Genomic DNA, 144,179 nt, shown 5'->3' with positions numbered 1-144,179 from the left:
CTTTTTAAAAATTCCTTTACGATACATAACTAATAATTGCTTCACCTCGATGAATCTGACATTTTTATGAGTGCACGCTGAAAAGCCATAAATTTTGAATTTTGAATACGTACAGACAACATACGACCTTGCTTGTAATTGTTTTTGCAAGTGTGAGCTTTTGGAACGAGCCGATGGCCAGTGGAGTAATCACACAAGCCAAAACAATAACATTTAAACTTACGCAAAATACTTTATGCAATGCCGTGACTCGTGACACATAGCAAAAATAGTAAACCTTAGAATCAAGCAGCTACCTAAATAAAAAATAATGCGGACGAATGTATGAATGCTGCCCAAGCTTAAGTGAGAGAGCTTATATCAACAGAAAAATTTTCCTCTTCAAAAAAAGTGGAAAGAAGAAAAATCATTCCCTCTTATACACTTCACTACTCTATAGCCGGGCGGGAGAATTCCACATTGTAAATTGTGGGTACAATGTCAACGACCATTCGAAATAATAATAATGGAAATACGTGATCAATGTGTAAACGGAAAGGCTCTCATATTATCCTGATTAAAAAAAATTCAGCTGTATTTGTGACACGGTTGGAAGATTTATTCTTACGTGTTCCAGATATTAATTTGCTTTTGTTAACTAAATTAATCGATAAACCAACATTCTTTATGTGATTCTCTAAATTCGGTAAAACAATAGTTTGGTAACGATTTTTTTTTTTAATTTGTGTAATCTATTAATAACCTGCCCCGTACGAAAGTTGACCGTTACATGACAGATTTCCCCTGGATATTTTAAGTTAATTTTACTATAAATTCTGTTGTGATAATCAACATTTGCATGGGTCAAACAATAATTCGGAAACAACCTTGTGATACTCGCAAACTCCATCGTGCGTTTCATGATCAATATCTTTATGTCCATGTCCATTCAATTTTATATTTCTCCACTCTTCCGATTCCAATTCTTTAAAGAAAAATGTAGTTTCAGAAATACTTGGTACAGAAAATTCAATGCATCTTCACGTTATGCAAAGTGTTACTCGTGAAAAAAAAATCCCGCTACCCTGCTTTTTCAGTTTTCAGTAATTTGTTGGACAATTCGAGATTACACACATCGGCAATATATACGGCGCCTCATTCCCACATGAAATCCTTTAAATATTTTGCAAAGGTGAAAGTGACCATTTTGCCAGCATTTTGTTTCTTACGATTTTCACGGTCAAGAGATGTCATTGTATTCTATATGTTTGATTGGAAAAGTGTACTTGTATAATGTTGAGAAGAGTGTAGATATAACACCAACCGCCAACGTCATCGGCTTATGTCAAAGTAAGTTGAACGTCGCGATGATACTTATAATATGTCAAACTAACCATATCATATAACACACAAAGTCTCCAGTTATGCCTTCCGTAATACTTTTATATTAGCCGGTGACGCATTTATGGCTTAGGGTATTTTTTTTAAACTGCTGATCTCAGAATAGTTTTGACATTGAGCGTCCTCGCAGTCGAGCATATAATTATTTGAAAGAAATCATTTTTGAAAACCTAAACGAAATTGAGGTTTGACATGTGCAAAATGTGTGCAGGCGGTTTTTCGTTTAGCTGAGAGTGCTTTTAAAACTATTCGCAAAAGGCGCCTGGCAAAAAATTTACTATTGGATTACCCATTACCACCAATCCAACGAGCAATCTACAAATTCCATCACTTAATTCAGTCGTTTGTTTCAAGTTATCAGGATTCTAGTTACGATATGCTTCAACGGGTAACTCACATAACAAGTTTAACTTTTAACGATAATGCTTCAGTAATTGATGATAGACTGATCCATACAATTCGACCAGCCGAGCATTTGAAAGAACTTGTCGATTATTGCGACTTTATTAGTTCCCCCACTAAAAGTGCGAACGAATTTTGGGTTTTTTGAAAGTTTTGAAAGTTTCTGTGACAGTAAATTCCAAGAAGCTGTGTAAAATACACCGACGTCTGAAAATATATGTATGCTGGTGAAAATGTGGAAAAACTTGTAATTCGTCAGAATCGCCGTTTATCGATGTCGATTTTCAAATTGACCGAATTTTTTTAACGAAATTTTCAGAATCGAACAATGAGTCAATAATTAGTCTGGAAAATACAGAGAGCGTGCAGTAATTATTTTTCGTTCATTTAATCGTCTGGTGAGAACTGTCAAATTTCACTGAGAGTTAACTTTTCCAAGGTTTTCCAACCTTGAACTTTTCTACCAATGTCAGTGATATGGGTGGAGTTGTGAGAACTGTCACTAATGTTTTAAGAGCCCATACAGTAATTCTTCGATAACATTCACTTTTGCATTTTTGATAGTTTTAACAATATTGCCGACATAGGTAGAGGAGAGCGATACATAGATAGTGAACTTTGACAGTTTTAACTGAACGAAAAACAATTACTGTTTGCTCTCTAAATGTAAGAAAATTTGAGAACGAAAGCGAATTGCAGAACGGCTTAATGAAACTTGTCATTATCCTCTTGACGATTCACCAGTGAACCTTATCGAATAATTGCTGTACGCGCTCACAGTTTGGTCATATCAATGAAACGTAAACTCGTAGCTCCGCATTTCCACTTCAGACAATTCTTATTTTCGCGTTTACTGAGGTATAACAAACTTTGCAAAATTTCTACAGCCAAAAGAAGACCTAGTCTGAAGCGGAAGGGCTGAGCTACGAGATCGAGAGACAGAAATTCTCTCTATCTCGTAGCTCAGCTCTTCCGAAGAATAACTCAAAATTGCAAAGTGAAACTAAAATAATTTTTCTTAAAAGGAGTGCGCATGCTTTTTGGAAACACCCCCTCTATGCCGCACACTTTTGCACGATATTCGGAAACTTCCTCCCCTCTTCAGGTGCGTGCGCACTATTTGAATAGCCCCTAAGCATTGCGAAGCAATTAACAGAAATTCGATTCAATCTTACACACAATTATCTACGCGTTGAAATCGGTGAATTGTTCAAAATTTTAAAGAATCTAAAACTGGTGACTATTAGTCGTTATAACTACCATGGTGATATGAGTGCAACAGATATAGTGGTTGTGGTCAAACACAATGTACCCGACATAACGTCCATGAAAGTAGAAGAAGTGACTTTTAAAAAAACAGATATTGAAAGCATTTCTCAGATTAAAAATCTCCAACACGTTGAATTGAGAGGGAGATTTCATAGTTCACAAACTGATTTAGTATCATTGGTGGCTTCATTACCGTCCCACGAAAAGTTGGTAATTTCATTTCATTATTAAAAAACGAGTTGAGTGGTTAGTTCAGTACAAACAAGATGATCAGGTGGAATAGGATGAAAAATAGAATAACAAAATTATATTGGACAATTTCGGTAAATAAATTCAAATATTTTAAAACTAAAGTTTTAATTTTGGAATTCCTGGATAGATCTGACGTCTGCAAATATGATCGATTTGAAACGCTGAATGCAGATGCCAGAAATCTGGATATTTTGTAACTGTACTTAAATCCAATCCTCTTTTACAGATTGAATATTACCCATTTTGAAGTCCACACAGTTTTTCAAATTGTTGTCTGTTTCCGTGCCTATGTGTGGCAGGCAGATACTACTTTTGACAAAACGTTTTCTTTATTCTCTTGAATTGACATTTTCCTAAAGATTCCCATATTTTCCTTAATTTTTTTTAGTTTGGGAAAATGCAGGAAAACATTTTAACAAAAAATATCACTTGTCCCATTAACAAGTACGGCATTATTACAAACGACAAATGTGTGTGTGTAATGCCAACACAAAATGAATATTTTGGATGATGCAGCGATAATTACTAATCCTATAATATAACATAAATTCCGTGTCAGTAACAAGCAATAATTCCAAAATTATAATTAATGACCACCGATAAGCTGGTGCGCTTTTCCGTTTAATGTCCATAAATACATCAATAAATTCGTCAGATAATATATGGCCGAATTCAGCATTAAATGCTAAACTATTAACAATTTCGATCATAAATTCCTGCCGTCAATAACTAAATCCTTCATGAATCCTATTCAACCGGATAATAAACAATTTATTTGCAACTATGTTAAACATACCTTTAAAGTGGTAGATTATCATCCCCAATTATATAGACTCCCTCACAATTTAATACTCATCAATTACAACATGCGGCCTAATAATGCAAATATACAAAAACATAAATATGTGTTGTTATACACGTCTATTGTATACCGTGTACATTTACTCTAGATTGTATGGGATCTCTCTGTACGTGTTATACACACACATCAATCATCAAGTCTGATAAATTGGTATCTTTTTAAAATCAACCCCATAATCATGATGTATATAACTTGCCGACAGATATTTTTTCGTTGCGAAATAATGATCGCTTCTTTACTTGTTGTCGTTACATGGATGGATTAACATTGATTTAAGTTGCTTATGCATAGTCAAAGTTTATGGGATTAAAATGTGACATGTTTGTGTATAAAGAAAATACAATTTACATTCTACACGGAAAAAAAAGAAATATTCAATACCAATTTAATGTAAAAAATTGGTATCGAATATATAAATATTTGTGGCGAATATATTAGATAAACATTTGTAGCAAATAATTAAATATATTCGTTACAAATATACAAATATTTGTCCGAAATATATTTAATTATTTGCCACAAATATTTTTTTAATAATTCGTCATAAATAATTAAATATATTTGTAACAAATATTTACATATATTTGTAACAAATATTTACATATTTGCTACAAATATTTATATATTTGTAACGAATATATTTTGAAATAATTTGTCACAAATAATTAAATATAATTGTGACAAGCAAATTACCTGAAATTTTGTGACAAATATAAATATATTTGTCACAACTATAAATATATTTCTAGCAAACAATTCTTTCCAAATCTTTTTTTTTTCGTGTATGTTTTCTCTCTTATGTTTATATTGAATAATGGGAACTGTATGTTTTTGAGTAAATTGAGGTATTTTTTGTACAAAATTATAGTTTTTGCGTTTTTTTTTCTTCCTGTAAAGAATAAGGTGGATGCTGTGTAATCATTAAAACAAAATTTATTTTAAACACTGCAGACTCAAGACACATATAATAGGGGTTTTATAAACGGAAAGTGGAGGACACACTGTGTTTGACAAAAACCGACAACTGCTTCCAGATACTATTTAATTAAATGTGCAATATATTCTAAAGACTTTCCTCTTTGCACTTCGTACCACTGCGTATGTGGAAATTCTTCTAAAAAGCAACAGTGATTTGACCAAGTTGTAAATGAATTTATTTTGAGACAACGAACTCTTGTCTTTGTGCTCTTTATCCTCTACCTTTTTAGAAACAGAAAAAATACTCACCTGGAAAATGGGTCCCATTTCGGTAGGCTTGAAGAAAAGGAGCTAAAATGTGACGCATCCTGCAATGGCTACATCATCTTCTATCGACAAGAATGACAAAAATAAACGATAATGTCTTGATAGTAAATTACGTATTGAAACAAATGAAGTAATAGATTCGTAATAACTTATTCACAATTCTTTGATCAAGAGAAGTAACAGATCCGATAGTACTATTGGTGATATTGGGCGACGTTTGCGAAATGTTACCATTCTTCTTGTAATGCACGAATGAAAAATCGCATTTATTGAGAAATTCGAAAACTGAAAAACTACACCAGCCCCTACCTCATTTATGTATCATCATTACTAAAATACGTTAGGCACAGTGTTAGCTTTACTTCTTGTCTAATGCCCATGTTCTTATCTTTAAATCAATTCAATCAAATGTACGTTGTTTTGTATAAGTTAATACAAAAGGTATATGCATACGACAAAAATCAACCCCAATTTTATTTCGAAAAAGAAATAAAGAGAAAAGGGAGAAATACTCTTATCGAAATAAAAAGTAGAAGAAAAAAATAAATATTCTCAAGTGGATCAAAACATTTGACATTTCCAAATACAAGCAGCAGTGGAAAATGAACGCGTCATTTTTATTTACCGATGAACGATTTATTTGTAATGAATTCGTAACGTTCCCCAATTTTCTTTTGTTATTTCAAATGTAATTAACGAAAAAAATTCAATTTGTGCTCTATCGTTTTTGGTACTATGCGACGTGAATCGCATTTACTTAAAATATTTACATACTAGCAATTACTAGTGTGCACTAAAATACCAACAGTTACTGGTGTGCACTAAATTAGTACTAACACAGCACTTCAGCACCAAGCTTTAACTCACTCGTATGTCAGATGTCGAAAGACTTTAATTTTTTATAATCTGGTCGGATTCGTCTGATACCTACCTGGTTTAAACTCAAAAATCTTCATTTTGGACTGTTAAATGGAAACTGCCTATGGTAAATGGAGAATGTTTTGTAAAATAATAAGAGTTTCGTAAATTGTATCCAATAAAAATCAATCGGTTCGGTTCCACTAAAGAATCGGCATTCACCTATTTTCATCTAGAATATAACACAAAATTATCATAGACTCACGTTCAAATCGTCTCTCAGATCGAAATAGTTGCAGTTCGGTGCTTAGCACCTCTGCTGTCATCTAAAACGTTTGTAATTTGTAGTCAACTAGTCAACACCTTTGGGTAATCGAACCAACATATGCAGAGTAACATTTCAACGTCTCACAAATAGAGAGTCTATGAAGTTCGCATACTTCATTTGGTTCTGTCCAATACGACCTGGACTTTCAGTTGCAATTTGTCCAATAGTTATTTTGTTGGTCACTTGGACAAAAGAGAGAATTGTTCAGAATAATCTGAATGTTTTTTTCATGATAGTTGGTAGAGTCAACGACGTTCTTAAAGTCATGTAATCAATGCTTTGTACCGCTCTATTATTTTAGTTCGAAATATAACGTACAAACGAAAACACCGGTCTTTTTACTCGTGAAATAAATTTAGCCCATGTTTACCCTAGACATTTGGGGGCTCAACCGGGATATCGTAATAGTATCGCGTTATAGTTGTGCGAGAAATCGACTGTTTTTTTTCATTATCGGAGTGTCGGTCAGTGAATTATTAAATTGCAAAAGTGAGAACAATCGCGCGTAAAGACAATGAAACTTTTGTAATTTCACAAAATTGTGTGCATAAACGAAAGTCGCTCGGTTTTGTTTTGATGCGTGTTTTATGGTTGAGAGAAACGTTTTTTGACGAAAGTTTAGTTGAAGAAGGCCTAACATAAGACAATTTCTTGTTTTCATTGACAATAAAAAACGTGCAAAAATAGACAATGGCGTTGGCCACTAAAAGATCTGTGCTTAAATCGTCGATAATAAAGATTTCTAAGATCGCTAACGAAGTACCAGATGGCGCTGATGTATTTGAGCTTGAAAGCGCGTTTGACAGGTTAAACGAGTTGTTTACAAAATTCGAAGACGTTCACATGTCGATATTAGAAATAACTGGAAAGGAAAATTTAGATTTCGAAATTATCGAATACTCAGACACTGAGGCATTGGTGCTCGCTTCGAAAGCAAAGCTGAAACGAGCAATTAAGGCACTTCAACCTCAACAAGAGCCGCAACCTCCACCGCAAGGAGACAATTTAAATCAAAACAGAAATGATTTTTCTGGTCTAAGAGTTCCACGCATGGAAGTACCTGAATTTACCGGAAGTTATTTGGAGTGGCCGTCATTTCGAGATTTATTCTTATCGCTGGTTGGTAATAATCCTAAAGTACCGAACGTTCAGAAGTTATCGTACTTAAAGACGATTGTTGTCGGTGAGACTTCGAAGTTGATAAAGAACATCAAAATAACGAACGACAATTACCAAGCCGCATGGGATCTTCTAGAAGGTCGCTTCGAAAACGACAGATTAGTAGTTCATGAGCTTCTGGAGAACATTTATTCAATTCCGAACGCTACTGGTAGCGCCGATGGCATCAAGTTGATTTTAGATACAACAATGGAATCGATCCGTGAGTTAAATAATTTGAATCGTCCGACGGCCGAATACAGCGATTGGCTGGTGTTCCTCATTGTGAAAAAGTTGGATTCTTTATCCTTGGAAAAGTGGAACGAGCTAATAGGCGATGAACGAGCGGTAATTGAGTGGACAAAATTAGAAGAATTTTTGAATACTCGCTTCAGGATACTAGAAGGAGGTGAACCAGACTCAAAACGAACACCATCCCATCAGAATTTAGCAAGGACATCGTGTCACGTATCAGAGAGTCACGCGAAGTCAGACAAGCGTGTTGAAAAGGCAAATGTCAAATGCTATTATTGCAAGGGAGGCCACAGAGCGAAGTCCTGTTTTACATTCAAGAAGAAGAATCCTCAAGAGCGACGAAAGATGGTAGAATCAGCAAATCTATGTGTGAATTGTCTTAGTCCAAGTCATAAGTTGAATGAATGTGCATCGACGCGCACCTGTTTCAAATGTGGGCTTCTTCATCATTCGCTTTTACATTTGGAGTCTGTCCCAAGGAGAGAATCAACGGTTAAAAAAGCGAATCATTCCTCGACTCAAGCATTGGAATCATCGTCAAGTTCATCATCATCAGCATCGATTGCAAACCATCTCGTGGATCACATCATTGACACAAACAAAGACATTTTACTGGCGACAGCTGTCATTGTTGTTAATCTTGGTTCCGGAAAAAAGGTATTTTTGAAAGCTTTACTTGATCAAGGTTCACAAATGTCCTTGATATCAACGTTCGCTGCAAAGAGACTTAAGTTACAAGCAGAGGTGTATCAAGGAATTCCATTGACTGCGGCAGGCGGTGAAAAAATTGAAACAAGACGAGGAATCGCTGAATTTAGTTTTGGCTCAAGGATCAACGATTCGCAATTTCAGACAACAGCGCTGCTAGTAGACACTGTTACTCGATATCAGCATTCAAATTACGGCGCTTTTCCCGAAGCTTGCAGGCTTTTCCCAAAAATCGAATTGGCCGATCCCGAGTATGAAGATTCGAGTAGAATTGATGTTTTATTGGCTGGAGATGTGTACAGTCAAGTTGTGTTGGACGGTGTGAAAAAATTCTGTGGCATTTTGGTACAAAATACGAGTTTGGGCTGGATTTTGTCTGGTCAGTACAACGCAGAGAATCGCTTGATGCCAAGCATCAATATTCATCAAATGAGTTTTCCTTTGGAGCAATTACTACGCTCATTTTGGGAAATTGAAGAGATTCAACCCGATGAAAGGAGTTTAATGTCGGTTGACGAATTGGCCTGTGAAAAATTTTATGAAGAGTCGCATCACCGAAAAAGCACTGGTCGTTATGTTGTTCGGCTGCCATTCAAGTTGGTCAAAGAAAGCAAAGAACTGGGTTACTCAAGAGGACTAGCAGTTTCCAGTCAAATTCGTATGGAGAATCGTTTCGAGAAAAATCCAGTGCTGAAAGAGAAATATCACAAGTTTATGGATGAGTCAGTCAGATTGGGACACATGGAGTTGGTATCAGAAACCGATTTACAAAAGTCAACAAGCGAGTGTTTTTACATGCCTCATCACGCAGTGCTACGCGAAAGTTCAACGACCTCTCTACGAGTGGTGTTCAATGCGTCTCAAAAGTCGTCCACTGGTGTATCGCTTAATGAATTGTTGCACACTGGTCCCAAATTGCAGTCTAATTTATTCGATATTCTTGTCCGTTACAGAAAGCATAAAGTTTGTTACATGGCCGACGTAGAGAAAATGTATCGCCGAATCTTTGTGCATAAGAAGGACAGGGATTATCAGCGCATTGTATGGCGTAAAGATGTCAATCAGCCACTAAAAACTTATCGTATGCGTGTCGTAACAGATGGTATGTCATCATCGCCGTTTTTGGCAATTCGAACAGTTCGACAACTGGCGGAAGACGAAAAAGAGAACTTTCCGTTAGCGTATGAGCCGATAATGACGGATTTATTCATGGACGATTTGGTATCCGGTAGCAAGGATATTTCATCTGGTATAAAGCAAATTCGAGACATAAACAACATCTTTAAGTCTGGTGGTATGCATATGAGGAAATGGTCGTCGAATTTCGATGATGTTTTGACAGAAATATCGCCTGAGGATCGTCAAAGCTCTCCAATCGAGTTCAGTCAGGATGAAATTGTCAAAGTTCTTGGGATTCAATGGTCACCGTCGACAGATACTTTCGGATTCAAGGTTCGACTGCCACCAGTCGAGAGTACAACAACAAAGCGTAAATTTCTGTCACATGCTAGCAAACTGTTTGATCCGTTGGGATTTATGGCACCTTGTACCGTAATCCCTAAAATATTGTTTCAGAGACTTTGGGAAACAAAGCTGAAATGGGATGACTTGCTTCCAGATGACATAAGAAAGCGTTGGGTCAAATTTCATGGCGAACTACCACTGTTGGAGTCAATCCAAATCCCTCGATTTTTTGGATTATCGGATGACATTGGATCTGGTGCATTTGAGCTTCATGGGTTTTCCGATGCGTCAGGTCTCGCCTATTCTGGTGTCGTTTATACACGAGTTCAGCATCCAGATGGTACAATACAGGTGCAATTGTTGGCTGCAAAAACGAAGGTGGCTCCGGTGAAAAGAATCACGATTCATTGTGGAGAACTCTGTGGCGCACTATTGGTGAGTCGTTTGTTAAAGAAAGTTTTGCTTTCGTTAAAGGTTGCCGATGTTTCGGTTTATGGATGGACTGACTCTGAAGTTGTCTTGGGTTGGTTAAAGAAAAGTCCTGGAACTTGGCAGCAGTTTGTCGGTAACAGAACGGCTCAAATATTGGATATCGTACCATTCCACCAATGGGGATACGTTGAATCGAGTCAAAATCCTGCTGACTGTGCGTCGAGAGGTATTATGCCAAGTCAATTGGTGTCGCATCCGTTGTGGTGGAAAGGACCAAGTTGGCTTAGTGAAGCCAAGTCTCAATGGCCATCCACAGTTAACCCACTGCAATTGTCAACTACTGATATCATGAAGAAGAAGTCAATCATGAATTTGGTTGCAGTAGATCCGAGAAATCAATTATTGGAACGATATTCATCATTGCGACGACTTGTGCGTATAACAGCGTGGTGTATGCGATTCGTTACGAACATACGACAAAGGATTTCCGACAGATCTGGAGGGTGTCAATCATCAGCGCAGCCAGTCTGGGGGCTGCGGAAACAAAACCTGCATCATGGGGGACTGAGGAAATGCATGTCCAGACACCCGAACACAGATCTGAATTCGGTTCAATTCCTAACTGCTGTTGAGTTGCGAAATGCACTCAAGATTTGGATCCGAGTGGTTCAAGAATCTGCTTTTGGTGCAGAATTGAAGAGATTACGAGCAAACAAGCCCGTTCGCCGTGGGAAGCTAAGGAAGTTAAATCCAAAATACGATCATCAAGAAGGTGTCATCAGAGTCGGAGGCCGCTTAACAAATGCTCACATTTCATACGACCAAAAGTTCCCGATTGTTTTGCCGAATGATGGTTCTTTGACTCAGTTACTTATTGCCGACGCTCATATCCATACATTGCATGGTAACGTTCAGCTGATGTTACAATATTTGAGGCAACATTACTGGATTTTTGATTCGCGACGAATCGTTCGGTCATTTATTAAGAATCGATGCAAAACGTGTCTGAAGTGGTCAAGCACGAAGCAAAAACAACAAATGGCTCCATTACCGCGTCCGAGAGTTCAAGCGTCGATATCTTTCACTTTTACTGGAGTGGATTTCGCTGGTCCCGTTTACATTGATCGCTGGTCCCGTGTTATCGAGGTGCATCCAGGAGGCGACAATTTGGTTCGGGCGGTTACAGTTCGCTTGAAATGCAAACATCATACTCTAACTAGACCGATTCATAAGCTCTGCAGGTTGCCGTTTTTGCGCTCCGATGAATTGGATGTCGGACTTTAGTTTTGAATTTTTTGAGTCAATTTTTTCGTTTCTTTCATTTTATCTTCCGAGCCAATTTCATTTCATTTTGAATTTTTTGTGTTAGTTTATTTTGAAGACGATTTTAAATGTCTTGGCCGGGAGTATGTTCAGAATAATCTGAATGTTTTTTTCATGATAGTTGGTAGAGTCAACGACGTTCTTAAAGTCATGTAATCAATGCTTTGTACCGCTCTATTATTTTAGTTCGAAATATAACGTACAAACGAAAACACCGGTCTTTTTACTCGTGAAATAAATTTAGCCCATGTTTACCCTAGACAGAATTTTCATAGCAACTAAGAACTATGTGCACCGAGTCAATGAAATTACAACATAATATGAGTGTAGTGTGTGTGTGCGACGAGTGACCAACGGATCAATGTATAGTTCGTACTAACAATGTAACTGATCTAGCTCTAGTTAAGTATATCAAAGTTATTTTAGGGACTGCGTGTAGGCTCTAATGGATCATTTCGTTTAATAGCTAAAAATTTTTGGACATCGAACTGCTAACTCACTGCTAATTTACCAGTCATGTAGAACTTTCCATAATTGTAATGTCTCATAAGCATTATGACACAGTGCTCTATTTGTGTACGAGTGGAAATCAGCATATTCGAACTTTGCAAAGCCTTTGAGTAATTCTCCAGAAGTGGTGCACCCGTCGAAACTGTGTCAATATAAATTCCATTAGATGTACATACCTATCAACGTCACATTCTCATTTTATTTTAGCATAATTTCCGTATTGTACAACTGGCAATAAATAGCAAAGTTTATAACAATACTACAAAGTAACAATACGATTTGCACTCGAATTAATGATTTCATCTATAGATTAGTCACTCGAAAATACGGTGAACTATTTATGCAAGCAACTTTTTGCAAGGATAAATTTGTCAAAGGTATAATCGGAACAAATACAAGGACGATACAATATTTTATTGATGTCATGAAGTTTCGACGACAGTAACATTTATTCAGCTGAGAAATACATAGCTCGGGTAAAAAATGTAAACTCGTGTTTTCCTGTGATAAATGGTGGTAATGGTGGTATTATTTGAAAGCCCCTATTGAACAGCACAAGTTAAAAATATATCGACACCAATTACACACAAAATAGACTGTTACGGCTCTGGCAAAGTTTCCAAAATGAAAAGTCTCGTTTTCGTAAGTTTATTGAATTCAGCTACGCCTCTGACTCTGACAGACCGAATTTACACGAAAACTATACTTTTCGTCCCTAGTTATGGAATAGTATGTTACATGCTGCATGCGTCGAAAACCGTACTTTTCATGTTTCAAGCACTTCAAGCAACTAGAAGAATAATTCAAAAATTACACTTCAGTTCTATGTTGGTGTCTCGTTTTCGCTTATGTGATAAAATAGAGTACACATCCGGCAAGCCTCGACCTTTTCGTGACAAGTGTGTAATATATATATATAGGGATAAAAAGATGAAAAGTCTCGTTTTCGTGTGAATTTTCCCAAACACGATCACGAAAACGAGACTTTTATTTATTTTTATCCAGAATGTAATGGATTTTAAATGCTGAGGGCGTCGAAAGAAGAGCTTGAAATATGAAAAGTACGGTTTTCGACACATGTAGCATGTAAAAGGCGAATGTCTTTTGTCAAACTCAACAATAATCTTTTACGTAACAAGGTTGAATAGATGAAAATTAGAGTTTTCGTGTGGTTTTTGTTGATCCGAGGCGAATTGTATTCAATTTACTTTATGCAACTCAGCATCATAATGTTCAAAAACTGCGAACTTTAGATGTCTCTGTTCCACAAATCGTTGTATGAATATCGGTGCAAAGTACTTTACTAAGCTCACAATGTTTATAATGACGCTCGATCTGGCGGCTCGTATCATAATTACACATCTAGAGCGTAATAAAGTACTTTCACACCGAAACCTAGGGCAAACAAAAGTATTTACAGTTTTTACACCGAATTCGAAGTCTATACTCTCAAACTAAATTGTCGTCATCCTGTAAAAAGGCAAAAACGGAAATAATAATTTATATGTCTCTGTGTGGTTAAGAAAGACTAACATTATGCATCAGCTCAGAGAGGGAGTTTGGGATTATCAACGACACATAATAAATGATATGCACTTATGTCCAAATGTCTATTTTGACGAGTTGGATTATGATCCGCGCCTTCGGCTAAGTATCACAATCACCACCAACTCGTTCAAATAAACACTTGGACACAGGTACATAATATTTAATGTCCTCGTAATATTTAAAAGGTATGTACATACAACGGTAACCATCTTGCCGAGTTAATCAATGAAACAAGAGGCTATTATTTTGTTATTATTTTGATTGGTGTTTATATTCGGACTATATAAAAAACGCCACCTCTATACGCAACGTCTATTAATCTTTTAAATGTATATGCCGTCAACACTGAACATATTTCAACGCCATCTGAATGTCACAACAGTGTGTTAGTTTGACAATTTCATTCCTAGCGCCAGTACAGCCAGTATGACAAATCGAACGCTACAAACTGTTCTAAAAACGGCTGCACGAGTTTGTACAAGAACAACGAACCTCTAGTAAATTTGGCGTATTTTTTCAAATTTGCATTGTTGACTAACAAAATCAAATGCATATTCGAAATAAATAATACAAGAAGTATTTAGGCAAAAACTGTTCATGTCCATTTGAATCAACCTTATCAAAGCACTGCTCCTAACACGAACACTCATTTTTTTAACGTCGAAAAGCCTAAATTGTCAAGAGAAAATAATAGTACATTTTCTACCTTGGTGTATATTTCGAGAATAACTTCGTATGTACAATTGTATATAACGAGCGCCAGCGAGTGTATATACAATTGTACATAAGAAGTGATTCGAGAAATATACACCAAGGTAGAACAATGTTTTATCTCCTGCAAGCTGATATTTCATACATTAGCGAAATAACCACAAAAATTTGGATTTAAAATTAATTAATTAAGCATGTTGTTTTAAAACGCATTCACAACAAAAAAAACATCATACAGAGAATCCTTTATTTACTTACTCACACACATATACTATTATACTATCCACCTCAACATTTCATTCAAATCACATCATTCCGACTACTCTGATTATTTGATCGATGTAGAAGTGACTAACGAACCACTACCGACACCAATTGCATCGCGATTTTTTTTTCTTTCAAATATGTAGATGGAAAGTAAATTTACCCTAGGAGGGTTATGTGTGAATTATCCAATCGTACAGGCTGTGGTTATGTATGTGTTTGTGTTTATATGCAGAAACGCGTAATGTATGAAATATCAGCTTACAGGAGATAAAGTTAATTTTCATACCTAGGACCAAGAAAGTGCGACTCAGTCGGATATGACAAATATTATTCGTTGAACGGACTCATAGTATTTTACATGATTAGGTATAAAAAGATGAAAAGTAGAGTTTTCGTGTGAATTTTGTTGATTCCGATTTATGGAATGGATTTTTCATGTTGAGGGCGTTGAAAGTAGTGCTTGAAACATGAAAAGTGCGGTTTTCGACGCATGTAGCATCCAAAAGTCGTTGTTCAGGCCAACACACACTAGCATCTAGTAAACTTTGGGGTTTGACGATTCTCGTCGCCGTGACGATGTGGTGAACCTTTTTTATATGTAAAATCTTCAGAAGTGGTGTGTTCCCGCGTATCTAATAAAATAGCGATCTGCGTGACCTCCCTAAAGTTTACAGCCTTGATTTAAACAATAGAAATATCGTATTCCCGATGACATTAGATGCTAGTGTGTGCTGCCCTTAGCGTATTCGATTAACTTCTCACACGCTAAAAAAGACGAAATAGTTACGAAATATATACTATTTTACCATAAACCAGAGCAGCCGGATCTGCTATTGTTTTATGGCTGTGCTTTGTAGAGGCAAAACGAGCAGCTTTTATGGATGATATGCTGGTGGCACGAATTAAGACATTTTTTTTGTATGTAATGGATAGTGTCAGTATAATCGAGAGCAAGTGTTGAATCCAGAGGCAAAAGGCTGCAGCCGATTGCATAAATTCTGCTCTGGTCACTCTACTAATTCTACAATACTGGTGGGATATTCTCCCAAACACATATTGAATTCGTTTGCGTCAAGTCTCAGATAGTGGTAAAGTGAATTGGATTCATTTGGATTCTTTACAAACTTACTTATCAGGTGCAACAACATTAGTCACAAAAAAATATGACGAAGGCAACATTACAAAAATGAATTCACTTGCAAGTCGGGATACGTAATTTCTCCAATCCGCTGAGGGTTTGCATCACCTTCAGTGTTTTTATACTTTGGCTGGAACTGCGTTGTCTAGTATTGAGTTTTGGCATGTGTTGAAATCTAACAAATTGAATTTGAATTGGTGGTCAATGTTATGAAAGTTATATTCACCCGAAACTAGGTTCCGTGAGTTTGCGTGGATTTGCCAGTGAACTTTGATGAAGTTGCGGTTCTCATACAAAAAATCACCTACTGTGACGATTCTAGTCGCCGTGACGATGGGGTGAACAAAGCTGTAAATTCTGAGATAACTTCAATACATTGATATTACATGGGTTCCCTATATTATATCAAAATGCTTCAATCTTCAAATTCTATACTTTCAATTTGACTTGAGATTTAAAAAATTGCGCTTCACTCAGCCAATTTAGAATTGCATATTCAAACAACAGATGTCGCTGTGCTCTCTATATCTCAACACTTTTCTGACATTTCTGGTTCATACCAAAAACCATATGATTTGTGATTTTCACACACAACCATTTAATAAATATACTTCTGCAAGAACAATAAACTCGTATTTTGACTGCTGTACGCAGCAACGAAAAAAATTTACAAAAATTAAAATGTTGAATTTTCCATAAATCGGGTAAAATTTTCAATCAAATTCGATGGAAATGTTGAGAGAATGTTGAATACTTTGTGATTTTGTGCTACTTATTTAGGTGCCAATAATAAAAATACGAATTCGAAGTGTTCGTGTAAAAAATTTCAAAACAAAGCAAAATAGTGTGAAGTGACACAGAAATAAATAATAAAAAAAAAATTGTTATAAAAACCATTATGCCTCTACCCTGGTTGCTACCGACGTGGACAGAACTGAAGAAAAAAGTTTTAAGATATTTGCTTAATCGATATTTGGGACAATTTCTGGAGGAAAAATTGACGCTCGATCAGCTAAATGTAGACTTTTTTAAGGGCACGGGTACCGTTGAAGATGTGACCTTACAATCGCAGGTATGTTGAACTCCTACTATAATCTTGTATGAACTAACTTCCGTATTCGCATAAAAGTCCAAAAAAAAACAACTATATTTAAATCGCTAATACTAATAATTAGTGTGCGTGTGGTCGATGATAGTAGCAATGTTTAATGAATCATATCACCAATACCTAACCAAGTAAACTTTACAGAATTATTTTGATACGCAAAAAGTGAATTGCCTTTCTGATCACCTATTTTTTTATATATTGAGAATAACAAACACACGACGGCTCTCGCCACTTCGCCAATATTTAAGTCGACGATTACAGTTAAAAAAAAAAAACATTTTCGAATAGAAAATCGTTTGAAAATTCTTGTTGTTTTTTTTTCTCCTCGTCGTTCGGATTGTTTACAACGCACAAACGATGACGATGATTTTATTGTATTGTCAAGTTGTATTTCCACGTACAACCTGTCGGTTCTGGACGGTATCAGGTCGAATCTGATCGAAATCCTGACTAGTCGCTTAATTAAAAGCAATTTAATTCGGATTTAATTTTAAATTAAACTTTAAGATACGCGCATTATTATTGCGTTTGTAAATTTTGTCCATTTATTTTGTGTAAGTGATCAAAATTTTACATCACAAACATGAAAGCGCGTGTTTTAAAGTTTTTTTAATGTAAAAAACCGAAATTAATCTAAATTAATAGAACTTGTAACTGGGATCCGTTAATTTTGGATAAAATTAATCCGACACCGTTCGTACAAACAGTACCAGTCGTCGTCGTCGCCGCTCTTCATGTTCAATATCATCAAATCGTCGATGTGATGTGTGGTGGAGATTTTTCAGGTTTATATTTATCGTCGTGACGTAATTTTTCGTGTTTAGTTTTGTCATCATGAAATTTGTTCGCTTCGGAATTGAGCATCGGCGATAACTTTTCGACTTGAATTGGATATCGCAGTTGAATGTCACGAAGTTCGAACTCTTTTTTTTCGATTTGCAATTTCCGTGTCCGTGAGCAACAAGAATCGCGCGAAGATTTTTTTTGTCTGATTTTGTTAGTTTGTGAGTTGCCCCCCTGTTTGGATGATATATAGGCTGGCAAGATTGACGATGAGATACGACCACGAGAGTGATCAGACAACAAAGAAACACAATTTATGCATGTGCAATAGTTTGTAAATGCATTTTTCAATACCAATCCGAATAACATTTTTTTTCGTAATTAAAATTAGCATTTTGTCCTATTTCTAAACCCTTATGCTTTATTTGCTTTTCGAAGACAGGCGAATTTATGTACGATATATTTAGGCACAGAAATTCTGAATTTACTGTTGTTCATATTTATCCTTTCATTGTCGTAAATGGAGAAAAATCTGCGACAGGCATTTCGAGTAAATATCCAATACTTCGACTATGCCAACGTTATGTATTTAATTATACATGGTGTGAGTGTATGGAAACGTTTTTTTTGTGTACAAACAATTTACCTCTGTTTACAAATGTGACACATTTCTGTTTGAGATTTCATTTCTATTCTAAACGGTTCGTCAGGTATAGAGAATTTTATTACTTATCCTCTTACTCATTTGGAGGGTTTCAACAGTTTTCGGCATATACAGCACACCTACAGCATCAAACTTGCAACCGAAGTATCTTTCATCGGATTGCTGAAGAAACCGCACACAGAGATTAGAGATTGGAAGGATGGGAATTTTAGTTCTAAAAATGATAATTTTCCGAGAGTTAACACCAGCTCAATCAAATGCCTTAAGGCAAATGAATCATTGATGAATAGATTCGGCAACTTCCTTGTTAGTCTTATGAAATTCTGGACTTTACTCTCACATAATGACAAATCTTGACGATTTCTTAACCAAAAGAAAAAGCAAAAGGTCAGAGGGACTATAAGAAACGAAAAAAAAAATTCTTCGTACGATTAAAGCGTCAAATCTTCGCCTTTTTCCCTTTTAGTATCATAAATCGTATATGGAGAGAAAGATAGTTGACCAGAATATTGTAATTGTGTGAGTGTACCGAAATGGTTTAATTTTCCTTTCTTAAGAGGTCCCTCTAGTACATAGGATTTTATTCTATTGTTCTTGGTTCATTTATCTTAAGTCTGTCTAAGACTGTCTAAGTAAAAATGTGCAAATAGAATACTTTTCGTTCTAAATCCCATTCGTCTAACTTACATTGTTGCCAATGATGTAACAAACGTTAAACGTTTGACAACTGAAAAATTGATGTGGAATGAATTGGAACAGAAAATGTAAAAAAGTAAGAAAACTATTTTGTGGCATTTAAGTCCCAAAGACATCTGTTTATCCAATTTATAAAATGTCGACGGTTTCACAAATTGTAGTTATAATGATCTCATTCATGTATCTCGTCTACCCAGCATACCATAAGCTTTACCTTTACTTTTCTCTCTATTGTGTGCCTCAATGAAATGTTTTATTCACATATCTAACAACAGCTGTTCGTTGTTATTACGATGCTACTCTCTATTTCCCTTCTGCAAAAATTTCGTTTTCCATTACATAGAAGAAATTTAGATTTTCGAAAAAAATGCGTTAACAGACCTGTACACCGTACCGGGGCTAATTTAGTTGACAATAACTATGAAACTATTAATGTTGATCTTTCCGGACACATATTCACGAAAAGATCTCCTCACATTTGAGATCTCATAGATTCGTTTCCTAAAAGATGCCAATAACATCCAGCTAGTAGGGCTAGTACCCAAATAATCATTTACTTTTCCATCTGACATGGTCTCCATATTTGTTCGCATAAATATATTCTGCTCAGCCCATTTGTTGTAGTTTCTTTAAGTGTAAATGTACAAAGGACGAATAAATCCTTACGCTGGAGTCTGACATAAATATTTTTAAAAAAAATCGTTTTCTTGGCCTTTTTTTGCCAATATATTGGTATTAGGTTGAATTGTAGAAATTTATTGCTGTTATATGTTTTGTTTAACTTATCATGTGTGTATAGGTGGCTTATAGTTCTACAGTACGTACAAAACAAAAACAGCGACGACGCACACAAGTTTTTTTTTTCAAAATTTCATCTGGCGTACTGGTAATACTGTGACGAATATGCTTCTGCTGTCCTATACCGATTTGAGTGTAACAACGCAGTAGATTTTAACCAGTAATTGTGAACATTTTCTTTCGTTTACCTGAAGCATCAAATATGCAAATTGGGTTAGTTAAATATGTTGTTTATCTACGTAAATCCGTTCAAACGTACGTTTTCGCTGTAATTAAAAAATATTGCTGACGGCATTATTCGTTTGAAACTGTGTCTAAAGAATGTGGTTCATATGCACCCATTTCCTAATAGCAGCTACAACACACTCTCCAACACTACGGTAACAGAAAAGCGTTGAGTTAAGAAGAAGAGAAAAAAAACTGCACAAAAGGTATCGTCTTATGTAAATGCATGTAGATGCTGCATAAAATTTGCTAGAATATTGAACCATTGAACGTCGATACCTATCGCACTGATTTAATAATCGGACCCTTTCCTCAAATCTTTTCCATTCGTTCATTTTCATTGTTTTAATCAATTTGCTGATCCACGTCCTCATAGTGTGTTAAGTATCAACAGCACGTTTATCTCATAAACACTTGAAATTTTGGCCCTAGCTACTAAACATGATTTTCGTTATGCCAAGATGTTTCGTAAACGAGAAAAATTACCGCGTCCGATGATGCTGGTTAAAAATTCGTTGCACAACTTTTTTTTTCTATTTTTACATCCCAATGCTTGAGTTTCGTTTTTTTTTTCATTTTAGGTGAACTTTACATGAAACAATTTTTTTTTTCAAACCACACACACTCTTTTCAGCCTCGAAACGTGTTGGGTTTGAATTGTTTGTTAATCTGTTGCGGACGGCTATCATCTCTTATCGGTAACGACTTCAGACTTCAGAATAAACGACAAGCTTTGACTGATGAGGTCTTATATCGCAGAAATCATGTTCTAAAAATGAAGTAATAGATTTTGAAATCAAACTATCGAAAATAATTAGATCAAAATTTGATTTAATTTCCATAATGAAGTAATATACTATATATTAAAACTGCGGATGTACTTGCCGTCTGTGAAAAACAAAAAAAGTTTGGGTGTTCAAAATTGAATCAACTGAACCTTGAACCCATTAAAAAAATCGATCCGTTTTCCCTAAGTATTTTTGTGGTAAGAACACGACTGTGACTCTGTTATGTATATACTGTGAACGCGAAACGTCTACTTTGTGTCTATCCGTTAGCTTAACAAATAGTTGCGGTGACATAGTGTCTTCATTTTTTTCTCCAAAATATATGTCCAAACCTACCTATGACTGTTCCTAACTTTAAATCCCTGATCGGTCTAAAGTATTTTATTAATTAAACAGTAAATTAGAGTATACCTTCAACACAAAAATTTTCTATCCATTTCGTTGTGCATGTCTACATCTACACAACGGAATTCCAAATTCGCTTAGTTACAAAAAAAACGTTTTCGGTTCAAAATCATAGTCAAAAGATTCTAATCTCGAATTGTAACCTAATTTTTTCCATAATTCTATTTACGAGTTGATGTGCGCTTATCATTGTCAGACAAAACTTTTTTTTGCGATAACGCGCTACATTTGAAGAGTATAAAATTCAATTTCTTTTCTGTTAACTATGTGTTACACGGGACCAATTAAATGATTAGCTACTGCGATAATGCAAGGCGGAAGTTTTGCTTTGCCATTCCTGCCGATATGTTGCAATTACAGTATGTACGTTTGTGCATGGTAAATGGGAGCTAGTGACTCGATGAGCAACTAGAAAAGTAACTACTGAAATAGACGTACTAACCAGTCACGGGGGTTTCGCCTCCAGTAATTCCTCTAAATATTCGTACAATTTGAGTGCTAATTTTCTAAATATTCTAAACAAATTCAAACTAACTGATATATTATGAACTACCGAAATTATGAACGGCAATATGTGCTACCAGCTGCTTTCTTCCATTATACTCATGATTTATTTTACAGATGATGCACATGTGTTATACAATGTTGTTGAAGTCAATAGATTTTATTCTTCTCTTCAATTTTAATCCTTTTCAGTTCATTTTGTTGTTGAACGCAGGATGTGACTATCGTTCCCATTCATTTTTTTTTATACGGAAAATGGGAAAACTTAAAAATATTTTGAATCGATTATTAACACACTATACTATCCACTGTATACATGCCAGTCACGTCACATATATATACCGATAGGAAAGACGGTTATTATTTAAGTTCATTTCAGTTTATTTATCTGTTAAACAGTTGAACCATAAACTTATTTAGCATCCGAAAAACAACCAGCAACAACGTGCTCACAAATTCAAAATATTTGAGAAATATCGTGATTGGTCATATCAACAACACAATAAATTGTGAAAACATTGTACACATTAAACCAAGTCGAGTCGAATATTATAATATATACGATTGCAAGTTATATATGAGCCACCTATTAAAGCAATACCATTCATAATTTTCAGCTAAATTATTCGCGCTGAGGCTGAACGAATTGATCATGTTAAAAGTTCTCGCCGTTTTTTTGTTTTTATTTTCTTACTACTTAGTATATTACTACGGACAGTTATAGCGTTGGTGGTTATTGATATTATTTCAATATATTTTTGTGCATTTTTACAATCTTTTGTTTTATTCATGAATTAGGCACACCTTGGTCTGTGAACTTTTTATGATAAATTATTTCTTATCAATAATTTACCAGGATGTATAATAATAGCAGAACTGCCTGCATGTCTTCGTTTTTATAATATTTCCCATTTCTTTGTATTTTGCCGACACGTTGGATATTACAAATAAAATGTATTCGCATGTCAATATTGTGATGAATGGGTTTGGATGAAAAATGATTTTTACTCGCTGCCACACGCCAGAAACTCCTTTTGCGTCAATAACAGATCTTTGCGAGTAAAATATGCTCCGTAATGGTTTGAAGGTTTTTTGTTTGACATCTGCAAAGACATCCCTCGCCTTCGACTCGAGATGCAAGCATCACTCTTGTCATCATAAAAATCTCCAGACCAGTACGTACAGTCAAAGGCAGTCAATTTTCAGCATAAATTGGCTTCAGCTGTTTTTCAGCTGATCCACACATACAATCAAAACGGTTTATACTTGTTTATACGGTTGAAGCTGCTACACGCACGCGCATGATAGTGGTAAAACCGTATAAAGACGTATAAACGGTGCTGATTGTTTGTATGGATCAGCTGAAAAACAGCTGAAGCTAATTTATGCTGAAAATTGACTGCCTTCGACTGTAATTTATTCTCTGCAGGCCTCGCTTCTGAATCAGTCCGCAATTTATAGTGAACTTGTTACAGAATGGTAGCATCAAGTTGTGAAAATTCTTTTTTTTTGCGCACTAGTAAAAATCGACAAAACAACAAAATAATAAGTTTGACTTAAATTTATAACATCGACTTTCGAATTTTCCGTCATTATTTCGGCCACATTTACTCACTTTCCCACTTTGGTATAATTTTTCTCCACACTCCGCTATTCTGACAGCATTTTAATAATTAATCTCCAACTTTTATCACTTTTAACGTTAAAATTACTTTAAATCGTCCTTGAATTGTTAGAGGAATTTGACATTCCCCGACGTCTGTCGTCATGTTTTCACTTACAGAATAAAGAGCGATATCTTTATTCCATTTATGATAGCGCGGCATGTCTCGATTGTTCCCCTTATATGGAAATAATCGACTATTCTATCGGTCTGAAGCACTTTTCTTGTTGAGTAAATGTTTATCAATTTAATTTCGCCCATTGAAAATAAAACTACGATGATATGTGTGTATAGTATACTGTCGGTGTACGGTTATTACTTAATTTCCGTGTCGCAAGGGCGATGTAATAATTGCTTACTGAACATACGAAAAAAAATGTTTAAAAATTCTATGAAATTGCTTTTGAAATGCGAACGGAATCAAAGTTCATAAGTATGTGTCTAACGCACTGAAATCGACCTTGACAATGTAAACCATTGTTAGGAATACTTAATTACTCAATTGCTTACATTATCGACTTGATGATTCGTTTGTTTTACGATTTTATTTTAAAATTCAACGATGCGATTAGTATATTTGAAGTAAAATTGCGTTAGCCTGTGCTCAGTGGTGACACAATTAATCTTTTTCCTTATTACTCAAATGCTTTTCGCATTTTTACCGCACACAAACAAACTTGTGGAGACAGACACTGGGTATCTTTTTGCAAAATTCATCTGCAATACGTTTTTGGTGAAAATTAGATATTGACATAACACATCTCTTCGTACAGTTATTACGAATTCACATCACACTGTGAATAAACAGGAGGCTCGGTCAAGCCAATATTGTTCCGTAGCACTGTGATTATAATAACAATCCTTTCCATCTGTATGTGCAAATCCAGACGTGGGGATGGGAAACACTTTGTAGACAAAATAATATTTTAGAACATAATGTCCATGAGACAATTAATTGCCCTTCTGTAGCGCACATTTTTACATTCAAACAACCCAATTTCTTGTCGTATAAGGCTTCGTTGTACTTTGTCAGTGTACATATGATCAAGCAATATTATCTCTGTCTGGGTCTATAATTAGTATTTCTGTTGTGACGTCAAACATTGGACGTAAAAACTTCGCTTCGCTCCGTTCCATAAATTCGTATGGAGATTCTCTCTCCGGCGTTGTTAATGTGTATAAAATACGAAACGTTTCGACTCTGTACGTATCACCAAAGACGTAATAGACAAACCACATTTTCTTTATTCTGTGAACGATTATAAATATTGAATTAATCGAAATCATCATCACTTTGAAATTTATCAAATTATTATACGTAGTTGCAATTCGACAATAATAATAATAAACAGAAAAAAAATGTTTTCAATTGTAGGAGAAATAGAAATTTCTTTGTTTACAGGAAAGGAGTGGAAAAAATTGAAGAAAAAAAAAATAAATAAATTCCGCAGTTTAGTGTAATTGTTGTTTTTGTGCAACACAATGATTCATTTACTGGCATCGGTGAATATTTACACTTATTGCGAAGACGCAATAGGTTGTCTTTGCATGCATGCATGCATACATATATATAGTGACCCATATAGCTTCTTGGTGGACTTTAAGCACTTTAAGCAAACGAGCTAAGAATTAAAGAACGAAATTACTTACACAATTCTAAAAAAGGAACATCCATTTACGTTGAAAGATAAACATATTCATGAACGGTTTAAATTCATTGAGGCATCTACAATTCCGACAGTTTATTATTTCACATATCCGTAGAGTGGACTTTACCGTCTGTGTAAGCTGTCGCTTTTAATTATAAAATCGTATGTCCTCACAACAACAAAACCTTTAAATAATTGCTGATGTTAAAAATAATTGTCTTCATCAAAAATAGAATCAGGCAGCACTTCTTGAGGACAGTGCATTAAGCATTATCGATCCAAAAATATTGTTATATTTGGATCAATATGTGAGAGGATCTCTTAAGACTCTATTAGGGACAAATGAAACAGTACACACGCTGAGAGAACAATTTTTAGACCCTCATACTCCCGTTGCACGCAAAACTAGATAAAAAAAAGAAAATGTATAGAGCGCAAGCCTCCCTCTGATAAACCCTGCGTACTTTTTGAGTGACCTCTTATGTACAAACAATGATCTACTTGCTCGTTGTATCACAATCAAATACTGTTAAATATGTTGGACTCAAAGACAAGCAAAACATTGTTGAATATATCGAATTAACAATCTCGTCATCACAAACAGCATTCAAGCTAAAACAATATCAGTTAAATTCGTACATTCAATTCTACAAATCCCGTTTCTTAATGTACAAGCCATATGCAAATAGTAATTTAAAAAAAAATCGTTTTGTTGCTCTGAAAATCAAAAACCAATTTCATATTCTATTTGGGTATATTATTTTCGTGAACATTGACGTCACCTCAGGTCCGGATTAGTCGTATTATGTTGCAAAAGGCTCCTTCTCGGTGGAGAATTAATGTATTCGGAAGATTGAACTTTGATATTTTGCGAGAATGAAAATCCTGAGTGTGAACACATAAACCAATTCATAGTCAAACAAAACAAAAAAAAATATCAAATGTGCTCCATGAGTTGTATCGTTTATAATGCAAGCCAACTGTAAAGTGAAACATTCGACGATGTTGTTTTCTTTGACTCCGCTTGTTATATAAACCATTCTGTTTATGTGTGATATCATGCTCAACTCATCTGATAGTTTTGATACGAGCTGACTCTTATGGATTGTGAATGTTTAAACCAAAATTTTCGGGAATATATCACGCAAAAAGTTTTCTTTAGCACAATTGCGTGTTTCATAAATTGAAGAATGAGCTAAACGCTGGCAAAACGACAGACTTTGTTACATGTCTTAACCCGTTACTAGTAGGGATGGGAGACGTTCAAAATTATCGATAATCGATTAATCATATCGTTATCTATAATTTAATAATTATCGATAATTATCAAAATATCGATATTTCGATATTTATCTGAAAATTCATAATAATATACCGATATATCGATAAATATCAGATTTTCGGACTGAAATATCGATTATCGATATTTTTTTGATAATTTTCGATAAAAAAGTCGATAATTATCGATAATCGATAATTATCGAGAATCATTATCATTACCGCCCATGCCGAGTTACTAGTGCCCATGCCGTTACAAGTTTGATACTGCAACACGAGAAATTGTTCTTCACATATTGCAAATTATATCAAAACTGTGTCCTAGGCAAGTGACATTCAGGTGAATGAATTGTTATGAAATTGAGAAAAAAAAACAGAGATTTGGTTGTTGTTACGTCATCTTATGGTAAGCGTGAGTTTTACGTATTTTGGGCATATTTTCAGATTCGGATTGATCTGACCGTCTAATTGGTTGCGCAATGCGTATGCATAGTTTAGAATTACTGTATAATTAGGAGATATGTAGTGATAGAATCGGAGCTACATATGCTGGGAGAATATACTGTTAGAAGAGATTCGTACGGGTGTGCGTAGCGCGAAATGGTTTCTTTTCCTACTAATTTCTACGTTGTTTACATCGTATAGGCCATTGAACTATGAATTTATTCCGTCCAATTTATCTACATTAATTGCAACCAACAAGACAAACTATTATGTTTGCAAATTAAACTGAACGATTTCTTCACATCTGCGAAAATATATATTCTTGCCACATCCATCTGATATGTGCTTGGATAGTTACTATGATTGCTGGCTGGATTTACGGTTCGGTTTTCTGTGGTGTGTGAGTGTGTCTGTTTACGATTATTGCATTATTGCACTTAATTTCGCAAAATTAGATATTTTTTGGATTTGTGGGGTAGGGAAATAGGTTTGAAGCCGATATGGAAATACATACCGGTACATATGCAAGTATTCGTTTTTTACGTGGCCATTGACAAAATCTCTGCAATGCGAGGGTCTGTTGAGTTCCTTAAGATTTTATCTTTTCGGCAATAGGATTATAACGTGTACGGTTTGTACCTATTGAATGGTACCCAATGGGGTTACAAATATCTTTTTCTTCTGATTTTTTTGTTATTTTCCGATTTTCTCGATTTTTGGGTGAAACAGTTTTTTTAAAGGCTTCGGACTCCTGGGAATACCTTATAGTTCTTATCATAGATGTTAACTTAAAACGTAGACGTAACTCTTCGATTCAGAATATAATAGTGCATGGGGTCGATGACAAACATGGTGCTTTTATGTGACGTATTAATCCGAGTCGAGTCAGAAGTCATTTAATACACAAATAGCCATTTTCATCTTTTGCCAAATTGAAATGAAAGATATTTTGCTCAAAATAGATTTCGTCGTGCAACGTTCCGTAACACGGGTGAAAGCTAATTCTGGGAGCGTGTGATTATATCGATCGCCCTCACTCTGTTTATACCTTCTAACAAGTACTACAAAAAAGGCAAGTCGAGGTTAGAAGCTACAACAGGAGATTTGTGTGAAAAGAAACAGTCAAAAAATATCCAGAGCCAAGGCGATCTATTCGCTGTTCGCTGTTCGATTCCAACCTGCAAGCATTTCCGATTACTTCCAATTAATGCCTGAACTGATTCTTAATATTTACGCTCTCGGTGGAACCTTTAACAGGGAACAGAACCTCCGGATCTAGTCTATTCTTAGACATGCATTTTTGTTATTAATTCAAGGATAAACCAAACTTTTCGATGCACGTAGAATGTGTTGAATTATTTTCCTTCTTTTTTTGTGTAATGAATCGTTTAAATTGGTCTGTGGTAATCAATTTTCAAGTATATGTACACAGTTGACCTTTACTGTATATTTGCACAAATGGGTGTATATGTACAACAATGTGAAGTAGGTTATCTGCTTTATGAGTTATTTTTTTACTGAATTGTCGCACAGCCATTCATTACAGCTTATCGAATAATTATTTCCTACGGCCAATTACCTTCCTCACGTTGCATCTGTACCAAAAATACCTAAAATCATCTACAGTAGCATCCATATTGTGTTCGTACTGCAATTAATTAAACTGTTTTGGATTTGGATCGAAAATCTCGTCCATAACAAAATTACACTTCCTATACAATGTCGGTCGGGCTCTTTATCACAATTACTCTCAATAAGTCAATCAAATCAAATTCAATAAAAAAAATTCAATTTTTCGATATTTTTTTTTCAATTCGTTTTCCTTCATTTTCAGTCGCTGAACGAATTATGCGAAAGCCAAGGATGGAACATCGAAGTAGTTGGTGGCCATATTGGCAAGATATCGGTGAACGTGCCGTGGAATGCAATGATGCAGCAAGATAGTCAATTCGATGTATCAAATTTGTGCATCACTCTGCGACCGATTGCCCGTTCGAAAGATGGTACATCGGTGCTGGAATCGATGTGGTCGTCGATGAGCAGTTCCATGCAATTGGCACAGGACTATATCGATGAAGATGTGGAATTCGGAAGCAATATCCAGGAACCGAATGCTATGGAGGGATTGGAACGGGTCGCACAAACTATAGATAATGGTGGGTTGTTGCGTTGCCTTTGTGTATTTTGGTTCATTGGGTCACGGTCAAATTTATATTTGTTTTATGTTACAGTTTTAAATAGAATTAAAGCTAGACTGACAGACACCGAAATAAGACTGGAATACGTCACACCAGGTAGCCATAAGGGAGTTGTTCTCACAATAAAAATTAAAACGTAAGAAAATGAGCTCGACCGTGGTACAACTGACAATTTGAATTAATTTTGTTTGTCTCTTTCTTCGTTTTTAGTTTAGAATATAAAAATGAAGCTGGCAGCGATCAACCAGAAGTACCTGCTGCTGGGAAAGATAATGATGACAAGAACGTATTTACAATTTCCACATATTCAACAAGTCACGTTAAGATGGAAGGAATAACTTTCTATACGGAGGAGTTTCGAATAGAAAATTCAAATACGAAGGTGAGTTGTCGACAACATTTTTTCCAACAGAACGTCAGCCATAGGAAATTTTTAAAAAGCAAAACAGTTATCCACTTTGTTAAGTTAACACTAGACAAAAAACATCTGTTTTAGTCGAGGTTCAACCTCGATCTATTAGAGCGCGTTTACATCAAGGCGAATGATTATTTAAAATTTACTTGTAATTCTACTGAAACGAAAATGTGGAAATAGAAACAGCAATGTCTGAAAATCCAGTGCCCATCGGTTCGATACCACGGTCAGACATATGGACCTACAGTGCTTTTTCATAGCAAAATTAAATTTCGTTTCATTTCCACCCAAAGATCCTCTAACATCGATTCACTTTATCGCGGCATTCTTTTCACCATTCCACAAATATCCGTCGATCGATTGTTAATCAGTAGTAAAGAATGAGTCTATTTAACAACGCGGCAGGCCATTACTGATGAACTCGAAGCAATAGGCTGGCAGACAATCAATGTATCCAAAAATAAAAATAGTCCTGATGACCTTGGTTCAAACAAAAATCTTTTGAATGGGTAAGGGCTAAAAACATATCTGTCGAAAGGGAGGGACTGTCCTTAATGCACATAGTTTTCTCATCGAATGAGTTCCACGAAATTTTTGGCATTCCTCAATTTTTCAACAAAAATTACTTTTCCAGCGAAAAGAGAAACGAAAACCCCCTGGTATGAGCGAACAGGCCAGCGAACAGTTCTATAGCACAATATCAGAATTGCCAGAAGTTAAGCCAAACTATTCGAATGACGGAACTGGCAACGAATCAGAAAACCCAGAAAACCAATCGGAAGAAAGTGCAGATTGTGACGATGATAGTCAATCGTCGTATGTTATGATAACGGAACAGTTGATGCTTGGACAATTGACTGGTACCCAAGAATTGAGGATTCAGATGAAGGTATGAATGGATTTGACGGAAGCGATTGAAGCTGATTTAATTAAATATGAATTTCGTTCGGTTCAGCAAACTGAAAATGTTCCTGGACCAATGGTTCAACTTGAAGTGACGCTGGGGGCTCTAAATTTCTTTTTATCACCGAGACAACTTCAAATGCTGATATTATTCGGTGAAGTCTTCCTAAACGATGCACAAACAAGTTCGGCGGAAAACACTCAACGAATGCATGGTGATATGGCGGATGAGATTGACTTAAAACAAAATTTGCACAAACTGAATGTGATGGCCAGTGGAATTGGATTAAGACAGGGCTGGTCCAACGACCCATTGGCCGACAGTAACTTGTCGAACGTTTTGATGAACCACTTACCGATGCATCATCAAAATCCACACAGTCATCATCATCAGGGCAGCTCTAGCGGTTTGGCCGATTCTACATTCTCATCCAATACGTCAATGACCAGTTCGATGACATCGTCGATGACCGTGAGCACACAAAATACCGCCCATGCTCGGAAACGCGGTATGATTGATGCCGATCCCAACGCCGATATTTCGAAATTAAACATTCGAGTGTCGTCATGTCTAATTGTTCTGTTGCACGAGGATATTTTGGTTGAGTCGCTGGAAGGGTGTCCGCTAAGCGATCAAAGTGTACTTCGGATGAGAGAAATTGCTGACAAATATTTTGCCACAATAGCCACACTGGGTCCATCATACGGCGTAAATGATTTGCTGAATGCTGGCAAATTGATGGATACTGCATGTAGTAGCAATCATTTACGGTAAGTTATTTTGTGACTGCACCAACAACCACGGGTGATAGAACCGGTAAATACATTTTTGTTCAAATTTTAGACTTCTATTAACTCCGATAATCATCGGCGGAGAAGAACAACGAAATGCTAGCGGAAATCTACTTCGACTGACCGTATCGATACCACGCGCCGATTTTAGAGAAGTTCTTTCCGACGAATCCGTCCCACTAGTTGAATTCAATCGCGAAGATGTGAGTATTTTAGGTCCAACCGGAACATTGTAGAAAATTGTCAAAATAATTTTCATGTTTTTTGTTCGGCTAGATGGCACTAGGATTACCAGAAAGTCCAGAAGTTACGATTAACATAAGACAAATAACACATACCCTTCGAGGGTCTGGTGGCAAGCGTCTCGAAACGCCGAAAACGGAAATCAGGTAAAAATGAATAAATTCAATTGAAAATGCACCCTGCACACTAATGGTTTTCTCTCCCTCTCTCCGAACAGTTTTTCACTCGCTCCATGCACAACGGATATAGACATTTCAATCATCGATCGTCTACATACACTGTTTGATGCGTCACCATTTTCCGCGCCGACTGTCATCGGTAGTTGCAGTAACGGAACCAAAACTAGTAAATTAAATGTAAAAGTTGATTGTCAAACACTTGATGTACGATTAAGGTGATTGTCCAATGCGATTGAAAGCATTTCCATCCACAAACTGACGGATGTTCCCCCCCCATTTTTCTATTTTGCACAGATTTCCCGTCGCTGATCTTCGACCAATACACGATCCCGGACGCCTACCGTGGTGGAAACGAAACGTTCGACCCGATTTCCTGTTATTCAATTTCATTCAAATGAGATTTAGTTTCACGTTGCCGGCGACATATATCATGGAAACGAATGAATTGAATTTATTTTACTGCGTAAGTTGATATATCGTATCTATTCCATTCATACCAGGTTCAGAATTGAACTTACATTTGCCGATTAACGGCAATTTTGTCCTACTGTTTCAGTTGCTCTTTTACAATTCTGAATAATTTCCACTTCATCTTGTATCATACACGCGTCTATCGAATATTATCAAGGCTAACCCAGCCCACATCCGAATTAATTCAAATTTTAATAAAAAAGATTTCTTACATAGGAAAATGCTAGCAGTGAAAAGATACATATGGCAAGAGCGTCCTTGGTTGAAAAACCAGTTAGCAAATTTGCAGCACCAACGATAGAATATCCAAGGTAAGAATGAAGTTCATTTCTCTGGTTTTTGGTACTGGTTTGGTTCGGTTAGGTAACGTCTAATTAACGAAGGCGTTTTTGATTCATTTGGATCACTAATAGAGGTGTGCACCGCCGATTTTACGCCGGCGCGCCGCCGATTTTTTGCTAAATTTTCGGCGCGCCGCCGCCGAAAAATAATAGCTCACGCCGCCGCCGCCGCCGATTGTATTTTTGTCGCGCCGAAATTTTGTACGTGTACTGCTTTCAACCATTTTAATGGGCGGTAATATAAAGTTAAATTGAAATATCTATACCAAAGTGTGTGCTTGAGTACAAGGTTTGAGCAAATGTTTATCTCTCTTAATTTATAAGTCAGGTTTCTTTATGCTGCTCAGCTAATACACTTATTACTTATAAATTTAAGTTTATCTAAATCTCTTATTTGCGAAAACCTTCTACTACGAACTCACTCCTACATAGAAGATGGACAAAGACAACGGGAACGGTTATTGCATAAATCGAAAGATAATAGTAGTGAGTTTGCGTAAATGACATATAAATTATAAGTTGGAAATAACAAACCTGCAGAACATCTAGTATGATGATGTGACTTAAAATTTCCAACTTGTAAGTTGACTTATAGCTTATAGGTTATGAAGGATGGCTTACACGGTTTATCTTGCAAAAAAGCGGACGATGGATTCCAGGACATGATGAAGTTAATAAAATCTTTTCTCATGCTCAATCTGTTACAACCTCCGGGAATTTCTAGAGATGACGGTAAAAGACCGGACGTTGGGATTTTGTGCGATGTAACCATTAGATAAATTAGATAAATCAATCATCCAAAAAATCTGGATCAATTGCAGATAATGCTGAAAGATTCAAGCATAATCATTACATACGTTTAAAAGAAAAATTTTTATTTACACCTATTGCTCATGAATCACTAGGTTGCATGGGTCCCGAAACAAGTACATTAATTAAGAAATTTTGTTCATTAATGAGACAAGCTTCTGGCGAACAACGCTCCATGGATTACCAAATACAAAAGATTTCTATTGCAATTCAACGGAGAAACGCTAGTTGCATTTTGGGGACTTTGGGGCGTAACAGAGTTGATGATTTTTATTTATTGTAAATACTTGTTTTTGAAAAGATCGTTTTTTACTGGTTGCACTTTGCAGCCTTCTCGCTTATATGTCATTTACGCAAACTCACTAATCATTCGTGGATTCATTAAATCAGATGTTTTTAAAATAAAAGGTCAGTGATTGTACATTCAAAATATAAAAGGTGAGATATGTCTCGGTTGATTCCCCTTGTATAAGTTGTTGATACTTCAGATCGCAAGATTGTAAGAATTCAGTGTTCGTAAAAAGGATTGCGCACGCTTTTTCAAATGTTTTTGCATTATTTTCGAAAATTTAGATTTTTTGTAAATTTATCGGCGCGCCGATCGGCGCACCGCCGCCGACTATAAATTTCTCTCGGCGCGCCACCGCCGATCCCTTACCAGTCGGCGCACCGCCGCCGATTATTTTAAGATCGGCGCACACCTCTAATCACTAATTTTGTTAATCCGAAGTTAATTAATAAACACGAGACGCAAGTTCCGACGTCTAGAAATGTTACAAAATTCAGTGAAAATCGTAGGGTTAAGAGGGGTAAAGAAGGGTTTTTCTTGCGACATTGCTTTCATCTTGAGAATAGACTTTCTGTCTATGGCTTCTTTTATGTGCAACGTTCCTCTAACATGCTGACTTTTATTGGGATCTAATTTTGTGACGCTAACGGACATGCGGCTCAGTTTCATCTCTGCTGTTGTTAGATCTCTACCAAACGTTCCCTACATAGTACAGCATTTTGAACCATCGAATTATAAACGCACAATGTACAGAAACACCATGGTCTGTGACTCTGACATATGCGTAGTGGTTTTTAACGTCACAAATTCGCAACGGACTAAGTGCAACAGTCGAGGTCACCCACAGCGCGCGGCTGAAAATGAAATTGATAAGAAAACGAGCCATCAGAACAGTCGGAGTGTTTGCTGCGACTGAGCCCCGTACAAACCCGTATATCTATTGCGTACGTGACCCTAGTGCGTCTGTCACCCTACTTTGACCGTAAGCCTATTGCGCCGGTTAATGTAGTTAAAGTAAAATTATTATGGAATGTGTACAACTTAGAAATTGCGCATAGCGCAATTACGAAGCCCCGTACGACGTTCCTTTCAAATTGAGTATAAATACACATAGGGCCCTAGTCAGAGGACCCAAATTTTATTTTTTTTTTCAACTACATTCTATTCGGCCTTCGATTACCTTCTAAATTAAACAAAAATTACGACAGACGGATGAAATTTACTCGAGTTGTATGTAAAATACACATAGGGCCCTAGTACCGGCCTTAGTCCGAGGACCCAAATTTAATTTTTTTTCAACAACATTCTATTCGGCCTTTGATTACCTTCCAAATGAAACAAAAATTACGAAAGACGGATGAAATTTACTCGAGTTATATGTAAAATACACATAGGGCCCTAGTAGCGGCCTTAGGCCAAGGACCCAAATTTAATTTTTTTTCAACAACATTCTATTCGGCCTTCGATTATCTTCCAAATCAAACAAAAAATACGAAAAACGAATGAAATTTACTCGAGTTCTATGTAAAATACACATAGGGCCCTAGTAGCATTTCACTTCTAAGGCCCTAACTCACGGTCCACTCATCCGATTTTAAAAAACTTTTTTTTCCTGGATTGGTATTGACAAAACCTATCATTTGCATCGTTTGTTTTGCCATAAATATCACCAAAAGACCTTAAATCACTTAGGTGGCCCTAACTCACGAAGGGCCGACCCGAATATGTCCATCTTCGAACTTAGCCTCACTATTTCGACTATCTTTCAGGGAAATTTTGAAATCGGATTTGATTTACTCAAGATATTGACGTGACGGACAGACGTACAGACGGACAGAAGGACAGACGGACAGACAAAATTTTTATTGCGGATTCGTCATCTATGAACAAATGCAAACACTTTGCCCTTACCGTCTGCTTCGAATTCCATCAATTACACACGGCATCGTAATCCTATAAGCCCCTTTGTACTTCGTACGGGGCTAAAAACAATGTCCAAATCTATTGTCATCGGTAAGTCAAGATTAGGATCGAACAAGAAAATTGTCCAGTTCACGTTATCCCTAAAAGACTTAGAGACGCCGTTTCGTCCCACTGGTTTCACTAACTTCAGCTCATGTCGTACTGCTGTTGTATAGATTTTCCTGAACTGTCTCGCCATTTAAGCCAAGTCACGCTGATTCTATGGTTTACGTTTTCGTCGCTACTTCCAGTCTTGTTGATTATCGAGCCAAGATATTTGACGCTGGTGCATTTCTAGTCTTCACTCAAACCTTCGATACCGTACTAACGTAACGACAAGTAGTGGACCTACAGAGTGGTTATTCAAACTCCAGCCCTAGATATGTGCTACACTAACAATTATTTATCGAACATTACAAATACTGTTTCTTCGGCCACAGTCTCTCTATGAACAATTAAAAGTCAAAAACTGATACAGTTAGAGGCAGTCAAATTTCAGTAAGAATATGCCTCAGCTGTTTTTCAACTGATTCAACTGACAAGCGATTAAAACTGTTTATACGACTTTATACGGGTTTACCGCTACCACCACTATGACTACAACAAGTATCAACAGTTTCGATTGTATGTGTGGATCATCTGAAAAACAGCTGTAGCAAATTCATTGTGAAATTTCCCTACCTCTGACTGTAATTGACAAAAAATAATTTGTCGAAGAAAGGTGAAAAAAACTCAGGTGTAGACGTTCGATACGGTTGCAGGGCTGAATTTTAATTCTTAAATATTCTAAAAATTCTCGAAAAAAAATTTTTAAAAATTTAATTTAAGAATTTGAAGAATTTAATTCAATAAAACTCTTATAATTCCTAAGAATTTCTAAAAAAAAATCCGAATAATAAGCCCTGGGTTCAGTTGAAATATTCAATGAAGACAACGAAATGCATCCATGCATCCACGTTCAATATACATACATGCCTACGTACTCGTACACTAACAGAATATATATCAAATTGTTGATTGAGCAATACAGCTAATAACTACGGTACATCATAGCCATTCGATAAATTGTAATGCACCGTCTAATCGTATTCATGAGGTGGAATAGCTTATTTGTGGTGATATATGAAGATTGAAAACAAATTCTTTTCAATAAAATGTTGGTGATAAACTGCCCAACATTTCTCATAAAAACTTGTTGTTCTTCATCTGAATCTTTCGAAAAAAAATTGGGTTATCTGGCGAATGTACATTGAGTGTTTCTTTATTTTTTTTTTATTGCTTGAAATTACCCTGGGTCAATTCCTCAGAGTATTTATTGACGATCTGAGTCGAAAAAATGTATAATTTCTTAGACTTTGGTTTCTTCTGGGGAAACAGTATCGATAGATTAGTTGGTTTCGGTGGCAAAGTTTTGTTATTACAAGAAAATCTTTCCTGTTTCTGTTTCTAACATTCTGATTCGTTGAAACACAATTTTGCCAATTCGATCTATCTCTTTTTATCCGTTCAAAGCACCTAATGTATGACCTCCCTTTCGCAGAATATCAGTGGAATTGCCGTCAGTATGTCCCCAACCCGAATCAACGCAGTACCGCAGTAGTGATGATAGCGATGGTGACAATATCGGTATCGCGAAACCGAAGGAACAGACTCCGTTCAGTTCAAAGCGGGTGTGCCGTGAAAGTGACACACCCCATGCGAAACAAGCGTCGGAAGAAACGGAAACGTTGCTGATACCGGGCGATAAAACCGAAATGGACACCTTCTGCGAAGATGCTATGAAATCGTCAAAGATACAAATCAAAGTTTCCCTGCCGGTGATCAGTTTGCAATTAAAGTGAGTCGAAATATCGATGTTGTTCGGGGTGAATTTCGAAAATTTCAATTTCTTTTCGTTTAGATCGAAACATCTGTACGAAGTTCTATACAATCGAATCAATTCGGATCTGCTGCTGTGGGAACCGAGTGCACCGAGAAATCCGAAACCAACGCCCATTCAACCCGTCGTAAATCCGCTACTCAATGCTGGAATGATGGACTCGATCTACGAGCCGTCGTTCTCAATGTGTAAGAGTGGCATCGATTTCGAATCGAGTTCTGCTACCAATTCAGAATCGGAAGTGGATTCGGACAGTCTCATCTATCATTCGGTCTACGAGAATAAACGGCTGAAACGATCCGTATCGAAACCAGTGACTGCCGATCAGACGAATGCCGTTTCGTTTCAGTTGTCCATTAACCAAGGAATTGTGACAATGTACTCGCCAGTAAGAGATTCTCAGAGTCATGTGATACCAGGTCAATTGGGAGAATTTGTGATAAAATGCAATTCGGCTGTGGTGTTCTCTGTAAGTGGCAAGCGATTTTTTTTCTTTTTTCGATTGATTTTCATTCCACGATGTTTGATCAATTTAGACGAATGGATATCACGGAAATGAGAATCTTGGTTATGTGTGCCTTCAAGTCAAATCAGCTGAAATTTATCATTTTGGTCTGATACCAGTGCCATCATCGAATCCACCGTTGCGATCAATAAATTGTGTCTTACCATCGCACTTGTACGGTACGCTCTATCCGTCACCGAAAGGAATTTCCAACTGTACGTCCAAAGGAGCTACAAACAGAGAAATGATTGGTCTGGCCTTACAACTGAAAAGTATCCCAGATCAGCGGATTAAGGTAAGCTATTTCTTCGACAAAATCGTTGCAGTTAAGCCATACCCGCCATTACAATCTTTTCTGTCCATTTCATTAGAAAATCAAAGTAGCAGCTGGTATTCAGAAGACAACGCTACGACATTTCACTGCTCTGCAAGAACATACGTGGTTGATGCAATTGATCGATATGTTTGACGTGACAGATGATCCGGTACTAGGTTATCAACCGATGGGAGTTGTTACCGAAATGCATTTACATCTGTGGGACACTGTAATTGACTATCGACCGTTACATTTTAGTCATCGGTCCATAATTACCGTCGGAACATTTATTTTGAGCAGCAACATAACAACCGCCAGTTCGGGTCTTACGTTGCGCTTCATTGCAGAAGATGGTACCATGTGCCTTGCACCGCAGAAGCGACCAGATGCGCAGACGGAAAACAAAAATAAAGGCAACACTGTCATCTCCGTGCTGCCGGCATCGGAATTGGTTTGTGTGCTGGATTTGGAATTGTTTGAAATTTCGTTGCGATTGAACGACAAAGCAACTGTCTCGTTTCCAAAACTCGATTTACGGACGACTGTCAATGGGGTTTACTTGCGTACGTGCTCCGACTCCGCTGAAATACTGGGACAGTTCATTACCTATTTGGCGAATGAGGGTGATCTCGTTGGACCAACTGACCAAAGTGATGAGAATGAAATGCCTAGCGATGAAGAATTGTTGTCAACGAAAGCCACAACACGGCCCCGACAGGAAATATCGGCTACGCAACATGAACGAATCAAAACGCTTATGGAAGAAGCAATGCAAGAAAGTATTCAGTTAGTTCCAGATACTCCCGATGACGCCGACGATGACGATCAGGATTCGATTTTCTACTTCCCAGATGAAACGGTACAATATCCAAAGTCGGATCGCGACAATGATTCACATAGTAAATCCAGTACTCCAACGTTGCGACGTAGTGTATCATTAAGTGAATCACAGCGATCATTCGATATGGAGGGTTCGGCCAATCGAGGTGCATGTCATGCGCAAAGTGAAGATTCGGTTAGCGTGAGTTCAGAGATGAAAGAATTGGATTTTGACAATTCGATGCTGGGTCTCAAAACTGCAATGGAAACTGAGGTCACAGAGGCATTGCCGCAGGTCGCCACTGAATTGGGTAATATCAGTCGCCCGCAACCGATAAAAACTGCCCCGCGCCGTGTTAGCTCCGATACAGAAGATGGATTTTGTATCATCGCACATGAAGAGAAACCTCGATGTCGCTACGAAGAAGTGGAAACAACGGCTGATTCGATTCAAATCGTTGACAGTCATTTCAATCCGCCAGGAAAGACGGATCTGCTGAAGGCGCCCGAAAATTTCCCAATGGCCGTTGTGCGATACACCGTCTGTGAAATGACTGTAACGTGGCAGCTGTTTGGGGGTCATGACTTTCCGACACCGACCGACAAACAAACACAATTACCACTGAAGTCACAGACTACGATAAAGTCACGACAAAAGATGTCCGAGGCGTACAAAATGGGAGTTTCGTACTCGAAGGGTTCGCCGAGTGTGTCGTTCTGCAGTGGTACTAGTAGCAGTGGATCACATCGTAAGTTGACTTGGAAAGAACGAGGCGGCGTCAATCGTCGACATGACGTTTTAATGGAATTTTACATCAATAAAGTGAGATTTTCGTACGAAAGATATCCATCGAATACCAAGCAGGCATCTCGACAAGTACTGCTGGTAACCGACTTGGAAATTCGTGACCGACTGGCCATTTCACAGTATAACAAATTTTTATACCACAAACGGGTCAGTACACAATCAAAGAAAAATGTCAAGCCAATGCTGGTAGTGAATGCCACAAACCTACGGCCGGATCGTTCGTTGACTCGGCAAGAATGTGATTTAATGGTTTCGGTGCTGCCGCTGAATTTGCATATCGATCAAGATTCGCTAATATTCTTGGTCGATTTCTTCAGTGCCATTGGGAGCACAAGCGGAACTGACGACGTCAAAAATCTACCAGCAAGGAGACACAGTTCACCGTCACATGAACAGCCTGTTATGATGGTCGATGTTCCCATGCCGATATTGCAGGAACATCAAATACGCCAAATGGTTTCGCAGAATCTGTTGTCTTTGATGGACGAAGGTGAAGTCGAACCGGAAACAGCTGAAACTGCGACATACGTCGATGACAATTCACCAATATTCTTCCGTAAGATTTGTTTCCATGAAGTTGCAATCAACTTCGATTACAAAGGGAAACGAGTTCAACTTTCGCACGGCCCGCTAACTGGTTTGATCATGGGCTTGGGACAGTTACAATGTTCTGAGATCCGTTTGAAATCGATAGTTTACAAGTAAGTAAAGCAAATCGAACTCAGGAGACTCATAGAGTACGGTTGTTAATACGGTCAAATATGTTTATAGGAAAGGAATACTTGGCATCCCCAAACTGATAAAACTGTTCCAAGACGAATGGCTTGACGATATCAAAAATAATCAACTTGCGTCGGTGCTAAAAGGCATCGGCCCAATGAATACATTTGTAGATTTGAGTAAGTGTTTACCGCAAAGCGGAAGAGATGATGATTCGTTCTTGACTAATTCCAATTTTGTCTCACAGTTCAAGGCATACTCGATCTGTTCTGGATGCCGTTTGAACAATACAAAAAGGATGGACGCATTATTCGTGGTATTCAATTGGGTGCTAAGAGCTTTACCGCCAGAACGGCCTTAGCAGCTTTGGAAATTACTACCAGGTTGATTCAATTGCTTCAGGTTAGTTGAAAACGTTTCACACAATACCCATTCATTGGCGACCCAACAAAGTACTTTTTTTTTGAGCCCAAATCCAATCTTTGTACAAAATTTAGATAACCGCTGAGACTGCCTATGACATGGTTTCACCGGGACCATCCGTTCGTAGATTGAGGGCCAAGCGCAATCGAAAACGATTGCATCCACCACAAGACATACGTGAAGGAGTTAGCAATGCGTTGATTATTGTGAAAGAGGTAAATTATGCGGTTACCGGTTTCTCGTTACAACCACGCAACATTTAAAATTTAAAAAATTTCGGACAAATCGCTAATTGTTTCGGACTGTTACAGGGCTTCGGTGATACTGCTCATACGATCGTTGAAGTGGCGGCATTGGAACACGACCAAAAAGGGTATACTGGTGCGGTTGGAGCGGTTATACGGCAAATTCCACCGACTGTCGTGAGACCTATTGTTTTGGCTACACAAGCAACGACAAATGTACTGGGCGGTGTTCGCAATCAATTGGTACCAGATGCACGCCGCGATGCAAAGGAAAAGTGGAAGGACGATGAGGATTAGTTTTGAATGAGATAGAAGAGAACAGTCTTTCGACCTTTGTAGCTCTTCAGTTTCTTTTTTGTGTTTTTATTTTTATTTTCTACTTCTCGCCTAATTCGTGTGTGCAAAATATTATTTTTTAAGTGATTTGAAGAGAGAACGAGCGATCGAGCGAGAAAGATTGAGTGTGAAAGATAGATAGATAGATAGATACATAGGTAAGGACGAGCGCAAATCATATCGAGACCAAGTTTTTTTTTATATCAAAATCGTTTCATGTTTTTTTTTTACATTGTAATTATTTTCAAATAGGATCGTAGTAGAGATTAATAAATGAAAACAATGAATTTTAACTAAATAAACTAGCGATTTTCAATCACCCATACAGTCAACTCAATCGTGTGCACTTGAAACAGTCTGGATACACTAAACGTACACTTTACAAAACAACTGTTCGTTCGACCGAGAACTATAACGAAGTGTAAAATGAATTCAATTGACACAACAAGCGGTAGGTAATTATGTGGTTAGCCAAGTGGACACTCGACAATTCTATCTTGTCATAGTAGCTTATGTCCTCGTTTTTATATCGCCAAGTGTGACGGTTGTAGTTCGAGTCGGCAAAGTACGGAATCAAACAAGGCAAATATCGAAAAGTTAAGGAATTTAATTTCTAAAATTTCCAAATATCAAAGTCATTAAAAACAACTGAAACAACTGTACAAACGACAGTTACACTGAAATATGTTGTCTTTTTAGATAAAATGACGGAAAGTGATTGAAAAATTTAGGAATCTTAGGGATGTTAATTTTCTCAAAAGAGACTCTGCAGCGAAGTAAAGACTCGTTTTTCTGGAGTGTGGTATTTGCTTTCCATCACGACAACAAATGGATATTTGAATTGGAAAAATGTGGATGAAGTAGATGACAATAAACCCCAGTTGAGATCGTAGCACGATAAACTCCGTGCGAACCCGTAAAGAAGGTGTACCGCAATTAATGTGTTTCGTATTAACTGTAATAGTATCTTTCCAAAAACTTCACGATGCAAAAACGTCGTAGAAATTGTGATTTGTATGACGGCATACTTCTCACTTTAAAGAGTTTTGGTCGGGATAGTAGTCATTGTAGGTGTTCTAAAAATTTATAAACTCCACCTAGAAACTCCACCCACCGTGATATTTTACATTAAAACTTATTCTTTCCAAGAAATCTAAAAAGGTTGACATAGAAACCAGCCCGAAAAATTTTGCCAAAATGAATTTCCATAATTTTGTTTAGACCCTGATGATGAACTCAACCAAACGTTCGAAATATAGCTACAATTGAAAGTTAAAATTTATCGAAGTTTTACTGTTGCCACATACAATCAAAACTCAAAACAAACCAAAATTTAGAAACAACTGTGGGAACAGGCTGATTAGGTCGAAAATTATCCAAATTCATAAAAAAAACTGATGGAAGTTGCGAAGTGCTGGTGAAATCTCCTCAAATCTCAAAACTTAGAACCACCATGGAAGCAGGTTGATTATTTTGAAAACAATGCGAATTCATTAAAAATCCTAAAGCAAGATAAGAAGTGCTAGATCTACTCGAACCCTCAAATCTAGGAACAACCATGGGAGCAGGTTTGAAAACAATCTAAATTCTAATCGAATCCCAAAATCTCCACAGAATACTTCAGTGAAGTTCACATTATATGCTCAATAGTTTGCACGACAAAGATACTGAAGCCATTGCTATAATGACTGCAGTTTATGTCATTTTTAAGATAAATTGATGTGATTTTAGTCAAACGTCTGCAGATTTACTGCTCTACTTTACGTATTTTATTATGCACATTACGTGTAATTATAAGGCCAAATAAATGTAAAAATGCCAACCAGAATTATATATCGATGATGGACTTTCGTTCCTCATAAACTGTGCTTACCTGTGGCACATAAATATTCAAAAGTTTTTCTGGCATCGTGCAATTGAAAAAGAAAAATTAAAATAAAATACGAGGAACAAGTTTTCGTAAATCTGTTGGATGTATGTAGGTAAGTGGTGTTTTCTCATCAGTATATGTAATTATCAAGCCTGTTGCTATTTCCGATTTGAGTAATTTCAAACAAACTGATACTAAATCTTGTATACTAGTTGCAACATAACTGCCACTGCTATAATAACAGTTCATTTATCAGAAATATGTCCTCTAACTTCCGATAATGTATACCCTTTAAATCTAATTGCTTTACCTAATAAATATTAAAAGAAAAATTGATTGACCTCAAATCGTCAGATTTTCGAAGCGAAACGAAATCATAATGCTTTGGTGGCCTGTTAGTGAACGTTAAACATTATGAAGAGGACTCTGTGTAACTTTATTTGTTATAACCGTTTCATTCAAAAGTGATAACCAAACCAACCGTATACATATACGTATTCATATGTACTACCGATGACTTAAATGAATTCCGCCACATCTAGTACAGTGTTCGTTTCAAACGTCACGGAACGCGTGTTCTGTTCTTTGTATAGCAATATCTATATACTGCACGGTGACAGCCGAACGTTCATAGAATATAGGCGGATTAGTTTTCTTAAAAGTTTGAATGTACAATTAAGTATAGTTTCCACTTAAAAAGAGCACTCCGTTTAGTCTCCGTTTACATGACAGTTGTAAAATATAACAAAGGAACTGTCACGTAAACGGAGTAAAAAATTGAAATAAGTTCAATTTCCACTCCGTTTGCGTGACAGTTCTTTTGTTCTATTTTACAACTGTCATGTAAACGGAGGCTAAACGGAGTGCTCTTTTTAAGTGGAAACTATACTTTAATGTCGACCAAATCATACAATCACACTGTTTTTGGGCTTATACGGTTTTACCATTTCCACGCTCGTCAACATGACTTTGAAATCCTTCTAAAGATGTGTAAGCAATGTGTTTGTATGAGTGCTTCAGCTGGTAAACAAGTTGACTCAAACTTTTCATTTATTGGCTTTGTATGTACATAGTTAGTAGAACGAGACCAATTTAATATTTTTGCCAGACATCAGAGCGAAGTGCAATGTGGTGCTCTGTGGTGCTCTGTTATTTCTTTCATCTATGTATGAGGATGTCCCTCCTCGATGAAGTGTCTGTTGTGGTCGGTCAACGCACTCAAACGTAAGTGGTACTCTAAATGGAGAACTGAAACTGGACAGTGTATCAAACAAATTTTTGCGCTTTAAAAACCATGGGAAAAGTTTTCATACAAAATAGTACTATATTTGGAAGCTGTCATTTTAAGCACGTTTGCTTGAAGTGCATTGGGTCGGTCGAGAAATTCTGGAATTTTATCCCAAGACATGAAAAAAGGTTTAGTGGTATAGCTGTTTGATTTTTGACTGTTTTTGACGACTTTTCGTCCTGAATTTTTTCTTCTCTAACGTCTAGTCGTTATTATGCTTTAACAAAGAACTTAATTTTCTTATCTTATTGGCGCCGCGGCAATATACTGCCGGCTGTACGAACTTATTCAACCGGTTCAACGTGAACGATTATGAAGTGGTGTTATGTTTATATTTTTTTTCCTCTCCTAAAACTATATATGCTTGTCAAATCGTGCTCAAAAGCAAAGGTTGTCCGTGCAGATATATTTTCTTAGTTTCGTTCATAAAACCGTTGTTTGTTGACGTAAACATATCGACAACGAATTCAGTCGGTAAATAAATGTTATTTTTATAAAATTTTACATTTGAATTTCTATTAATAAACGATTTGCTCAAAAGTTTAATTGACTGATGTGTGTACGTACCTATCTACTGTGTACACCGAAAAATGTAAATAGTTCGAATAAATTTGCTATTGTGATAGGCCGTGAAACGTTCATGCAAAATATTCGACAAATTCGGTTTTAAGAGTGGAAATTTATATCGCTGTTACAATTTAATGTGATTCCAATCCAATTAAGTGCCGATAAGAATGTGTGTCTTGACCACGCACTAATTTTTGAGTAAAAATTCTTTGAATGCACAGACAAATCTTAAATGCAGGAAATGTATTTTGGTTTCTGTCGGTTCAAATGCGTTAGGTTAATTAGTAGATTAGCAGTGAGTGGTTTTTGTTTTTCTGTTTCGGATGGTGGTAATCGTCCGACCGTAAATTTTAAACAACACACACACTTTGATCTTCTCATTTTCACCAGAACGAAAAACAGTGAAAGTGAATTCTCGTCATTTGAGGCACTGTATGTGAGAGAGTGGCAATTAAAGTATCTGATGAGTCACAATGTGCAATCAGAACGTTCTCTGTAGCATGACAGATTTGGACTTGAATTTAGTTTCTTGAATGTCACATCGTTTCTCTATGAATTAATGGACATAATTTGTTCCGGTCAATACTTTACGTTCAAAGTTCAAGTACCATTCCTAACATTCTTCAGTAAGGAACACTCAAAATCTCAAATAATGGAAATGATAATCCTGACGAGCAATTTGTTGATACAAGGCCGAGGGCAAGGTCGTCAAATCATTCAAGAGCCAAATTTCTATTATTGGGTCAGTCGAGATGAAGTTTACATTTTCCTATATCCCGGACGAAAAGTTGTTAACTGAAGTAGACTGACCCCATATGTCTCTATTCGATAAGGAAACAACAAATTGTTAGACATTTTCTGATCTATAGAAGTGTACTTGCACTTCACGACAATATGAAGCTGTAGCGTAGCTTCTTTGCGGTGTATTGAGAAAACAATTATTGGTTTAACTAATGACGTTACTGCCCTTGTCTTCTACTCGGGATACAAACTTTCCACCCGTCACAGAACATTAGTCCAGAGTAATTCAAAGCCGTTTTTCTTTTCTTCTATTTTTAGAGACGATAGAGACGATTGTTTTTGATAAAATTTTTGTTTTGCAAAACTCAAAAAATTAATTGAAAATGAGTCTCGAGTCCATCAAATACAGTACCGGAAATTTGGAAATATTGGACCAACTTCTGTTGCCCGTCCAATCGAAATATGTGGCCGTAAAAGGGGTCGAGGATGGATGGAAAGTCATCAATAAAATGCAGGTGTGTAAATGAAATTGCGTTGCATTCTAAAAACCAAAAAATTTAGGTCCGAATATGCCACAAAAATTCTACTCGAAAAATTATATATCAGAAAACCATTTCATTATCTCTTCTCCGAAGAAATCAAATGGATAGGAATGTGGTTGTAGGTTTTTTTCATATATTATAATATCCGAGTTGTGTTCAACAAAGATAAATGGCTGTTTACAATTGGTTTTAGAGAGGAAAAATTACATTAATTTTAAACCACAACTTTGTTAACAATTCTATTGATAAGGAGAAACTTATCATCTCTTTTCGTAAAGCAGAAATTATTGTCACGGTTGTTAAGTTAAAAATATTACACACTGAAATGACAGTGGTGTAGTCGGCATTAGAAAGAGGAAAAAAACAACAACAACAACAAAAACTCTTTATCTGTATACAGATTATTTGAAGATGTTCAGGCCTTTTTAACATACTCAACGTGTATTGCACGTGTTTTGGTATATTGCTTGGATGTTTATTTTTGGATTCGGCTGAAGTAAATTTGTGATAACGAAAATTCGCAATTAACTGGCGCGAAAGTGGTGGGCGCTATCGTTTTGATTATGATCAGGTAGAACGGTCAGGGACTAATTTTAATTTAAAACCGGAAATGGTCCAGATCGTGAGCGTGAGAGAAAGTTTTCTTCTTTTTCACTAATTGTGAATCACAGGTCAGGTTTTAGAATGTGCAAAAATGTGTGTACAAATCAACAGATTAATACATAAGTTCATTACGTAACTGCTTGTAAATTTGCTGTTTAGGCAAGTGGTGATTTTCGCGATGAGTCAAAGAAGAGCGGAGGAATCACAAAGGCCAAAATAATATCTTACATGCCAACGAAGTAGAGTTCGCCTTGCTTTTAGATACCATGTAAAAAAATGTCTTAGCAATTCAACCACATCGATCCATGATATTTATCACTCCATTCATTCCACACAATCTTTCAATCTGATTTTCCTGGTTACACGAAACAATAAAAGAGAAATTCAAAAAATAGGCCCTGACCAAGTTTAGTTAATTTGTCAAAAAAAAAATCTCCCAACATAATCAGTTCAACTCAATGGTATAAAAAACAACTAAAAAGGCAGTAAAAGCAACGAAGGGGACTGTTTAGAATTTTCCTTTGCTAGGGAGGGAAAATGGACTTTCCCTCCTTCGTAAAGGAAAACGTCATACTACACGCGGGAAATAATTTGATAAGCCCTTGGACACTTTTACACTGGATACGAAATATCAAATTCCTTCCCTTTTATAGTAATATACTATAATTCCATTAAAATAGGCCCTGCCCTGACCCATGTACCAGATGACATTATTCGTTCATCGATTAATGAAAATTGCCATGAAAAAATGTCCATGTCCTCTTCTCTACACCACGTTCCCATTGTATGACATTTGGAGGTGTATGGGATCGGGTGATGCCAACGAAAATCAGACAACAACCAGCAATAAAAAAACAAACTTCAAATTTCGATACAATTCAGCGTATATTTTAGGTACGTGGTGCACCTGCGATAGCCATTGTTGGATGTCTGTCATTGGCAGTTGAAATTTACCCGGAGACATTTGATTCAAAGAAGTCACTGCGACAAGAAATCGAAGGAAAATTAAACTACTTGGTATCGGCAAGGCCAACAGCTGTAAATATGAAAATAGCAGCGGATGAATTAATGGCCTTAGCTAATAATTTATCGAAAAATGATGAGATTAGCGTCGATGAGATGAAGCAAAAGTAAATTTCATTTTTTGTGTGTTGGCACGCATTTCGGTTTGACCGCTGTGGTGGATAACGGTTTTCTGTTTGATATACTTTTTTTAGATTTTTACAATCGACAGAAGATATGCTACAGAAAGACATTGCCGATAATATGATGATTGGTACCAATGGTGCAAATGCAATTTTGGCTGATGTCACAGGTGATGGTCCAATTAGATTACTTACACATTGCAATACGGGATCACTGGCAACGGCTGGGTAATGAATTTTGTGTTAATTTTCTGTCGTTAAAAAAGTTTTCATTTGATGACCATTGACCATTATAATACGCCGTCCTATCTAGAGACTCAAACGAAATTCTATTATTGATTCATTTCTGACGTTCGGTGCATTAGTACTACTCTAAGGGTTTGAAATATTGAATTCCAGTTTTTGAATGCTATGTTGTCCGTTCAAACTACCACACTCAAATTTATAAAAGGTGAACGATAAAAATGATTGATGTTCAAGCCTCGAAAGAGTGGCAGAACAATTTGGGCACATCTTTACGTTTTCCTTCCGGGTGCGAGAGGTCATCGGGCAGACCAACAATACATACGGACAACTAAATCCTGGTTTCATTGAAGTCAGTGAACTTTAATATTGGGTGGCCAAGAATTGAGATGTGTCTAACCTTGCGTGTACATTGAATCTGCTACTTCTTTGGATGTGTTTCACAAGAAGAAGAAAATTATTTGACCAAATCGGCTAAGCATTTATCCTGAATAGGAGAACAAAACAGAGCTCTCTTGTCGTGTCTAGAGGTTAACTGATTTTTTTTTGTACTACTTTTTTGTAACTTTTTGTAAAATCAGGAGCGCGTGCAACCTTCTTATGAATAGCACACATTTCCGAAAATTTGAATCGCAAAATAAAATACTCAATTCCTTCAACGACTCTAATTCATCTAAAAATGAAATCAATTTCACCAAACACTCACCGCACACACGCTTCAAAAAAAAAAAACGAACGAACGACCGACCGGATCATTTTTAATTACCGCAAAATATTATCTCACTTTCAAAACTCATAAATCACTCACATTAACAATATCATCGCAAAGTTTGAAAATTTTGGATACTTTTCAAGTATTTGAAAGCGATTTAGTTTTTACTAATTTTCTCATCTGTTGATGTTACCAAGATACTATTATACAGTACTCATGTACATTCACGGTGCATTATTATTATTGTTGTCGCATTTCGCTGAAATAATGAAACAATTTTAGATTCTGTGTACATCACTGATATGTTGTCTTACATAATTCAAATTAATAAGATTCAATTTGCATTCATGACATTTTCATAATTAATTGGTTTGTCAACAATATATTTTGCCGCGATGCATTCTCAATCTACACTCAGTGTGTAGTGTATTGGGTTGGGTATACATGATAACTGTGTGATGTTCGAAATTAATGGGATTGTATTAACGGGATGATATCTTACGTAGATCGATTCAACTGTTTCGCAACTTAATTAAGATTGATTGGTGTACTTGAAAAATTTTAAACAACAAAAAATTTGCGCCCATTTTTGATTTGAAGCGTAAAGAACGAAAGAAAAAGAACGAATTAATTATTGGCGCATGGTATTCGAATTCATTTCGCGGTGCATAATCTACAATGTCCATCAATGTTTAAAGAAAATAATGTTGATCTGCAAATAGCATCAAAATAGACGCAAAGTATTAAATCTTATTAATTGAAATGTTTTATTTGGGATCGTTTGCGTTTGAAAACTTTCAAAAAACTAATTCCGAGTTAGATCGAAATCGTTATTCAAGGCTTTGCACACTTTTGTTGGTATTACACCACAAAGAAATCATTGAATTTCCCAGAAATATTAGAGAATCGTAAGGCTTAAGGACTTATTTTATGGTCAAGACATTCTTTGAATCCACTTATCACCATGAAGCCACTATGGTGCATTTTTGACAATTGATAAAGACAAACGATAGGACGGTGTTCATTTTTCGTTAGTTGGTCAAAAATGTACTGTCATTGCTGCCTTTGAAGTCACTGTCATTTTTTAAACGTATCTGGGCTGATGTAATTTTTGGGTTTTTAGCACTAGCACCATCAGCACCTCTCGAGGGCAACTCTATGCTTACGATTCCTTATAAATTTGGGAATAAATCTCGGCCGATGTATAGACGACATTATTTGTTTTTAAAAGCCCGAACTGAGACTACCGCAAACTTTGAATTCAAATTTATTTTAATTTGATTATCAATTGGTCATCATCCATACAATTCTTTTATTTTCCAGATTTTTCACGTTACCCATCTTCTTAGATCCTTTTTCAATACAATCAGGATTTCAAGTAACACTGCACTCTCTCCAACCCTTGGAGACGAATAGTTGTAAAGGCAATAGACAATAATTTGTCCAAAAAAATCTCCGAGTGGTCTCCGAGTAAAATCTAATGTTCACTTGTTTCCGGTCAGTGCTAGGATGCTATGCAAGATTTCTGACACCTTTAGACTTTTGAGAAAAATAATGTCATCTGCTTCAACACAGTGTTGCTAGAAAAGATAGTTGTCTTATAATGGCGGCTGAGTGTGTAACCTTACATTCAAGCGTAAAATTCATGATTGATTCCAAATGATTCCGAACTCGTAGACCTCTTTTGAACGTCCGCAATACCGAGAACTTTTCGCTTATTGTCACTGTCGAGAAGCGAAACCAATTTTACCCGACTATGACTTGACTAATAGTCAACGACTATGCTCATAATCTTTCCATTTACTATGACAAGTTCTCGTTATTTATCTCCAATATGAGTAAAAATAGTTTTATAAACGCTTTAGCTACGAATGTTAACTAATTTCATAAAATTAATTACAGATATGGTACGGCTCTGGGAGTAGTTCGTAAAGTTCATGAACTAAAACGTCTCGGTAAGCTAGCTTAGAACACTAGTTGTAATAAAAAATCTAGAAAATTACACAAATTTCTCCTTTTCAAGAGCACATTTACTGTACCGAAACGCGACCATATAATCAAGGTGCTCGATTGACAGCATACGAACTGGTTCATGACAAACTTCCAGCAACTCTAGTGCTAGATAGTATGGTTGCAGCGTTGCTTCGATCGAGAAACATTGCTGCTGTGGTTGTTGGTGCAGACAGAGTAGCAGCCAATGGTGACACGGCGAACAAAATTGGAACATATCAAATAGCCGTTATAGCTCGCCATCATAACGTTCCATTTTATATTGCGGCACCATTGACGTCAATTGATCTAACTATAGCCAGCGGAGACCATATTATTATAGAAAAGCGACCGGATCGCGAAATGACACATGTCGGTGAACATAGAATTGCCGCACCAGGTGATATATCATGCGAAATGTACATTGGAAATTCGTTTAATTGTTGAATTGATTTTAATCGTGAACAGGGATCGGTTGTTGGAATCCAGCTTTCGACGTAACGCCAGCTGAATTGATTACTGGTATCATTACGGAAAAGGGTGTTTTCAAACCAGCTGAATTGTGCGATCGTGTGAAGGAAATCATTGCTTCGACGAATACATGAAGGCTTATGGTCTGTGTAACATCGAGTAAATTGTAAAATCAAAAATTGTAAAGGGAAAAAGTAATTCAAAATTTCTAGAGAAATGAACTCGTTCTGTAGATTTTGAAATTTCATTAAAAATAATTTATATTTTTGCACAAAGAAAAAATCGAAGGAGAGAAAATTTTATTTTATCGATGCGAGATGGTTAAATAAGTAAGGCTCTTATCGATCTTCTGGTCTCCTCAGTTCTGCTGTGACTGTCGCTTCATGAATCTTACATCTTAACAGAATAAACAACAAGTGAATGAAGAGACTAACGTCGCCTTAAGTCGTTATCTAAACTTAGCGATACGATAAGATTTCAAGACGTCACAACGGAAATCGGATTTATTTTCGGGAGAACTTTTTTAAATGTGCCGTGCCTAGAATGGTGTTGGTTCCTAGAAGCCAAAACAAATTTGAAAAAAAAAAAAACATTCTCGACACTGGGGAGATAGTCGAAAACCGAAAAAATGCACGATTCATCTTTAAACAGAAGTATAGTTCTTGCTAGTGTGTAGTGTAGTACTGGTACTTACCTTAATTCCAAAAAAGTGATCCAGTAGCTGTAATTTGCTGCATCAAAAATAATTTTTGATTGAATCGTTTCAGTGGAAGGGAGTGGAGAAATTGGAAGCAGGGAAGCTTTCGTTGCAGATGAATCGCTAAAAGTTCATCGAAATAGTCAAATTTATACCATTAAATTTTCAGCTGCTCATATCTCATTGTGGATGAATTTGAAACCCAATAACATCCGATTTGCCCAAAAGTACATGCAATTAATTTCTCATGACACACCCCATACGAAATTTCACGTTTCATGTAACTGGAGAAATTTTCATTAGACAAGGTCATGTTTTCGGCTTTTGACCCCTCAATGTTTTTTAACCTGTTAAGATCTACTCAGACTGCAAGTCGGCAAGTATAACGAACGCAATAGAGTAAGTATTTGGATTAATAATCGGTTCGCTGGATCAGTAGCTGTGTAGTAAACATTAGTGCTACTCGTTTGTAGAATTAAAGATGAAGTTTTCTGCATCGAAGTCACGTAAGCTTAATTTGATTTTCAGAATTGTTTCTTCTTCACTAAACCAAATAGTTTTGGCAACTTAACAAAACATTTTCAAATGAAGTAGACTTACTCAATCCATTGGATTTCATCGACTTTTATCTATCGTGCGTAGGAGTACCGTCTGCACAACTAATTCTTCCTTTTTACATAAAATCAAAGAAGAAAAGTTCGTTACTCTAAGGCTGCAAATTTGGCTTGCACAATGTTGAAGAGAAATTAATAGGTAGAATCGACCGAAAAGAACACCCAAAAAAATAATATTCAGCACAGCTGAACATTTTCTTTGAAGCGGGACAAGTACAAATGTGTAACATAGCAGTATAGACTTACAACTAAAATGCAATAATATTCAGCTGAGCATCATTCTCATCTATCTTGTACATAGTATAGCTAATAGACAATAGTACTGTTCAACTACCACGAAAAATGTACTGCTATACTGTACAAATTCGGTACAATTGTTAACATAGCAGTACAATGTACATCTTAGCTGCACTTAGTTGGTCAGTATATGCGGAACGTAATGTTCAGCTGTCTTGTAAAACAGTTCTACACAGTTACCACCCTAAAAAAATAATCCGTGAAGAACCGCATTGTTGTGAAAATCTAAGGGGAATAAATTTTTTTCTCCGCCAATAACGGATTTGTTCCACAGTTTTTCCGGCTCTTTTCAATCCCGAAAGTTTTGGATGTCCTCTCACATAACTCGGTGGTTCGCTGATGGTAAATTTTCAAAATCTATAAAATCGTCAATCAGCGGACGTCTCAGTTTCTATGGTGAACGAATAAAACTTGCTGTAGACGATAGAGCGTGAAAAACTATTTAACAAATCCGTTATTAGCGGAGAAAAAATGTTGATAGCGGAGATCGCCGTAGAATATGGGTTTGAAAATGCAGACCTCCGCCAATTGCAATAGTTTTGTATGACCGAGGTAACTGGAGATCAAATTTTTAACACTTTGAGGCGATAGAGAAAGGACCAGTCTAATGCCTGAAACTACGATTTTTTGGAATCTGCGGAATCTGCCCTTCAGTAAAGGTCACAATACGCACAAGAAAAAAATCATATTTTTTACACATATTCTGGGACCTTTTTCTAAAGCTACCATGTTTTACACATTTTCTGATTGTAATGATTCTTTGTCCAATCTTGTCTAGCACACAACGCGCCTTATGCATGTTAAGCCAATAAATCCACATCGAGTTGGAGCAATGTAGAAAATTTTGTTTTATTAACTGGTTACATCCATGGCTATTATAGCATTATAATAATGCTTCATTTTACAATAGTGTAGCTTATTTTGTGGGAACTTTCTAAAATTCCTATTTTTTACGTTGAAATTCCCATTTTTCTGGGAACTTATATAAATTTCATAGTTTTTGCACAATTTCTGGACTGTTTTTCATTTTTTTTTACATTTTCTGGTATATTTTTCTAAAATTCCTATTTTTGCACATTTTTTGGGACTTTTTCTAAAATAGGAATTTTTTGCACATTTTCTGTGAACTCAGTTCATTTTCAACGCACTTCAAGTTAAACTTGGCTGGAATACAGAAGAAACAAGGCATCAGAACAGTCGGAGCGTTTGCTGCGACTTAGCCCCGTACAACCCGTAATCCTATTTCGTCCGCAACCATAATACGTCCGTAGCCCAAATAAGCCCTAATAAACCCTAATACGCCTACAACCCTCTAATGCGTCTGTTACCAAAATGCAAGTCAAGTTGGGCATTGTCAAATTTACTGAAACTGTTCATTTTTAAAATTGCGCATAGCGCAATTACGAAAGCCCGTACGAAGTACCTCTCAAATAAAACCAACAATTTACGACATTATTTTAGAAACCCAAAATTTTTTGCCAACTTTCCATTGGGTATTCAATTACCTCTCAAATGAAACAAAAACTAGCAAAACCGGTTGAGATTTACTCGATTTATGTGCAAAAAGCACTTAGGGCCGAGTAGCGGCCTTAGTCCAAGGGCCCAATTTTGAAACTTTTTTGCCATCATTCTATTCGGCATTCAATTATCTCTCAAATGAAACAAAAACTAGCAAAATCGGTTGAGATTTACTCGATTTATGTGCAAAGAGCACTTAGGGCCGAGTAGCCGCCTTGGTGCAAGGGCCCAAATTTGAAACTTTTTTCGCCATCATTCTATTCGGCATTCAATTATCTCTCAAATGAAACAAAAACTAGCAAAATCGGATGAGATTTACTCGATTTATGTGCAAAAAACACTTAGGGCCGAGTAGCGGCCTTAGTCCAAGGGCCCAAATTTGAAACTTTTTTCGCCACGTTCTTTTCGGTATTCAATTACCTTCCATAAAAAACTAAATCTAGCAAAATCGGATGAGATTTACTCGATTTATGTGCAAAAAACACTTAGGGCCGAGTAGCGGCCTTAGTCCAAGGGCCCAAATTTGAAACTTTTTTCGCCACGTTCTTTTCGGTATTCAATTACCTTCCATAAAAAACTAAATCTAGCAAAATCGGATGAGATTTACTCGATATATGTGCAAAAAACACTTAGGGCCGAGTAACGACCTTTGAGCCCTTCCAACAAGCCCACGTTGCAACTTACCCAAAAACAATGTTCAGCAACTTTGTTCTACTCGTCAATACCTTTCATTTGATATATCACAAGCAGCTATTGCGTGCGTATTTCGGTAGATATCGTCGAAAGACTGAAAAACACCTATAGGGCCCTAGCTCTGGAGGGGCCGACCCTACCATGCCCATTTTCGAACTTGACCTTACTTTTGTCGATACCAATCGGGGAAAAAAAGAATTTTGAAAAAAGGTTGTGATTTACTCAAGCTAGAGGGGTCACGGACGGACGGACGGACGGACGGACGGACGGACGGACGGATGGACGGACGGACGGACGGACGGACATTTTTTTTATTGCGGATTCGTCATCTATGAACATAACCAAATGCTTTGCCCTTACTGTCTGCTTCCAATTCGACGTGTTACAAACGGCATATTAATCTTATAAGCCCCCAGTACTTCGTACGGGGCTAAAAATTGGATTAGGCCAATTTCACGTCGCTATGTGTACGAGCAGTTACTGTAACTCGTCTGGGCTTATGCACTTTAGGCCACCTAATTAGTTTGATTTGCCTATAGACAATAACTCAAACCGGAGCTTATTCTGCCTTATTTTGTCGTTATCGATAACAGATGGCCATTTCTAAAAAATGTGTATAGGGTTGAAGCAGTAAAAGTCGGTCCTATTTATTTATAGGCTGTTTATGTTGCAAAGCATTTTACATGCAAGTGTGGTGAACGTCTATTATGGTCAAAAATATTCGATTCAATTTTCATTCTGTTTGAATTCTCTTTAACAGTTTTAACGTAAACAATTTTTTTTCAATATCAAAAAGTAACAGAGAGGCTGTCAAAATAAATATTTACTTTAGTGGAAATTATCAAAGGACCACCTCCGCTTAAGTGTTACCAAAAAATCTTACATCGTCACGAAACAAAAAGTTAAAAGAAACCAAAAGCGAAATGAAATATTGAAATGTTACAGAAAAAAACTGATGGGTGCCTTACTATCTGAACTCTATGTAATATCTCAAGTGTTTGGAAGATCTCGACAGGTCGTAAAGGTGGACACCTTAAATTAGTCTGCAAAATGTAAACTTAACAAGTAGGTTCCCGACAGTGCCGTGAGTGTGGTCATTAGATAACCGAGGGGTAATAATTATTTTTTTCCCTGATTTTTCCTAGTTTTTCTTTATTTTTTCCCATATTATTCTTGATTTGCTGTGATTTTTTCAGATTTGTGTGTTGTTTCATCCTCATAAAGAACACCAGATCTCAGTCATACTTGACCTGAAGTCCGCTAATCGCTAATAATTCTGCAGAGATAGCATGAACTGAACATGCCTCCGAAACTCTTTGTAAGTTTTCTTTAAAAATTTTAATTTTCACGATGTGCTGGATCATCGGACAATCAGACCATCCAGGTTCAAGCGAAAGGCCATGCTGAAATATTTGTTTAACCGAATGAAATAAAAGATTTATGGATTATACCGGGATACGTTTATACAACGAGGTTTGGTAGATCTTTATAACAAAATATTAGATAAATTGCAGAGTTCTCGATGTTCGTCAAATTTAGTTAATTACGAAAGTCTTCTCAATTTTTGGAAAATCGTGAATTGTTCACAGAACTTAGTCTATAACCAATCCAAATTCAAAGTATCAAATTATTCATCATTTTGACTAATTCCGCCTGGGTAACAAGTTAAATGAAACGTTAAGAGTGATATCGCGAAATCTTCGAACAGCTTTGGGACAAGAGGTCACGGATATTATTAAGTTATAGCTCATTCGATTCGTTGAACTGTTGCGAGTAAAACGTAGTACTACGTTTGGTGAAATTTGTTTTGTTGCAGACGATCCAGGTCATGAAGTAAGGGTCTGCCAAAAGAGCTCCAAAATCATTTTCTTGCGATTAATCGAGGAAAAAATTTTTGAGAAAAAACTTTTTTAGCTAGCCTTGTAGGCCTTGAAGAGACGCACATTTTGAGTATACACACCACCAGGTCCATGTTATTCTGTCGGTGATATCAATGATGCTAGGTGAAAAAATAATGATTTTCCCGAGTCCCTGATCGCCTGCGACTTCTGGGGAAATCCACCCCCAATCCACGAAATTTTATCGCAACAAAATAAATTTCACCAAACGTAGTACTACGTTTTAATCGCAACAGTTCAGCGAATCGAATGAGCTATAAGTAAATAATATCCGTGACCTCTTGTCCCAAAATGTCTGATTTTGTTTGATCCGACTTTTTTCTCTGTGTACTTGAAACATTGGTAGAGTTTGATAAGTAAAAGGAATCAAGGTATTAAACATAAAAGAGTCCCGACGATTTTGTCTTTTTTCTTACATATTGCCACTCTCTCTAAACTTTATAAAATCGGAGTCAAACTTTTATTGTCCTCTCCTACGCCTTTCTTTGAATGGAGCGTCTGTTCTGAATAAAAATTTAATCACATAAATCGTGATCGAATGCTAATCATTCAGAAACGAAATTTTTGTCATACCATTCAAATGACATCATAAATCGTAAATTGCATTATAAAGCGGCTAATCGACAGATCAAAAAAAAAAACGGCGCATCAATCCACGCTTATATTAGTAAATATGAATTTTATTTAAGATAACATGCCATATCTGCTGTGTAGAGCTATATAGTCAATTTTCATTTTTTCCGTGTTTGTTCTACACACAGAAGCACACTAACGGAAAAAAAACGGCCTGTGCACTATGCATAAAATATATACTTCGATACACTGACACTATACATGAATGAATTGAAAACTAACGAAAGAACGAAAAAAAAAACTTCATGTTGATATACACTTGAGAAACAGGCGCATTACTTAACTTCAACATCAATGTATGCATATATCAAGTCGTCAGTTGAAATGAACCCTCCATGAATATATTTGAATATTTGTGTGACTCCTACGCTATGCGCATTGACTCGGGTATTAATAGTATTCGGTGAAATGACTACACATTGGATGACTGTTAACAGAGAGTAAAACACATTTAAATTCATTAGTTAGTTCAGACACTCGGTACGGCCAACATATCACCACACAAAATATAACATAAACGTAAAGTACACGAACAGAGCAAAAAAAAAACACAAAAACACCACCAAATACAATATACGATTTTTAGTCCATAATGTAAAAATGAATAGAATTTATTGTTTATAAGTTAATTGTAAAAGAGAAGAGAAGAAAAACAACGAAGGAAAAAATTATTATTTGTAAATGTTTACATTTTGTGTTGTGCATGTGATTATGTGTTTTTGAGAGTTTTTTTTCTGAGTTTTAGTTTGATGCGTAACTTGTGCCTTTAGTGTTAACGAAAAAAAAGTAAACTAAAAATAGTGTTCCAGTTCAAAGAGTTCTCATTTTCATGAAAAAGGTAAAATTGTAAACAAATCGTGAAAATTTAATAGAAATTAAAGAGCGACGAAATCCGCATAAACGGTAAATCGACAGCAACAAAAGACTGACAACATGTAAGTAACATTTTATTTATTTACAATTAAAAAAAAAATCAAAACAGCAACAAACAACATTGTCTGTCTGTTATCTGTTATCCACAACAATAAAAAATAAATGATGAATTCAGGCTTGTATGTTATTATAAAGAAAAATGTATGTTCAAACAAATGAAGTAAAAGATTTTACATCAAAAGACGAATCGGATTTATCCATTTTTATATTGGAACTCTTATTGCTTCTAAGATGTATGTTCAACGTTTCTAATCTTGTGCATAACACAGTGCATAACGTGTTGTGTTGATGAACAAATGGGCGAAGGTACAAATTTTTTGCCGCACAATCTTTTCTGAAAAGAAATTCCTCGAACTTTCTCATAATTTTAAGGACATTTTCCTTTAAATTTTCAAGTGAATTTTTTTGAATTCTCGGTTCTTCTTCAGAAAGAGAGTTTTTTTCTGCATTTTCTGAGAATTGTTTTCATTCAGATTCTTAAAATGTCTTTGATTTTCTATTTTATCTACGGTTCCTCCATGGTAAGCCAGAACGGTTTTTACTTTATACCACCATCCCAGTCCGCTGAATTATTTGAGTTTTTGAAGTTTCGGGTCATCTGTTTTTACATTGGTACGGCAAAATGGGTGATGTACTTTACCTATTGACGACATGTTAGGACTAATGAAGAAACAGATTTTTAATGTGTATAGGCATCCTGTACGTTGTATTTACATTGTCACATTGTCTGCGATGAGAATGTAAATGAAATTTACATGTTAGGCTTTTCGATGATTTACATGCTATGCGCGATCATTTACATGCTCTGGTCGGAAATTTTTCGATAATTTTGTTTATGTTTTCACTTCTCACAAACCACCAAATTGGAATTTACACAGGCAAAACTCTTTTTTGGTACACGTGCCATCGATACAATTAAGAAAACACTAAAATCACAATTAGGCGGTTCGCCTTCAGCTCACACGCCACAAACATCGCACACATGTATTACTCATTTACATAGGCTCTGCTGTAATCTACTATTAACTAGTAAATGAACGCTTATAATCCAAAGTAACGTTATGTCATCTGTCATCTGTCATCGAAAGCTACGGCCAATGTAAAGAAAAAGCTTTGTCTAATATGGTCTTATATACTAAAAGACATAAACGTAGATCAAAAGACCTGATGATTGTTGTGGTGAAATGTTTGCAGTTAACGAAAGAATAAATTGGTATCCATAAGAAACGTAATACTAAAATTTTGTCGCATTTTTTATTCCAATAAGATCGACATTTGACTTACTTAATCCGTAACTATGATCAGTTAGCGATCATCCTAAGTCATTTGTGTTACAATTACCTAAAGACGGAGTGTCGTGCGAAAGATAATATTTTGTAAATGATACCATCACCTTATGCCCATAATTAACTTTGATTAACACTTCAACTAGACCTTGATGACACTTTCGTGCATAGCTCGGCAAATTGGATACAGTGTGTATTTATAAAGGCTCAATTAGCGATATAAATCATGTCCATTAATTGTATGCTATCATATCATTTCAGTGTGATCATTAAATTTAATTGAACACAACAGAAAATCAGAATTAATGTTAAAATGCCAAAAATTTCTAATTCGCATTCTCGTTGCAGTTATAAATTTCAGCATTTTGTCTCCGAATCGAATTATTATTTATAATATAACACAGAGGAGAAAAAGAGTTTTGTTTCCATTAAAATATTTTCGTTCCGTTGCGAGGAGGCTCTTGTATAATGCGGTGATTTTTGTTTTTCGTTTCTTTTATTCTATTTCGTTTTTTGATTTCTGTTGAAATTACTATGAAATTGTTGTGATGGAAGTTCTATTTTCGAAATGGGAGAGAGACGCGAAACGAATAACACATTTTCCAAAAACCAAGAGGACTATTAAATTTTACGCATTGTATGCATATCGTACAGGCGTTTTGTGTATATTTTACAATATGTATGTGCTCGTTTTTATATGTTGCATTTTGTCTAATTTCGTGTGTTTATGCGAAAACATTCAACTGAAATGAAAAAGGAGAAAAGAAAAATTTACTTAATTAAAACGGAAATGTTTCATCAATAATAATAACAATGCTCAATGCACATGTTAAGCATTTACGAGAGAACGTTGGGTTCGGTTATAATACAAGAATGAAAGATCATAAAATTATGTTGGCTGTGGAGAAGATTTTTTTTTTAAATTTTACTTCATTTATAGACATGCAGGAAATGGAATTTAAATATCGTGGATGTTTTGACGAAAAGTTTTTTATTTCTATTTCGAAAATTTAGTAGGAAATGTTGTTTAATTATTAGTGTCGATTGCTATTAGTTAATTAGGCGTTATCATTCGTTAAGTTTTTCTTCTGTTTTTGAATATATTTTACTTTCACTTGTGTCATTTCTTTTTAATTGATTGAGGTTGAATAGATCTTTAGATCCTGACATTTCCTGATAACATCCCAGATAAAAGGGGTTGTCTTCAATTATGAAACAGACCATTTTAAATTTTTCTTTAATCTAAATAATCTAAAAATCTAACCTGCATCGAGGGACATCCTATGACACTAAATGAAATTCTTAAAAAAAAATCGGTTTTAAAGAAAAAGGAGGACCTCAGCTTTACAGCGATACCCATATTTAGTAGTTTGGAACGTAGCTGAGGTCCTCCACATTCATAATAAGTAATAATTTAATCAAATAATTGCATTAGTGAGGTCACAGAACTCATCAAAGTTCACCGAGGTTACTTTGATTTCGAGAAATTTTCCGGAAGTCATATTTTCGTCCGATAATCAGCAAATTTTATTAAATTAATATTTGCCCCAGGAGTATTTGACCTCAGCTTTCCAACGAACCCACACACGCCCGTGTCCTCGTCACCTTACGGAAATGAAATCCGGACTACGAAACCCCATTTTTCGACTTTTGGCCACTTACAACCAACCAGGTATGGAAGATCAAAAATATCTGAGACTGGTTTTGGGGCCTAGGCACCAAGGCCTGACTAGGCATATGTAAAAAAGTTCCGGAAAAAATAGTGCCGATTTCGGCCAGTCGAAATTCAAAAGAATCCCTCTATACAAACTTGCTCTGAACTATGAAGTTGCGTTTTATGTGGAAATTTTCAATTCTGAATTAGATATTGTTGTTGCGTTTGTTCTATCCCAATTTTTGTTCGTACAGATTACAAAGAAAATAAGACAACGATACATACAATTCTTATAAAAAACCAGCACCATTTTCGGACTCTTCTGTTTTCTTTCACAATGTCACAACCAATAATTTATAAACCGTCCATTCAATGCTTTTTAACAAACAACATGATCCACAAGTCTGTCATACCCTCTCGAGTTAAAATGAAAATTTCGAAAATCCATAATTCAATTATTATAGCAAGGCGTCTCCATAAACACAAATTACAGTTTTTTCTTCTTCCAGCCATCAAAGTGATTAATATCATCGCATCTCAAATTTTGTTTACAATTTTCTCGTTTTGTTTTCGCACACGGCTCCTGTTGAAAAACGTGTGCGCTAAACGACTGATTCAGAAAACTTATGATTTTATTAGCTTCGTAGAAGACTCAACAATATATACCGAGAGTAGTAAATCAATGAATAATCCCAGAAAGTCAGCGAATGAATAACAATTTAGCAATAACCATTAGCCATTAAATTTTATTTGGCAAGAATCTTGTTAGACATTTTAATGGTTATTTTCCGTTTCAAAATATTGACCGTACACATTGTCTGTCTTTTACTTTGCATACAAGCAGAAGGACTGAAATATAAACAGAAAAAAGAAGCCAAAAGCGTTGTACATTTTCCCTCCCGGATTTATAAATATATTTCGGTGATTTTGCAATTATTCCGAAAATTTATTGCATAAACTAAAAATATTTCGAATTTTATATTTTCGATTTCGGATTTATATCTGCAAAGTGAAATTTAAATAAATAAATATTTAGTCTTGAAAATCCCGTCTAAATTATGCGTTGTGTACACAAATGCATAATATATCTGAATGGGTTGCACTTCTCTGGGTTTGTTGAACTGATGGAAAAGCGATGGAAATCGAATTTGTTTCACAAATCACTCTATCAATAGAGATGAGTCAAAACAGAGCCATTATACATTTTCCTTGTTTTAAGAAGATAATTATCGTTAGACTCAATGGGAGTACATTGGAAACAATCACCCCGGAAAATACAATTTTGTTAATGGAAAGTGAATCTAATTTGAATGATTCGAATCGTTGCACTACAGGTCATGTCCAACTTAGGAGTTTAAATGGGCAGCTAACGTTTCCTGGTCAGTCTAAATATTATTAACTGGTGATCAAAATCAAAAATCATCGTTAAAACATCACGATATCGTTAAAACGATAATGATTTTCCTGGTGTTTGATTTTCCACTGCAACTACAATTGAGAGCATCATTGTTGATTTCGAGGAATAACCAAAATGTTTAATTACGAAAAGCATTTTTGAATCATCACATTTTTTGAAAAAGATTTTCTGGTTTTTGGTATGACATACATCAATGCATACGATTTTCCGAGAAATTGTTATTTTCTCAGTTATCGAGGATCAATAAAATCAGCACGAATGTATACATTACTGTTGATCTGTTTGGAAGCACTCACAAATGAACAAATGATAGGTTGCTCCAGTTTAAGTTTTTTCAATCAAATCTGATTCATTGTTTTGGTAATAATCATTTTTCAATAAATAATTTGAATAATTTTAACGTTCATAGGAAAAATATGATTGCATATGACCTCAAAAACACGTAGAATGTCGACAGATTAGTCACAATGGAGTCTACTACTGGGAAATTGACCTATGATACAACGATCGTTCTACTACCGTATCATTAAGTTTTGTTTATTTTCTGTTAAACCTTATTACTGCTGACTTTGAAGTTAATTTGAAGATCATTTGCGTAACAGCTACAAAAAATGCTCTTTAAGAATGTCTTGTATCGATGAAAAATCATTTGGAGGGTAACGACTCCCTAAACCTCGACGCAAGCACTGTTTTCACGATCTGTATAAATTAGAATTGGTCAAGGGTTTTCGAATGTTTAATTGGTTCACAGGATCGGAAGTTTGGGTTCAGGGACTGAGCTTGAGTTGCGCTCGACTCGGTCGTACAGTTAAAGTGGTGTCTTTTGTTGCTATCTCGGATAAATGTTATGCCACTTTTTTATTTTTAACGGTAATGATGACCGTAACGCGACGGTCCTGTTTTCGGTTCACTAATAAAATGGCAGCCAGGCGCATATTGCATTTTAGTAAAAATGAAATACAGTGACTAGCTAATGGTTTCTTAATTGGGTTTCCTACTCATACAAGAGCGTATGTGACCGAGTTAAAATAATGTTCTACGACGTTTTAATATGTCAAAATTACCGATACTTAACCATTTCTTATAAAAGCTGATTTTAGAATGTTAGTCACTGCTACTCGGTAAAATTGAGGGAAGTTATTGTTTATGTGTTAGGCGTATTTCAAGTGCTGTATTATAAATATATGTGAAACTAAGGAAGTACAAGATTTTGTATTCCACTGTTAAACACATTTTGAACAAAGGAAGTAAAAAATTTGATAAACATACAGGCAATGCAATATGCCCACCGTCTGTGAAAGGTAATTCTTCATAGGATACAGCCGCTGCTGTTTTGATTAAATTATAGCTTCTTTACGGTGGTTGGCTTGCCAGAGTGCACTAGACTGACAGGCAGATAGTAAAAACATTTCCGGTTGGTGTATTTTACCTGTGGACCGACTCGGAACATTATCTATATAGATTCGATCGACTTGATTTTTAGTGTTGGAAAGTGTTTTCATTATTTTATTTTTTTTTTATTTCGTATACTTCTAGTAAAAATAGACTTCTACCTCTTTCGAATGACCTCACATAAACTATTTTTAAAAATTCTTTTTTTTACAGAGAGAATGAAGTGTATTTTAATATTCAATTCAGTATATAAAGCGTTTATCATTATTTTAACAGTCAATTACACACATTGCCTCTACTACACCACACACTGTGTTCTGGTTTGTTATGCAAAATAGCGAATCGTTATTTTAGGCCAATCGCGGAGGTTATAATACTTTTGAATTTAGTTGCACTCAAATATATTCTTTTTGTTGTTGGCAACACGTCGTAATGTTAATGGTTTTGAACACACATAGCACATTTTCATTGTGATTTACATTAATTGGATTTGAGAAATTTTTATTTTCACTTTATCATTTTTCGATTGACCTTAAGTCTCGGTTGTTTTTTCTGATTCTTTTTCAATGTAGAGTTGTGTCTTTGAAACAAATATGGGAAACAGATGCGTGCGACAATATAAAATCGTTTTATTAAATAGATAAAACTAAATGTACAGACTGCATTTAAATTTTCAGGGTTGGCGGTTAGCTCGCGATGATGTAGAAGTGTTATAATGTCTGGATCGTGTTGAATTCTTGATACGATTCCAGTGTAGAGATTGTAATATTGCATTGACATAATTCAACAATTTCGATATCCATGCAATGATTAACGAGTTCAATTCAAGATGTCGCAGAAAGGGTAGAGGTTTGCCTACTCATAAAAAGATATGCGAGCAAAACTTGCAAGCTACCAATTTTCGGACATATTTCCATTGTACCATTGTGCGAAAATTTTATAGGATTGCAACGTTGAATTAAGGCTCGAAATATGTCTAGAAATTGCAAATGGGCTTAATGAAAATGTTTTAGTAAGAAAATTGAAATAATGCCTCGATCTGAAAGGATCTAAGTCAATTAATTGGAAGATCGATTCAACACACTTTCGTTTAGTCTTTATGATGAATTTACTAGAACGGTAGAAAACCAATCTACCGAGATTAGGACGGGAAGTAAGTGTGTCTATTGTGGTTCATTCAAAATAAGACATCTGTGCTTACTGAAAAAATTGATGCTTAAAATTTCGATAGTTTACATCCACATTTATAATCTACTCTGTAGAGACTGACACAATGTTTATAAAATTTCATTCTACTCCAAATGTGAACAGTAACCCCCATCTGACATCAGTTTTTATTTGAATTATTCGAAAATAGCAACAGTAAAACAGTAATTGTAAAGTTTTTATCAGCGTCTGCGAATCCGCCAGGTTGCGAGTCCTCTTTGTACTAAAAAATTAATCACTTCACCTACACGACTATAATAAATTTACCAATCTCAAGTTCAATTTAAGAATTGCTTGCAATATATTTAGCTCAGGTCATCAGATGTGATCTCATTTTTCAATTAAATAAGAAATATAAATGTACGCAAGTCTCTAATTAGAGGCGGCTGTATACAAAGTTCGTAACAAGTTTATATATCAAAATATGTAATTATCGCTATTGCAATTTTGGAAGGTAAACGGATTCATATGGACGCAATTTGAACCACCATAGAGCATACAGCGATTGTGCAGATACGAACAAATGGCGAAAAATATCCAAACGACAATCACCAAACTGAGATACTTCACCACGTCTGATGCACTCCATTTCCATCCGTCAGAGTCTTGTTTCCTCGCATCATCGGCTTCTTTAGCTAAATTGTTGTCGTCGAATTTGTTCGATTGTTGTGATAATTTGATTCGGTAATTATGCAAGTGTTGTCTTATTGTTTTTGCCGTATTTAATTTGATGGATTGATTAGTCGCTTTGATGTCTCTCAGGCACTCGTCCATAGTTTGCGGCACAGTTAAATAATTTGTTTTTAGTCGAAAAGATGACAGATTGTTTTTGATGAAACGGGACGAGGTTGCTTTTTTAAGTTTAGTGATAATTTAAACTGACTCAGCATTCATTTATCATCAAGATAGTTGAGAAATGGAGTCACTATATCGATAAAACATTGATCACATCAGAAATGATAAAACAAAATGTAAAAAAATCTCATAGCAACTAGCAAATATTGTGAAGTATCTTAATATTACAATTGAAGCAGCTACTTCTTTTGTGCAAAATCTTTTACTTCATTATTTTTAACAGATATTTTGCTATTTAAGAGAACCCGAACCAAACTATTATCGCTTATCTTTGCTTCTGGTTCTCGCCTATACTTTATTGTAATTTCTGAATGTCTGTCTAGTACTCCTTCCAGAACGTCTTTGGCAGCTCCGTCTATGAATTCCTTATTCGCTTCTTGAGTGTTGTGGATTGAATTGCACTCAAAGAACATGCCCTCCCTCATGTACCACTGACTTTATTGTTTACTTCAATCGTCAATAAATTTAAATTTCTATAGCGTTGAGATGGTTGAAATTCAAATCTTGGCCAAGGGAAAGACTTCTAAATGTCCTATGACTCCTAGACTATAAATTAAATCAAATAATTAACTCAACATGTGAAAGACGTAAATGCACGCTTCTTCCGAAACACAATAAACTGCATTTATTGACCTGCTGCACATACTTTGTATGTACAGTATACCAACCGAATGTTGGTTAGTTATTGTAAACAAAAGAAATTCTAATTTATGCTGAAAGTTTCTGTATTTGATTAAAAATGTTTATTTTCATTCTATTTCTCATTTCTAAAAAGTCGCGTACAATCAACAGTTGAAAAATAAAATTTCTTTTTTCCAGATAATCAAGAAGTCTGTGCACGGATCGAAATCTTTTCCGGCGGAAATAAAAATAAATTTAAGGAATATTTTGGAAATTATTCAAATAAAAAATGTCTGTGGGTAAGTGTTGTTTAGTTTTGAATTTTTTTTTATATATAAAATATCCAACATCATAACCACACTGGTATCGCACCGAACCATTCAGCAACCTTTTTTTGATGTAGTATAATACATAATGTGAGTAGCTAGATGTCGATAGTTGCATAAAGGTGCGTTGCCCAATCTTCAAAGAAAAGTGAGAGCCCAAAGCAATGAATTCAAAGAATGTTAAGTAGAAAAAATCGTAATGAATACAAGGTTTATTGATTATAATTAAATTTCGTACCGATGAAATGAATGAAGTCAATTATTATGAAGACCAAGCGATTTTAGGATAGATTGGTAGTTCAATATGAATGAAACAAAAGTCGTCCAACGAACACATCCTTATAGAAATTTAAAATGGAAGTGTTAGAGTCACAATAAGAGCATAAATCTTATTATTTCTAATGTCGCATAGTCTATTAGTCTGGTACAAAATCTTTTACTTCGATGGTTCAACAAGAGATACTTTACTGAAAAGCATACAATTGGGCGTTTTTTAAATGCTGGATTTTAGTTTACTTTTGATAACTTTTCATGTCTGACTAGATGACTAAACAATCCTGAGATACCTATGAGTTCTTCTTGAACTCCTCGATTATTTGGCTAATCTTTACGTTTTATTGACAGTAATCATGTACAATGATTAATTTAAAAAACAATACAAAGCTATCTGTTATAGACGCATAATGTACGTTTTATACTAATGAAGTAATAGATTTTACATTCATATCTTCATCATATACTTAAACAACGCACTTCTCACTTTTGCTTGAAAATCGTTGACTTAAAGTAACATATTCGATATTATACCAGCGATATGCTGTAAAAAATGAAAATTTTAACCATTTTCTACGTTAGAGAGTTGTTAAATTTCGACTAACAGTCTTTTTTAGCGTGTGAGAGGTTTCCAGACAGAGCCAAAGACGCTAAAAAAGACTTTTAGTCCGTGGAACGAATAATATTGTTCATATCAGACGGAGAAAGTAAATCCTCCTGTTTCAATAAATTTGAATCAACCGAAAAAATCAGTTGACACATTTTTTTTGGCCGACATTTACAATAAACATTCAATCAGACTCACACACCACATTGGTTGGAAATTACATTTGAGTCAAAAACACACTAGCTCCGTTAATATGATACTCAAACCCAAACAAAAATACAAGAAAACGAAGAAGAAAAAACACGAAAAATCATTTATTTTGAATTATATAAATGTTTCTGTAACGAAGAAAAATAACATCATCTCGTGTTTACCCTCCATAATACACACACATCACATCATAAAGTAATGAATGGAATTGATTTAATTTAATTTCAGTTAAACGTACGATCATTTTCCTCGTGCAACCTGTCTTCTATTTACCAAGAATATCAACTGACTCGTGCCCATATAGTTTCTAAGATAAATATTTTATAATAAGCGATAACATTTAAAACATCATTAGGTATGAAGAGCAGAATGTTTACGAAAAAAAAATAAGAAAAATAAAATCAAATCAAATACTTATAACAGAGAAGGGAAAGAATGACTGCCTTTTTTCAGACATCTGTTTAACAGATTCGGAATCACTTGAAAAAGGGGAATTATATGTAAAATCGACAGAAACACAACAAAGTTAAGTAATATCCTCTCGATATGGGTGTTGGTTTATTTTACATAATTTTTGTGTTGAGCATCAGATTATGAGGTTTTATTTCTTCAAGGACTAGCTGGCTAAGACTAACTTTTTTGTTTGAATTGACATTTCTTACATATTAAACAAAAATTTCATCTTCGACTGAGGTTTTCTCTACACACAACACATTGCGGACCAAGCGAAGTGTTTGCGCCAATACTGCGTTTGTTACAATGGTCGTTTTTTTTTCGTTCACATGAATTTATTCGTCTCATAATCTCTTGAGTGAGAATTAAGTTGGAATGAGAAAAATGCCAGATTATGAAAATGAGACGGCTAGCCATCTGTTAACAACACCGAAATTAATTGAAGAGTTGTTTTGACTGGTGTTTTCTTAAATATCCGATTGAAGTAAAAGATTTTGTTTCTAAAATAAAACTATCAGCGGAAGTAACAGATTTGATGATTATATCGCGAGAAGCTTACCACCAAGGGTTAAAAATGATCTCAGAGAATGTAAATAGGCATACAATCAGGGTCTATACGTTTCTTTTTATCTAAAAATTCGGTTTCTTTGCTCTTTGCATATACAACGAACAAAATTTATTGCCAAAGTGTTCCAATTGAGCTCAATAAACTGAATCATAAAAAAAACAAATATTCCTCGAAATCGTCACTCAGCCCCAATTTTGTCGAATTGATGTACCAAATGAAACATACACAATGCATCCGACAATGTACGTACCAGAGCAAGAGTACCACAAAATTTTGAATTGCTCAAGGGTGCCCTGAAAAATTGTCGAATGCAAACTGATAAAAGTGCGGAAGAAACTTCAAACCACGAAGACGAACCTCTTTGATTGAATTTCCCAAAATTTCGGCGACAACAATAAATGGTAAATTAGCAACTGCAGTACCAATGCCACTTAAAAATCCTGTGTAGTTCGGTGCAATGTCGATTAGTGATGGAAAATACGAGCCACAATAGCCAAGATCGCAAATGCTAATCGACACGCATAGTAAGACGAGAATGGTTATCTTATTATCGGGTATCAACGTTACAACCAAGAAAAACGCTGCCGGAATTAATGTGCCTATAATAATCGAAAATACAGGACTCTCCAACACCTTTAATGGTTAATTTGTATACCCAGAACATGAGTAACTTTTCGAAATTTTGTCAGCGACAGTTTCGTAAGTGAGTGCACTGGTTTAAAGGAAATGCCGATTGTAAATCGGGTTATCGTTGATAGAACTGCTGGTATGGCCGATATAAGTCCATTCTAGAATGAATTTTTTGTCTTTATATTAAATCACAATTTTAGGAGGTGCAAACTCCGCTTAACCACTTTATAGGTCTTAACAGGAAAGGACTCTAAAATCTAGTTTGTAGAAGCTTTGTAGATAAATTTCTTTCAATACCTCTGTTAATGCTCAGTAACATTACCTCTATAACATTAAGACCCAACGCTTCTTTGTTAAAGAATGGCAATGATGTCGATAGCGCTGCGTAACCGAAAACTTGACAAAAATGAGTGATGTAGTACGCATATACAGGAACGCTGGACAAAATGCTCTTGTATGGTATCGCTTTCTAAATTTACCAGTTTTCGAAAAGATAGATAATTTCCATGCTACATAAAGTGAAATGTTTGTGGTTACACCTTTTCATGTTGAGCACCTATTCCGGACAAAATGTATTCTTTTTCTCGTGCTGATATTCTTGGATGCTGATGTACAGTGTCAAACACGACAAAATAATATGCAACAGCAGAAGCCACCATTAGTACTCCTGGGTGTAAACAATTTCACATACAGTCGGAGACAGTGAAATTTCATTATGAATTTGCTTCAGCTGTTTTCCAGCTGATCCACATATATAACCAAAACTGTTTACACTTGTTTATATGATTGACGCTGCGCGTAGTAGTGATAAAACCTGATAAAGACGTATAAACCGTTTTGATTGTTTGTGTGGATCCGGATCAGCAGAAAAACAGATGAAGCAAGTTAGTAACAGATATCCGCCCACCTGTAAAGTAAAAGATATAGGACCATCCCATTGCTGGACTTAAATAGCAAAATAGGCTCGTGATGGGATTCACCAGTATTAGAGCAACGGTGTAGCCCATCGAGCTTAACGAAACCAATTTTGTTCTTTCATCTGAATGTGACCACGTAGAGAAAATCAATTGTATTGATGGCAACATGATTCCCTTTAGGGAACGATATCGACGTTAAAACGTGACGATAATTGATAGAAAACTTGTAGCACATTTACCAAAAATGTTCCTTGAAGAAATCGAACGGCATATAAATACCACGGACCAGCGTATGCTGACACGGGTATAAGAAAATTTAGAACAGCTGCCACTGCATTACCAACTATGAAACATGTTCTGGCGGATAAATATTGAGCCAACCACCCACCCAGCAGTAATGTCAATAGATATCCGTAGAAAAATGCCGACAGTATATGTCCAACGGTTTCTTTTTCCCAATCGAAACTGACTTCCGATGAGCTATTCGCCTGCAAAATTTCATCCACAATCAAATTCATTGGAAAAATAAACCTCTTAGTTGAAAGTCACGGTACTGACATCAGTTTTCTTCAGATTCATGCAAACAATAGCGAAATTGATACTTAATTTCACAAACATCAAATTCATTGTTGCACAAAATGCACATGCTGTGAATGCGAGGCGACATGATCTCCACAGTGGCGGTACAGCTTCGCCAAGATTAGTCGTCGGCGACGAGATCGTCGACATATTGAAAGAAAATTTGGAACAATACAAATGACGTCTACGACTAGAAGGTAACTAAGTGACTTGGCCGAAACATTATACAAATCTATTTTTGACCATGAAGCCATGATACGGGTATCGAATTCGAAAGAACCAAATTGACCAAACGACCCAAATTCTGACCGATTCTGACACCTAATTTTCGTTATAATGACCCATGAGAAAAGATGGACGATACTAGACGAAATCTGACACTGGGCATCCCTTTCCTAATCACTGAAAGCGAAAAGTTTTTAAAATGAGTCACAGACATAAAAATAACTATTCTATCTACTGCAGCCGGTTCAACGACTCCGGTGCATTAAAAAATGCAGATGACCACAATAAAAACGCAGTGATGAGACCTTTTATCATACACAACGACATACCGTTCCCGCCTAAACACAACGAAAGTTAAAAAAAATTTAAATCCAAAAGAACCGAAATCGTTTTCAATGAATACTTTCCTTCGCTCAAATACTTTTCTCGTTTCGAACAGAATTGTAATTACATTTTTTTTTTGAATTGAAATCGTATGAGATGTGTGTAAGTGGGATGCCGAAATTTTCTATTGTTATTCAATGAATCACTTTGCGTTCCCCACTTCTCAAATCTCGCATGGGACTTATACATTTTATATTCGTTAAACGGCATGAGAAAATATACAATACGACAACAACACTATCATTGAGGGAAATATAGCCGGTCGATTATGATTTTTGATAGATTAACAATTTATGTGAACGGTTAGCTTAAATGCTACAACATTTTATATCTTCTGATAGTGTAGAAGTAGAAACATTAAACTGTACAACGGACAAGCGTTAACGGGGCTCTCTTAAGAAGTTTATTATCTTTTAGTCGAGTTGTTATTCTTGTTAATATTTTTTTCCATCATTTAATTTTTTTCAAATCGATAAAATGAGTGTGTACATCCCATTACTAAGCAATTCAAGTATGCACATCCGTTCGGTTCAATGTTCAATCAACAATAACAATAATAATGATCTTCCAGATAATCCCTACTACTTCTTCAACGAGACGCCAACGAAAGTCGAACCACCCAGCAAAGGATTTTCATTTTTCCGACGACGTAGTTCGTCCAACAGCAGTACAAAATCGATTAAATCACCGAAATCCACATTCAATTCAACGTCACTCAATGCTGACGTTCTGGGACGCAAAGGTAGCTTAAAATCGCTGTTGCGGCCAAATATTAGCACCGGCATGACCAGTAACGCTCATCCGAAAGAACCATGTTTGAGTAATGGATTCAATACGGTTGGATATCGATGCAATCAAAATCAATATCGCAACAGACTGGGATCGTACAATGAATCGTCCAGTTATCATGAAAATGACGATGTGTTTGTGTCTCCAAGGTAGAACGATGTTCTTTGTTTGCAATTCTTTCTTTTGCTTGCAATTCTAACATTTCGTCCTTTGCATTTCCACAGTAGGAATAGCAGTCAATCGACCAGTGTCGATACAATAGATGGGCCAATGTCTTGCGGAATCAGAAGACATTCGATCGGAACATTTGTTGGACGGGATAGGAGATGCGGCTCAATTTCAGATGAAGTAAAGACAACAAAAAAATTAAATGAGAGCTTGACTAAAATTAGCAACATCCATTTCCAGGTACCAAAGACTTATGCACCGAAACCACCAGTACAAATGCAAAATAGTTTAAATTCGAAAATGGATCGTAAAGCGAGTGAGTAAAATTTTTCTTTTTCTTTTATTATCTCTGAAATGTCTTTTAAGTAACTTGATGCTGAAGAAATCAAGTCAATTGAGTCACTTCCTTCTTAGAAAATAATTTTCTAATGAAATTGGCTTTGTTTTGTATACATCAGAATAATATAAAGTACGTTGTACGGTTAAACAGTAAATGGATGAACCAACATTAGTGTTAATTCGGACTAGGTCCAAAAGTTATTCAAGATGTTGAAAGTGTGCTACATATTTACTTTGCACAAACAATGCGTTAAGTGATCACAATCATTGAATTATTGCGCATTGCTTATCAAAATGAGGGTGTGCTTATAATGTCATTGTACGCGCTTTAAAAGCAATTAACAGCGGTCAAATTACACTCATAGCAGGTTTTGTGACTTGAATAAATTTTTCTTTGAGTTCTTTTTTGAATTTGTTCGGAGTTTTTAATTTAAAACCTGTTACAGATGGCTGTCATCTGTTATCGACAACGACAACAAGAATAAACGACAAGCACTGACTTGAGCACTGAGGTCTTGTATAGCGAAAAGCATGTTCAAAACAAATGAAGTGAAGGATTTTTCTGAAATCAATTTCTTAAAATTTTCGATCACATGAAGTAATAGATCAGATAGTAAAACTATTAATATGCTTGCCGTCTGTGACAGGTTAAAAGATTAAAAGAAAGTCGCAGGAATTTTTTTATTTCTATTCAAAACGACAGGCTTAACATGGTATCAAATCTGTTACTTCTTTTGTTCAAGGTGTGGACTAGTGTTTGAGAAAAAGTATTGTACTTCATTAGCTTAATCATTCAGTTAGCTATTTATTGAGTGAGTGAAATAAAGAACATTGTGTAGTTTATCGTTGGTGAAGATAACAGATGACGAATTTCCAACATTATTCAAGTGTTGGAACATCGAATGAATAGAGCTCACAAAGCTCAATATGTTACCGTCTTCAATGCCATTTTATACATGAAAATTTTCGGATTAAAATGAATTTAATACTGCCAAACAGGATGTCCTATTAGACAAACAATCTGTTAGATCAAATATGTTTTCAGAAAACGTTTTCGTTTGAAGTTTTACTCCATGGCGTTTCGTTATTATAATGCCAACGTTTACCTAGTATGTTCATTACTGAGCGCATAAATTAAATGAGACTTTTTACGATCAACAGATAGAGACGCAGTTAAATGTACGCACAAAGCTTTTTCTCGCCAATTAAAAACCAGAAATGGAATGTTTTCTCTGCCATTTTTATTTGCTGAAATTTCCGTATTTATTTCGGAAAAAAGGCAGACCGCGTACGTGTAATAATTCTTAACTGTGATCAATAATGTTTTTAAAAGTATTTAAGATTTCCTTATACAATAAGAAATGGCTCCCAAGTCGTTACACCTTCCAGTTACTGCTATCTTAACATCATAATCACAATTGAAAAACAAAATGAAATTACAAATTTTAATATCAACACCCAACACGTGTCTACGTTCAAACAGATCGAAAAAAAAAGTTGGCCAAACAGTTGCCAGTTGACGCTATTTCAAATTTATTTACACTTTAGCAATGCACAAATCCGTGCACACATGCCATAAATAATCTTATAACAATTGATGATCAATCCATCCAATTGCATTTACATTTTATATTTAAATTATTTTATTTATAAACAATTTCAATTCTAAAATTAACGACTTCCATTGGAAGTGGCCAATAATTGTGTTTTGTTGTGTTTATGGTGTGTTATATATGTTTAGTAGCTAGTTAAAGCGATTACGTGTTTCGTTTTGGCGCCATTAACTGTGTACCTTAAATCAACGTGCTGAGCATCTAAATGATTTCGTCAGGACAGATTGCAAGTCTTTTACGCATCGTGCCAGAAAGATTATTTTTTATTAAAAAAAAAACAGCCGTTTCACAAACCTGTTAAGTTTCTTGGAACTGTCCACACGCTTAAGTTTTTAAACCTAAAAAGTATTAGACTGATCATGTTCTCGGGAGGAGCAAGGCGTACATCCATTCCACATCTTTTCCTTCTGTTGATATTTAGCTCTTGTTTCGGAAATTGATAACGAACCAAATAATTTACAGACAGCGAGTATATCAACAGTATAATCTAGTCCTCTTTGATCTAAGTTCTGTCAATCCAATAGTTACTTGTTGACCAAGGCTAGAAAATAGGAATTTTCACCAAGAGCGAATTCGCGCAAGGTGGAATTTCCTATTTCTCCCCGAGGTGAACACAACGTTTTTCATACTTGCGTTTTGCGAAAATCCTCATCTTTGTCCATTTTGATGAAAATGAAGTAAATACTGTGTTTTGGTATTCAGCCATTTGAGGTACGAAAACGATCATTTTTTCATCCGATATGTCTGCCATTTTAGGGGTGAAAATGATTATTTTCTCACCTAAAATGGCACCTTTCAGAATGACAACATTTTTATAATGCTTCATAGTGGACAAAATAAGGATTTTCACATCGCTAGCATGAAAAATCTTTTACTTCATTGGTTCGTAAAGATAGATTTTGCTACAAAAACAACACATTAGCAACAACGCATCGACCTTTCCTTACTCACTGTCGACAATAGATGATCTAACCCCTCTAAAAGTACTTTGTTCGTAAGATGTCAAGGATTCTACGGACGAAGGAGGTCGGTCTTACATTCCAAACAAAATTAATGTGTTTTGTATGAAGACAAAGAGGATATCATCAAATTTGTGTGATTTGATCTGTAATCTGTTCTTTCATAACAGTGATGACACTCACACGAGAACACATAATGTTTTATGGGCATGTGATCCAACATTACGATCTAGAGTGTCTCTATGTAATGCTCCAGTGAACTATTCGCTCAATCTGATTATTATGAGATTTTATAGGATCTATGGATGTCCTTCGCCCAATACTAAGCGTATGATCACAAAAAGTAAAAGTTCAGTTATTGTCCGAATATGTTTAAAGTATTTTGTTATTTAATAATTGCAAATATGAAATAAGAAATGCAAAACATGTATAACATTCGTACAAAACTGTGTTTCGTATCGTTCTCTGTTATGTTACATTTGCTGGTTAATATGCAAATTTTCGAATTTCAATTTCATCACTTTTTGTCTCTTGTCGACTAGACAATCCTTTCATTGTTCGTGTATCAAAATTTAATGTTTGCAATTTATTGGTTTGTTGTATACAGCACGTTGTGCTGATATATAATGAAAAGAAAGGCGGGAAAATTATATTCATAGGCTGCAACCATTATGTAAGCTTCTTGAGAGCAGAGCAGAATAATAATTTTTCATAAAGAATTATTTTCGATGTTCAATAAAAATTAAATTTTGATTTTTGGTCTCTCAAAGAGATTTTATTATCGAAATGACTTAATTAAATTAACTCAATGACAATGAAATACAAACTTGCATCACCGACGAAAATGTTGGATTAATCGCCGAGTTTTTGGAAATGTTTCTTTTTCTTAACATTCTAAGCATTTCGATTTCACCTGTTACAGACGGAAACATATGAAGTAAAAGATTTCTGAAATCAATCTGTGAAAATTTGATAATGAAGTAATAGCTAGAATAGTAAAACTGTTTGCAGTTTTGTGACTTCATGAGATTAAAAGTCAAAGTTTCACATTTTAGAAACTGCAAGTGTATCGTGATGTAATTATTAAATCTACTACTTCCATTGGTTCTCTGTTACCAGTGCTTCACACATTATCTTTTTTACTTTTTTGTTTAAGCCAATACTCTTGTATGTAAGAATAAGATGCAGACAACTCGTGTTTCACGTCATTTTTCGAGTCTCCAAGGATTCTAGGAAATTTCTTTAAAAAGCGTTAATTATAAAAAAGGAGCTAGGAGACAAAATCCACTATTTTTAATCGAAATGTTCAGAGCGAAAAGAAATCGGGATACTGGTTTGGTATTGTTAGTTATTCATTCAGGAAGTGTGTTGGACACATTTCTTGTATTTCTCATAAAAAAAAGGATACAATGTGCGCTCAATTGTACTAAAAATACTTTAAAATTTTGTTGTGCAGCCATTTTAAAGTGTTTTAGAAGTAAATTGGGGCAAATTTGGCAGTTGTTTGGGCAACTGTTAAACTGTGAGAAGTCAATTTAAAGAATGTCTTGGCCAAAAGGAGATTTACGATTATTTACTATTATCCACCCATCTGTCTGTTATGCATTTCCTAAAGGAAATCGTAGAAAATACGACCAAACAATTTTGGTGGCTTTTCGGTTTCACTTAGGTCGCGGAACAAGTCAGATACAGTCAAATATCAGTGATACAGAGAGTAACGTATTCAATGTTTACTCTCCGTACACGTAAACTTCAGTCCTGTCATGTTGGTTGAACATGCAGTAGAACTGTTTAGTGATTTATATTTAGGGAACTTCACTACTCCAACACCTTATGTCCTACGGAAAGCTAGTGTGATTGACTGTAAATAATACACAATTCCACCGTTGCCCTCGTATCTGTTAGGTGATTGAACTTATTTCGAATGACCGGAATTTTTCCTTATCAAGCCTTACTGTCACAGAGGGGTAATTAAATGAAGACAGAATCGGCCTAAAAATATCCGAAATTTGTCTCTGTGCTATGCAATGCACTGTTCTTTTCAATGTCTTCCTGAATGTATACAACACGCATACCTATTTTACAGAAGCGAAATGTCTAAGCCCAAAACAGACGAACAAATAATAAATACGAATTCAGTTAAGAGACAATATCATTAAAAAATGTCACGTACCAAATGTGTTTCCTTTTACAAATTTCTTTTTTTTATATTTGTACGTCTATTTCCTTTATCTCATACATTTTATTGGTTGTTCCTTCTTCATTATTTTTTTTTCTTCTGTTTCTTCTTCGTCTTCTTTATTATTTAATTATTTTATTCACTTTTGCCATCTAAAAAGTTTTTTTTTTATTTAACATAAATTATTCATTCAAATTTGTATGCATTTTATATACAAAAATGCTATCGGGGTGAGAGAGAAGGAGGAGTACAATGATATAATATTCGTCCGTACAAACACGGTAGATTTATACACTCATATTGTTCATTCATTCAGTGATTCAGGTAGTTTATTAATATGAAGAAAAAAAAACGAATGGTTTTGAAGTGCTCATATGATTGTAATAATAATAATCCCCTTGTGACGGGATTCACCCAGACAATTCATTTATTTTTATATAAATTTTGCCCAGTTAGCATTTTGAGTTATGTGTTTAATTTTACCATGTTTATGAACAATTATATACGACGAGAAACGTCTCTGAAATTTTAAAATTTATTGTGTCTTTGATTACATTTTCCATGCATATAAAATTTGATTTGGGTTATATCCTCCTATACACACCTACAAAAACAGCAACAACAATAGAAGCCAAGTGTGTACGAGGTGTATATACTCATCATATTGTTTTCTGTTAAATTAAATTCGTAACCGTAACCATTCAGCCTGAAATTGTGTGGATGAAAGCGCCATTGTGTATCGATGAGCGGTTGCGAAAAGAGGTGTCGAATTGGTGATTTGGTGATTTTTTTCGCTGTTGTTTTTGTTCTGCACATAAGTGCATTGTGTTTTCATTGTTTTTGTTGTGTTGATTAACTTGAGAAGGAAAAAGTGAATGAATATTGAGTGGACGATACTGGTTACACGGAACATTTATGAATGAATTTAAAGAAACAAAAATAAAATTTCGTTTAACATCATGGAACTAAGTAATTGGATTTATTATGATGATAACAACGATGATCAATCTGAAGATGATTTAGGTGCGTATGCAATTTAATGACAGAAGGAAAGAAAATAAATTTTAAATGTAAATTTACCATTTTAACCTGTCGCAGCAAATAATTTTCATTTTTTATCTTTTAACGGACAATTCTCCGGTCGAATTTCCAAATTGACTCACAAAATTAAATGCGACTTTTCACAAATGGACGTTGAAAAGTTCATGATTCTCCTCCAATCGCACGAAAAATTCTTCAATCGAAATTTTGTCGAATTTAATATTTTATATCGGTGGCATAGTTACACCGCATGCCATAAATCGAGGAACATCCGAATATCTTTGAAATTTCACTCACATTCAAATGGTGTCTTACATTTATTCAATGGAGAAATCCGTTTTTCAACGAGACCTTTTACTGATACCTTTCCATTGAATCACAATTTGTCATTGCAATACTAAGCCAAGGGTTCGATTATTTTGTCCAGCAGTTTTGAGCAAATCAATAACGTGTCAGAAAGGACAAAAGTTCGATGCGGGCCAGTCGTTAATAGATTTCATATAGCTTAAACAAAACTGAAAACCTTCAGTAATTTGTTTTGTCTGGATGCTATTCAAATGTGTACCTCTATGTAACCAATAAAAAAGGGTCCCTCTTTTCGCATTGTCGGAATATTAAAGTGACACAGCCATGGTGGCTAACATTTTTGAATGTTTAAAGTGCACAATGATGCATTTCGAAACTAAGAAAAATTCAAAATGTCTTTGTGAACCGATGTGTTATTCGATTCGACATGTTGTAACCATATGTTTGCCAAAAAAAAATATGTGTTTGTGTACAACAAGTGACAAGAGCGACAAGAATGACCTTATTTGAAACGAAATTTTAAATTTTTTGTTTTCAACTTTCCTAACACAACATGGTCTATGGTTTTTGTGGAGAATTTTAACGAGTTATTGATTCCTTTCAGTTGAGTGTATCAATTCACTACATGAACGATGTTACGACATTCTAACGAAATTTTTTACAAGAACAAATAATCACAGTCTTCAATGCAGTGCGTTGCGTTCTCTCATTGAAAACTAATTTCGTTCAAAATTTTGCTGCGACTTCGTGAATGTCGGATGTGCAAACATTATATAGAAAGAAATTTTCAGGAAATTTAACAAAAATCCACACCCTTCACACCCTTTAATTAATTAATGTAAAAACTTTAGAAGCAAAAGGATATAACTCTGCTAAAGATACTTCGATTAAAAGGAGTACCCGAGAACTCCTACTGAGCACATACTTTATAGGTCTCAAAAAGCTTTAACAATCCTATTGTAAAGATGTATTCAAGGCAAGGTATTCAAACTCTAAAACACATTTCTTTTTGATTCATACTCTGCTTAAATTCATCGAAAAAATATGATCATGGCCATGAATACCATGGATTAAAAAGCTAATTTCGTTCTTTAAAATAAAATCCACATGCTGCCTCGATTCAATGCAGTATTTTCAGATACATTAATACCGTACGATGATGGCTTATTGCCGTATTTATCTCGTTCATCTCAACTGTAACTGTATTTTGGGTAAGACAACAACAACTAAAAGATTCGTCAGATCCCCAGAAACCGTTCAGTATAATTACAATTTTGGTTCCAAATAAATAACTTCAGAAAATAGAAGTCGCTGATCCATCACAAGACGGAATTAACGATAAATGATGCCCCCGTCACAACAACAAATAAATTCAAATTCGGCAACACAAAGAGTAAAACACAAATTGTCTTTATCTCATCCTATTTAAAGTAAAAGAAATAGTTTATGGTGCTGTTATAATATGCGTCTGGCTGGATGCTTTCGGTATACGTTCTTTCGAATAACATTGCGTTTGTCGAATAGAATCAACTCTGAAGTTTACTTATAAGGTTTTAAACTAAGTTTAATAACGAAAATGAAGTCATATTTTAAACAGATAATGAAACTCAACTGGTGGTTTCCGGTTTCAGCTTCTCCTTCTTATAAAAATGCTTCTTTGCCATTTGATACGCTGTTTATTTCATTAAAACAAAATGTGTTTATGTGCTACGCAATGTACCTTGTTGAACATGATTACATTATATACGCATTATTAGTCTAATAAGAATAGTTTGTCGGCACACCAAAAAATAAACTGCAATTTGACATCGTATCTTCAGTCAGACTACTTCTTTAAGAGTAAATAACTCTTCGAAGATTTATTTATTGTTTCGAAGAGATTACTGAGTACTGAACATAAATCTAATTTTGAGATCGATAACAGATCGCTTTCGCCAAGAAATTTGAAGTTTTTGTTAAATTATTGTTTCACCTTAATTTGAAAACTGAATATTTTTTCTGAAGTTTTTGGTTCTACATAGAGACATTGAATGTTTCTATGTCATTGCCATATACTAACCATATACCAACCTTACACCAACACCTAACCAACAGCTATCGACGACAACGACACGTATAAGTGATGAGCTATATGCTATAGCTGGTGTTCCCTTTTAGATAAATGTATTTTAAAAATAGCACGACAGGGTAAATACTAGGCACGACCACTTGATTGGAATAGGGACCTGAATTATTTAGTAGCCTTATATTTTGCGAAGTAGAATTAAATCAATTGTGTCAGCGTTCATTTAAGTTCATTTTCATACAGTGTGTTAGGTCGTTTATTTGACATCCGAGATAAAATGAACCGCTACTGCCTGGATTTACTATGTCGTCCCCACTTGAACTGACTCTTTCAAAAGGACTATACCATCTGTTATTGACAAAACGACCTATACATAAACGCTGACTAAAGTGACCTTATTAGATAGTAAAGTGTATGGTAAAACTAATGAAGTAAAAGATTTTTTCTTCTATCTATCGCAAAAACTGTCATCAAAAGAATTAGCCTCGGAATTAGCAGAAAAGATTAAATGCTAGCCATCTGTGAAAGATTCGAATTTCATCCAACATTTTTCTCTGCGTAGAACTACGTATAGCATAAACATTAATTGATACCAATCACGAGCAACATTTTGTTTGTTGAATGTTCTTTGAAGTGAAATCAAATTCATTTTTCTGAAATCTGTTTACTATATTCCAAATAAAAATCGTATACCGAAACGAAAGGTATAAAAGTGATGCTGCTACTGCTGGTGTTATTATGTTTTTGTGTACCTTACATTTTGTTTTCTGTTGGTTTTATTTTAATGATCAACGATCACCAACTAAGCAATAAAAGAACATTGGCATCTTTCATATACATATGTAATTAAAAGTTCCTTGAAGCCTGACTCTCGGAACGATTTTGTTGACATACATGTACAAAGTCATTAAAACAAAAAAAAAATCAAAAATTTTTACTACTTCCAGTCAGACCCAGACACTATTTTCGTCTGCCATATGTGATGATTTTTAAGAGTTTATTTACTTCGTCTTTTATAAACCATTCATCATAATGTGAAAATGTAATTACTTTTAAAGGGAACCAGAGTTCCAGGAGAAAATGTTCGGTTGGTTTGAGTGATAAAAATAAACGGCAAACCTTTTACAAAAAAAAATGTTATTCGCTGGTAGAAAGCAATCAAATATTTCTGATGATATGTCGTTCAATCATTTTTATAGTTGGATGCTAATTGACATGAATATAAATAGCTGCACTTTAGGATTCGAACAAAAGATGGTGGTGGTCGATCTGGCGATTGAACTAATATCCATTTCAGGTGCTCCAGTCGCAATGTTTACAGTTCGTCTCCATCGGTGGACAGACTTAAAGAGATACTTCGACGAGCCATGCATCAGTTGACAAACTTTGATGCTCTTCTGTCAAAATTCTGTCTAAGAGACATGGCCCATTTCGAGTAGAATATGTTCCTCAATTCTGCAATGTTTATCTAAGTCTTCCTAAATTTTCCATATTTTCCCGAATTTCTCTACATTTTTACAAATTCAAAAAATTTTTTTAGAAAATTAAGGAAAAAACAAGAAAATTTATGAAAATGTGGGATAAATCAAGAAAATATGGGAACATGTTTCCCAAAAGCAGTCCCTGATTTTCTTACAACATTTAGAGTAAACATTTTTTTTAAAATGTAGAACATTTACTGCCCTTGACTTCGGTTTAGGTTCACTGACGCATTTTTCAAACTCAATCTGCAGCACCCACTGTGATTAATGACTATGAATTATGAGTCCACAACAAGAAACTATCAACACCTATCGATGACACACCCTGAACCGATCGAACGCAAATGACATTTTAACATTTCCGATTTCCATTTCCATTTTGCTGCACTTACCATTTTCTTATATGTTCTACCATTTCCTCCAATTATATACAATGTATTGCATTTGAGGTTTTTTTTTGTTTTTGTTTTCTTGATTATGTTTTTGTAAGCATAACGGTATAAATAGCATATCCGGAAAATTCTTACACTTGCGCTTCAAATGTAAATATAAAATAATATGCCACACTGAATGCTATATTTATAATAATATGGAACTGCACGCGATGTCAAAGACGCACGTGTTGTATATATAATACAACACCATACTGCAATATAATTGTATTAAGCGTAAAATTTAAAATGTTTGAAAACACAACATTTTCTTGTTATTGAACATTAAAACGTAAATAACGTGAAAAGGAAACCATTTTTCAGTTTTTACTATTGGATATTATAATGGTAGATCTCGGATAGAATGCGGTCTGGTAATTTTACTTCCACTTTTTTTACCTACATTTTTAAAGACAAACATATTTTTGCACCTAATTTATTGAACCAAACTGCGAGTGCACGACGCGACGATTTGTTTATTTATTGTTCCGTAAATAATATAGTTACAATTACTGGAAGATTGCTCATTTGTTATCGACAATGACAACTAAAATGAACGACACGTCGTGTTATATAGCAAAGTAAATTTCAAAACGAATGAAGTAAAAAATTTATCTGCTTAGAACGATAGTCTTGCATCTATCCCTCTAATGCAATTTTTTTATCGCGATTTATCTGTTCCCTGCAGCTTATGTACCTCTATCCAAAAATTTTTTTTCTTCGTTTTAGATTTTGTAAAACGCCATCGCCTCAAATCAAGTGATAGATAATAGCTGTCCTAATGACACGCTTGCTTTCTGCGAAAGGTTAAACACCGGTGAATCAATACGGGCTGTGAATTGTTGTGTTTTAAGTATGTGATGTGTGATGCATAATTAATAAAAAAACCTAACTGTTTTTAATATCATAACAATTGCATCGGTACACTTGTATAGCAATAAACCACCAAAACCGGAGTCAATGTATCATCGTTAAGAGACCAAACAGTGCATAAATGATTTTACACAAGGGACACACTGTCCGTTTTTTTGCCCTCTAATTCTGTAAATTCTATTTTATTGCAATAGGAGTGTGTTCATTCCATGCACCGTTGATTTTATATCGTACTTCAGTTATTTAAGTAAATCACCAAACCATTTCCACTCGGTCAATGTTTAATAACGAAAGAATTACACATTTGACAACCCCTTATTAAAATATTCACTAACTGTAACGTTGTTGGATATGAATTTTGCCTCGAAGGTTGCTATTAAAAGATGTAAAAAGAATTTTTGTTTATTTTTTTTACAAAACCATGTTCGGAACAGCATTTATGTATGTACGTAAAAAATAGAAATGCAGATCTTAGTCTCAAACGATGTGAAGTAATCGTATTGGTCTATTAGATGTGTGGTGTTCAATGTAAAAGGCTGGACTGGTTAACTCAGTTAAACCAAAAAACCGCACAAGTCAACTTGTCAAAACATTTGGGAAAACTAATGAAGTAATAGATTTGGATAGAATAACACTTGGTGATATTTTAAACAAAATATGTAACAGATTTAATGATTAGCGATGCTCTTGCGATTAAAATAGCTAATCATCTAAACAAATCACGAAAGAGAGATAAAATGATTCCATGTGCTCCAATTTCCAAACAATCTTAAATTTGTGAGATTTTTAAAATTTTCAATTGAAGTACAATATCCGAGATATTTGTTGATTCTTCTACGAAACTTTAGTCGTCGTAAGCAAAAAGCAAATAATTTTTTTGTGTTTGAGGTTGTAGTATTACATTTAAAGAGGTTAGAGGAAATAGTTGCACTAGTTGAGATTTCCAATATACAAAAGTGTGTTCAAACCGTAGATACGTGCGAGTCCCACTCCTTCTTATTCACGATGCACATTATAGTAGTAGGAAAACAATAATATTGCAATAAAAAAACGTGCTAGTAGCTCGTACTCTACACTGCCGAAGTAAATAAATACGATGCGTTTTAAGTAACCCAAAATTATAACAAAAAAAAAGAAAATCTCATAACTCTCAGTGTTGATTGTTTTGATTTTTTTTTATTATTATTAAAATGAAACCTCTATTTATAAACAAAACTCTCTCGTGCTATATTATACGCATATACTGCAGTTTATCATTCATTTTTATTATTTACACACATCGTTCTACTGTATATCATGTGTAAATGGCGTATAGAGACGGGATCTAATACTTCAAAACACACTCTCTGCTGCTAGAATACAATACCATAAAGTACAGGAATATCACACTGTACAAAAGTGTTGCCAAACAAAGTTTTATAATTTAAGAATATAAACGCGTCGTCAGTCAGTTAAATTTCGTTGGTGGTATGTGATCGATGGGTTTAATATCAAGTTAGTTTTTACTCAACGAAATAAATTTTTCTTTCTTCATTTTATCAATGTAGACAATACTTCGTGTCTGTTCTTTGATAGATTAATAAAACCGCGCGATATTTGTTTATTGTAAAATGAGTGGAAAAATAAAGAATTTTATTGAGATATCAATAGAGTTTGATTAATAAAATTACAATAAAAAAATCGTTAGGGTTATTGAATTGAATCATCATACATAAAAAATTTATTAAAACAGTGAGTGGAATTATGATGAATGGAAGAGAAGAGGCAATATAATCGTTGTTTATTAATTGATTGATTTTGATGGTTCGAAATATAAATATATGAAAGAAGAACGGGGAACTATATCGATAGAAATTACAAGATATTGAAACGTTAAGTTTACATTGACGAAACACCGTGAACTTATAACCGTGAAAAAAAAGTATTTGTGATTCAAAGTGCACCTGTCTGTAAACATAAATAAACGTAAAACTAAATGCCGAGCTAATTATAACTCTTTTCATCAACATATAAAGGTAAAAGCGCTGGGATTATAGTGTAGACATTTACTAATTGGGATGAAATGTTTGATGCAAGCATCGTTTCCTACTTACTGCACAAATTTATCCGTCCGTGGAGACATACAAGCTAAGGAAATTTAGAAGACACATGTGATGTCTTCACTATTCAGTTAATCTTGTTAGTTAAATTTAAAAGTTACCAGTTTATAATATGATGCAAGAAACTAGAGCAATGACAAATTAAAGTTACTTTAAACGTCCTCACTGTGTCTCTTTAAGTGGCTCGGAATTTTATTTATTAGACCAGATTTTTGTGCAGTAAACAATCAATTTTCTCGGGAGACTCAATCTTTTGTTTATCATCAAAATTATTCAGAAATTGTACAATTATATCGATCTTTTAACGGAGATGACTATCGATATAACTGTTATCGGCACCTTTGGCAACAAATAAGTGATGGGCTCTGGTTAGGGTTCACTATTATAGCAAATTTATTGTTAAACTAGTGAAGTAAAAGATGTTCCTATCAACACTAGAAAATAGCTTAAACAAATGAGGTAACAGATTCAATTATTACATCGGGATACGCTTGTTGTTTCTGAATGGTTTTCTGACCACGAAATACTTGGACTTAAGAGATTAGTTTTGAGGGCAGAGTGCCTAATTAGTGATTAGAAAAGTTAGCAAGTAGTTTACCTACCACTACTTGCTTATTTAAGAGACTCACAGAACACATAGAAACCTTTCATTGATAAACTTTTTCGAATAATGAAAAGGAAAAACTGAAAAAACAAACAAACAATAATCGTTCCTCTGTAAACGAAACTTTCAAAGTTGATAAGATGATCAGACAAATTCAACAATTTTACGTTCAAATGATATGCAATACAAACCAACGATGATCTTTATTTGCGAAAGATATGAGAATAAACTAAAAATTGCGACACATTTCAGTCCCATAACCCATACTGTCTGCATTTTGTCTGTTTTTTTATTTTTCGAATTCTATCCTCACTATCGCAAAGTGTGTTTAAGCAAACACCGAAACTCCATAAAATATAATATCAAATATGTGAAAAGTTCTCATACACAAAAGATTGTCCATACGAAATTCATTCGCATGTGGTGTATGTCATAAGTACTCGAAGAAGCAACATATAACTGAATACATATTCCTTAAGTGTAACCACATTTGCAAAATGAAACAAAACAAAGAAGAAGCAGTGGTGTAACAAAAAACTAAGTCGATCCAAATTCTAAGAAATCGATTTTTCATAAGAAAATAACTTACAAATTTTGATTTGTAAAAATTGGCACGCAATTTTCGGTAAACGATTTTTTTTCTTTACTTTAACACTCTTTCAACTGTGCGATGCTATTCGCTGAATTGGTTGTTCGGTGTTTTTATAATCTTATTTTATTATCAAGGTTTTTATTGCTGTAATTTTTATTGATTTCGTAGCACTCCAACGAAAATACGTGCAATTTCAAACTTTCAATAAATCGAATTTTAAATAAGCAAAATTTAAATCTCCGATTTTTTATATGTTATAGGTGACGCATACGGAATGGATGATATATTAATTGTAACATCGCGACAAAGTGAACCGGCAATACTTTGGGCAAATTTCTTAAAAACACGTTTCGATAAAATAACTAAACAGAGAGGCAGACAGCCGTTTAAGTGAGTATTTTAGCACGGCTAAGGAGTTGCATGAGTCGAATATTTAAATTAAAAACCAAATCACTTTTCGTTGTTCGTGTAACGAAAGCACTGCATTTCACCTCGTCGTTGTTTTAGCGAAAACGATCCAACGGAATAAGTGTGAAAGTCTCTCGAAAATTATAGCTCGGTCTGTGGTGTATAGAGCTTCACTTCGCCAGTTCGGTAAAATTGTCAAAGGAACAACTTATGCAATGTCACTCATTAGTTAAAACGAATATCCTTTACTTGTTAAACACAAGAACTGTTCATTTCGCTTAATGATTCGCTAAATATACACACAAAGAATATACACTCTTTAGTATGAGCTCTTCAAAGGCTATTTTTAGAAAATGGATTTGCTACATTTTCCAAATTTGGTAAGGTTTTCCAAGATTTGCTAAAATTTTGGAAAATCTTAGCAAATGTTGAGCAATTTTAGCAAGTTCAATAAGTCAATTTTCCAAAGATTGGCCCTAAAGCTCTTCGGCTCGAACCAGAATAAAAGTTCTGGTCACAATAAATTTGCGGCGTTTCGGTCTCTCCTACGTAAATTACTATTGCTCCGAAAAATGTTTTTTTTTTTGTTTTGGTCTTGTACGCACATTTTCATCACTGCACTCAATATGTTCAAGGTTGAGTGATTTAAGTAATTTTCAATATTTTTTTTTCTCTTTTCTATTGCTCATTAGTTTTCTTCACATCAAAATCGATGAAATACCAATAACATCAGACATTGCAAAAAGATGTCAATCAACCAAACTTCAAATCGTTATACTATGTTCATCGTTAATAGCACTTCCATCACATTTCCTAATGTCTCAATTATCGGTTCTATTGAAACCTGATATCGTGCTGGGAATACTACTTGAAGTGTCTGAGGACAAAATATTGGAAATTCATAAAAATGGTTAGTTTGCACTTGAAATGGCCGTCGATTTTGTTCGTTTGGTTTAATGTGAACTTTTTTTTTTGTTTTAAATCCACCAAATTAAGCAGCTCTGCCTTCATTCAAAAAATGGCGTCGATGTGTGGTCAAAAATCATGATCAATCGTTGGTGGGCAACGTGCTGGGCATTGCTACCGACATATTGGGTCGAGCATTGTGCCAACGGCCGCCTTGCTCGGAAACGAGTATCATGGCAAACAAGTCCTGCCCGAACGAAGCATTCACCGTGTTGCCGAGAAAGGTGAAACTCGGACAGAACAAAGTGGTTGCATTGTTGAATGAACCGTTGATGAAAGACGACTGGGTCAAGGTTAAGATCGATAAGTCTGGAGAGATGATTGAAATATTGAACTTTAAGAAGCGAAATCCGTACACGTTGCAGTTCTCTATACCAGGTGAGGTTTTGTTGAAATATTTTTTTTTTATTGTGAAAAACATTTGAAACTAACCAATGTAACTGACGAAGTTTGTATGTGTTAGGGCTCATTTACTTAGTGAACAATTTTTCACTTAGTTGTGTCCAATGGCAGAAGAGGACCGTAGTACTGCTTCTAGATCATAGACATGAGTTTTTGGACATCTGTACTGTCTAGACTGCCAGAACTATATTTTCCCGTGATGGTGTATGACCACTGTTCACATTATTTCGTTAAAATCAAAGTCAAGTTCTTATTGATGCCTGTTGCTTATCACATAAGAATTAAGCGAAGCATAACTGGCTATGAAAGTCGCAGTCCACTTAAATTATGATTTCTGGCCTTAAGGAAGTGAACCCACTGGAGCAATAGCTTAGATTTTCTCAGAGGATACCGACTACGTTAGGTTAACGCTAGTTCGTTTCCTGCTAATTACAAAAATGTTGCAATGTCACTTTAGAGAGTTTCGTAGCCCTGAATGAACGACTTCGTTGCAATCACGTTAAGCACTAAATTAACATTGAATTTTTTGAACACAGACTCTTGCATGGAAGTATCAACAATGATCGAAATTCGAATCATTAAGAATGAAAAAGAGCTTGGCAGCCGACCGGTGAAATGTGAAAGTCGTCTACGCGAACTGGAGTACATTCTCAAGGCCCAAGAATCGCCACTCGAATTTATGTGCCATTCGCTGGGCATCAACAACTCCGATCGAACTGCATTGGACGCGTACTTATCGCAAACATTTCAGAAGAACGTACCACCGAATTTCCATTTGCTGTCGACTACGGAACCGGTCAAAAATCCCATCTTTCGTGCGAATAAGGACAACAGTAAGTCGATGTGAAACTGTGTGTCGGAAAATAAAGTTTAATAAATTTTCATTGGATCGTTTACAGGCTCCGAGGAGTATCCAACATTGTTGCATTTCGCTGCCAAATGGGGCCTGGAACATTTATGCATGCAGTTAATGGAATGTCCAGGCGGTGAAACTGCTTGTGACATTAGAAATCATGCGGGAAAAACGCCACCTGAGTTAGCTGAAAGTTCGGGATTTATTGCATTAAGTGCAACTCTTCGTAGTTTTGTGGTATGATGACGAACGTTTCTTTTTTCTCATTCAGCAAAACTAAATTTTCTCCTCACTTTCCTCTTGTTAGCAAATGAACGAATTCACGACAATGTACCATTACTTCAAGGGCATAACCGATTCCAATACATCATCGACCCAAGTCATGATCGAGGAGAAATCGCTCGACGGAACAAAGCCTTCCAATTTGGAAAGGAAGGAAAGTTCGCCGCCAATATCAACTGAAGGCTACATGGAAATGAGTGGCAGCGACCAAGATTCAGGCGGTTCGACAAACGCAGTCTCAAATTTAAACTACATCAACGTCGACTACGCGAAAGATGACGAGGTCAACAAGAATCTGAATGATACCAAACTGACCAATGAGCTGGAGGTGCTGACCAACGAAATGAAAATACTGGAACCGGACTATTTCGAGTCCAATGAAACGAACAGGACCGATCAGTTCAGCCAGGAGTGCTCGAATCTGTTGGAGAATTGTCAATCATTGAATTCGTCGAACGAAAGTCAATCCGACTATTTGCTTCAGCCGTCAAACATTCCAGTGAATAATGGAAAAGTGGACAACGATTTCGGCGATTATCTTACACAACCGTCGAACAGGCCAGTGGAATTAAAGATTCTCTGCGAAAATGCCAACTATCAAATGCAACCGACAAACCGAAAAGTAATCAATCCATCCACACCGATCGATGTTGACCATCAGTCGCATTTAAAAATGAATTTCAAAAAGTCTAATAAATCGCTGGTTAAAAGCGATAGCAGCTCGAAGGCGAGTGCCGATGACGAATTGCTCGAGATTATGAACGATTTCAAGAATCACGTATTTACCATCCAGGAAGTGGAACAGTTGGTCATGTCCTGGAAAAATCGTAATGACGTCAAACAGAGTGACAAGGAGCGACAGGAGCAACTGGAGAAGATGCGCTGTGAGTACGAACGAATCCAGGCCCAAATGAAAGAGAAAATGAAACGACCGACGCCTTTCGATCGCGTCAAAAAATTCAAAAAATTATTCTTCCGCAACAAATCCAGCAGTTCGGACGATGGTAATGCTGATGCCGGCGACGATTCGAAAACACATCGACCGATGAGCAGTTTAAGTCTACAGAGCATTTCGAGTTCGTCGTCATCGGGCCGAATGAGTACGGGGAGCGCGTGCAGTGGTGCTAGCCTGGGAGATAGTGGAACTCATTCGGATCAAGAGGAACGCAGACCGGTGTTCTCCAATAATACCTGTCGAGTCGGCCTGCCGGGTAGTCTGATGGACAATTATCTGATTCCACCGACGCCAAGACCGGTCATAACGCCAGCTTCAACACCGACTATCGAAGACAGACCGCAGCCGATTTTTGGCGGCACCAAATTCGATTTGATGGAAAACTATTCAATGTTCCCATCGAATATACCGGTGCATCAACAGACAATGGACCATCATGTCCATCATGATTACATGAACTTTTCGGGACTAAATACCATTGAAGAGACCAAAGAAAATGAGGTTACCGTTCAGCCAATTAAAGTACAAAAACCGGAATCCGTATACGGATCCATTACGAAACGTCCATCCGACTTTTGTAGCACATTCAAGCCAAATTTCATCATCAATCCGACGGTGGTGATTAAGGGCGAAAATGTTAATTTCAATAAGCGCACCGATCGTACCGACGATATTGTGCTGAGTAAAGAGAATATCAATGAAATTTATAAAAATTTAAACGAATTAGACGCAAAGATACAGGAGAACAATAAGAAGATTGTACATGCAGTTAATGAGTGCCATTCTAGTTACGCAAACAGTAATTGTGACAATGGAAATGAACGTGTGCGTCACGAGTACATGAACGTGTAGAGTTTAGTTTCTATTTTCAATTTAATATTTTAAATATTTTATTTTGTCTTTTGAAATATTTTCATCAAAAATAATTAAGTTTATACACACACGAGACGAACCATAAGAACTATAAATGTACCAGTACCACGAGAACTTAAATTTATTTATTTCAATTTTTTATATTGCATTTTTATGTCTATTTTATATAAAATGAAATCGTAAAGTTTTTTCAAGATATTATACCAAAATAGAATCGAAACCAAAGATTTGCTGTTTTCTATTGTTCCGGAAATCAAACTAATGCAGTAGCTTGAGTAGCTTATACGTATGTTGAAAAACATAAAATCATATGCTAGAACCACTAATGTGACCGGTTAATAGTCCTGAGTTACACCCATAGTCAAAAACAAATGGATGATCTGGAGTACTCATAGATTGTCGATATTACTTATATGGTCGATCTACAGAAACATCGGACGACGGGATCTAAGGCTAGGAGTTAAGACCATATGAATGAATTGAATTCTAAGCCCGACTGCAGAAGATATACAAGAAAACTTCTGAATTTCCACTTCCTGCCCCAGTTACCTCTACATATTTAAGAAGGTACTTAGTAATAACACAGGAAACATGCTGTTGAATTCGCCAAAAATTAGTCAACTAGGTGCCAAACCATTTATCGACTGAAAAGATTAGCATTTTGTTTGAGAATAACACTTTCAGTGAGGAGGAAATTATTATTATTCGATGTTTATCTACCTGTAGGAACTTGGACTTAAGAACTTAAGAACTTAAGATCTTAAGATAAAGACAAGAAGCAAGAGTAGCACAGTGCTCATCAATATTTAGACAATAGCCATCGTAATCTACAACACATTTTAAATTATGTTTTTGAAACATTGCTCCAAGTAGCGAAAAAGGTGCTTGGACGTTTTAACAATCCAAGCCTGGAAGCAGGTGACCTTGGGTGCAAGAGCAGAACAAATTTTATTGGGTTCAAAAAATCTGAACGATTCCTGTTTTATTATGTTAACGATAAAAGTAAACTTCTCATTTATTCTATTATGAGTACATGAAGGCCCTTCATTGAATGGCTCGTACATCATTTTCGTCCTTACACAAACACTTGCATGTGACGAAATTAAACCATATTAAAGTCCATTTTTATTTACGTTTCGCTAAATTTGTACATGTGCCAATGTATGACTCACTTCCTTCGTACGGTGTATCTGCCTAGCCACCAATCGGATGATTGGGCCCATAACAATAAAAAAAAAAATTAAAAAAAACATTTTTCTTCCTGTAGTACCAAAACCGTCACATTCACTCACTAAATTTAGTACCGAAAGAGCAACATTCTCCCCTACTATTTTCTCTCAATTTTCATTCCCGCTTATGTCATTTTCGATCCTATCTTTATTCTTTCCCAAATGTGTCAAGTTGTTGTATGTACGCGAATGTAATGTTTTTAGTGTTTTGTGACAATGCATTCATAAGGATTGCTTTCAGCATTCATACAGACTGCTTTCGGCATTCATTCGGATGTCTTTCGGCATTCATTCGGATGTCTTTCGGCATTCCTACAGATTGCTTATTTTTCGACATTTGTGAGAATACATGCACACGGAACGGACTTCTTTAGGCATTCATACGGATTACTTTCGGCATTAATATGGAATGCTTTTGCACCGGTATGTTGTTCAGTTTTGTTGTTATGTTTTGTTCGGAATGTGACTTTGGTACTCCAGGAAGAAAAATAGTATACAAACCAACGATCAAAAAGGTGTGTTTTAGACCACGGTGGTGAAAACATCCTTAGTCTCCGCTCCGCTTCGCGTCGCTCCATCCCTGGACGTTTTCACCACCTGGGTCTAAAACACACCTTTTTGATCCTTGGTATGTAACATACTATTTGAATTGCGTTTGTATAAATGCACAGCATCGAAAGATGCGAATAATTATTTCACAGATCGGAAAAAATGGCGCTGTCAGAATCAGTGCAATGTTTTACATTTAGCTTGTATCGCATTGAATGAATGAATAGGTGTTATGTTTCGTGGTTGTTGGTGTTTGAAAGAAAGACAGAGAATATGCATAAAATTGCAATGTGCGTTGTAGCTGTCACCGGCGTTTTAGCTTTTACGCGTTTGAACAAATGCATGCGAAAATGACTGGAAAACACGCACATTTTTTTCATGCAAAATTTGCATTGCAAATGGCTGCAAACCTTAGAAAAATCTCAAAACTTCCTCATATTGGGCTCTGTAGCTCTAAATAGTTATTGATGACATCGAGTGCGAAGTCCTTTATTAGGCGCTGGAATGAAACTGCAGGCCGTGTGTCATAATACCGTTCGTGAGCCCAATAAAGTACTGCGCACCGAGATTATATTTTCGTCCCTGATGGGAATAATTGTTATTTGACCAAACCTTGAATCACCAAACCTAACAGCTCTAAAGACTACGGTTTCGGCCCGCTAGTCTCAATGATCATCACCGTTCTCCTCGAGAGGTGCCAAGGTGGCGCTGTCATTATTTGAACATGTCTGGTTTCCCATATAATTTTGTGGTTTCCTTTCGCTATCGCGATCACCATGCCACCTCTCGAGTATAACTCTATGGTTTTCCTCTATAATTCTCAGGCGAATCACACAGTGAAACAAACTCCTTAGGGGCTATCGTCAGGGACGTTAAAAAATGCAGATAATTAAGACCGTATGCGTTCGACGGTTTTTTTTCGGAGGGATACTAATTATAGCTGGAGACAAAATCAGCTGTTTTGCTGAGACATTTTCGCAAAAAACTCATTTGATGGTGGTAGTTCCACGTTAGGAGATCATTAGCTTATCATAAAATATCATGACATATCCCGGGATGCAATGAAATTTCGTCTTGAAATCTTCATCTATGGAACTTTATCTCATCTACTGAAAGACCGAATTTGGAAGAATCGAAGATGCTCAAAGTGTCTAGCAAATTTAGTGATACTTTGGTTTATTTTTTCAGTCACGGGACCGGAAATGGATTGCTTCAAATGTCTGTGCATTGTTTTGAAAACTGAAAATTTTCCTAATGAAGTGAGTTTGATTAGTGACGAAGTCACATTTTACGATAAGCTGAATATGCTAAAGTAGGACTCATGACTCCCGATGATATGTTATTGCGGAAATTATCTCAGTTGTTATGGTGACTGCATTTTTTTTAGTGAAATAGAGAAAAACATTTATGCGGCGTCAATTTGTTGGAAGTGTCAAACACGATTATACGGAACTTCTGACATCCGATAGAATTCTGCCACCGCCATTTTTTCCGATCTGTGAAATAATTATTCGCATCTTTCGATGCTGTGCATTTGTACAAACGCAATTCAAAAATGTTTTTTTTTGTTTTTTTTTTTTTATTGTTATGGGCCCAATCATCCGATTGGTGGCTAGGCAGATACTCCGTACGAAGCAAGTGAGTCATACATTTGCACATGTACAAATTTAGCGAAGCGTAAATGAAACTGAACTTTAATATGGTTTAATTTGGTCACATGATGCAAGTAATAAGAGTTTGTGCAAGCACGAAAATGGTGTTACGAGCCCTTCAGTAAAGGGCCTTCATGTACTCGTATTAGGATGTGTGAAGAGTTTACTTATCTTTACCACCGTAAAACAGGAATTACTTAGGTACTTTGAACCCAATAAAATTATTTCTCCAGTGTTCTTGAATCCACACTGACAAAAAAGTTTCGAAAAACTCACCTGTCGCACGTAACTTTGTCTCCAGAGGTAATCTACATTATCTGCCGCAGCTGTATTTTTTGTATGGGGCGCTACAGCTGTGGCAGCTATTGTAGATTACCTGGAGACAAAGTTACCTGCAACAACTGAGTTTTTCGAAACTTTTTTGTCAGTGCATGGTCAGCTATTTCCAGGCTGCGATGATTGACCGTAGTTACAAATTTCACGAATTTTTTCGTTACTTTGATCAATGTTTGATAAACACGATGTAAAATGTGTTGTAGACTACGATGCACAGTGTCTAAAATGTTGATGAGCATGATACTAATTTTAAGGTCCACGGTTGCAATTTACCCTTCACAACGTTCTTAATCATACAGTACCAGTGTGGAGTCGCGAGAGTTTCAACCATTTGAAAGATTTGTGACGAACTCCTCGCACTCTTGACTATTTCTATGTACTTTGGATGGTGACACAATACAAACAAATGCATGACTCTACTCAAAAATACCGCTCATGTAATATGTGAAATCAAATGTTTCTTCAAATCGGGCATATTCTTAGGACTAAAATCACATTGATGGCATTTCAGGTCGGCAGCCAATAATTTCTTGCAGATATCCGTTGCTGGTTTGAAAACTTTGCCATTCTGTCTTACTTCCCTGTGGACATCTGAAAAGAAAATCGACAATAAAAATCCATTTACGGCTGACACCTGTGTGTACTCGTCCCATCCATACCGTGAACGTTCCGAAAGAATTTCGTAGTGAAACTGTTCCAGTGAATTTTCGTCTTTAGGCAGGTTGAATTGAAATCCAGAGATATCACATGCAAATGAAGTCGTTGCATGCTCGGCTCGGCATGGTATCCAATTTTAAATAATTTCTCATCTTGACCAGTCACTTCGATAACATTTTTTGCTAGCAGTTCCATTTCGTCCATTAGTTTGAGGTGATTTTCGGATGAAGTTAACTGAAAAAAGTTTAACATTTGCAGTTCAACAGAGTAAAATGAATTCTTGACTTCCTTACATGATACACGTCTTCAATGTCTTCGTAAGGGAGTATTAGAAAGTGGTACTTTGCCTTCGGGAATTTGTCTTTAATTGCAACGGCTACTTCACTGGATATAACCCGATAGTTTGGATCTTTCATTGTCTCTATTAAGGCCAAAGACCAACTACCCTTGTTTTTGTTCATTTTGTTTACAAAATCACAAAACTACACTTACAATATTATCACTCTCAGTCTGTTTACTAACCGGCAACCGGCTAATTTATGCAGTGCTGCCAACGAAGTTTTTCTTTGAAAATTAACTGAGTGTAACTTTCCCTCAAATTAGTTCTACATTTTTATGAAATCATATTTAGACCGGAGGACATATAGTAGTGTTGTTGATAAGAATGAAATCTTGCGACTCTTTTTGTTAAAATACATTTTGATAAGCAAATTAATTAATTTGTCACGAATTGATTGTGAGATTAAGTATATAGGCTCTGTTGATGAGAAATCAAAGAAAATTTGTTTTCGATTAATTAAACGTTTAACCAGAGCTAATGTCACCTCATAATCAAATCGTGACAAAATTATTTCACATTCCATTTGGTTATTAATTGACAAAAATTAACATTTTGAAGTGTTTTTGGGAGATATTGAAGCATTTGATACCTTTGCAACGTTGCTACAGAAATTAATGACCTCACCGGTTTGGGTTACGAATAGATGTCATGTTTATCTACGGCCCACTGAAATAAAGGCAATTGGCGTAGCATCCTAGTATACAACCTTCTATAGATCATCTTCAAGCACGTTTGAAATGCCATCCACGTTAAAAATATCATACAAATGAATGAACGAAACATCTAGCGAAACTAAAGTGAGGTAACGTTCGAAAGTACGGTATCTTGAAGATGATCTACAAAACGCTGTCAACTCAATGTTGTTTACAAATTTGAGGTATTTGCTCCGGAACACAGCTCTCCTGATGATCTTAGAGATATATGCGATTCATCTGCGTGATCTCCCCAAAGTTTTCCCTTGGGTTGGCATTGCATTGGTATAGAGTGTTATGATGAAAGAGAAGAAAATATTTTGACAAGTATCCCAAGGCAAGTTAAAATAAACTGGTCTTCTGTCCTCTCGCTCTCAACGTACCACGTTGACAGAGAAGTAAATACTTTGACAAGTACCCCAAGGCAAGTTATAATAACTAGTCTTCGGTTTGCTCGCTTTGATTTTAACAGTCTATGGAATAACTGCAAGTCGATAACATATGACAAAGTAAACAGTAAATGTAGATTCCACTCCTTCGTGTCCTATACCATCTATCATCAGTTTTCACTGATGTAAAAAGTCAAAAGAATCGATAGTTACGGTCCTATTATGTGTAACTTTCATGACAGCTTTTTATGAAAAAATCAAATTTTTAAAAGTGTAAGTTTAAGCGGGCAACACTGATCTATGTATCTTGACACTTTTGACAGTCGCATTGTCACACATGTGTTCATATCGTTCATCTTCAACGTATATTTGTAAACACACAGTCGGAATAAGTGATTTTTAAGGTTTTTAAGCAACAACATTTCGAACGGTGAAAGAAAACCATTTTTTCTGTTAAATGTCCATTCAATTAGCCAAACTTTGTTCGATTATATTCGAACGGCATTTCGGTAAAAATGTTCAAATTGTCGGCGACTGTTTATTTGCTGCAATTCAATCGCGTTCCCTATCAATGATCGTCAAGAACACCGGTCTGCCTAGAAGTGATGTAGCACATGCACTGGCTATTCTAATCAAATTCCGATTGGTTAAATTCGATGCGTCGGCAAACGAGAGTTTTGCTGAATATTCGCTGAATCGGGATTCCATTCTACTGATACTACGATTTCCTCGGTAAGACATTTCGTTGAGTGTATCCATTCATGCAGAGCATACATCGTGACGGATGGATTGACATAAACTTGTTCAACCATTTCAGGTACGTACACTTGATACAAACCAAATTTGGGATGGTCGCTGCGGCTCTTGTTGAAGAATTGTTGCGTTCGGGCAGTCAAACTGCATCCAAACTCATAGCCCACTGCTTCGATAGTAAAACAAAAACCAGCCTCACAGAGCATCGCGATGCATTCAATGAGTTATGTCAGTCGATGTATGTGTTCCGGGCACCGGTTGTGGCAAACAAAGAACAGGAAAATGTGGGAGTACCAAGGCTACAGATCGACGAACACAATTTGTTTGCGACCGTGGATTTGGATTTGAATGAAATAACAAAACTGAAGGAAGACAGTACCGTGGTGACCAAGGATAAAGGTGAGGAGAATATGGTGTGAAGAGTGCGTCATTACAAAAACCTCGGTTTCAGATGTCTATTGGATGGTAAACACAGACAGATTTCATCAAGAGTTTCGCGACGAACTAATTCTGTCAGCTGTCGAGCGTAAAATTAATCCCAGTGCGAGCGAAGTGATGAAGCACATCTTACATCAAATGTATTTGAGAACGAAACCCTGGGAGCCGAGCTCGAATCCGATTCCGTTCGTGGAAATCCGACAATTGGTGGAAAAAGAATCGTCGAATTTGGAATTGATCAAATACTTGGACCAGTACGTGTCCATCATCAGTGAGTAATTTTTCGTCGGATTACGTTCCATTTGGATATGAACCAGTGACCAAAATGATAATCAAATTCCAGTGGACGATCAGTTAAAGTTTCTAGCCAAATATGGAGACATGGGTGGCGGACAGTATGTCGTTCAAATGAAATATGCTGTGGAGCAATTGACGTGGGTGTGCATAGAGAATATAATTACAGAGAAATTTGGATCGAAAGCTTCGAGAATATTCAGGTAACATTTTGTTCGATGATCTATGAGCGATTGGATAGCCGCTTTTGGCGTTACTTTGCACTCGTTTCAGAAATTAAATTATTGTAACATTGTATGGTCACCTGTCACCATTTTTGTTTGAATGACTCCAGCTCCAGACGGTGCTAAAAACTCATCTTTTACAATTTACAGAGTTGTCAGACTGCGAAAATTCAGCGAACAAGAAGACATCCAAAAGGAAGCGATGGTCCCATCGAAGGAAGCTAAACTGTTCACATACAAACTCTTAGAGGAACATTTTCTGCAGGTCAGATCATAGCCAAAAAATTTTTTTCCTCCTTTCGGATCTGACTCTCAATCTCAATTATCCAGACGAAAACAGTTCGAAAACCGGGCGGCGGTGGTACTGGTATGGCAAAATCATTTTTCCTTTTCTACGTCAGTCAAACGCAAATCGTGTCGATGCTGCTGGAAATTTGCTACAAGGCCCTATTCAATTCGATGACTCGGTCTGCGTACAATAAATCCGAAAATCGACGACTAATCGATAAGTCGCAACGACTCGATGGGATTGTTGAAGCGATGAAGGATAGAGGCGAATCGGAGGAATATATCGCTGAGGTATGTTGAAATTTGGCGGAGTGATGTCGTCAAATGGAATTGTTACCGACGTTTTGCACAATTCTTTTCATTCTAGATACACGAAACGTTGACACCGCCGGAGCGAGAAGTTTTACAGAAAGTGAAAACCCGAATCAAGAACTTAGACAGTGCCGAAATCGGGTTAGATGAAACTATTTTCCTGTTTCAATTGTATGAAAATTACAAAAATTAAAATGCCAATTGAATTAGCAAAAGTGTTGTTTCTGACTCAAACGACAAAGAATGCCACAAATCCTTATATCATTCGAAATCGCGAATGAGAGGGTTTTCGATGCTATTAATTTAGGAAATTTTTGTGCTTTTCAGACTCTGCTTCCCGTTAATTTAGGATGACCATGAAGTTCTGCTTGTAGTAAAGTTTCTACGTTGTTGTTGTTGAACTTAAACTGATATCATCAAGAGAATGTAATTTTGGTGGATTTCGTTTGTTTCTTTCGTTTTATTTGTTCCACACGTATTCCACCATTCCACCACGTAGAAGTAGCATTTGTCTTTACGTTTCTTCAATTACACACATACGTGTGAGTGAAACGACACTCTTTACGCTTCTTTCGTTGACAACATGTAGAACGATGTAGAACAATTAAAACTGTAGAATTCTAACCAATTACATACTTTAATTGAGTTGAGTTTACGACAAGAAATTCGGTTACGGCTTTTTGTTAACTCCCACTCACTTTTTCACCATTCGTTCCAATATCACTGTGGCTGAGGTAGTACGTGTGTTACTGTATAAATCATTGAATCTATTACTTCTTTTGCTCAAAGTATGGCCCAGTGTTTGAAACACAATCTTTTATTTCATTCGTTTCTCATTACATTTAACTTATATCCGACCACTTTGGTAGTTCATAATTGCTTATTGTCATTTCTGTCGATAACAGATGAGTACCAATCAGGGACTATTTTTGAGAAATTCTTTGAGAAATTTTGAGAAATTTGAGAAATTCTTGAGAAATTCTTGAGATATTCTTTGAGAAATCTTTGTGAAAAAGTTTTGAGAAATTTTTTATATTTTAACATAATAACATATTAACATAATAACCGAAAGTACTGCTTCCCAAAATTTACAGATGCCATAATAACTGAATATTTTCAGGAATTTTAATTCCGACGAAAGTTGGATAATTTAGGGGAAGCCGAGAGAACTCACAATGTTTTCAAAGGTTTTTCGGGAAGAGGAAGGTCGAAATCTCGTCCTTTTTTTCCGTACGTAATTCTATGAACTGTGGAATTGCAATTATGAAAAACCCTTCTCTGACTAGGCATTGTACAATACGTGAAAGTTAAAATGCAATCCTTTCAGTGTGTCATTCTCTACGGTGCACATCAGCTTTAATATCATCAGTCGTACCAAGACAGGAATTTGCATAATCGCACATAAAGTTAAGAAATTTAAAGTGAATCCCCTGGTCCAGGTGATTTATGCATAATAATCTAGTCATCATTCATTACATTGTTTGCCTGCAGCAGATCAACGTAAAAAATTTCCGGTGTTCAATATTTGAATAGAAAACTTTCTCAATGAATTTTACGAAACAGATGAATGAGAGCATGCACTGCACCTTCGATCCGTCTATTTTCTGACTACACAGACCCTTGACCTGTGGACTCTAATATTGCGTGTACAAGCAAGGTGCACACTCGTAATTAAATTTACAATTTTTGCACAGCATCCACGCTTGGTGCAACGTCGTACGCAATACACACGAGTACACATTCCTCACAGGTCACAGAAGGTCGTAAGTATTTACATAAGAAAATTCATTGAATTTACCGACACAGTTATCATTGTCACTAATGTTTAACAAGTCCCGTCGTCCATAATGTGGGTTTGATCTGTGGCTGAAAAATGTATTCAAGTTTTTACATTGAAACTAGGAAGCCAAAAAGCATGTCAATGCTTACTCATAAAATTGATGGCATTCAATGATGTTAGTTGTTTGACCACTTGAGTCAATTTTTTTTTTAATGGATTCCAGAGCCATTAGGGCAGCATAAATAATGGGATAAAGACGAATGACGAGTACAAAAAAGAAAATGAAAAAATGAAGTCACCTCTACTTCTGTAAGCAAATCTAATTCCTAGATCGTTCGTGTACGTGATAGTGAATCTAAAAATAATTGTTAAAAAACTAAGCTCAAGCTAAGCAAAACGACAGATTACAAGTACAATTGGAAACTGCCGTGAATTGATACAATATATCTTTCTGCATTATAGTACGACAATGATTTGATCGAAAGAAGTAATAGATTCGATACTTACGCTTGTAATATGTACTTACCGATTTTTGAAGGTCAACTTTGATTTAAAAAGAACGTCGTCATAGATTATTAGTTGTGAGAAAAACGTTCTAACTCGATGATAAAGGTTTTATAGGCGCACGATGTATTGGCACACTCGGTCTACATCCTCGAATGACAATGCACACATCTAGTGCCTAAGTAAGCAAGCATTCATCACTCGGTGAACTCTTACATCATATAGTAAGTGATAAAACGTTGAAAAGTAGAGTTTTCGTCGAGGTTGATCACTTGCATCATCTAGAAGTCAATGGTCACACAAGACAATGAATCCGCTGACCAAAGAATCAAATATATTCAACTGCATATTGTTACAGCACTGCTATTATCGTTTTATTTAACGGTCCAATAAAATATTAACTCACACTTTTCGTATGCACAATTCATTCACACTTCGTCGGTTGTATATATCATCTTACTTGTTGCCCTATTTTATCGAAATTTCTGACCGCAATTTGTTGACGATTTAGCTTAAATTTGTCTCATTTGCATTACAAAATATTTATAATGTTTCAAATGTCTCGAATTATTGTCCAAATTATCATCTAGTGACATTTTTACATCACCATTGCGGTAGATATGTTTTTGATTTTTTTTTTATTTAAGTGACACATTTTGCTTCAAATATGGTCAAACATACTTTTATGAAAAAGAAGAGAAAAAAAAATCGTATAAAGTGTAGGTATGGTATACACTACGTTATTCGGTGTGATATTACGTTAAAAATAAAAACAATAAAGACACAATTTCATTAACACTTTATTTTTCGATTGACGAAATTTTTCTGCTTAACCTTGCCTTGTGTGATTTTTAGCCAAAATATTAAGACTCATAAAAGTTTTTTTTTTTTGATTTACAATTTACCATAATTATAAACTATTGCGATATGGTGTAGAAAAAGACTCTCGTTTCTTTTTCATATTTTTTTATAATATTTTTAACAAAACATTTATTTACATAAATAAAACTAAAATTTAAATTGAACGATAAAATTTGCAAAAGTAATGATCTAAAGAACGTTGCAATTGTTCAAGTTAAGAGTAGAGATGCTACACATGCATAGCACACACAGAGAAAAATCTGCGATTAAATGCCGAATATAAGCGAAAACAGACAGGTTGCATTTCATCGATTTTCAATTAAAAAAAAAAAAAAAACTTAAATTTGGCCGAAGAAAACTAAACTTTGATTTTCGTGCCTAATTAAGAGGATTAGGTTCTGAGCTGAAATCGTTGCCTATATTTGTGGCTTTTCGTCGAATTTTGAGGATATCTTTTTTTTAATTCTTTAAAAATGTAAAACCGCAATAACGACCACAGTAGGCACACCACAACAATCGAATCTGATTTTTGTTGAAGGTTGAAACATTTGTAGTCGTTGTTACGGTTTTTAAATTTTTTAAAAACAATTTTTTTGTAAAAACATGTTAGCAAAAATAATTTAAAAAAACATAGCTAACGCCGAACCGTACGAAACACCTATTCGTATCAAAAGCCTTTACTGTGAAACTCTTCATTTCTTTTACTTCATTCTCTACTGAAAAGCTATTCGCCCTTTAAAATCACTTACATTATCTTTCTTTGCCTTGTTAGCATATACAAATTAATTGCCGGAGGCAATATAGACAGCCCCGTACGAAGTCAACTTTCATAAATTCCTATTTAAACAGCTATATACCGCTATATTTACCTATATTTCACTGTAAATAAACATTTCACAGATGAATATGCTATTATATAGCTCTATATGCCTGTATATAGCTCAATATAGGTGAATATAGATATATATAGATGTCCATATATGGAATGCCTGAAACACCCCACACACATAACAAATTATTTCCATGTTAACAGAAACACTCTAAGTACCATTTTTCCCAATATATATCACTTTTATTAAAATCCAATATGGCCACCGGCAGCCATTTTGTTAGGAGACCGGAAATTTTACCGACGCTTTACATTCGTTAATACCTTTCAAACAAAAAAAAATTCATGAAATTCGGTCAAAATTTACTCGAGATATTGACAAAATACTCCATGATCACTGTACGGCCGAGTAGCCAGATAAGAGCTCACTCCAAGAGACCTAGCTCACGCTCCGGAGAACATAATTTCAAAAACTTTCCCTGATTGGTACGGTCAATACCTATCTAATAAAGCTAAAACAGACGAAATATGTTGAAATGTGGCCGACCTACAAGCAAAAACTGCTTGCCGCCCTGTGCCTGTTTCACACCAAGGGGTCTAACTCACGAGTCGGTCATCCAATTTCCATAAACTTTTTTTTTGTCGATCGGTATTGTAAAAACCTTTTATTTGACGTATCAGTTACAAGTGTAACGTTTGAATGTCCGGAGATATCTTCGAAAAACCGTAAAGCACTTATTGGGCCACAGCTCGGGAAGGGTCGATCCAAAATCACTCATCTTCGAACTTAGCCTGTCTTTTGACATTACCAAACGGGAAAAAAAAGGTATTTTCAAAATCGGATGCGTTTTACTCAAGTTATCGTGCAGACGGACAGACGGACAGACGGACAGACGGACATTTTTTTTTTCACTGATTTGGCATCTCTAGACAACCACAATAGGTTTCCCCTTACTCAGGGAGTCCAATTCGACGTGTTACGGATGTATGCGTAAACGCATAAGACCCCAGTACTTCGTACGGGTCTAAAAAACGCCCAAATATAGGCATTTCAGGCATACATTACTTAAAAGATAGACATAGACAGACATCGACATAGATGCTTAACTAACATTGCAGCCTGCATTTGTGTGTTTCGTATTTTATTGACGATTTCTTTTCACCAGAATCCTTTTTGAAAAGTTTACAACCGCACTAACGACCATAATGTGTTGTCGCAATTCGACCAGTCGGAAGTTTACCGAAATTTTCTTAAACTGCTCAGTTTACTCGGAGTTGGTCTAATCAAATCTATTTTTTATTGAAGGTATTGAACATATTCGTGGTCGTTATTGCGCTCGTACACTTTTCAAAGAGGATTGTGGTGAGAAGCAAAAATAATCGAAAATACGATTTAAAAAAAAAACGCCCAAATGCATTCATGCCCCTTAAAGAGCAAAGAGTCCGCCGAAATATAATACTACAAAAAGCTTCGTAATTTCTATTGCTGATGGAATACGGCATGTTTTATGATTAGAGTCGTTGTGGTTTGTAAATGATTCCACACAAAATTTTATTAGCAAATAAAAATCTAGATTTTTTTATTTTAGTATTTCATTCTGGTTGCGAGTATGTTTATAACAAAAATTCAGAAAATAAAAATCTAGATTTTCATTTGTTCAACGAAATTCTTTCGGAAACAATTACCAACCACATCAACACCCAAATTAGAAAAATCGCCGAAATTCACTTTCCTCTTCGTGTACGACGAAAATAATGATCTGATGTGTTAGATCTGAACGAAAAATATAACTTTTATAAAGAAAACATCAAAAATAGATGTCAATGTCCAAATGTAGGCTATGTGATCCATATTTTAAAGCACTACATGTCGGTCTTAAAAATGAAAAAGCAAAATCACTCGACCTAGTCTTGAATCAACAAAACTGACGCATAAAATTGGATTCCAAGTTTTCATCGCTAGTTCTCCTAAAGAGGCTTGAATTAACTGCCGGATTTTTCTCTGTGCGTGAATGGGGTCTATGTGCAAACAAGTTGCATAAAAAGCATAAAAAGGAAACAATTATTATTATTATTATTGTGACAAAAATTTCATATAATTGCCCTCCCCATCAAGTGACATAAACCCATATTTTTTAAAGCTTTTCTATTTTATTTTTTACTGAGGTGAAATGTGTAATCCATACTTGGTGTACTACTGTTCAACTGTAGTAAAAGGTGTGTCCATATGCATTCAATTTTAACGTGCACCATTACCATTAATGTTCTTACGTAAAAAAAATCAACACAACTCTAATGTGCATGGATGCATATTAGCTGTTGCAGTAAAATGCATTGGAAATTACAGATCCTGATAAATAGGTGTACGCAATTGAAGAAAAATTTAACAACAGAAAGAAAGGAAGAAGTTTAGAAATTTTAACAAAGGGCTGTTAAAGCCAGTGAGGACCAAAATACATAAGCAACGGCTAAAGTTAAAATCTTGTTAAAACTAATGAAGTAAAAGATTCTACGTCAATCTGTTGATAGTACTAAAGAAGTAAAAGATTCGAAAATTATGTGGTTAAGTGGTACGAAAGTGGTTAGCTCCAGACCTATTAAAATTCACTCTTGTTGCAATGTACCAAAAATGTAACTGAAATTCCTATATATAAATCCAGTTACGTTAACAAAACTATGTCTCAAGTTTGTAGTCTTCATATTAATAGATATATGGAACAACTAATGCCAGGCAACAACAAAAATAACAATTCATCAAATATAGTTTGCAACAGCATTTTTCTATACACACGACTTCATGCATTAAGGTCGAATATCCGTAAATTGATTTTGATTTGAGTCGTGATTGTACCATTTACCATCAAATTTAAATCAATGCGATATTCGAACAAATGTGCTTGTTAAAGACGTTTCATATTTCATTTTCATTTTAAATGATTGCTTTTTCGGTATGTGAAATTCATTAGACCAGTTAAAGCGAATTTTACATTTTGAATGTGTTATAGCAACACAGATTCATACACGTTCCGTTCTGGCATTCTTTTGTTTAATAAATGACAAAAGTGTCGTTTCAGAATTCTTATTTTTGTGTTGGGTTAGGTCGTGTGAAATTACCACAGAGTATATTGACCTAGATAGATAGATAGACCTTCGGAAAAGTTGGAGAATTCTTGAATTTCTGTTAAAAGTTTCAACAATTCAATTGAACATTTAGAGCTATGTCGCATAGTCTATTCCATACGCCTTGCACGACTCTGTTTCTTTTTATGTAAAAAACACTGCAGGCTTTAAAACACATTTCGCTTTTTCGTGTGAATGTTTGATCCGAGACGAAGCTGAGGTCAATAAAAACACGAAAACGTGACCTTCCACTGTTATCCAGAGCTTTATAATGGATTTTACATGTTAAGGCCGTTCCGACCCGCCAGCACGTAATTTACGTAAAATCACTTTTATATAGGCTGCGGCAAAGATTTAACGTTCATCATAATATACCACCGAATTCAATTTCATTGTACGTGTTTAGGAATAGTAAATTATTGGTATACATTATATGCAATCATGTTCGTATAACCTAAAAACTAACTTTTTAATCACAAACTAAAACATCAAACAACTTAAAGACTAAAATTTTTGTTTTTGTTCTAACAATATCAGTCATAAAGGTACAGAAGAAAAGGTATTCCTCCTCGTGATATGTACACAGTACAAATACCGTGCTTGTGTGTATCCAGTTCTACGGCATCAATTTTCCGTTGTATTGCGCGTATACACTGTCCCAGAATGTCATGCGATTTTGTTCTGGATTATACTTACATTCCATACTGCCTTCGATGTCCAAATATGGGACGGCAGACATAGCATCTTTTGCTGCAAGTGGTGTCCAATCAATGGCTAGCGTACTGTCGTCTCGACCTAGTGGCGTCGGGTTTCTGAACGGTAAGGCCAAAGAAAACATTTTTTTTTAAATAAAAATCATTTGTAAGTAAAAAAAGACTGCTCACATAAGATAAGTAAGTAAATGGACTAAATTTAAGAGTTGACTCTACAAATCCGCCTTCATGGTCGTATCTATGTGCTGGTGTGGTTGAACTCCACTAACACTACATCTTTACTTAGATTTCAAAAAAGCTTTCTATCCCATTTGGATTTACCGAAAAACATTACAATTCCTTCTGAGCCATCATTAAGAATTCGGGTACCAAACTTGAACTCTAAATTCATTGCAGTTTTAGTTGAAAATACTTAGATTATCGTTACCATCGCCATCGCATCGAATTCATAAAAATGGTTTCGCTTGTTAACTTGATTGATTCGAAAATGGGGCAAATCATGCACAGCTCATTCGTCTTGTTTCGATCTAGACAATAGATCAAAGGCGGTTTGTTTGGTCGTCAGCGTCAGCAGATTTCTCTTGCACAAATCGACAGCAGTGAACACATTCAAGATCTTTCCAGGTCCTGACCTGACCTGCTTAGAGATTAACGCTCCAATACATTCCCTACTGTATAACCGATATTCATAAACATAAAGCCACGAACACTGAATACAAATCGTACCATCTTGGCTCTGTGGTTGATATTTCTACAGTGCAATTGAGTTAGTTTTGCATGAACTAGACTTGGTCTGATAGGAACTGAATAATTTAAGGTAGGACTCCACAAGAAACTATTGGAAGTGCGCGAGTGGGAAACCACTCTTTTGTGATTAACATGGTTAATCAGTTAATCTGATTAACCACCATATTTCACGATTAATTGTAGTTTTGCGACGATTCACCGGTAAAATGCTGGTTAATAACTGATTCGTCATCATGTTAAATCACGTCAATAAAAAAGAGTGGTTTCCCCCTCGGAAGCCCTTCACCCAATCAGTCAGTATGGCCAGTTCCGGCCTGACGTACAGCAAAACTAGAACAAACCAAATGGTTTAATTTTTCGTTGCTCCAGATTTAATTGTTTGAAATGGAAATTGCAGGTCGTTCAATAATTATGCATCTCACATAACACAAAAAATTATTGCACAAAAATTGTAAGAATTAAGTAAAGGAATTCGAACGAAAAAAAAAAACTGTAATTCCACAATGTATATGGTGCAAATTATTCATAACTTATTTGCTTTCATCAAATCGTGGTATATTACTAATATTATGCACATAATCAACAAGAAAACTAATCTTAAGCCGTAAAAAATCACATATTATACCTAGATCTGTAAAAGCTATAAGCGAGAAGTGAAGAGAAAAAAACGTTAACTAAAACATCAATAGCAATATTATGCATTCGATTTTAATGTTGTATTGCAACATATCCTCTCGCTATGAATAATTAATTATATTTTTAGTTTTTGGTTTCTTCGGCAACTCACTCTTTAAAATACTTTTAATCTCTACATCCGACTACGAAAAAAAAATAAGTTCAAAACAATCTTCTGTATCATTGACCCGGTACCGTAAAGTGTGTAATTATGAGAACCTTGAAATTGAAATGTTTAATTAATTATACCATCGTGTATTGTGCGGTGCATGGAAAAACGATTATTTTTTTTCTTCTCTTTGGTTTACAAATCTTGCAGATCTGATGGCTCTCCCTCGTCTTTTGTTTGAACAATCTCATAGTTTCCATGATAATCAAACGATGTTTATGAGCCCAATCAGTCTAATTATTTTGTAAACTTTTTATTTATTGCAAAACAATTCATCAGTTACTCGATTGCTGAATAGTTGTTTTTTTTTTAATTTTTTATGAAGTCGTTGAAGTGCGGATTGAATTAACAGAATTACTGCATGAAGATTTCATTCGAATTGGCAATAAAAATTATTTTAAACAGATACCAATTTGAGGTGTAATTTAGGTATCAATCGATCTTTAACGGAAAGGTTAATTGAACCTGTCGATGGCCAGTAGTTTGTTTTTTACAAATAGCTCGTCAAATGCTCAAAGTTCTACTTTACGTATTAATCAGTGGGAAAGTGAAGAGCTTCTCCGTTAAGGATCATTTAATTTTCATCGAGGCTAGTGGTTATTAGTAGCCAATCTTTTCTAGGTAGTTGCCAAATCTCAACTTAAAAAAAGCAGTTGAACCATTTCTTACTTGCGTACATAGGTTGAGTCATCTCTTAATATGTGTGATTGTTCCTATGCAACTTTCTGATTGAAATTATCCGAAACAAAACATGCAAAAAAAATTAATTGATATTAATTGGATTGCACTACGAACTGATCTTATTGCCGACACATTTGCTGAAAAAGTATCACAGAAACTAATCACGCTCAAATATTGTTGTCACACATAATGGATTCCGTTCCATCAACAAGTACCATGGATGAATTGATTAGTTTAAAAAAATAATCTTTAATCGTGTAAATTTCAACTGAGCGTGACAGGTTTTGGAATTTCTTCCAATGGCTGTTGAAAACTATCACAGATATAAGTTTTTATGAAGTAATATGAAGGCAGGGTGCATTTTGATCTTACATTTAGTTAAGACAAAAATTGAAATTTATTTTCCAATTTATTTTAATTAATAACTCAAAAAATGTTTTTCCCAAAACTATTTTTAAGGATTAGAATCAAAGCATTAGTTTAGTCGATAAGGGATTTGTCCTATGGAAACGTTTACCGAGCGGGTTGGGAGGAGTTGGGAGAAGAACTAAAAAATCTCTAGGAAAATTGGAAAATCGCTGAAAATTTTTCAGGCCAAAATAAACTTTGGACTTTTACCTTTCATTTGAGCTATAACAAGGTATCCTATCCTACGTACCACTCAGTCGGAGAAATCACTCTGCACTTGAACTTTAAAGAGGCGAGGCGGAGCCGAGAGCGGCCGAAAATTTTGTCTCTTCTTCTAGATCCTATTTTTTCAATTCCCCCAACAATCTCCAATCACTCGATTTGCCCAACCCGCTCGGTTCTGTCCTAACCGACTCGACTACATCAAGATTGATACATGAAGACCATGGGACTATGATATGCGGCCTTATTATCATCATAAAGGAAACAAGCGCCAAACTTTGGCTAATGTGATCTTATAAAGGCAAATGTTAGAACTAACGAAGTATAAGAATGCTGTGAAGTTATGCAATTACTTTGGAACCCGATTCAAATCATTACTTTCTTCATCATCTCTAACTTCTTTAATTTGCACCAATTTACTTCCCACCGCAAAACGATTACGTTTTTCTGGTAGCTGCAAATATAATTTGAGCTAATTACGATAAATTTATTATTTGAAAATTTAATAACTTATGTCTGTCTGCAACCTTGTCAATAGAATCAAATGCGAAAAAAAAATATTTTCTCCGATTCGTATTTGACCTGCATTTACCCAACAGCTCGAAATATCAAAAATAATTTTTTTTTCGTATAAATACAAACGTCGGTTCTGAAGCAACACTCTATTTGAATACCTATAATAATATCGACCTTGATCATAGATGGATGGATGTCGATCGTTTGCTAAAGAGTCAACCTTTTTATGCTTATGCACACAATTTTTTTATGTCAATTCTCACATTTTTTTTTGTCATATTCATAGAAAGATAGCAAACTTCATAAGGTTTTTTTTTCATTTGAAAAATACAAACAAATATTGCATTATCTGAACTTAGGTAAACGGTTGTGGTGAAGTGCTTGACGGCGTAAGGTCAACTCAAATATGCACGAAAGACAATACAAAATCCAAGTAGCTGCGCAAGTCCCGTACTGCCGCGTTAAGTCATTGCAGCGAAAATAAAATTCCTTTTAACACTAAAGGATACTATTGCAGACATTAGGCTTTCCATTAGGCAATTTCAATATTAGACCGAGAGCATAAATGATGGCTGTCTCGTCGGTCCACGGATTGAGACTAGTGTAATTTTGTTACATTAAAAGTTTCGTTTTACGACTTTTGTCTTTGATTGATCAACATTCAAAGTTTTATTTGAAAGTATAGCGTGCCTGACGATTCTGAATGGGAAATCCTGACTTGAAGGCTCACAAAAGCACTTGTAAAACTAACGGACTATTTGTTGTGGCTTCAACTCTTTTCCTTCAGACGATTTAAGAGTTGGGCTGCTAGGCTTCAACAGCCCACTACAGTGAGTGGTTCATCGATAGGAAATTATCTCTACAAAACTCATTCTTTAAGTAGGAGCGGGTGTACTCATGCAGATTTTGTCTAGTTGAATAAGGGACTATTACAAAACAACCTTAAATAAACGGCTAAGGTAATCTGTTATCAACATCAACGACAGAACTAAACGATCACCTCGAGTAGAAGACTTTGCGATAATTTAAACGAAAGAAGTAATTTAATAGTTAGGGATACGCTTACCGTTTCTAACAAGAATAAGGTAACAAAACATTCCCATTGAGAATAATGCGATACAATTTATCCACCGTACCCTCCGAAGTGCATTTACAATGTTTCAAAGCCAACGACAATCGTATAAGACTCGTACTTTGTACGAGCCCAATAATAATCGTAAGTGTTGGCACATTCAGCGTGGTTTTTTTCGACTTTAAAATATAAGATAAGATATGGGTGCTTAAACATAAGGCATGTTCTTTTGTAACATTTTCGTGCATGGTGTTTTTTCAATACAAAACAAAGATATTGCAAACATTGGAAATGATTTGAAAACTGTTTCTTAATGATAAATGAGGATGAATCTTCATATTAAGACAAAAAAATCTAAATTTTTATGCAAAATCTGCCAAGTACAACAAAATCAATCGTCGTTCCGAACGTTTCTAAAGTGAGAAAAATTGTATGCAGTCATCGACGGCAAAGGTGTTTTCTTATAGTTTCATAATTAAATTTGAACCATTACTTAATTTAAAAATAAGAAGAAGGGCAAAACTTCATTTTAATCACAGATTAAGTTAAGTTTGATTGAAAAATTAATATAAAATAATTAAAAATATCACCGTTCCGAACGTTTCCTTAGTAAAAAAATCCAAAACATCATACCGATAGGCAAACATTTTTCGAACAAACCGCTACTAAAGTGCATTAAATTGGTATACAAATAGCGCTTTGCGCGCTATTTTACATTGAAAACAAAAGATTAATGACGCCAAATACCGGTAGCAACCAAAAATCCGCTACAAATTTCTGTAAAATACCGGTAAATGTATATTTTTAACACTAGTACGACAGTCCCTGTGTGTTAGTACAAATTGTGAATTCTCACTGAGCGTGGAAACTGCCATAAAACTTTCAAAGTTAAAGAAAACATTAACGCACCAGCTAAATGTTTTATGATGAGGTCGTTATACCTTCGTCTGAAATTAAATCATAATTTCAAGTCATAATTTCAAAACATTAAAATGCGACAATGAACCATGAAAAAACTGGTTACACATTTTACTTTTCCGTTAATATTTTTTGTGCTGCAGACAGAAGGTGTAGATTAACGGCAACTATCCGATACCCAATAGACCGCGTACAAACAGGTAGTTTACGTTGTAGAAAAATAGAAAGTGTTCATTGATATTTTCAAGAGCAATCCATTGACAGGCAAACAGATCCAATGAATTTTTGTTGGCGCATACAGAGAAAAATGATTTTGTCGACATTGTTGTTTCTTGGGCACATTTTAGCTTAATGATCCCGTCGAGTGGATCGTGGCTAGACCGTTTAATTCCCATAAAATAGATCCTGGATCTAAGATTTAGAGCAATACTTTGCACGATCATTATATGTCCGGATTGGGATCTATCTACCATTTATATATGTCCGGTACCAGGGCTGACAAATGAAATCATGAATTCAATACTTATTAGGACTGCTAGTGTCCCACCCACTCTATCCTAGTAGGACAATGCTCGTAATGCTACAACATCATTTCCACAATAAGCAGTAGGTGCAACACTGACGGAAATAAAACTCGATTGTTGGCCAGAGGTCAATATACCAACGGAGCAGGTTGTGAATGGTGCGTAGAAACTAACTGTATTTATTGTATATTATACACACTGTCGAATGCAGCAGCAGCATGATTTTCAATTTTAACGGGACATTTCATGGTCAATTACGACCTAACTCAATTTCATGAAATTTTGAACGAAATTTGAATGAAATAGGAAAATCACTCACCCATATTTGGCGAAATTGGTCCACATCGACACCATTCGTTTCTTCACTTGAATTTCAGGCGATGACGGCTCCAAACTGAGATTAAAGAAACCGAAATGGAACAGGTAGCCCAATTCGTCACCGTGGCAGACACCAGGTCTCGATATGCCCATGAGTCGTTTGTACAGGCCCAATGTACCGTCGAAACCGAATCGGTAGAGGAAGGTTGTTACATTTCCAACGGAGTGCAGTCTTGCCCCATCCACAATGCCTCTGATAAACATTGTGTCGGTCAGTAGCTGTAATGGGAGAAGATTAGAAAAATACTAATCAGCGGATCAGTGTCGTCTTGATCTTACATTTATCATCTCTTCAATTGTGTCTTCAGACACTGTTCGTGGACCTATATAAAATTCTCTCATGCGACTGGAGAGTGCATGGGCTTCCTGAGAGTCTCTGCCGCCAGTTACATTCAAATCAATTGGTATCAAACGTATAAAATCCTTGTCAATTATTTCCAATAATTTCGGATCACGCTGCAGTCCTACAAAAACCAATTGAAATGAAAATCGTTCTAGATGCAGTCACCTGTTTCATAACAATTACTTCTCAAAAATAGCATTGCCTCGTGTGAATTAAATCCGGTTATGTACGGAACTTTGTAATAATTTCCTCGTTTCAGTATCTGCAATGGGTGTTCGGTCAAAAATGGTTCATCTCGTAATACGTTTTCAGATCCACTCCAATCATCTTTGTCCCATGGATCTTCAATAGCCGGCACAAATGGAAGTCCGATATTTTTACGTGAATCCTCCGGAGTCAGAGTTCTTGCTGCGTAGTCAACTAGTTTTCTCGCAGGAATTTTACGTAGAAATGCTATACATACAGTGATCATATTTGAGGCTTTCATTTTGATTAAATTATGTAGTCGTTCGTACCCAACAAATGTTCGGTGCTGTTGGTTTCGAATCCCAACACTCTACCCAGCCGAAATGCACGCTCTTTCGGGTTTTCTGCCAATGCCCATGGATTCAACGCAGATCCACTTTCCGATATGGCTCGATGAAATAATCCAGCCGCTAACGGGGACAGCATCAAGAAGTGAACCGAGGCAGCTCCAGCTGACTCTCCGAATAACTGCATATTATTGTTTAAATTTTAGTATGTGTCGGTTGAGCTTAGACGAAAGAAGTTACTCGTCACTAGCTTATAGTACGTCGAACGAGCGTACCGAGAGAGCCTACATGATGCAGGGGCATCGGAGAATCTGGCACACGCGGTCATAGTATGCGCCCTTTTACTACATGTAACGAAAAGTCATGACTGTGCCAGATTTGTATGGTGTGCCAGATTACCCCACGCCTCGACGGTTACATAGAGCTGAACTCACTTGTTTCTAAACTACAGAATGAAGCGTGTGAAGACCAACGATAAGGTCAGGAATGAAAATTTTGTCTGGATGAAAAGATTCACACTTAATAAAACAATAGAATTTGAGGAGTGAAACCTCAAAACTACAATCATCATGTAGATTCTCGTAATCTGTAAAAGTAATCTGAAGATTAAATATGGATACAGCCTCTCATAATTTCGTCTCATTGCATATTTACTGTCTTATTTCTAACCAGGAATAGTGGGACATTTTTCCGAATTTTCCTACATTTTTCTCCGAATTTTCCTACATTTTTCTCCGAAAACTAGAATCTTGAAACCTCAATTTGTTGAAATGAGCAAGCAACATCATCGTAACACTAAAATTTTATGTATTTGCAAGCACCTCAGTGTCGTTGAACTCTGTGGTGAATTAAAATTTTTGATTTTACGGTGGTAAATTCAAATTTGACGCCTAATCCTAAACGTTTTATGGGGAAAAATTTTCAATTTAACTCGATGAATAAATTGTCTTAGTCAATTGTCAATTAAAAAGTAGAATTTTCATACCGTCACTTGTTGTGGATCTCCGCCAAACGCAGCTATATTTTCCTGAACCCATTTTAATGCAAGAACTTGATCCTGAAAAACGACATTCCGTTATAATTATACCATTCATAAACTAAATCTATTGATTCAAAGCAATTCATGCGCTTGAACTCAATTTTTTTTAAGTGAGAACTTGATCCTGAAAATTTATATCACTTTCGACTTATGCACGCACTCTGTTATTATTGTTTTCACATATGATCTGTGTGTCCTTGACCAAGTGTCTTGATATCAAAAAATTAACAAAAAAGTTTTTTTTTTGTATTAATTCATGTTCGGTCATAAAAACAATAAATGTTGATATAAGCAAGTGTTTTGTAATAGACATTCAATTCGTAGTTTGTTTTCATTAACACACAAACCGAACTAAACAAATTCACATGGTGATGGTGATGGTAGAATGTATAATACAAAAAAAAGAAGAAATTGTGAAACGGAAAGACACCGTGTAAACTGACCGCTCACATAACGCTAAACGTTTCAACAATAAATAAAATATTTTTTAATTACAAACCGGCCGACCGATTTTGGACCTTGATAAATGAGTTCATATTTGTAAAGAATCAATCTGTAGGTTAAAGAGCATGTCCACTTCAAATGTGTTTTAATAAGAATAAAAAAAATTGAAGAACAGTTGAAGAAGCTATCGAAAAAGTCGTAAAATTATTTTGCAATTTCTTACAATAATTAAATTGTTGAGTTAGTGAATGCATTTGGCACGAAAAGCGTACGTTGCCACATCTCTAATCAAATTGATATTGCTACTAGCTTAGACAAAATTAGGACATCATTCCTTCATCATTCACTAATGTGATAAATTTTCAACCCACTCCATCTATAGACGGACATCATAACGAACATCTTAAAACAATGTTATTGTTATTTCATACAAAGGCATCGTGCCATGCTGGAAAATAATTTTTAATGTCCATGTAGTAATGACTCATTTTCGGGGGATGCAGTGAGTAAAAAAACATTTAAAATGGCACAACATAAACTTTGTTCCCACCGTCGGTCGTTTGGTTTACAATTCTGAAATCTAATAATTCATTTCGATTGGATATGTTACATTGCGTTAAACTCAATATTCACCGAGGACAGAGTGGACAACTGAATGTAATTTAGGAAATGAGTAGGAATATTTACTTACCTTTAGTCCTGCATTTCCCGACGCATCGCCGCCAACACTTAGAAATCCTAGTGGCCCTAATCGATAGTTTAGAGTTACCAATACAACATCTTCCGCAACTAAAAAGTCCGGACCGTAAAGAAATGCATTTCCACTGCCGAACGAAAAGCCACCACCATGTAGCCATACCATTACGGGTAATCGGGGATGGCTATAGAAGAAGATTGATTATGCTTCATTTTTCAACAACCATCGAGTACTGCGATTTCTCGTTACCTTTCTTTATTCGGCAGTTGTTTCGTATAGACATTTAGGAACAAACAATCTTCGTTGCCTTTATACGTATCCAGTAACATATTCTGATGCGGACACGAATTACCTTCACGGATCGCATTTCGCACCCCTTTCCAAGGTTGTTCCCTTACAGCTGATCGAAATCTTAAAATGTTCGAATTATTATGGACGGCAGTTCTGTGATTTTGGAAAATTAATTCACCTTCGGGCTCCGACCGGAGCTTCGCCGTATCGTACGCCCTTAAAGCTGTAGTAAAATCCTGGTATTCCAGATTTGAAGGATTGAACTCTGCCACGAAGTCCGCCATTTGGTGTTATGAGAATAACCCGTCCTTCTTGCTGAAATTGGATAATATCTCATTGAACATCAACTGATACAGATTGGATTTTCCTAGGCATTATTTCTACTACATAATGAGCGTCAATTTTTACGGTTTGGAATGAGCCGGTACCCTTTCAAAACTGAAAAGCTGTAAAGGCTGTTGGTTCTAGCATAGAATTGAATTGAATTTATTTCAACGTGACCTTGACTAAAACTATTTTTCATAGATGTTAGTATGAAATGGAGAAGTTTCTAAGAAACATATTTCTTGCAGAGCCCTCCAACTTTCATTGGCTGCTTTATTTCTACATATATTTCGTTACGAAAACAATAATTGTAAGTAAATCAACTGAGTCACTATCACTTCAGAAGTCACTTTCTCCACGCTCATTACATTACTTTTTAATACATGTCCTGGTGCAAGCATTCTTTCATAACACGCAAAAACGTCTGTGATGCGTTTGCTTTTTTTATGATTCATTCATTTATATTATACGCTAAAATAATGTACCGACATACAGGAAAAGTAAAAGAGATGTTATTTAAGTTAAATGCGATAAACAGAAAAAAAAATGTATAACAGCGAGTCAATACAAAGACGATACACAAATATTGGTTACGTTTTATTTATTTTTGCATTAACTTTATCAAAGGTTAAATAGAGAAAAAGTTTTCTTGCCGATTCGACTTCATAATTTGTAATCGATTCTTAATGCCAACCGGTTCTACTTGCTATTACCATAAACACAAATTTAATTCGAAATCTAGTGACTCTTCTTCGCTACCACAGTCCCATCTAAGAAACATTATTAATTATCCCATCCCATGGTGATGTTTGGAAGAAGTGTGATTAACAGCATCACATGTTGTTCATATTTTCATTTTACCACTACATAGTACAGTCGACAACAGCTACAAAAATAAGCGAAAAACACTGGTTAGTCAGGGCATACTGTCTAGAAATTTTTCTCAAAATTTTTCTTTACTAAATTTCCAATTTTCTAACAAATTTTCTCAAAACTCTCAAAACAAATTTTTAACGAAATTTAAGAAGAGCAAGAGAAATTTCTCAAATATTTTTTATCAAAAATAGGCACAAAGAATCTAGACTTAGTGAATTCCCTTCCCATGGTATCATTTACTTTTGTCTGTGATCATAGGTACAAGTGGTTGAAGTATGCGACGAACCGAATCAATGCTGTAAACTTCATTCCCTTTCTACACTCACTCATATGATATTCTAAAAGTCCTTTGCCAATCGCAACGTTAAAAATAGCGAACATTTTACCCAAAAGTTTTTACAGCCTTGGAACCGAATGTAGTAATTTGTAATTTATGTTCTCGCGTTCGACTCGAAGAAAACATAAATTAATAATGCTGTAATAAGCTTGCAGCTAAGCAGAGTTGAATGTAATACTTTGTAATACTGTGAACAAAAGAAATCGTGCTTCGTCAATAACATTTGGTTTTATGATGTCTTCCTATCCTGTCTAAAAGAATTTGGCTGAGAATTTATTGTTGCGCGTTCGAAAGTACATGGAGTCATTCAAGTTTGGTGAATAATTGTAAGTGAAGTTTGAAAATTTTTTGCTTGTTGCTCGAGTGTTGACTGAATTTTTGCTGCTGTGTTTTGCTACGCTAGGGGTTTCTTCGAAGTAGCTTTCTGTTTATGTCCAAAATATCCATCGAATGATGGTAAAATGTTTTCATTGTAAACTTTCGAACACCAACCAGTTCATTTGAAAGTTTTACTGCTGTCTTGTGGAAACAACTGATGATGGCTAGATCACGCTAACCTCAGACTGCCACTGAGTCCCGAGGTCGAAACAGCTCTGTTTTCTTCGTTAAATTCACTCAACGTGAACCATGAGTGGGTAGGGAAGAGCAAAAGCTCTGTTTGTTGTTTTGTTTATCCGTGAATTTAGCTCCTTATTTATAGACATTTTAGATGGGGATATTTTCAGTGATTCCAAACGTCCTGTTAAAGGACGCAACGATTGATCTGCACAGGATCCACTCCAACATTGCAATGCAACCGATCGTGCATACATGCACAGCGTTGAAGCAGACGAGATTAACTCTGAGTTAATAAATAAAAGAGACAAATTATTTTCGATGATACACATAATGATTGAGTTGTTATTTTCACAACTAGAGATACAACTACCAGAGGATAAATTTTTGATGATAAGTTCACAGAAATCTAAAATAAAGGTAAATTAAATTAAAATGATCGATTCTGAAGATTTTCAGTGTATCGTGACTTAAAAATTCGCGAAAAGTTGAACTGCTTTTATGTACATTTGTAGGCTTTATTCAGTGTAAATGCTCAAAAGGTCCGCTTGCAAATGCAAAGAAAACAGTTCAAATTCACGATACACTGAACATTCTCAGAATCGATCATTTTACTTTGTTTCACCTTTGTGTTAACTGTGACAGTGGCCTTACGTAGCAACTGCCAAGGCTGTAAACGTATTTTGTATGAATTGAAAATAGTTGGATCAAATCAAGTACTAGACTCGATATTTCGAATTATTGGTGTCTTCAAAAGGTTTACGAATTAAAATTTAAAAAATTAATTTTACTTGTCTGTAAGTAACTAAACCAACGAAACATAAAATTGGAGCCCTATTTACTTTAAAAAATTTGGTTCAGAACTTTCACCGCAATCAAAAGGGCAAAAAAAAAGTTTAGAGTATGCGCAAAGCATTTGACGCGAGGTGTAGCCGACTCGGGTAATTGACTACACACTCTGAAAGGAATTGCCCTCCGGCAAATAATTGTGATTGATGGAAATACGAGAAATTGATGAAATTATAAGGAATTGACCGGAATTGGCTGGAAATCCGTTAAATTGTAAGGAATTGAAAGTAAATAAGGATAAGTATGATGATTGGAAATTCCTGGTACTTTTTTCCGATCATCATACTTATCTGTATTTAGTCTAATTTACATTCAATTCTCTTACAATGTATTAATGTATTTCCAGTCAATTACTTATAATTCCATCAATTTCACGTATTTCCAGTCAATTCCGGTCAATTCCTAATAATTCCATTAATTTCACGTATTTCCAGTCAATTCCGGCCAATTCCTTATAACTCCATCAATTTCTTGTATTTCCATCAATTACAATTATTTACCGGAGTAGCTGTTACAAATTTTAGTTTCGCCGAAAGCGTTTCAAAATAATCGGTTCATTACAAAACGCTCCTTTAACTTTGACTTTGGTCTTGACAACTATATTTATAGTGAGTCACCAACTATTTCCTACAAAAAAATATGTCGCAATGGAATTGAATAATAACGGAAAATCTCGTAGAATTATTTCGAAAATTCGTCGAATTAAAAAAAAAAAATGGAATTATATGAATTGATATGGCGAATCCGGCAAGTATAGGTGTTAATCCGGTGATTAAAGTAATAAAAGGAATTGAAAGCAATTAAAAGGAATTAGTAATTGATTTGCCACCATTTCGGCCAGTCGGTTACCCCTCGATTTGACGTTTAAATAAAAACTCATGACACTTTTGTCATTTGTATTATTTAGTATTTGATAAAGAACGGAAATCGTCATACCTCTGTAAGCTCTGAACCGTATTTTTTCAACGTGAATAGGGCTAGTGCCCAGTAGATATAAAACTGAGGCGTAGAGACATTTACAGTGATTTTGAAATTCAATAATATCTTGTCTTTAAGGTCCATGATTTCTCATGTACCAGAGTCACTGGTCTTCCGTTTTCCATTTTAGTCCTACCATAGTAAACGTATGAACCGCTCAACTTTAGGTTCTGCAATTAAAAGTAATGAAGTGGAAGATCGAAATGTTTCGAATATGATTGAATGTATATCAGGAGAAATCGATGGCGCATAATTTCAACCGCACACACCTCTCACACAAATTAAATGTAATGAAATGATAACAAGTTCAGCGAGGATGTATTAACATTTAAATAATTAATTAATTGGCTGGCAAACAAATCGTTTTCCAATTATTTTCATATAATTAATCATCAATCAAATGCTGTTGCTGCTGCAGCACAAAAATTTAAATACATCGAAATAGAAAACCGAAAATAGCATGTAATTTATTAAAGTTCCCCCGATGTATCATTAAAATGGTAATATGGAAAGTGTTCATGTGTGCATAATTTTAATAAATTAAATCATCAAAATATACATTTATAAATATAATATTACGTTGGCTACATTTATACAGTATACAGTTGGATGGTACACACATACAGCAGAATGTCTATTATGTGAATGCGAAACCATTTTAACTATTATTATCGAACCGATCGATGGTAATGACGATGATTTACAATATAATTTTCACGTTCAATGGAAGTAGAAATGGGTAAATAAAACGTTGAAGAAGAAGAAAAAAATCCAAATGAAAGTAAAACTTGCTTCGCTTTTGATCTTTGCATTGTGTGGTTAAAGTCAAGCGATGCGATGTCTTTTAGTTTTAAATATATATACAATCGTATAGGTATCATTTTGAATGTTACTGGTATTTTGTGGCAAAATTGTTGTTGGAATGTTGTGATTGGTGTAAGAAAAGTGATGCGCTCGGAGATGATATATGACACATAAGTAATATTTAGTTGACTGACCCCCGATGATTCGTAATATATAAGTTTCGTAAGACTTTAATCTATTGATTCCTATCAATGAAATAGAATAGAAAACTACGAGCAGAACAGAGCGATATTTCTTGGAACAGTAGAATGCGGTTAATCTATTGTCGAAGTTGAAACGAGTGTTCGATAGTTGAATTAATATCTACAAAATGTTGAATCGTAATTTAATAGTAAGGTCGCTTCTTGTTAACTCGATTTCCAGTTTATTTGACTATCCTCTCTCATCGTCCACAATTTCTCCTATACTTGCAAAAACCGAGCAAAATGTTGACCCTATTTATAAACCAAAACTATTCACTAATGCAACTACAGTAAGAAACGAATTTAATGCAGTCTGTTATTAGAAATATTGCGCAAATCTTCATGAGTTGACTTATAAATTCAAAATTATATGTCACACAGTATCAGGGCCTATTTTAAGGAATTTAATTTCCAAAAATGTCCAAAATTTCACAAATTTCACAAAAATTCCGAAAAAGTAGTAAAAGTAGTAATTCCGAAGTAATCAGTTAAGCTCAAAGACATGAAAAACAACTAAAAAGGCAGTAAAAACAACATTTACGATGCAATCTGTTGTGTTTTTAGATGAAATGACGAAAAGTGATGGAAAAATTTGAGAATTTTTGGAAATTTAATTTCCTTAAAATAGGCCCTGCACAGTATACCTTCTTTCGCGAAAAGACATATAGCTTGCAGCATAATGTATTTGCGTAATCCTTCAATTAGGTACTTGGGCGATAAAATCGATAATAAAAATCGCTACGAACGAAGGAAAAATTATTGCCTGCCATTCATTGCTGTATCGATATTCCGAGTAGGTAATGATATGACGTTCGAAACGAAAATGTAAGCACAACACTTCGGTATACTGTACATTTTTATCAATGTTTAACCTAGTCGAAATATATTTGAAACGAGCCTCGAATACGTTGTTGAAAATGACGACAACCGGATGAAGTTATTTTTGGATGGTTAAGGTGTAGAGTAGTTGAATTTTTAATTAATTAATCTGCAGTCGTCATGTAATTCTTTCGGATGCAAGTTTGTCATAATTAGTTTTTGGAGTGTTTGCTTCGCGCAATACAAATAATTTAAAAATTAAATTCCAGTTAATTTTCTTTAAAAAATAATGAACTAATGTTCATACACAATTACTTCTAATTAACTATTAAGTCTAGCGTTCATTACACTGACGAAACAGTAATTATGCATTGGAAAAATTTGTTAAAAGATGCATAAAATTGCTTGTGTTGAAAAAAAAACATCAGTATCAAAATTGTAATATTTTGGTCAACGTGGATATAGTATATTGTGCGCTGTGATACATAAAGTAGATCTTTGTGACACACTAAGTCCTAAATTTTCCATATCGGTTCCGTACTGTTGGTATTTTCTTTTGTTGCTCTAAGTAATGTTCAGGAATGATATAGCCTATAACGTCGACAATTATTGACAAATATTTTTTCTGGCGATAAACCCTCCGATATCCTCAACTAGAACTTGAATGGACGATTTTCAACATTCACATATTTTTCAACTCAAATTACATTGTTAACGACTTTAGTAGCTTGCCACACAAAACCACATAATTTGACCTCTCGAAAAGGGCTAATCAACTATTTTAACAACAACACAAATAAGCGATGACCTCTACAAACTAATGAAGTGATAGATCTAGTATCAAACAAACCGCAATAATTTCAACAAAAATAAACTCAGATTGGTTTATTATAATCACGATTCGCTTGACATGCTGGGACATGAATAAAGTAGCGAAAAGTTACGTTATCACCACAAATGATGATTAACTTCATGTATCAAGCACGAGTTCGAAAACCTTAGATCGATTTTCATCCTAATCACGAAGAAATAAAATTCTAGGACTACATCATGAACTATTCTCGTTTAAGGAGAATTGCATTGCTGCAAGTGAGACAAATAGTTTCGTCTCGCTCGTACCAACTTAATTTTAAATTACTTAAAACGGGAATAGCTCGTGCACCTGACGTCCTAGAATTGTAATTCTTCATGATTTTCAACTAGGACGAGTATCTACGTACATATAGGACAAAGTATTAATATCATGAACCGATAAATAACATGTGCAAAGAATTTAACCGTTTCTCACAGCTTTGGTTCCAGGACATAAGATGCCGCGTGAACCATTCAAAGAGACTGTAAAGATGTTGAAGATTCCAATCAAATTGAACGATAAGACCAAGATATCATGATTTACACTAATTTAATCTTGCAATTATACAATTTGAACCAATGGTTCTCTCTCTAATCCGTATCGATTAGTCTAACCTGGTCTCACGACTTCGAAATGTTAAGTTCCAAGTCTCATCGACTTGTGCAAAACCGAGCCTATCTAGTCGATTTGCTCTCGCTAATCCGTTCTTTTCCAGGTGGCTCGTTGACGATAAACGCATTTTCTTGGTCCTTATTCCTTGGTCACACGAATCAGAACTACCTGCTGCTTTTAAACGTCATGCTCTTTTTCGTGTTATATACATCTTGTCCTTTTTATCTTGTAATGTAAACAATTGAAAATGTAAGTAGTCAGGGGCCTTGTTGCCATTGATAAAATGAATAAATAAAAATAGGTTTTCGGATTCATAACTCACACATGATAAGTGCTGAGTGGTTTCTACAAATTTCATTTCATTTCCATCTAATACGTTACAAATCCAATCCAATCCAAATATTTTTGGTCGTATTTACAACTGGTCAACCCAGATTTGATACTCGAGATTTATTGATGACAGAGAAAATATTCTGAATGCATTTTTTAACCTTTTAGAAACTGTAGACGTATCACACGATTTCATCATTAAATCTATTACTTATTTTGTTAAAATTATTGTCAAACGATTGGTACCAATTCTTTTACTTCACTTGTTTTATCGCTATATGAGAGAACGATAGCTACAGGTCTTCATTTATTTACATCGTTGTTCCCTTGACTGAAAGTCATGGGTCTTACGAATGATAAACACTCTAAAATGTTTGTCACACAATGTTCACTACTATGACTGAAAATACATGGAATGTATGACCAAAAACCTTAAATACAGAAAATGTTTGTCACACTTTGTTCATTCCTTGATGTCCCGATAACTTGAGTAATTCTAAACGGATTTCCAAAAACTTTTTTTTAATCAATGAGGAATTAAATCCCTCAGGTTATGTTATGAACTATAAGAGACGGGTGATCTTAGAGATATTTCCAAAAGAATTTTTGTCTCGTCGCTTGATAGCACGATAGCTTGAGTAATCCTCAACATATTTAAAAAAAATATTATTCGACTAAGAATGAAATTTGTGAGGGTAACCAGATCATCATCTGTCTATATAGTCTACTTATCATACGGAGTAATTTTCGACAGCTTTCCAAAAACGTTTGTACTGAAATTACTCGGACTAAGTTCGTTATTGGAAATACTGGAGTAATAATCTGTGATTTATTCCGAAAAAACTTGCTGTCTATGCTAGAAAAAAAAGGAGTGTGAACTTTGCGGTCATAGCGAAGCGAGAGCCGTAATCACACGAGTTGCATACCTTATTCATAAGCAAATAGGGCCAATTTTCAGTAGAATATCGAAAATATTTGACGTTTCATTTGAAACATTCAGCTACGCTGATTCGATTGACAACTTTGTCGAATGAAAATATTCCCTTACAATTATTTGCTAAAAAAGTCTTATAATCTAGAAAATTTCAACGAGTGTGCCAGAGCGAAGCGAGGGCCGTATTCACACGAGTTTTAATTTATTCAAGAGTTTAGCAAGAAATAAGTCCTCATTACAGCGTCTTTTAGCAGACACAGTAATATCGAAGCATCTTTGGTTTGAAAATGTAGAAATAAGCAAGGTTCAGTACCTTGAAAATAAGCTCCCTTTGTTTATTCTGAGATTTGATTTTGATCAAGATCAGGATCAATCTACGATATTTTTGTAACAATTACAAAAATCTATTGAGAAATTATCACCCATAAGGTGGGGCCTAGTAGATAACAGATTTTGTAAGTGCATAAAGGTGTTCTCCTAATTTCTCCTCGATCTCCCGTGTTCTTACAAAGAAAGATCCTGTTCCTTAGTGTGAAAGCAACAAACAAATGATCAACCAACATTTGCATATTGGCAATATATCGACTAACTATCAAAAAATTAAAAGATTTTCCAGCAGCTTACCCGCACTCGTTCAACCACATCCTGCACAACTTCCATTGCTCTCGCTGGCAATGTGCGAACAATGGAATTTGGATTCGACGTTAGTCTCTTCCATGCTTTGGTTTCCTATAAAATGAAAAGAAAATTTTTGTTAGGAAGTAAAATGCACTCTTTTCTCTGCGTAATTGTAAATATATAATATGTACATCACAAACGGTATCGTTACACCACCATCCATCATTTGTGTCATTGGATAATGCCGCATTGTTGTCATTTCCAATTACATGATATCGGAAACAAATCCAAAAAATCGTTACAGCCACGCATAGAAATATGCATATTCGAAAAGTAATTGGAAAATAATTGAAATTCATTTGTATTTATGGCCAGAAGCAGGTAGCTTATTGTGCAAATATACGTTTAACGGTTAATAATAAATTGAAATGCACTCGGATCATAACATCAACGTTGTAATAAATATGCTTTTTTACTCGAAAACAAAAACAACATTTCAAGTTTGAAGGAAAAAAAATAACAACCAGCAACCGCACGAAAAACGGAAGTATAGCCTCGCAAAAAACAATAGTTTGCTGTGTGCATGCTTAATATTCATGATTTTAATGCGCAATCGATGTGCAATGTTGTATCGTTTATCTATTGATAGATTTACAACAAATAATTTCGAATTGAAACCTCATTTTTTTTGATGATTTAATCATTACCCTTATCCAATTCAGAGAGTCCAAGTCTTATCTATCGCGGAAATTGCTGTAATTGCATGCAAAAAATGCGATTGTTTGTTTTCTAATTAACATATTAATTCATGACTGTAACCTAGCCATACACGATCGTATTGTAGGCAGTAGATTGTGGTAGATTTAGATCGAAGTCGGAGCTTCGCATCAAAAGTGATAGAGAGTTTAAATGACCAAAAATAGAATCGGTCTGCTGCCTTATAATTTCCAATTAGTAATGTACGAAAGGTAAATTGAAATGGTCGTGCCACAGCAGAGTACAGTGAACCAGGGAGGAGCGCTTGATTTCACTAGGGACCTTCATAGTCTAGTAGCCTTTGTGTTTTGCAAATCTTTTTTTTTTCAATTTATGTCAGTGTTCATTTGAGTTCATTTTCATACAGTGTATTAAGTCCCCTTTAGGTCCCTGCCATGGTCGTGCCAGACAAGTACAAAATTCGAAAATTTATTTGTCTGGCATGGCTCACCTTGTTAAAATAGTCTTTTACATAGCAGGGGATAAAAAGTTGAAAGGTAGAGTTTTCGTGGGAATGATCCGAGGCGAAACCGATGTCAATAACTACACGAAAACGAGACTTTTCTACTTTTATCCCGAGTTTTGTAATGGATTTTTCTGTATACGTGAGCGTGTATTGGTGAGCTATGATATGAATCGGTCGGTAGGGAAAGTAAACGGTAGAGAAGGAAAGTAACGGTTGGGAAGGAATGCACCAACACACTCTCACTATTACAGAAAAATATCTTTCAAAATACCCCAATACACACTCGATGTGTGTTTTCGCTTGGGCTTCGCCCGCGCGTGCACAGACATCTTGTATGTATTGGGTATGTTGAAATATACTATTGCATGCTTTTGAAACCTAAACCTTTATTTGTTTTCTCTAGGTGTGTAATATGCCACTTTCGACCCTAAGACCATCAAAAGCATATAGAAATTATTTTTTCGCAACAAGTGCCGAAACGTGGAACTTTTCATTGCCTTTATTGCAATGCGACCTGCGTCCTCGACAATCTATCTAGTGCCTACAAAAGCATGTATCACTCGGTTGTATAAATACAGTTACCCAATTATATTATGACTACGGTTGTGGGATTCATTCCTTTTACATCCTACACACTTCCCACATTCAATTGAACCAACGAATTCAATTTCATTTTTGATTTTGTCGATTGGCACCATTGACAGACAAGTGGTTAGTTCTCATTATCTGCTTGTGGTGGCACCATATACTTTGCGTGTCCAAGCAGTTAAAGAAGTACTAGGTAGCGTCAATCAAAATTCTGAAAGAACAGTTTAGATCAAATCTGATTATTGATCGCAAAGGCAGTAAGCAATTTAGAAGGTTTTTTTTGTGCATTATATGTATTTTACATGCTACATGCGACATGTTTTCGACGGTACTTTTCGTGTTTCACGCACTAATTTCGACTTCCAAAGCATGCGAAAACCACTCGGGATAAAAAGATGAAATGTCTCGTTTTCTCGTGTTTATTGACCTCGGCTACGCCTCGGATCAACAAAATTCACACGAAAATTCTACTTTTCATCTTTTTATCCCTAGTCATGTAAAATGCTTTTCTGATCTTTCAAACATGAGAAGCAAGTTCGTGTGAAATGGGAGAAATGTAAAACGCTAATGAAATACATGTATAGAATGAATGGAATGAATTGGATGAAAAAAACCAACAAAAGCGGTAAAAACGTATGTTGATTGTTGAGTTTAAATTGGACAAAATAGCAAAATTCTAATCATAAGATGTTGTGCAACAAAATAGCGATCGGCTGTACATACCTCTACCGTTTTTGATATCAGCCTTCTTGGTACATAACATATGCAAGATTCTTTTCATAACATTTTCATTGTTCATTTGTCAACAGATTGCGAAGTGACATTTCAGTTATTTTTAAGCTTTTCGTGACATCGCAAAAACTGCAGGTTATTTCATTATCTTTGGGAACACGGGTTCTCCAATTCAAATGAGTGATAGATCGTTGGATTCGTCTTTCAATTCTAGAGAAGTCGCGTCTTTAATTTTTTCGATTAATTTTGTTTGTTTTCGGTGCAAAGTGTTCAAAAGTGAAGGCTTGTCAGAGGTCTCGTGACTTCTCTAGAATTCAAAGACGAATCCGACGACCTATCACTCATTTCAATTGGGGAACCCGTGTTCCCAAAGATAATGAAATAACCTGCAGTTTTTGCGATATCACGAAAAGCTTAAAAATAACTTAAATGTCACTTCGCAATCTGTTGACAAATGAACAATGAAAATGTTATGAAAAGAATCTTGCATATGTTATGTACCAAGAAGGCGGATATCAAAAACGGTGGAGGTACAGCCGATCGTCATTTTGTTGCACAACATCTTATGATTAGAATTTTGCTATTTTGTCCAATTTAAACTCAACAATCAACATACGTTTTTACCGCTTTTGTTGGTTTTTTTCATCCAATTCATTCCATTCATTCTATACATGTATTTCATTAGCGTTTTACATTTCTCCCATTTCACACGAACTTGCTTCTCATGTTTGAAAGATCAGAAAAGCATTAGCATTTTACATGACTAGGGATAAAAAGATGAAAAGTAGAATTTTCGTGTGAATTTTGTTGATCCGAGGCGTAGCCGAGGTCAATAAACACGAGAAAACGAGACATTTCATCTTTTTATCCCGAGTGGTTTTCGCATGCTTTGGAAGTCGAAATTAGTGCGTGAAACACGAAAAGTACCGTTTTCGACGCATGTAGCATGTAAAATACATATAATGCACAAAAAAACCTTCTAAATTGCTTACTGCCTTTGCGATCAAATCAGATTTGATCTAAACTGTTCTTTCAGAATTTTGATTGACGCTACCTAGTACTTCTTTAACTGCTTGGACACGCAAAGTATATGGTGCCACCACAAGCAGATAATGAGAACTAACCACTTGTCTGTCAATGGTGCCAATCGACAAAATCAAAAATGAAATTGAATTCGTTGGTTCAATTGAATGTGGGAAGTGTGTAGGATGTAAAAGGAATGAATCCTACAATCCCATAGTCATAATATAATTGAGTACCTGTAACTATTTTAAAATGTGTTCGTCATTTAAGACAAATTATCTTAATTGTGACATCAATTTAAATTTTCTACGATGTGTGGATATCCTAGCCTTTCAGGTCTCACAAATAACAGTCGTACAACAAATGTTTTCGTATTGGGTAGTGTGGTAATGTGGCATTCGTTAGAAAGCTTGACCTTATGACCAATGAAATTTGTACAAGATCCAGACTGGCCATACTGTGAATTCGGGCCATTCTCGAAGAACCTTTTGGATTTTTTGTACCAAAAACTTACTTTTTTGAGCATTTTTATAAATGAGTTGGAGCCAGTACGACCCTGCTACATATTGTAAAGTCTATTGCCGTGAAATTTTTACATATACATCGTAGAAATCGAACATATTGATACTACATGAAAGCCCATATACAAATTAACATACTTCACCATGTTATATGAGATAAAGCTGAGTAAACAGTTCATGAAAAACGCTTGGAAAATAGACCCAAGCAAAATGATTGAAAAATGTTGACAGAAAATGTATGAGCCACAAGTCAAAATCATTTCATGCACAATGTAAACGCTAATTTTCAGGTGTTTTGCATAGTCTTGCATGAGCTGTATGCTAGCTAACCATAATTGACATCTATAGGCATTGGTAGATGGTTCAATCTTTTGCTCTGTCTGTAAGTTCATCAGTTACATGATTTACAGCCTATCACGAGGAGATAACAAGCAATTAGAGTAAAGATTCTCTTATTTGTTACGCAAAAGATGTCATTGAAATAGAATTGAATGATGAATGCTATAAACTAGGACATCAAAAAACGGTGTAATTTTAAAACATTTTTAGGTCATATTTAAAAATGGTACAGTCGACGTCAACGAAATTTAGACATGAATTTACTTCAGCTTTGTTTTTCATCTGGTCCACTCATACTAACAAATGTGCTTAGAAACACGACAGAGTAAAGTTAACCAGGCATGAGAGCTGATTTGACAATGGACCTGTATAATCTAGTAACCCTATATTTTTTGCGAATAATATTTTTCAATTTATGTCAGTGTTCATTTTCATACAGTGTATTGGGTCCCTTATCTGACGTTTCGAAAATGAACCGCTTCTGCCTGGTTTATTTTACTCTGCCATGTTATAAATCTTTATACGGATAAAATAGTTGCCTATACGAGAGTGTAGTAGTAGTAAATCGTACATATGATCAGTTTTGTTTATAGCAGCCTTCACGTCTAATTTTCACTTTTTCACTAATTTTCATCGACTGTGCTAAAAATCAGTTTAAACGTTTTTTGAATTTAAAAAAGAATGAAATAAGAAATCGCTTATTTAAATTGTCGTTCCGTCGATGCAAACATCTACACAGTATAAAGCGTTCCACGTAAATTACCCGGAAAACGCCGATGTAAGTTTGCTATTGTCTTTCGACTAATATTTACATTCCATGCAGCTAATTCACTGGCTAATTAATTTTCATTTAATTCAGTATTTATTATGGTCAGAGATTGCAAATGAATCGTTTTTACATTTATTCAAGCAAAAGAATAAACAATAAAGAGCGCACTACCAATGGGCTACGTCCTCAAGAAGAACATCGATGGTAAAATCATGCCGAACATTTATATAGACATTCAAAACGAGTTCAATGTTATGCCAATAAAAAAAGTAAAAAATTAATAATAAAAATGCAAACAAACCTTAATTGTATTTGATAGTCGTCCAGCACTTGAGGCTAATCCCCCAACGGTAGCTGGGGCCAACGCAAATTCGTAAGTTAGACCACAAAACGAACTTAAGATTAACACTATGGTAATTTTGTTCATATTTCTAATTCGTTGGTCACTTTTATAACCCACACAGTTTCTTGGTTAATCACACGACTTTTTGTTGACGATGCATTCGCAGATGTGTGTATGCACACGGGTTATAACTGGAATTTTTATGCTAACAGCAGTTTTGGTGCAATCTACGGAGTCTGAGTGAAATGTTATTGGCTGATTGTTAGTGGCTACATAACCAAGGACTAGCAACCAAGGTTTTAACCTGTCACAGACGACAAGCATATTAACAGATTTACTATTCAAACTATTACTTCATTTTATCGAAGATTTTAAGAGATCGATTTCAGAAATCTTTTACTTCATTTGTTTTGAACATGCTTTGTCTATATACGACCTCATCAGTTATAGCTTGTCGTTTATTCTTCTTGTCGTTGTCGATAACAGATGACAGCCGTCTGTAACAGATTAAACGGTTTTTAGGAGCAAAAATTAAAAAAAAAACGAAATATTTTGACAGAGGTTTGACGAGTGGCCTATGTGTCAATTGCTAGAGGACAATTCGTTTCATTTTTACTGAGCAATGAAAGCTAGGGTTCCTTGTTTTAATTGTAAGTGTACAACAATATGTCATTGCGTCAATCAAATCTTAAATTTTAGTCAAATCTCTAAACGCCTTATGATTTAATCCAGTTAAGAGGTAAAAATGATTTAGTAAAATGTTTGTAAGTTTTGCAAGATGACAAAGAATTCAATTATTCATTGCATCGTAAACAACAGCAGTGGAAAATGTTGCCTTTAACAGTTTTTCCGACTCTACAAACACTATAAAGCATTCAAGACAGCCGTAGACTATGACTTTGAGTGACTATGAATGATAAATCGGAAGAGAAATGAACTTTCGTTTTTTTACATGTGGTTCAGTGATTCTATCATTAAATTTCTCAGAAAAATGTTCAACTAAGATGCCTCCGGCTAGTCTTACGATTATTTGTTTGTTACGAATGACCATATAAAGATTAGGTATTTTATCATCTCATACCGGTTTAAAGATCCAGGGTTCTACAATGTCGATATCGATGCTTGTGTAATTTTAATAAATTTAGTCTTCCTGTATTGTGTAATGTTCTTGTTGTTAGGTCAAAATTATTGTAAAAAAGGTAGACGACCTGCATTTTACCAATTTTGAAGAGAATTATGTGGTGCCCAGGTTTTTTGGCGATCTGATATTGATGCACCTACGTGTGCTCTGTACGATAGCTAGCTGAAAACGCTTGTTGTGCGTGATAAAGGATCTGGCGAGGGAAGTTTTTTTTCACTCTGATGATGGAATTCGTTTTTACTCTGTATTCCCGCCAAATATTTGAATTTGTTAAGAATTTCAGATACAGAAAGTGTATGAACGTTTTTCGAAGCTAAGCCTTAAAATTCTTCTTATGAAAATGTTGAGTGAATTGCCGATTGGCAGAAGCGGTAATAGTAGGTAACAGTGTATGAGGGAACAATCTTGAGATTAGAGCAAACTCACAAGTGTGTTGTTAAACTTTCTTCCACAGATGACCAGTGTGTCATCTAACATAAATTTATTTTTTTACTTTTATTGATCTAAATGTTTTTAGCAGGTCGATAAAAAATCTTTTACTTCATTAGTTTTATCATTCATTTTTCTGAAGACTAAATTGTCTAGAGTTTATTTTTGTGGAAAAGGATTGGGATCCATCAATCCTACGTTAATTCTTTTTTAAGATGAAGATTATTAGAATAGATATCAATTTTCCCAAAGATAGAACCAATCCGGTGGAATAGCAAGGGACCACTGAATTCGAACACGTTAATTGATTGAGAAATTCGATTGACAATATTATCATTTCAATCGATCTCATAACCACCAACGAGAGTACAAAGGAACAAAACGAATGCATTTTATGAATATTAACACAACAAAACTATAATCTTCATTTCATTTATATATTACTGAACTCCTTATGTAAAAGCAAAAGTGAAACGGTTTTTTATTATAAAATTAACACACGATGCAAACATTCTTTCACTGTTTACAATTTTATTTCCTCTTCTCATTTAAACCATATAGATTCAAAGTCGCTCCGTTGTGCGTAAAGTGAAAAAGAAAAAGAAAAAGAAGTTCTTCTTCAAATTAAATAATTTGATATTTACGCGTGCCTTGCAACTGATACGGTTTGTGGAAGACAAAACACTCCAGCAACACAAATTATATTTTGCACTCTTGACAATGATCACTAAATTTCACGTGTGTTTTTTTTTTCTCGATTCAATTTTACTATACTGATTCAATCGGTGCTCACTTCCAACTGAAAATTTATTCAAAATTCATGATGCAGCACTCGTGGTAAATGAATGGGTATAAAAGTTACTGTTTTAAGTTTTTCCCACCATATAATTTCCTTCTATCGGATGAGTGATAAAATGTTTTTTTTTTTCTTGAAAAGAGTGATGGTAAGCACAGTGTGTATGCGACCGATATGTTTTGTTTTTGTACCTTTATGCATTATACGAAACGTTACTAATAAATTTTTGCGATTTTTCGTAGTTTAATGCCAACAGTGCGCATAGCATAAAATCAAAATTGTTATTTTAACACGACTTTAAAATGCGGTTTTGAGCCTCTTAACAATGAAATAAATTATTTTTAAGGCGAGTCTGCGTCTCTTCATTATATCCATTTAAAACACTTTTTTCAAATGGTTGCATTTTGAGAAATTTTTGAAATAATTTCCAAATAACATTCAAGGTGTACGTCGTACACACATGAGAATGGCTTTATGTTCAGCTATTTTCAAAGATTTTATTCAAGAACAGTTTATATTGGCTATATCAACGCACTTCAAGCATGAGTGGTTCTCTAAATAGGGTATTGAAACTGGACAGTGTATAGAACAAATTTTGGCACTGTAAAAAAATTCGGACACTTTTTTCATACAAAGTAGTACTCTATTTGGCAGCTGTCATTAATAGCACTTTTGCTTGAAGTGCGTTGGCCATATTGTTGATGCAATGAGATGTCGTTCATATCGATCAATGACATTTGTAATCTCAAACTTATTTTATAACGGAAGCTTTTCTTAACATTTAATATTTAATCTATTTAATGTGAATTTCAAACATAGACTACTTACCAACATCTTAAGCGATATCCTAAAATACAATTGGCCATTCTGATTCGAACTGATTTTATAATTATCTAAGACTGGAATTCCTTAATTATTTCTCATTATTAAAGTGAATTTTGGGTCCTAAAACACCACATGAAAGCACCAGACAAACTATTACTGAGGATGTAAATGCCCACTGTTTCCGTAATCAGTCTAAAACCGTTAAATGGCAAAAGTGACACTTGAATTGACTTCTAAATTACGTTAACAAATGGCAGATTACAATAGATTATCTGTCATATGGACGCAGTGTTTCACAAGAAAAAATGGTTTTCCTCACTGAATAATAAAGTAACTTACGTAATTGTTTGGAACATTGTGTGATTGCGACGCTTACACTTGACAAAAAAAATCAAACAAGGGCGCAATCTAATAAAATGGTAATTATGATGGCTGATTTACTTGAATAGAATCACAAAGTCCTGAAGGTTTCCTGAATAGTGGTTTCATCAACATCTTTCACTTGTGACGCAAATGTTTCCGCTAAAATTTTCTTTATTAAATTTTTTTAGTTCAGACGGCACAAGTAAAGGCACAAAGACTTGCGTCACATTTCCATTTAAACGGTTTTTGGACTGACTCATGAATCGGTGGGATATTAGAAGAGCCGGAAACATAACTTTAAATTTCTTTGTAAAACTTCTACATTGGAAACAATTGAACTAAGTAAGGTCTTACCATCACATTTCTTTCATGATAGTGAGAGGAAAATGTCTTATTGTTACTGAATTTGTACGAAAAAATTTCTTTTTATCATAACTAGTCTTGTTGAAATAACGCGACTTCATCGCTTATTTCTCATGTCGTTTATGAAAAACGTTGTTCCAAACTTAAGCTAAAAGTCTTGTTTAGCGAATTCAATTCCAGCACTCGCCTCCGGAAATTCAGCATCATATAATATGCAAAATTTGCAAACTTTAGACGCCTCTGTTGCATAACTCATTTTATGAACCTCGAAAGTATTTTATTAGACTCACATGTGCGGAATCATGACATAATTACACAACTAGAGTCTAAAAAAGTATTTGCATTCGATGTCAAAAATAACCATTTCGCATCTCTTCTCAAAGTGTTTATTGTTAGCAGACAAATCTTTCTGGATTGGATTTCCTATGTTTTGTCCAAACACTATGAGATCTATCTTTAGCAGTTTTCTGAAAGGACTTTTTTTAATCGACCAAAATAGCAATCCTCAAAGATTTGCCGAACAAAAACCATAATATTTCAAACGATATTAAGCACACAGCACAACTTGCAGTATTGTTCACATACTTTTAGTCAGTTCAACAGCTTTTCTTGGCCGATTTTTAAAGCGGATGTTCGAATAGATTTTGTATTCAATATCTAACCATCTGTACACTTGATAATTGCTGAGACGAAACATATACTTTAGATGTTGATTAGGCGCTCCGTGATTGATGACCTTTACGCATTGACATCCGTCCGATTAAAACAATTGATTTTATTTTTTATACAAACATAGATAGGTTTTTATTATGTTCCATTTTTGTTCTTTTTTTATTTTGTTTTTCATTTCTTTTTGTTATAAATATGTTTGAATTTTTCATTTTCAAATTTGTACACATGTGCGGTATAATTGTACTTGGTGGCACAACGAAATACTCAATTTAAATAAAAAATTAAAATTAAAACAGAACGAAAACTCCAATAAATACCTAGTCCAATCGAAATTCTTTTCTTTTGATCTAGGCGCTTCGTTGGAACAGTGTAGACTCACTCTTATGAGACCACAATTTGAACTTTCGATCGAATGTCTAATTTTACATTACCTGAACAATACCAATTACACGCTCAGCTCATATTTCTCAGATCTTATTATTACGCTAACAAAATCGACGTCGTGTGTTCATAACTCAAAGAGGAGTTGAGGTAAATAGTACAGTCTTTTGAAGCAATAGAAGAACCTAGGTGTTCGACTACTGGTACATGTCCAGAGATGGTACCACCGCCACATACGACACTTTAACGAAAAAAAGCTGACATAGAAACATTGCAAATGTTCTTCCCCGTACTCAATTTCCCGAAATTAATTAGGTCAGTTGTGAGTTGAGTCTACAATTTAGGTTGTTCAATGTTTTTGAGATAAGGAGAATTTATGAGAACAGTATGACCACTTAATCACTTTCTAATGGAAATTTCTAAAACCCCAGATGAGATCCATATTTAGAGGCTCAGACTGCCAGTAGGTAAATTTACTACTAAGTGAAAAAGCCTACTAAAGCAAACAGTTGCCACTTAATTTCATCAGTTGAAGTAATTACTAGAATCTTCCATCAAGTTAAATTTTAGGAACAGACTTGCGGTGTAATTCATTTCTGAATTTTAATTAGTGAATATATTTCTATACTTTCAAGTGATCTTACAATTAATGATTCAATTCACTACGTTTCATTTACATTGCTTTGCAAGACCACTGGGGGCATTTTCTACCAGTCAAATATCTTTCTTCGAAAATTTATTAATTGAAAAGAATTCCTTGAAGTGTCGAAATGAGCAACATCTCCACTCAAAATACAATAAAATCTGAAGAGTGCGACTGCTCATTTCGACAGTTTAAGGATTCTGTTTTCACCCGGGATTACAAATTACATCAGTCCCGTTGAGTGATGTCCACACTGTTTCATTTTTAGCTCACTCTCCGTTTCTGTCACTGTCAAACAACCTGTTGAGTGTACGATGATTCGGTCAAGAAGTCTTTCTGTCTGTTAAAACTTGTTATCAGCACTAGATACCAAAAATGTTTTTCAATGTAATAATTTTCCTAGTGAAAATGGAATCTTAAAATTGTTAAAATAAGCTAATTCACTACTCGAAATAGATTTGAGGATTGCAGTTTGTCATATCGATATAAAGGAAGTGTCAACCTTCGACGACGTTTAGAACTGAAAAAATATTATTTTCAGAAAATTTATTTTTGTCTCCCTAAAAAAATCTAGAAACAAATTTACTTTTGCAATAACATTTTTGAATCAAGAAAAAAAATGCTTTCAAGTAAGAAGAGTTTCTGGGATCTATTGATCTTATTAATTTCCATACCCATACCAGTGCTTGTTTCCCTTGTCAAATATGGTGCATATGAGCTATGGCATAATTACTGAATCCTTATGATGTTCAAGACACAGAACGTTTTGATACATCAGTGGTTCGAGTTCGATTGGTTTTGAACTCGTTCATCTCTGTGAAGAGAACAGAAATTCTTTTGGGCCTTGTTAATGTGATTATGTGCAAGTGGCCTCGAACGAAAATTGGGTCTTCTTCATTGGGTGTTTAAGGAGATCGAAGACCAGTTAAATTTAACTTGCCTCGGGGTCAGCTATCTAATGAAAAAAAAAATCGAGAGTAAAGTTTCTTTTAAATTTATTCGATATTTCGCTCATTTTGACGTGCTATCCCGAAACAAGTTAAATTCAACTGATCAAAAATTGAACTCTACTCCTTAAACACTCTTTGATTGATTCGCTGCATCCGTTAACTTCTTCTCAAAAATGTTTTTATATAAAATGATTCTGTGGTAGGTATCTATCGACGATAACAACTTTTTTTATTGACCCCTGATCTTCCCGACCGGCAAACCATCGGACAGATTAACACTCAACTGCCTAACGTAGTTTTTCTTTTCATTTTGTTTAGATAGTCATCCCACATGCGAATGTCCCACTCTTACGATGTTCTTTTCCGTAAACGAGAGTGACAAATCAGTAATTGTTCTGATTACTAGCGACTAATATACTAGTTTAGCTCCAGAATGCAAAACTATTCGAGTGGGACATTTGCATGGAATGAACACAGTTCTTGTTTTGTTATTCTTATCAATAAATTTAGAGGTTTTTGTTTTGCTTATGCAATGTATAGGAAACACAAACACATATTCTGACTTGACTGAGTCCTCTAATTAATTTGTTTTTGTTTCAATTCGATAAATACAAAGAAATAAATTAGAAGAAAAAAATTATTAAAAAAAAAACAAACAAACAAAAAACAGATCGTAACCTACTACACGTTCAGACATTTATTTGGTACTCATATAGTCTATTAGATTTTTGAGAAGATCATTCTTTTCATTCAGAATGGCATTACGTTGATCTTCTATTTCATTCTTACGATTGATAGATTCGCACAATTCTTTGATTTGTTGAAATTTACGATTTTCACTGCGATGATATTCCATCATGAACACTTTAAACCATTCCGGCGGTTCGCTGGAATCGACCATTACCGTTTTGAATTTTTTACTTTGGGACAATTCAAATGAATCGTCACGCTCCGTTTTCGGTGATAGAAATGGTGACGAATTTTGTGGTGAATTTTGTGGCGGTGATGGCGATTTGGATGGACGTTTCATCACAACCGGATGATGCACGGTGGACCGTCCGGTTGATGCATATTCGTGGAATGGTCGAATCGGCGGTGGTTGATGGATGTGATGCAATGGAATGTTTAATGGATTCATGGAGAAATCGTGCGGTACGGGCGACGGGATGTTCATCATTTTGGTTTCGTCCGAGGAACTTTCGTCGTTTTCGTAGTCGCTGGTGCTGGTATTGCTTGAACTGACATTGTTGGCAAATGCATTGCCGACCATTTCGTTGACGAACGGTTCGTGTTTGTTGATTTCTAGCATAATTGGAAAAAATAACCAACGACACTCTTTTTTACCTGCTTGCTTCAGATTTCGCACAAATGTTTGCTTCAGATTCCTGTACTTTTTGTCGCACTCCTGCCACGAACACATCAGTCCACGGGACCACAATTCCGCACATATACTCTTCCATATTTCCTTTTTCTTTAATTTAACGGGTCGATCCTGCTGCTTTTCCCTGAGGTAAAGTGAAAGTAGCAAGGTGACGGCTTCATTTGTCCAAACACAACCGTTCAATTTCTCCGACATTTTTCCGCCTGCGATTTTGTTTATTTGCACGAAACAAGTGGGATTAAATCCACTTTTATTCAATCACAAAAAATCCATAGAGAAAACACTTCTTTTACTGACATTTTGAGAATATTAGTGACAGACGTTTCGTTTAGGGGGTTATGTTGCATACAAAAATAGAGGACGCTGAAGTTGGCGGCATGAATGTCAAACAGTGTGTTCACATTATGTTTGTCATTATTTTTGAAAAGTACAGAGAAATGGGAATTGTTTTAGAGAGTAGAAGTTTTTAAGGTAACTTTAGTTGAACTTAACTGGTCTCGGTGTCACACGCAAGGTTCTGAAAGAACAGGAACTCTGCGGCTGCGAAGTTTACATGTAAAATGGAACTTAACAAAAACAAAAGTCTGAATTTTGAAGAGAAATATTTTATTCAAGTTGATTTCTCACACCATCTGTTTATAAAATTTGGTGTCACCCGCCTTCGTGGTTGTCTTAACCTGTTCTTTCAGAACTTTGGTCACACGTACAAATTTGAACTGTGCTTTACTCTCGAAGTAAAATTTGAGTTTAGTTCCAAAAACATTTGTTGCATCATAGTGTACAGTACACCGTGCGCACAAATGACCAGCTGTTAATAAAAATCTGTGCAGCCAACGCACTTCAAGCAAAAGTGATCATAGTGGTCACATGGGAATGTTTTTGCAGTGTCTTACAGTTGTGTGACACACTGTCAAGTTTCAGTACCCTATTTAGAGTACCACACATGCTTGAAGTGCCTATGAGTGATGATGGGACATTACATTAGCCACAACATCTTGTAATGACATCTCTAGATTTCATTATCGCTACACAATGATCAATTCTTAACGCTCAAGGGGGTAATAACACTACGTTTGACATAGAATCGAAACTGTATAAAAGGTTTGGTTTGTTTTATCGGCTTGTAAGTAAGTTCCTGTACTAATTCTGAGGGGTTCGAGGGTTTTTTAAGGACACAACGACTCGCCAAGAACACATTTCATTTGTCAGTGTGGCCAAAGATGCTCTTAGACCATGGATATTACTCAATTACAGAATTGATTGAATCAGGAAGTCCCTTTTGGTCATAATGCACACATATGAAAAATACGCAACGCATCATGCGAGCGCTAAAATTTATTTATTTTATTTCCTAATCATCACGGCATCTCATGCGTGTACAAGCCGCATGACCATTGAAACAACGACACGAATTGCATTTCCTGTACCATGTGGTTCCATTCTTACAAGGCTTCTCTTCCGACACATTGTTTGTAGTTGATCGAGTTGATCGCCTTTGTCGGTTGTTTATCGCCGCATTCGATGGCCTCACTATATCACCAACATGAGTGCAGTTCATTATTGTACATGCAATTTTGCCAGCGTCTGTACACCAACACATATTACAACCTCGTTGCCATGTCGCTCCAGGAACGCAACTACTAGTGTCATCGTCATCATCCGCGCGTCGTGCTCGAGAATGTTTGCCATTGTTCTCGTGAATGGAATTTAGGGAAACTGTACGTCTGCCATTGCCGTTGTTTATTATCGTGAAATTTGGACATTGTAAGAGTGTACATGCCACGGCACCAGTGGCTAGACACCAGCAATTATTACAATTTTTTTTCCATTTCGTTCCCGGTACACATAATGGGGTGCTGGATGTGAAACCTTGTCGACTCAGAAATGGATCGTCTGTGACGTTGTGAATTAAGCAATCTGTGTTCAGAGCCAGCTGTTAACAAAAATAAAACAAAATTCAAATTTCGATCGCAAAAAGCTACTACATCCATCCAAGCTCCTTATGTGGGTACCAGAAATTTTAAAGCGAATACTAATCGCAATGAACTCTAGGGTCAAAAAAGACTAATAGGAAAAAAAAAGTCCGAAGAGATAAAGAGAGTCATCGATTTCTTAGAAACTATTCAGCATCTTTTTCGACGCATTAATTTCAGAATTGTTTTTTTAAGAGCCAGATAAGAAATACTCATAAATGCAATAAAATTGAATTGATAGAACTGGAAACAAAAAGCAAAGAAAATATTGCCATTCAAACAACGCAATACTTTCATAGTCAAAAATCTTTTTCTCAGTTCAAAATCACTAATTTATTCTAGTTCACAGAAATGAATCACTTTGATTCCTCAATGGGTCAATTGCAAAAAAAGTACCCTCGAGATTAACTTACCACACATCCACACCGATACGAATAGTGTCGTCAGTAATAAAGTCGTCTTCATATTTTCTTTTCGACTGTGTTCAGTAACAGATCAATGGGTAACAGCACATTTAAGTTCGCAAGCACTTAGTTGAAGACTGAGAGCATCTTTTGGCTATTAGCTGAATAAATATACTTTCAATACGAAATGTACGACGACTTTGGCAAAAGAATCAACAACAAACGATGTTGCTCGAAAGTATAAGATTAGAGAGAGGAACGTTCAAATTGTTCGTTTGTTTTGATTGCATTAAGTAACTGAATGTAAAAACGGTATATTTAACTTAAGAGTAATCAGTATCCTACAAGATGATGACATAGCACTGCTTCTAGCATTAATATATTTGAAGGCTAATGATATCAGGCACTTCCTTCGTACAGGCAAGAGTCATGCTGAGTTAACGAGCAGCGAATCCGATTGAACGAACAG

General features: G+C 35.4%; 8 protein-coding genes and 1 long non-coding RNA gene across 14 annotated transcripts; 6 read left to right on the top strand and 3 right to left on the bottom strand.

Annotated features, from left to right (window-relative positions):
• Window positions 1–7,288: 7,288 nt before the first annotated feature.
• Window positions 7,289–24,327, top strand: LOC119068224. The gene is made up of 2 exons (XM_037171722.1): window positions 7,289–11,975; window positions 24,317–24,327. Exon 1 carries the CDS (start codon window positions 7,440–7,442, stop codon window positions 11,895–11,897), a length of 4,458 nt encoding a protein of 1,485 aa, XP_037027617.1. The 5' UTR covers window positions 7,289–7,439; the 3' UTR covers window positions 11,898–11,975; window positions 24,317–24,327.
• On the top strand, window positions 16,696–42,071 carry LOC119068223 (autophagy-related protein 2 homolog B). Its single transcript, XM_037171721.1, has 19 exons — window positions 16,696–17,182; window positions 28,950–29,271; window positions 29,347–29,449; window positions 29,524–29,695; window positions 30,363–30,617; window positions 30,684–31,402; window positions 31,476–31,626; window positions 31,700–31,812; window positions 31,884–32,060; window positions 32,140–32,308; window positions 32,533–32,627; window positions 37,259–37,555; window positions 37,619–38,066; window positions 38,134–38,397; window positions 38,474–40,746; window positions 40,817–40,944; window positions 41,013–41,167; window positions 41,263–41,403; window positions 41,500–42,071. The coding sequence occupies exons 1-19, from the start codon at window positions 17,009–17,011 to the stop codon at window positions 41,728–41,730; spliced, it is 6,387 nt and encodes a 2,128-aa protein (XP_037027616.1). The 5' UTR covers window positions 16,696–17,008; the 3' UTR covers window positions 41,731–42,071.
• A 3,185-nt stretch (window positions 42,072–45,256) lies between these two features.
• Window positions 45,257–52,172, top strand: LOC119068222 (methylthioribose-1-phosphate isomerase). 3 transcript variants are annotated; one of them, XM_037171718.1, is made up of 7 exons: window positions 45,257–45,401; window positions 46,554–46,750; window positions 48,275–48,510; window positions 48,598–48,753; window positions 51,383–51,435; window positions 51,504–51,869; window positions 51,938–52,172. In XM_037171718.1, exons 2-7 carry the CDS (start codon window positions 46,619–46,621, stop codon window positions 52,072–52,074), a joined length of 1,080 nt encoding a protein of 359 aa, XP_037027613.1. In that variant the 5' UTR covers window positions 45,257–45,401; window positions 46,554–46,618; the 3' UTR covers window positions 52,075–52,172. The 3 variants fall into 3 exon arrangements, with proteins under 3 accessions (XP_037027613.1, XP_037027615.1, XP_037027614.1); XM_037171720.1 differs by having other exon boundaries at window positions 45,287–45,519; XM_037171719.1 differs by lacking the exon at window positions 45,257–45,401 and adding an exon at window positions 45,536–45,789.
• A 6,516-nt stretch (window positions 52,173–58,688) lies between these two features.
• On the top strand, window positions 58,689–93,187 carry LOC119068220 (phosphoinositide 3-kinase adapter protein 1). 3 transcript variants are annotated; one of them, XM_037171716.1, is made up of 11 exons: window positions 58,689–59,225; window positions 67,853–67,953; window positions 73,398–73,764; window positions 73,840–73,963; window positions 74,024–74,099; window positions 88,626–88,755; window positions 89,466–89,683; window positions 89,773–90,117; window positions 90,678–90,974; window positions 91,041–91,231; window positions 91,302–93,187. In XM_037171716.1, exons 2-11 carry the CDS (start codon window positions 67,944–67,946, stop codon window positions 93,081–93,083), a joined length of 3,540 nt encoding a protein of 1,179 aa, XP_037027611.1. In that variant the 5' UTR covers window positions 58,689–59,225; window positions 67,853–67,943; the 3' UTR covers window positions 93,084–93,187. The 3 variants fall into 3 exon arrangements, with proteins under 3 accessions (XP_037027611.1, XP_037027608.1, XP_037027610.1); XM_037171713.1 differs by lacking the exons at window positions 58,689–59,225; window positions 67,853–67,953 and adding an exon at window positions 73,319–73,337 and having other exon boundaries at window positions 89,770–90,117; XM_037171715.1 differs by lacking the exons at window positions 58,689–59,225; window positions 67,853–67,953 and adding an exon at window positions 73,320–73,337.
• On the bottom strand, window positions 70,170–72,400 carry LOC119068221 (sialin-like). The gene is made up of 8 exons (XM_037171717.1): window positions 72,197–72,400; window positions 71,878–72,126; window positions 71,629–71,812; window positions 71,261–71,388; window positions 71,044–71,190; window positions 70,747–70,879; window positions 70,449–70,690; window positions 70,170–70,384 (listed from the first exon to the last, which is right to left on the bottom strand). The coding sequence occupies exons 1-8, from the start codon at window positions 72,365–72,367 to the stop codon at window positions 70,274–70,276; spliced, it is 1,365 nt and encodes a 454-aa protein (XP_037027612.1). The 5' UTR covers window positions 72,368–72,400; the 3' UTR covers window positions 70,170–70,273.
• A 4,097-nt stretch (window positions 93,188–97,284) lies between the features above and the next one.
• Window positions 97,285–98,076, bottom strand: LOC119068219 (aprataxin-like protein). Its single transcript, XM_037171712.1, has 3 exons — window positions 97,821–98,076; window positions 97,530–97,761; window positions 97,285–97,461 (listed from the first exon to the last, which is right to left on the bottom strand). Exons 1-3 carry the CDS (start codon window positions 97,986–97,988, stop codon window positions 97,304–97,306), a joined length of 558 nt encoding a protein of 185 aa, XP_037027607.1. The 5' UTR covers window positions 97,989–98,076; the 3' UTR covers window positions 97,285–97,303.
• Window positions 98,077–99,133: 1,057 nt separating this feature from the next.
• LOC119068218 (DNA-directed RNA polymerase III subunit RPC3) lies at window positions 99,134–101,472 on the top strand. Its single transcript, XM_037171711.1, has 7 exons — window positions 99,134–99,680; window positions 99,766–100,100; window positions 100,153–100,410; window positions 100,483–100,636; window positions 100,808–100,922; window positions 100,988–101,236; window positions 101,313–101,472. Exons 1-7 carry the CDS (start codon window positions 99,406–99,408, stop codon window positions 101,448–101,450), a joined length of 1,524 nt encoding a protein of 507 aa, XP_037027606.1. The 5' UTR covers window positions 99,134–99,405; the 3' UTR covers window positions 101,451–101,472.
• A 299-nt stretch (window positions 101,473–101,771) lies between these two features.
• On the top strand, window positions 101,772–110,218 carry LOC119068216. Its single transcript, XR_005086111.1, has 3 exons — window positions 101,772–101,842; window positions 105,373–105,374; window positions 110,209–110,218. It is a non-coding gene; the product is annotated as an uncharacterized LOC119068216 (long non-coding RNA).
• On the bottom strand, window positions 108,180–133,620 carry LOC119068215 (venom carboxylesterase-6). Of its 2 annotated transcripts, none has more exons than XM_037171710.1 (11): window positions 133,348–133,620; window positions 127,859–127,963; window positions 118,900–119,036; window positions 118,680–118,841; window positions 118,425–118,614; window positions 117,236–117,307; window positions 116,233–116,431; window positions 115,901–116,170; window positions 115,654–115,838; window positions 115,316–115,593; window positions 108,180–109,163 (listed from the first exon to the last, which is right to left on the bottom strand). In XM_037171710.1, exons 1-11 carry the CDS (start codon window positions 133,471–133,473, stop codon window positions 108,968–108,970), a joined length of 1,920 nt encoding a protein of 639 aa, XP_037027605.1. In that variant the 5' UTR covers window positions 133,474–133,620; the 3' UTR covers window positions 108,180–108,967. The 2 variants fall into 2 exon arrangements, with proteins under 2 accessions (XP_037027605.1, XP_037027604.1); XM_037171709.1 differs by lacking the exon at window positions 133,348–133,620 and adding an exon at window positions 128,044–128,302.
• Window positions 133,621–144,179: the final 10,559 nt, after the last annotated feature.

Source organism: Bradysia coprophila (genome assembly GCF_014529535.1).
Source record: "Bradysia coprophila strain Holo2 chromosome X unlocalized genomic scaffold, BU_Bcop_v1 contig_173, whole genome shotgun sequence".
In the NCBI taxonomy this organism is placed as follows: domain Eukaryota; kingdom Metazoa; phylum Arthropoda; class Insecta; order Diptera; family Sciaridae; genus Bradysia; species Bradysia coprophila.
Note: the sequence above shows the minus strand (reverse complement) of the source record. Positions and strands in the feature narration are given on the sequence as shown.

Bases quoted from the DNA above. Each gene is read 5' to 3' on its own strand.
- LOC119068215 (XM_037171709.1), bottom strand. From the start codon at position 128,211: ATGAATTTCAATTATTTTCCAATTACTTTTCGAATATGCATATTTCTA. The intron at 118,615-118,679 runs GTAACGAGAAAT...CTTCTTCTATAG, and splicing joins CAACTGCCGAATAAAGAAAG to CCATCCCCGATTACCCGTAA. The intron at 115,839-115,900 runs GTAATTGTTATG...TGGTTTTTGTAG, and splicing joins GGCAATGCTATTTTTGAGAA to GACTGCAGCGTGATCCGAAA.
- LOC119068220 (XM_037171716.1), top strand. The intron at 73,964-74,023 runs GTAAAGACAACA...ATCCATTTCCAG, and splicing joins GCGGCTCAATTTCAGATGAA to GTACCAAAGACTTATGCACC. The intron at 90,975-91,040 runs GTAAGTCGATGT...GATCGTTTACAG, and splicing joins TCGTGCGAATAAGGACAACA to GCTCCGAGGAGTATCCAACA.
- LOC119068219 (XM_037171712.1), bottom strand. From the start codon at position 97,988: ATGAACAAAAACAAGGGTAGTTGGTCTTTGGCCTTAATAGAGACAATG. The intron at 97,762-97,820 runs GTAAGGAAGTCA...AACTTTTTTCAG, and splicing joins ACATTGAAGACGTGTATCAT to TTAACTTCATCCGAAAATCA. The intron at 97,462-97,529 runs GTATGGATGGGA...TTTTCTTTTCAG, and splicing joins ATTCTTTCGGAACGTTCACG to ATGTCCACAGGGAAGTAAGA.
- LOC119068223 (XM_037171721.1), top strand. From the start codon at position 17,009: ATGCCTCTACCCTGGTTGCTACCGACGTGGACAGAACTGAAGAAAAAA. The intron at 32,628-37,258 runs GTAAGAATGAAG...TCCCTTTCGCAG, and splicing joins CCAACGATAGAATATCCAAG to AATATCAGTGGAATTGCCGT. The intron at 41,404-41,499 runs GTAAATTATGCG...GGACTGTTACAG, and splicing joins CGTTGATTATTGTGAAAGAG to GGCTTCGGTGATACTGCTCA.
- LOC119068221 (XM_037171717.1), bottom strand. From the start codon at position 72,367: ATGTCGACGATCTCGTCGCCGACGACTAATCTTGGCGAAGCTGTACCG. The intron at 71,389-71,628 runs GTGGGCGGATAT...GTTTACACCCAG, and splicing joins CTATATCTTTTACTTTACAG to GAGTACTAATGGTGGCTTCT. The intron at 70,385-70,448 runs GTTCGTCTTCGT...ACAATTTTTCAG, and splicing joins TGGGAAATTCAATCAAAGAG to GGCACCCTTGAGCAATTCAA.
- LOC119068224 (XM_037171722.1), top strand. From the start codon at position 7,440: ATGTCGATATTAGAAATAACTGGAAAGGAAAATTTAGATTTCGAAATT.
- LOC119068218 (XM_037171711.1), top strand. From the start codon at position 99,406: ATGTCCATTCAATTAGCCAAACTTTGTTCGATTATATTCGAACGGCAT. The intron at 100,101-100,152 runs GTGAGGAGAATA...CCTCGGTTTCAG, and splicing joins CGTGGTGACCAAGGATAAAG to ATGTCTATTGGATGGTAAAC. The intron at 101,237-101,312 runs GTATGTTGAAAT...TTTTCATTCTAG, and splicing joins CGGAGGAATATATCGCTGAG to ATACACGAAACGTTGACACC.
- LOC119068222 (XM_037171718.1), top strand. From the start codon at position 46,619: ATGAGTCTCGAGTCCATCAAATACAGTACCGGAAATTTGGAAATATTG. The intron at 46,751-48,274 runs GTGTGTAAATGA...CGTATATTTTAG, and splicing joins AAGTCATCAATAAAATGCAG to GTACGTGGTGCACCTGCGAT. The intron at 51,436-51,503 runs GTAAGCTAGCTT...CTCCTTTTCAAG, and splicing joins TCATGAACTAAAACGTCTCG to AGCACATTTACTGTACCGAA.